Here is a 103152-nt window from a genome sequence, read left to right on the forward strand (position 1 = left end):
CAACAATTAATTAATAAATGATAATAGTAAAACATTATTCACCACCAATACAATTTTGGCTTGAAGCTATTAATACTTCTTGTTACACTACTAATACGGTTTTTCTTAGGCCAAGAACAAAGAAGACATCTTATGAATTGTGGACTGAGAGAAAACCTAACCTCAAGTACTTTAGGACATTTGGCAATAAGTGCTACATACTTAGAGATGGGGAAAACTTAGGCAAATTTGGTTCAAAATCTTATATAAGTATCTTCTTAGGGTATTTCAATAAGAGTAAGGCCTATAGGGTTTATAATAAAAAATTCACAAGTTATCAAAGAATCCTCGAATGTAGTTGTAAATGACACTGGGTATGATCAGGATGAAAATGAGGTCATTGGGAGAAATAAAGCTAGGCTAGTAGCCTAAGGATATTCTCAAATAGAAGGGATTAATTTTAATGAAACCTTTGCTCTTGTAGCTAGGTTAAAGTCCATTACAATACTCCTAGTCATTGTATGTTCTTTGAAGATGAAATTTTTCCAAATGGATATCAAGAGTGCTTTCCTAAATGGGCTTCTAAGTGAAAGGGTTTATGTTAAGCAACTTAAGGGTTTCGAGGATCTGAAATTCCCTAATCATGTTTATAGGTTAAAGAATGCCCTATATGGATTAAAGCAAGCTCCTAGATCTTGGTATGAGAGGTTCATGTCTTATCTTTTGGAGAAAGATTTTGAGAAAATGGGAGTTGATAAAACCTTATTTATCCACACGTCTAAGTCTGAGTTATTAGTGGCCCGATTTATGTTGATGATATTGTTTTCGGATCCATCTCAAGTGACCTTGCACTTAGCATTGTTGAACAAACGAAAACTGAATTTGAAATGAGTATGGTTGGTGAATTAACTTTCTTCCTAGAATTGCAAATTAGACAACTAAAAGATGTCATCTTTCTTTCTTTCATAGTCTAAATATGCTAAGGAGTTAGTAAATAAATTTGGTCTTGAATCCATAAAGCATTCTAAGACACCCATGAGTATTACCACCAAGCTTAGCAAGAACACATCTTAAAAGGATGTTGAGCAAAATACTATAGAAACATGATAAGAAGTCTATTTTACCTCACTACGAGTCATCCAAACATATCCTTTAGTGTTAGAGCCTATGCTAGATACCAAGCAAACCCCAAAGAGTCACAATTAAATTTTGTTAAAAGAATTATATGTTATATTAGTGGGACTTTAGACTATGGACTATTGTATCCTAATGATTCTTCTTTTTTTATTATTGGATATTCTGATACTAGTTGGGTTGGAAATGTAAAGGATAAGAAAAGCATTTCAGGTGCTTATTTTTTCATTGGTGATTGTCTTATGGCTTGGCTTAGTAAGAAGCAGAATTTGATCTCCTTATTCCTTTTTTAAGTTGAATACATTGTTGTTGGGAGTTGTTACACACAATTCCTATGGATGAAACAAATATTATGTGACTATGGAATCGAGTAAGGGACCATGAACATACATTGTGACAACTCTAGTGCTATCAACATCTCCAAAAATCTTGTTCTTCATTCTCGTACTAAACATATTGAAATTCGTCATCACTTTATTGAGGATTTAGTTGAAAATAAGGTTGTTTCTCTAGAGTTTGTCCCAACTGAACATCAATTGAAAAATATCTTTATTAAACCCTTGGATTCTCTTAGGTTTGAATTTCTTAGAAAATCTTTAGACATGTGCTTGATCGATTAAGATCTTTTTTTATAGGCTTCAAAGGTTTGTTTCTTATTGTCTATTTTTTGTTTTTGTTTCCTTTGGCCTTATTTATATCATCTTTAAGCATATGATTATTGTTTACTTACTTGCCTTATTAGCATGATATGTAATATCTCGAGTTTATGACCTAATGAAATATATTAAATGTATAAGATATGATGTTAATTTTCCTTAGATATTTGTTCATCACTATTGAGGCACATGATTCTTGATAATTAATCTTTGTGATTGATTAAGAGGAAGACTTCTTAAGTTTACCTAATAAAGTAGACTTTGGTTTCTTTGGAAGGATCAATTGTCATGCCTAAATTTTATTATCCACATGCCTTGTTTGACTAATATTATTATATTGTTTTTCAAAGTGAGTCAGTGCAAAATTTGAATCCTTGGCCAAGTTCAACTCTTATATACTTTCTAAGATTCGTTCATTAAATTTATGCTATTCACTTACAACATTTGGAAACACCCCTAAAGTGGATACAAAGGCAACCGTGAATAAAATAAAGAAAAACCAAATGTGATTATGGTATATGATGCATCCACTTTCAAAAGAAAAGAGATGATATCAAATTAAAGGGAAGTTAAGTTGTGTTGTTTATAGATTAACAAGACTATGTTAAATAGAAGTCCAATGGTCTTAGAACAAATTGACTGGATATGATTTTAATTTGACTAAAGACATGACTTGGTTTCTTCAAAGAGATCAATTTTGAAATATAAAACTAGACATTAAGTCGTATTCCCTTGAATGTCAATACTTATGTTTCTATGTTGATCATCTTATACATTGACAATTATACATTGTGTTTCTAAACTAAAATTGGGATTAACTTTTTTCTTTGGAGCTAAAACTTTATTCTTGTTTTATTAATCTATATTATCTAGCCATTTTACTTGATATATTACTTTTCAATCTAATTTTACAAGTTTCGGCACTATCATTATACCTTATGATATTTTGAAACACACACACACACACACACACACACACACACACACACATATATATATATATTCTATTTTGATTTTTTTTTAGGATTCTAAGCTCCTCGAAAGTTTTCTCATTTAAACTTGGTTGCTTCTGTTCTACTTTGAATGCTTAAGTGTTGTCACCAGCGCTCAAGTGCTCCTTTCCTTCGCACCTATCACTTAAGTGCTATAAGTTACATCCAGTGTCGCTTCAAGTAGTAAGGCTGCTCAAGTGCTCTTTAAGTTGTTACCAACACTACTTCCAACACTCGTGATACTTGAGCGCTAATTTGCATTCAATGCTCCTACAGGCTATTTAAACCCTTCCAATGCATCATTTGAACATCTTTTCATTTCTAGTTAGCTTGAGTGCTTTGGGTTCTCGTTTTTCATCTATTTGAGGTCATTCTATTTTTCTTTGTGCATTTTCATTCATATAGTATTGTTTAGGACTTCATTTAGAGCATTTATAGTGACTTACTTTTCTTTCTTAGTTTCCTTCATTTTTTTTGTGCTTATTAGCATCTCTATCGTTGACTTCACCAAGTCAATATGGGTCTTTGATACCTTCTTTACCTATTCTATCTTTCTTCTCATCATACCCAGACTCATCGATCAACTGCTCATTTCATTCATTCGATTCTTAGTGGTCAGTAGTTTGATATTTGCTATGTCATTCGTGATGTTAAGACTCATTATCATGGCTCATCCTACCACATGAGAGCTCTTTCTTTTGCCTTTCTTATTTCTCGGCTATTAGAGGACATTGAATTTAGGTTTGATCCTTCATGATAGGCTTAGATGTCTCATGCTCTCATCGACGTGAGCTCTTGATCCAAGCACTATAGTCATGTGTATAGTCCAATGGTCCCTCGAGCTTAGGAAGCTACTCAAGAGGCCTCATAGAGAAAGACGAGGTTAGGGAATGCTCCAGTTCTAAAGTCTAACTTTCCCAAGCCCGTGTTGCATTATCATTCTAGTAAAGGTCATGAAGGACCTTCTCACTCATCTACTTGATCTTCTACTTCTGCTGATCCTACTCCACAAAAGCTAATGGACTCGACGAGCCTCCACTTGCGAACAAATGTTCATGACCAGGCTATCGTTGATTAGGGGACTCAACTCCATGAGATTTAGGGTCAATTCACTTACATCATTTCTTAGATCCACTCATAGGGAGCATTGAGTTTGGCTTCACGTCCCCCTTTCCCAGATGCCTAGTTTTCATATTTTTATATGTGTTTGTTTGATATGGATTATATATATATATATGAGAGAAGAAAAACAGAGAGGAAAAATGAAAGGAATAGCAAAAATAAAAAAATAGATTTAAAATTAATAAATTATTTTTATATGCTATTTTGAACTTATTTTCATTTAAAAAAAAAAAACTTTTAATATAAAAATTAAATTAATTTTAATTATATTTTATTTTCTTTGATATTTTTCATAATATAATTAAACATAAGAAAACCATTTTTGTTAATATTTTTTTTTTCCTTTTTTAATACTTTGAGAGCACTTCAAAGATCTTACTATATTACCCCCCCAAAATCCAAATAAAAATAGTGATTGAGGAAAATTTTGGAGGAAAGATACCACACCAATTACAAAAGTATTAAAGGAGAAAAAGAAAAAATAAAAGTAAAATGTAAAAAATAAAAAAATGAAGAAAAAAATCAAACCATTAATACTTGAAAGTATATGAATGATTACCTGTCTTTGATCTAGACCAAACCCACTATCATCTAAATTGTACGAGATGTCATTGCAAAAGGGAAATGCTAGCTACACTAGCTTTCTTCCCCGAAGTTTCATAAGATAATATTACATCCCTTCTTTTGCTATCAAGACTTAAAATGGATTAAGAAGTCAATAATAGTCATTCAGCATTTAAAGACCAAAATTTGAAATATCGGTAAATATAGATATATCGACACTTAAATTTTATAGATATATAAAAAATATTGAAAAAATATCGATGAATATTTTGACAAAAATATAGATCTTATTTAGAATTAATGAAAATGTTTAAAAATGATAAATTAAATAATAATACATGTATAAAGTTGTTTTATATGTGTAATTGATATAAATATTTATTTATTTTTAAAATTTAAAAATATTTTAATTAAAAGATGTTTTATTATATTTTAAATAAAAATTTAAATTGATTTATATAAAAGATTCAAAACCATTACCCGATAATTTGAGAAGTATTCACCGCCATCCATGCAAATCAAACCCACCTTTGATCTTTATTCACAATTTCATATATTATATATATGTCTACTAAATTTATGTATGCTTTATAGCTATATATATATATCCGGGTTTATGCATGTGGGTGTGTGGATGAAAAGTTGGAAAATAGTCTCTATTCTTCTTTATTGAAGAACGATAGCTAGGGTTTCTATTCGTCTCTCATTCTATGTATTGTTTTGTTTCTCTTTCTTGGGGGCTTACCTTTGTTTGTGAATCAGAACCTATGCTCAATTAGCTTAAGAATTACCCAGTAGTTTGTTTGAATCGGGGGGAGTTTGGGTGGGAGAGCCTAGGGTTTGTGATTTGGGGGGTTTTGGTGTGGTTGAGGTGGGGAGGGAAAGATTGAATCTTGGGGATTGTTTTTGTTGGTGGGGTTTTGAAGATGGTGGGGAATCGTGGATCGGTTGCCGTCTGATCGCTGCTTTTCCGGTGGCGAGCAACTGTCCGATTTGAGGGGTGGGGGCTTTTGTATCGAAACTCGAAACCGCAAGCGGGCGAAGACGTCCTCAGCAGCCCCTTCTTCTGGACCCACCACCCGGTTGAGCAAGCGACCTCGTATCTCTTCTTCTTCTTCTTCGACGATCCCAATTCCATCGAACCCCAACGCCCACGCTGTAGTGAAAAAATAATTTCGAGGGGAGCGGGGCTGCACTTTGACCGAAGCCAGCGCGTTGATCGGCAGAAATATCGGAAATTTCCCGAAAAATCGGCAAAAACCGATATTTGCCGATTTTTCGACGATAACTTCGAAAAAGAGCGAAATTCCTTCCAACCGATTATCGGTCCTCAATGTCGTATCGAGTTTCACCGATGGCCGAAATATCGGCGAAATTTCGCGGATAAAAATCGACATTTCAATCACTGCCAAAGACCTTCTCTCTCTTTTTCCCAGACTTTTGCAGGTGCAGCACAAACAATCCAAAAATGGCCTCTACCAGCGCGCAGAAAGCCTCTTCTTCTACTTCTACTCCTCATAGTTATGATGTGTTTATAAGTTTTAGAGGTGAAGACACTCGCAAAAATTTCACCGATCATCTCTATACAACTTTGGTTGCATATGGAGTTCATACTTTCAGAGATGATGAAGAACTTGAGAAAGGAGGAGATATTGCATCAGATCTCTTGAGAGCCATTGAAGAATCAAAGATTTTCATTATTATTTTCTCGACAAATTATGCTAACTCCAGGTGGTGTTTAAATGAACTCGTAAAAATTTTTGAGTGTACGACACAAAAGCAATCAACAATTTTACCAATTTTCTATCATGTGAATCCATCGGATGTACGAAAACAGTCGGGAAGTTATGGAGATGCGTTTGTGGACCACGAAAAAGATGCAGACGAGAAGAAGATGGAGGTGATACAAAAGTGGAGGACTGCCCTGAACCAGGTAGCTAGTCTATCCGGATTGCACGTTGATGAACAGTAAGAAATTTTACCTCACCTACCATTAGTTCTACTATCAATTTTGTTTCTTTTCTTTCATTGGTTTCTATCATAATTTTTCTTATTTAAAACAATATCAATTAAGTTGTGATGACCCAACCCCAATTTTAAACTATCATCTGATTTCGGAGATTAAAATGTCTTCTCAAAATAATATAACAAACCTTAATAAATAAAATTCTCAGTAATACTAAAATTTCTGAAACTTTGTTTCCCTGGAGTGGTGATATGGCTTGATTTGTCTAGTTTGTAACTTGTCTTGTTAAACCCATCAACCAAATAATTCCCATTTACAGGTATTTTGAATAAGCAAGGGGTTTGTGTTTCAATGGATTTAGTTGTGACTCCTCATCTGATGGCTACCTGCTGGATGTGGTTTTGTTCATCTGAGAGTTCTAGGAGGATGTCTTTTATCTACATGATAAATGCCATAGTTTTTGCAGGTGGGTGAGTGATGAACTAGTGTGGCCTGAAGAACGGTCAGTTGCTTGTGTGGTTTTGACTATGATTTGGTGTTGTGTGCCCTATAAAAGAAAACACATTTAGGGTCCATTTGGTATAAAAGAATCAGAATGAGAGTCGGATAATGTGAGAGAAGAATGAACATCCTGATTGATGGCATTTCATTTCCATGAGAACAATTTTTTTAGTTTCTATTCACCTAATAAGCCATCCAGTCATTGTAATAAATGAGAAATGGAATGAATTCTCCATTCTGGTTCTCTGTTCCAATGCTCTAAATATGATATAAAGGATATCATCCTTTGCAGTAATTTCTCTAGATTGGATGTGGCCTTTCAATGTTGAGACTCTAGTTTCTCCCTTTGGTAATGGTGAGACTCCTTTGAGTTTAATAAACCAATACAGGGAGGGCATTTGGGATGACCTTTCTTCCTAAATTCATTTGACTTCATTAGTTTTTATTGATTTTGTTGAGGATACCATCCGGTTAATACTGATTCTTTGGAAAACATAAGAACAAGTTTATTTTAATTTTAATGATTAATGGAGCTGAAACATATCTGCCTGAATAAACAAATAGGTTTGAGCTCCATTAATCATTAAAATAATTAATTCATTCTGTAGTCCTTTCTATGCTGAATCTAGAATAGACTTCCCAACAAAATAAATTTGGGGCTCTTGAGCTCCTCTGAGAACACATTTATTGGCCTTGGCACTCTCTGTTTTTGTTGTTTTATGTATATTGCTTGTATATATAGTTTCAACCAAGCTTGGGTTGATTTCGGGTTAGACAACTCAGGTTGAGTATTAGTTTAGGTTGGAATTAAGGCAAATGAGCTTCATGTTAAGGCTAAGGTCAAATTAACTGTCAACTGGACCCAATCCACCCAATTTGTATTATTTTTAGTGGCTGCGACAAGTCTAGGAATCATGTTTTGTTTTCCCACCATGAAGGATTTTGTTGTCATTATAGGATCTCTACCTCTTTATAGTCTATCATCACTATTACATTCACTTCATATCACCTTTATAGGCTATGCCTTGACAAAAGTTTTGTATGTTTGCAAGTCCAAAACTTTTTTGTGCACTTGCAACACATTAACATAAGCTTGTAAAATCTATAAATATATTATTCATATGTTTAGCCACTTCATTTTGCTGTGAGGCACCAGTGATTTTATAAGGCCTATGCACCAATGATTGTATAAGGCCTATAAATTCCATCCCTGCAAGGGCCACAGCAAATATTCCCATGCACTTCCCACCATCATCTAAATCTTTAATTTCTATCTTCTCTCCTTTTTGTGTATAAATTATTCAAGCAATTGTTTGTTAAAGTTTGCTACACATTAATCACATTTTTAATTTATGTTCTTTGAATGTCATGTGTCTTTAAATTTTATTGTTTTTGTGGCTAATTTGTTGGGATGTTCTTGCCTTCTAGGAATACATTGTAGTTTGTTAATTTTATTTAAAGCTGATGAACAAGAGAAGGGTGACACTATTTGATTTTAGACTTGTATTTGGAGGTTTATGGTGCCCTTAAATGAACCTATTATTTTAATTAATACTTGAGGCTGCCTCTTTAATCCCAAAGATAGTCAGAGGCAAGAAAGTCATCTCAAGCTTGACCATATCAGAATTTCCATTGACTTGAGAATTGGTTAGCGATCATTTTTTATGATCTTCTTAATGCATTTTTTTATTTTCTGAGAAGGAAGTAGCATATATGTGCCATTGACCTTGGTATTTGCATTGTGTTGTTTATTCTTAAACTCAATCTCTTAACCCTCCTTCCATGAGCAATAAGGATTAATTTATTAGTATTATTTTATAAACCTTGAGTTCAGTTTGCTTTATATGATCTTGACTTTTGTATGCTATTAGTCTCTATTTTTATATTTCTCATCATGAATGAAAGCATTAGCAAAAGCTCTCTATCTATGTTGCCCCAAAAGTAAAAAACACCAAAACTTAACCCTTTTCTCTAAAATATTCTTTTCCCTCTTTTTCTATCTCATTCAAGGTTCTTCAACCAACTCATGGAACATTCTTTGATGTACCCTATCCCTTCTGGGAAAATGCATGGGGTTTCCATGAACATGTGAAACTTAATAACTTACTGGTGAATTAAGAAGCAGGAAGTCTTAAAATATTAGTAAGTTGATACAATTTAGAAATATGTAAAACTGAAAAGGAACCATAAACTAGCAACATGTTTGTGTTATAAAGGTTGAAAGGAAGTCATGGGAGCAAAGAGGGGAGTCTTTAACAATTCTCCGATCAACAAAAGTGTTACTAGATTAGGAAACTTGGATGGGGAAAATGCAAAAGCTCAAAACTATGAAATTAGAAGTTATATCTGCTAATGCTCTGATAATAGTTTCCATAATCAAATATTGCTAGTAATATCCTTCACTTTTCAACTTCATTGTGAACCTTCCAGCCAATCTAGCTATGAAAGCTAACACAAATTATATTTATGTCTTTTTTCACTTTTCTTTTCCATGTGTACATACTAAATTCTACCTAAACATGTAAATTTTATAAATTGGTTGACCATTTATCGTTTTATATTCCATTGCCTGTAATTCAGTTCAGGTAGACAGCAAGAGACATCATGAAACATACTTCTTTGTTATATTTTGCAACTCATCACATTTACTTTGTAATTAACGCAGATACGAGACACTGGTTCTCAAGGAAATTACTGATGACATCATTAGAAGATTGAATCGTAAGCCTTTAAATGTGGGCAAGAATATAGTTGGAATGGATTTTCATTTGGAAAAGTTGAAATCGTTGATGAATATCGAGTTGAATGAAGTTCGTGTGGTTGGGATTTATGGAATTGGTGGGATTGGTAAGACTACTATCGCCAAGGCTGTTTATAATGATATCTCATATCAATTTGATGGTAGTAGTTTTCTTAACAATGTTAGAGAAAGATCCAAAGACAATGCACTTCAATTACAACAAGAACTACTTCATGGTATCTTAAAGGGAAAAAGTCTAAAAGTAAGCGATATGGATGAAGGAATTCAGATGATAAAGAGGAGTCTTTGCTCTAAAAGGGTTCTTGTTGTTTTTGATGACGTGGATGATTTGATGCAACTAGAAAACTTGGCAGAAGAGCATAGTTGGTTTGGTCCAAGAAGTAGGATCATCATAACAACTAGACATAAACGTTTTCTAACCCAATATGGAGTCAAAGAATCATATGAAGTTCAAAAACTGCATGATGAAGAAGCTATTGAGCTGTTTAGTTTGTGGGCTTTCCCACAAAATCTTCCTAGCGAAATTTATAAAAATCTCTCCTACCGGGTAGTAGATTATGCTAAAGGTCTTCCACTAGCACTTAAAGTTCTAGGTTCTTTTCTCTTTAAAAAGACAATAAGTGAATGGGAAAGTGCATTATGTAAACTTAAAACAATACCCCATATGAACATTCAAAATGTACTCAAAATGAGCTATGATGGACTCGATGATGTGGAAAAGGGAATATTCCTTGATATTGCATGTTTTTTTAAAGGGAAAGATAAAGATTTTGTTTCAAGAATATTGGATGAGGATTTCTATGCAGAAAGTGGAATTGGGGTTCTCCATGATAAGTGTCTCATAAGTATTTCTGAAAACAAGTTAGACATGCATGATTTGTTACAACAAATGGGGTGGGAAATTGTTCGCCAAGAATGTCCAAAAGAGCCTGGAAGACGAAGTAGATTGTGGGAACATGATGATGTTTATCGTGTACTAACGAGGAATATGGTATGTCTCAAATGCATTAACTTATTAGAAGATATATATGCTTCAATAATGTTATTATTTTTTGTGAAGAAGTTGAATATCAATATAATTCCTTTTATACATTTTGTGCTTCCCTTATTCTTAACTTATATTTTCCAGGGGACCGAAGAAATTGAAGGAATATTCCTAGACATGTCTAGATCAGAGCATATACAATTTACGACAGAAGCTTTCAAAATGATGAATAGACTTAGATTGCTCAAAATCCATCAAGATGCTACATATAATTCTGTAGTAAAATCTTGGATGGTTGTGGACCCTTCTCAAGTGCACCTCTCTGAAATGCACGTTACTGAAGAATTTGAATTTCCATTTTATGAGTTAAGATATCTCCATTGGGATGGATATGCTTTACAATCTTTGCCATTGAATTTTCATGCGAAAAATCTTGTCGAACTCAATTTGCGGTTTAGCAACATAAGACAACTTTGGAAAGGAAAGGTATCTTTATTATTATTTAGTTATAATTTTTCTTTCTATTAATTTAAAATTTATTTCTATACTGATCTATTTAATTTTTTTCGTAGGTTCTTGAAAAATTAAAGGTCATCAATCTCAGTTATTCACAACATCTCATAAAATTCCCAGACTTCTCAAGTGTGCCAAATTTGGAAATTCTAATCCTTGAAGGTAGTATCATTTACTTAAGGTTCACCCATTGATATTAGTATGTTAACTAACACTCCCCATCCCCCCTTTTTTTTTGGTTGGTTTTGATAGGGTGCATAAGCCTTGAGTCTCTTCCAAGGGGCTTCTATAAATTGCAATGCCTACAAATTCTATCTTGTCGTGGCTGTTCAAAGGTAAAAAGATTTTCAGAAATCAAGGGCAATATGAGAAAGCTAAGAGAGCTTAATTTAAGTGGAACAGCAATAATGGAGGTACCACCATCAATTAAACACCTAAATGGTCTTGCAGACTTGGATTTGGGAAATTGTAAGAACCTTGTCAGTCTTCCAGAGAGTATTTGTAGTTTGAAGTCTCTTAAAACTCTCAAACTGAATGACTGTTCAAAGCTAAACAGCTTTCTAGAAATCAAGGGTGGTGATATGGAAAACCTAAGAGAGCTTGATTTAAATTCAACAGCTATAGAAGAGCTTTCATCTTCAATTGGACATCTAAAAGCTCTTGAATACTTAAGTTTGGCATATTGCAAAAGCCTTGTGAGCCTTCCCGACAGCCTTTGTAATTTGACCTCTCTTAAAATTCTTGAAGTTCGTGGCTGTTCAAAACTCGAAAAATTGCCGAAGGACCTAGGGCAGTTGCAATGTTTAGAGAAACTTTCCTTAGCATCCATTAGCTGTGCATTGCCTTGTTTGTCAGGTTTATGCTCCTTAGGATTCTTAGATCTAAGTAAGTGCAACCTAACACAAGGAGTAGTCCAGAGTAATAACTGCTTGTCCTCATTAGAGGTACTACTGATGGGAAATTGCAAGGTAATGGAAGTAGAGATCCTCAATCTTATTTTCCACCTATCATCATTGGAGATGTTAGATCTAAGTAATTGCAATCTAATGGAAGGAGAAATCCCCAGTGATATCAGCCACCTATCATCACTGGAAGAATTATATCTATATGGGAACCATTTTAGTAGTATACCTACTGGCATCAATCAACTTTCTAGGCTGGTAGGCCTTGATTTAAGTCACTGCAAGAAGCTTCTACAAATTCCAGAACTTCCATCAAGTCTACGACTTTTACATGCACATAGCTCACCTGGTACATTATCAAGCCCCTCATTTCTGCCACTGCACTCTCTAGTCAATTGCTTCAAATCAGCAATTCAGGTATGATTTTCCTTTCACAAGCCTTTTTTATGGGAGTACGTACTACTGGATTTACTTGGTACTTTTCTGCAGGATGTTGAATGCAGGAGTAATTCAGGTGAAGTAAATTTGGGTGCTTCTAACTATTTAGGCGAGGGAATTTGTATCGTTATTCCTGGAAGTAGTGGAATTCCAGAGTGGATAAGTATGCAGGAAATGGGAAGTGAAGTAACAATGGAGCTTCCTGAGAATTGGTACCAAAATAACGATTTCTTGGGATTTGCTTTATGCTGTGTTTATGTTCCAGTCGATGATGAACCCGAGGATGAATCAGAGCATGAATCTGTGCATACAGTAGAGAATGAGTCAGGTGATGAATTTCAAAATGAGTCTGAGAATGAGTCTAGTGATGAATCTGAGCTTGAATCTGGAGATGGATTTGAGACTGAATTATTTCCATCCGCTTGCCGCTTTGAATGTGCTTTGACTATCCATGGTGATCAATCAAAATATGTGGATCATCTTTCATTTTACTCTGATTGCGAATGTTATGTTGATGACAATGATGGCGAATCAAATCAAGTGTGGGTGATATGTTATCCCAAGGTTGCTATTGACCAGAGGTATCGCTCTGATCAATGGACACACTTCATGGCTTCATTTAAGGGCTTTTACAACTTTGGTGAAAGAACCTTTAAAGTGATGAAGTGTGGGATTCATCTTATATATTCCCAAGATTTTCAATAGTCTCATTGTCTCAAAACTCAATAAATTGCCCGGAACCTTAATGATTTGGTGGAAAAGTCAAAGTGGAAGAGAATGCAGTCCATCTAATGTATGTCAAGATCATGAACAGAACCTTATGCCCATTACAGACGATGCTAAGAGAAACCATAAAAGATTCAGAGGATCACAACACTAATCTCAAGCTTTAGATTCACTCACACTTGCTTCAGTAATGCTCTGTTTATTGGTAATTCACCTTCCCTTTTTCTTTCTAATTCATATATCAAACTGATGAAGGACTAAATTTCTTTATTATATTTTCCATATTTTTAATTTATATTTCAATAGATATATAAAAATAAAAAAAATAAAAAATAAATCTCTACAAAGCCTGTCTTGTCCATGCTTTGGGCAATAACTTGGAGCAATTGATTACCATTGATCAACGGTAGAACATACATTAAGAGAAGTTGTGATGGTTCAGGACACAGGAGACTTGGAGTGAGTACTAATCTAGCCACAGTGGACCTCAACCTGAAGGCCAAATTCTTAGGGCGACGCTAGGATTAATAAAGCCATTGTTCCGATGAATTCACTCTTTACTGTTGATCTGAAGGTATGTGTCTTTCAAGCTCTCATCATATTTCTTGCTTGAAATTATTCACAAGCTCCATTAATTAAGACTGACCGTATGTTTTTGCTCGCAACTAATGGGTAAGTTAGTTTCATTTTTTTCATTAAAATCATATGCAAAAAGGATTAGCATGCAATCCGAAATTCTTTTGTTTGAGAACCATTTTAATTGATTCTTGTTTTCAGTATTCACAATCCAACTAGATACCATTAATTTTACTTTTGAAGCACTAAATATTTTGTTAAACAAATTTAATGCAGAAAATGACACAAGTCATTGCAGCTTAGCTGATGAGTCAAAGCCCCAATACTTATTGATTGAGGCAAGTAAGATACCAAGTAAATTTATTCTTTTGATTGAACACTAGTCACTTCAAACTCACTCTACTTTGGTCTTCTCCTCTTTTTTTTTTTTTTTTTTCCTTTTTTGTTTCCTTGAAGGATGAGAATCTTAAATAAGGAATAAGCAGTCAAATAACGATGAGAAGAGCATTTCCATTTTTAGTATAAATTTGGTTTCCAATGTTTTGAGAGGTGGGTATTTGTCCCTACCTATCATTGCAAATGAGTTACCAATAAATTTATTCTATTGATTTTGCAAAACTAAAAAGTTTTTTGGATTAATTCTTCAATTCACAAGCTAACAATCATGTATGTGTGTGTCTTGAAGAGAAGAACGGGGAAAGGAAGAAGGGGGTATGGTTTTGTGGTGGGTGTCTTCTAGCTGCTTCATCTTCATCTTATTCTCCTTTCCATAATATTTTCTGCAGCCATTTTCAAAAACCCATAATCACCAGCACCACCTTAGCCTCCATAACCTCCACCACCATCCACAACTACAACTTCTCACCATTCTGGCACTGCCAACCCCATGGAGCTTAAAGCAACCCTGGTCACCATGACCATCCACAAGCACTGCCCTCTATGAGCATCACCAAGTGAAGCATGCCATGAGCTCTACAACCTCCACTGTCCATGTCAAGCTCTCACGGTTTCACACCACCAGTAATTATCTGAAGATTCCCCTCCTTCATTGGCATTGCAGGTACTGTTTTCCCTTTGAAATTCTGTTTGGTTTCCTATGCAATGAGATAACAGCCTCTTTAAGAGCGAAGGTTCAATGGACATTTTTGTTTTCCTAAACCATGAGATTCTCCATCTCTGGCAATTAAAGTTTGTCTTTTTCTTTTTTCTTTAATTTTGTTACTTTCCTCTCCCTACATATGCTGATATGCTGAGTTGTGTGAAAATTTTAAAGTTTGAAATTTAATTTTAACTGAAAACTATTTTTGCTTGATAGTATTTTTCAGTATTATCCCTCAAATCAATTTTGGTGAGAAAATCATTTCAATTGAAAAATAATAATTTTTGTTATTTAAGATCATTTCTACTTTCGGATCTTGATGTGAAGATTCATTTTAAATTAATGTGATTCAGTGATGAAACATTAGATAATCAAATTACCATTATTAGTACTGGATTCAAAGATGTCTATTCACATCAATTATATTTTATTTATTTGTTTACTTTTGCATCAAATATGCTTAATTAATTTGTTATTTATATTTAAGACATCTATCAATTAGTTGATTAATTTCTAAAATTGTCTTAATTTACTAGTAGAGATCGATATGTTTGTTTGGTTTGCTAGGTGCCTCCTAACCTTTCATTGAGGAACCTAAACCTTGAATCTATTACTAGTTTGCAAACCGTTTTCCTTTTTGAAAGTCATTGGAGATCCTATTAGGTTTTGACAATTTGGGTTTTTTTTATTTATTTTGTTTTCCTTTTTTTAAAATTAAGTGGTACATATTTTTCCACTCAATAATAATAATAGTAAATAAATAAACAAGGAAGAAAGAAAGGAGCTTTAGGACCTCCCTTGTGAGATCATATTCACATCCTTTGAATTTGTTTAGCCCTAGGCCTTTACGTTTTCCATTCATGTTTTGGTTATTCTTACCTCCAATCTTCTTATTAGAGAACAGTTAGCATAATTAAGCACTTGAAAGATCCAATATTGCTACAATATTCATTTGATCTATGTGACTCTCTTATAGCGCTCGAGCTTCTTGCCAAGTGGCAAGCATGGTGTTGGAGTCATATTCTAACTCGACGCTAGCTAAAACATGAAGCATGGTGTCCTCATCTAATATGGATGTTCAAAAGTTCCAAGATTGTCGGCAAACATCTTCATTTTTGGTAAGATAATCATCCATGGACGTTGACCCTTTTCTTGTTTGGAGTTAAATTTTTTATTGGAAAACTGTAGAACAAGCTTCGGATGCATACACCATTTCCAACGCCTTCTATGTCTCATGAGTTGTTGAGAGGCTCACTCTCTTGGGTAAAATGCTATGTAAAATTGAAGACTATAACTAACACAGTAGTCTATGATCTATCCTAACCCATTTCATGTAGGTTGGACTGATGTTAAATCTAGTTTCACCAGGCTTCTCCATTGGTGGGAGCAACTTTTTTGGGAGTTTGTATCTCAAATAGATAACTATCTAAGTCATGTCCTTTCATAGTCGTAATGATGACGGATTTTCAAAATTGTTCCAATCTAGTTTTATTGGAAATCTAAAGCTCCTAATATTGCCCAGCAAAGAGTTGTTAGTAATGAAGGATTAAGGCAGATCAATATTGAGTGCTAATGCAGTTGAGTCTACTACTGTCATAGATGGAAAGGAATGCAAGTATGCTGACTAGGCTTTAATTTATATTGATGATGCCCAATGGCTCTAATACGAAGATAGAAAATAAAAAACAGAACAAAGAGAATTTTAGGTTTGAATGTGGCTCAACATAGAGATGGCAAACCACAACAAATTCCATTTATATGGCCAAGAGAATACATGATGGTATTTATAGTCCCCCGACAACCATGTACAAAAGGTTTTGTATTGGAGAAATGAGAAATAAAAAGTAAAAGAACTTTAGGCTAGCAGTAGCACAAATATTGCATTATTGGGCATTGATGCATGGTGCTGAAGTGATGATTTTCAATATCTTCTCTAACATTGATCTACTAACATGCACAGTTACAGAGAAAAATAAAGAAAATTTAATAAAGACATGCATGCATATATATATTCACAATTAAAGATGAAGAAAAAGGCAAAGACAACAACAAAATTTGTGGTGGTTCCACCAAGAAAAAGACGTTTTTGTGCAAATGTTTTTTTAGTTTGTCTACTAATTTTCTTATGAATTTCTTCAAATTCAGAATTTATCTATTTCTACTAGCATCATGTCTATTTGGTTGTCAAGAAAATAAAGAAAATTAATTTTCATGATTTTTGAGTATATATCGGGCCTTTTCTCCACCAAACAAACTACAAAAATTTAGCCTTAGTTTTCCTAATCATACAATGAAAACAATAAACAAACCAGAATGAACTTAAAAAATTAAACTAAACCAAAACCTCCAAACTGCTATCATTCACTAACTAGGCAAATGTTTGAACCAAACTACCAAAGATCTAACTAGAGACGTGCAATTACCTTCAATAGAAGGGGTTTGGATAAGAGGGAGAGATTTCAACTGCAGTTTTGCCCTAAATTGGATACGAAATCTGTGGAGTTTGTAATCTAGGGCTGCTGAAATTAGTTCAAAGTTTTTAAGTTGGCTATTAATGTGGTTTGAAGCCATTTCTAGTCTGCATATTAATTTGAACAAAAGTGAGATTTTGCCGGTGGGTAGAGTGGAGAATGCTGAGTTATTGACTATTGTGCTTGGCTGTAAAGTGAGATCTCTCCCTTCCACTTATTTGGGGCTCCCTTTGGGTGCTTCACATAAGTTGGTGATGGTTTGGGACGGAGTGGAAGAGCGGATGCGGAAGAAACTTGTCTTGTGGAATTGGCAGTTCATTTCTAAGGGTGGAAGAATCACTCTCATACGGAGCACTTTGGCAAGCATGTCAACCTACCTTATGTCATTATTGCGCATGCCAAAAGTGGTTAAATTAATACTTGAGAAAATTCAAAGGGATTTTCTTTGGGGAGGGGGAGTGTTGGAGAAGAGGCCCCATCTTGTAAAGTGGGTTGTTGTTTGTACTCACAAAAATATGGGTGGATTAGGGATTAGAAATCTTTCCACTCTCAATAGAGCCCTCTTGTGCAAATGGAGTTGGCGTTTTGCGGTTGAAAGAGATTCCTATTGGAAGCTTATTATTAGTACGAAGTATGGGGTTGAAAAAGGAGGGTGGAGCACTCGTGGGGTTAGGAAGGGCCATGAGGTAGGGTTTTGGAAGGAAATCAGTAAGGAAGGTTTGTTATTGCTCAACAATGTCTCATTCTCGGTGGGGATGGTAAAATGGTGAGGTTTTGGAAAGATATTTGGTGTGGGAACATTTCCCTTTGTGAGGCCTTTCCCTCTTTGTTTGATTTAGCGGTTTCTAAAGGTGCGTGGGAGCGGACTATTGGGATCCAATGGGGGAAAGAGGGATGGTGGACTCCCCACTTCCTTATACCTTTCAATGATTGGGAGGTGGAGAGATTCCTTTCGTCCATTCAAGGAAAGAGGTTGGATACTGCTGTGGAGGATAGGATGGTATGGAAAGAGACGAAAAATGAGATTTTCACTGTAAAGTCACTTTATAAGTCTCTTGTTCATAGCTGTGCAGTCTTGTTTCCGTGCAGTATTATTTGGAGTCCGTATGTTCCTACAAAGGTGAGTTTTTTTGCTTGGGAAACCTCTTGAGGGAAGGTTCTTACTCAAGATCAACTTAAGAGGAGGGGCTGGATTTTAGCCAACAGATGTTCCTTGTGTTGTGCTGAAGAGGAAACGATAAATCACATCCTTGTTCATTGCTCTAAGGTGAAGATTTTGTGGGATCTTGTGTTTTCTTTATTTGGTGTTAATTGGGTTCTTCCGTTTACGGTTAGAGACACTCTCTTAAGTTGGTATGTTTCTTTTAAGGACAAGAAGCATAGAAAGGTTTGGCGGGCAATCCCTCTTTGTTTATTTTGGACGGTTTGGAAGGAAAGAAATATGATAGTCTTTGATAATGAGGTCTTGTCGATTCAAAGATTGAAAAATTCCTTTGTTTGTAATCTCTTTTCTTGGGCTAAATCTTCTATGGTTGTAGGCCCCTTAACTTTGTTTAACTTTGTAGACTGGTTGGGTTCTTGTTGAGGGCCAGTGAGGGCTTGTTTTTTGTTATTTTTTTAGGTGACGCTTGTATACTCCCTGTATGCTCTGGGTTGCCTTTCAAACACCCTTTTTCTAATATATCTTTGTGTGTTTACCTATAAAATATATATATATATATATATATATATATTTGCAAAAAAAAAAAAATGGATATGAAAGAGAGAGGGCCGCAAAGAATTGGGTTTATATGCAGACCCAATCTCTACCGCTTAGCCCACTGTTGGCATATTGGGCCTATTTCCACTCCCCATGAAATACCATGTCCATAATCATTCTATTGTTGTGGACATAATAGCACTCTAACTACAGCCCCGTACCCTAGGAAATTTACCCACTTGAATTTGGTACGATCATGACTAGTAGAGGCAAACCTCTCTTAATCACAACTATACACACCCCTAAGTCATGATTTTTGCTAACCCCTCTAAACACAACTGTACACACCTTTTGGTCATGAGTTTTGCTAACCCTCACTAAAGTTGTGTGACTATCTCCTCATTTTCTCATAGTGCTATAATTATTTTTAATTTAAAAAAACAGAATCTTTTGTCTTAGTTTCATGGTAGGTTTTAAGAATATATGAAGATGATTTATTCATGTATTTTCTATAAGAGTTGAGTTACTGCTACTTTGTGTTTTTAAAAAATAAAAAACAAGGAAAACGAATCCAAACAACACTCAAATGTGTATTAGTTATGATCGAACTGCATAAATATAAATGGGCTTGAAAATGACTCAATTGTATATTTTGGTTCGACAGTTGATGGAAGTGAGTAAATGTAGTATTGTAAGATGGTTAAGCACGAAATTGAAGTAATCCTAAGGAAATCTAATATCCAACTGTGTCATGGGATATTTCAATTCCTTGTTTAAAAAGTTGTAACTCATCTAAATTAAGACATCTACACAAGCTAAACAACTCAAAATCCGATTAAGAAAGAAAGAGACACAACCCACCAAGAGACGTTATGAGAAGATTTGGCTGCATATCAAGCATTTCTCCAGGTTCCTCATCAAGGGTTGTCCTAATAATGCCTGCATTCCGAGCATTACTTTGGCCGCATCTCATTATTGGAGCGGCCCGTTGCAGTGTGCTCTCCTCATCAGCAGTAGAGCAATGAAGTGAGTTTTTTCATTGTGCATTTGATTGTGTGCGTGTTCTTCATTATTTCTCTCCTTTTCACACATCACATGACTATCTTTATGGTGTGTTGTCTTGCTTCTTCTATCATATTTTCTTTCATTTATCCTCTAACACGCTTCCAGGACCAATTTGCAGAAGAAATGGACCCCTTTATTTACTTTATGCTGTAGTACAAGTCTTCAGCAAGTCCACTCCAATCTCTCATTTAGTGGAAGTGAGGCATGGCTTGGATTTCTCACCAACATCTGTAATTCTTAGATCCGCAGGTTCAATCTTTTGCTTCTTGTTCTCCTTTTCAGAATTATATTAATCAATAGAAGCACTTTTCTCTAGAGGTAATTTGGAGTGGTAACTCAAATCTCTTCATCTTTCTACTTCTCCATAATGGATACTGCAACTTTTTCTTCTTCTCAGCGTAAGCATGATGTCTTCCTCAGCTTTAGAGAAGACAAGCCCAAGAACTTTATTGCACACTAATTATTAGAAAATTGATAAATGATAAAACCTTTATTCACTGTACAAGAATCTCATGTTAAATATGTTCAAGTAAACAAATATGTCATGGTTACAGGAGTCTATCCATCGCATATAGGCTTTAAGGGCATCGTGGCATAACCGTCGAGGCGAAGTCAGGACCTAAAAAGATCGAATGAAACGATACATAGACAAGTAAATCCCTTATGAATTCTAAGGTACTCCTTTAATTTTTAATTTAAGTTTAAGGGGATTCATCATTCGAAGGGAAGTAGACTACTCAATAATATTTCATTTATGTCGTAATTGAATAAATAATTTAAAAAATCTAAATAATTAGGAAGAATGAATCATCAAGAAAATTAATAAGAAGGCATACCTATATCTATTGGAGTGAAATAATGGAGTTACTTAAATTTCACTCAACGATGGGATGTGAGGAAAATAGCAATATGTTCCATTTAAAGATGCCTTATAAGTCTAATAAATTAATTAATTTAATTGATATTTTTAATATGCTAATAACAGATAGCACACATATACAATTAATATTAATATGTAGGCTCATAATTGATTTATATAATTCCAAAAACTCCATGAACAAAACAAAAGAAATTCTGAAGCAAAATGTTAGCTGTACAAAGTACAGCTAACAATAAGTGAATGATAAAGCTAAATGTTCTTAATTGCAAAGCAGAAATGGAAAAGGGGCTATAATTGAAGAATGCTACTGTGAGAAATCTGAACACAAGAGAATGACCAATAGTAATAACTAAAAACGGTGACCAACATTTAAAAAAAAACAACATGCTTCAAATTGACAAGTGATTTTTCTATAAATAGCTCTAGCAAGAGTTATTTTCCCTATTCTGCCCATGCCCCAAATTCCTACCACCAGAAAATCATTAGACCCCAAACATAATCACATTTCTATTTCTTGCATGCGAGCATCTATTCCAACCAGATTTTCAGTATCACTAATGGATGTACTTAACAATTTATTCAAAATATCTGTAATGATTTCCTTGATTAGTTGAGGCTCATTCCTGCCATAGTTGAAGCATAAACACATAATAAGTCTAATTATTCATAAAAGGATAATAAAAATAAAGGAAATAAGAGATGTGTGAAGACGTAGTCAGTCTTAAATCTACCCTTAAAGAAGTGTATTAAAAAAGTTCTAAATTCTATGTACCTGGTCCTTCAATCATGTAACATATGCAATATTCTTTTATCCACTATGTTGTAAAAAGTAATAGATGAATTAGCAAGAGCATTTAAATTGGCAATGTTAAAAATCAAAGAATATTAATAAGAGTGAAAAAGGCTTTAGAAAATCACTTATTTCTTGAATCCCAACCGGATAAATTTGCAACTTGAGTGAGAGCATCCTTCCAATTCTGCACCCTTTCCATGTTCTTTGAGTTCTCTTCATGTTTAGCCAATGCTTCTCCAAATATACCCCTCTGTCTTCTCACATCCGAGGGATCCACATTGTAGAAAATTGGGAGAACCCTCTGTCTCCTGCTTTTCATGCACTCTACTATCTTCACCAACTCCTCTAAACACCATCTAGAGGATGCATAATTTTTCGAGAAAATAACTATTGAAAACTCCATGTTTTCGATAGCTGCAACAAGGGCAGGAGATATGACTTGGCCTCTCTCAAGCTTGTCATCATCCACGAAAGTGTTGATTCCTTTCTGGTACAAGGCGTGATAGAGATGGGCAGTGAAGTTATTGCGGGTGTCTTCTCCTCTGAAGCTAAGGAACACATCATAGTGCCTTTGAGAAGAAGAAGCAGCAGCAGCAGCAGCTGAAGCCATTCCTGAGCAGTAGAGAGATGAAGTTTGAGGTACGAGTTCTCAAGTCTAAATTATCCAGCAGGAAAGAGAAAGTTTCACAATTGATTTATATAATTCCAAAAACTTCATGAACAAAAGCAAAGAAAGTCAGAGACAAAATGTTAGCTCTTTGTGTTATCAAAGTGAACTGCAAATGTGAAAATAGCTATAATTGAAGAATACGCCTGCGAAATGTGAACAAGAGAATGATCAATGATAATAATCGATTGAAGAATGACAAGATTTAAATTACTGAATATTTTCAAAATCCCAACTGAAAGAGATAATATGGTCTAATGGCTTGTTTTTTTTGGTGAAATGCCTTGTAGGTTCCCAAATGATGCATGTGAGCACCCTGTCCACTTAACCCTATAAAAATGGTTTCTTAAAAGATGCTCCAGTCAGTTGTTTGTGCTTTTGAAGCCACCTACTCCCACCTACCATGCTCCTTCCCCTTTGTTTCAGACTGTTAGTTGTTCCAAGCACTTGTCCCTCCATCCTTCAAATTATCTTCTTTAGTATTATTATTTTATAATCATCAAGTTAGACCAATGCATAAAATCAACCGAATGTCTCCTGCATGCACCATATTTTTTTATATTTTATTTAGGAACACTCTCCAAGTTATGTTTCATATGTGTGTCTATATATATATATCACTCTATTTAAAACAATGTTACCTTATTATTGTATTGTCCTTTTATTTTTTTTAATATTAAATATTGGTAATAAGTAACCAATTACTCAATGAATTATAATAACCTTTCCTAAATATTTTTCAATAAGTAACCAAATATTAAATATTTATCAGGGAACAGAGGCAATTGAAGGCATACTTCTAAACTTGTCTAGATTGATGCGGATACACATTTCTACTAAAGCTTTTGCAATGATGAAGAATCTTAGACTGCTCAAAATCTATTGGGATCTAGAATCTGCTTTTATGAGGGAGGATAATAAAGTAAAGCTGTCCAAAGACTTTGAATTCCCTTCTTATGAGCTAAGATATCTCCATTGGCATGGATATCCTTTGGAATCTTTGCCATTAGTATTTTATGCAGAGGACCTTGTTGAACTTGATATGTGTTATAGCAGCTTAAAATGACTTTGGGAAGGTGACTTGGTATGATGATTGATTGTTTATTCATGTTTCTTCTTTGATTAAACTCTAAAGTTCATGAAAGCTGATATATCAAGTAATTTATTTTTGTTTTTGTTTTTTATGTTACAGCTTCTTGAAAAGTTAAATACTATAAAAGTTAGTTGCTCTCAACACCTCATTGAAATTCCAGACATGATAGTTACTGCGCCCAATCTGGAGAAACTGATTCTTGATGGTTGTTCAAGTTTGCTTGAGGTTCACCCATCTATTGGAAAGCTGAACAAGCTTATTTTATTGAATTTGAAAAATTGCAAAAAGCTTATTTGTTTTCCCAGCATCATCGACATGAAAGCGCTTGAAATTCTCAATTTCTCTGGCTGCTCAGGGCTCAAGAAGTTTCCAAATATTCAAGGTAACATGGAAAATTTATTGGAGCTTTATTTAGCTTCAACTGCTATTGAGGAACTTCCCTCCTCAATTGGGCATCTCACTGGACTTGTTTTATTGGATCTGAAATGGTGCAAAAATCTTAAGAGTCTTTCGACAGGTATTTGTAAGTTGAAATCCCTTGAAAATCTCTCTCTTTCTGGATGTTCAAAACTTGAAAGTTTTCCGGAAGTGATGGAGAATATGGACAATTTGAAAGAGCTTCTTTTAGATGGGACACCTATCGAAGTGCTACCCTCGTCAATTGAACGTCTCAAAGGCCTCGTTTTATTGAATCTGAGGAAATGCAAAAACCTTGTGAGTCTTTCAAACGGCATGTGTAATTTGACATCTCTTGAAACACTCATTGTCTCCGGTTGTTTACAATTAAACAATTTGCCGAGGAACCTCGGGAGCCTGCAACGTCTAGCACAGCTCCATGCAGATGGAACTGCTATAGCACAACCTCCTGACTCGATTGTTCTTTTGAGAAACCTGAAAGTATTGATCTATCCTGGATGTAAAATATTAGCACCTACCTCATTGGGTTCGCTCTTTTCATTCTGGTTATTGCATGGAAACAGTTCAAACGGGATTGGTTTGCGCTTGCCTACTAGTTTTTCTAGTTTCAGGTCCTTATCAAATTTAGACCTAAGTGACTGCAAACTAATAGAAGGAGCAATCCCCAATGGTATTTGCTCCTTAATCTCATTGAAGAAATTAGATCTAAGCAGAAACAATTTTCTAAGCATACCTGCTGGCATCAGTGAACTTACAAACCTAAAAGACCTACGACTGGGGCAGTGCCAGAGTCTCACAGGAATTCCGGAGCTTCCATCGAGTATCAGAGACATAGATGCACACAATTGCACAGCTCTTTTACCAGGCTCATCAAGTGTAAGCACATTGCAAGGGCTACAGTTCCTATTCTATAATTGCTCCAATCCAGTTGAAGACCAATCCAGTGATGATAAGAGGACAGAATTACAAATATTTCCACATATTTATGCGTCTTCCACTGCCGCTGATTCCTCTGTGACTACTTCACCTGTTATGATGCAGAAATTGCTTGAAAATATTGCATTTAGTATTGTTTTTCCTGGCACTGGGATTCCTGAGTGGATCTGGCATCAGAATGTGGGATCTTCTATAAAAATTCAGCTACCTACAGATTGGTATAGTGATGACTTCTTGGGATTTGCTCTCTGCTCTGTTCTTGAACATCTTCCTGAGAGAATTATATGCCATTTGAATTCTGATGTTTTTAATTATGGGGACTTGAAAGACTTCGGCCATGATTTCCATTGGACAGGCAACATTGTTGGGTCAGAACAAGTCTGGCTGGGTTATCAACCATGTTCCCAGTTGAGGTTGTTTCAATTCAATGACCCCAATGAGTGGAATCACATTGAGATTTCTTTTGAAGCAGCCCACAGATTCAACTCAAGTGCATCCAATGTGGTGAAGAAGTGTGGCGTATGTCTTATATATGCAGAAGATCTTGAAGGAATCCATCCACAAAATAGAAAACAGCTTAAGAGTAGGGGATGTAGTGTAGTTGAGAGAAGCAGTGACAGAGCAGGACTCAATCGAAGTGGAATGGACTCTAGTTCTAGTGGCAGCAGTGAGGGACCCACGCTCAAGCTCAAGCGCAAACGTCCTCAAGAATGACTACCATCATCCAGGTCTTTTTTCCAATAAAATTCTCTTTTCTGTTGATTTGGTCATGCATTCTCAAAATCAGTGATGATATTTTTCGTCAGTGATTCTTAGGGAACTCCTCCAATCATGTCTATATATTATATCTCTGTCTGACTTTTCGGCGAGTCATCATCTTTTCTCTTATTGAGTTATATTGATTGAAGCAACTGAAATTCTCTTAGTCATTTTTTCTTGTATTCTTTGATATTTTAGACAGATATTTTTGTTTGAATCTGACCTTTGATTATGCTGAAATTTGTTATTAAGCCTTCATTATTAGTTGTTGACAGTGTTGAGTTTTATTTAGCACTTGGTTGCAAATATGAGGAGTTTGATTGAGAAAATGAAGCAAAGTTGGTGTTGGGTGATGAATGCAAGTTGCCTGATGAAACACCCAGCATACTTATGATGTTGAGTACTAGGATAAAAACTGCAGGAACTTTTGCTAACGTTATTATGTTTGAGTCATAAAATCTGGTTTATGACTTTGATTATTTTGTTTAACATGAGTTTGACAAACATTGCAAATTGTAACTTTCAAAACTTTCTTTGGGTGGAAATGATAAGAATCTTGAGTTACACTATGTGACAAGCTGTTCCTTTTTTGCAGAGGCCAGAATCAGAATTTCCATGGAGGGAGATAATTTTCTTGCTTTCTACAGAGCAACTCCTTTGCAAATGCGGTGGTTCCACGAGCTCGGAATCGAATCTTGCTTTCTTATGAATTGATTTTTCATGATGTTCAAAAACTTGGAGAATGAAGAGTCTCTAATTCATCTACTCTCTATGAAGATGACTTTATAAGCTTGTTTACTACTGATTTAATTTGAGAAATTCATTCAGCTTTATTGGCTGTAGCCACATTTTACTCATATATTCAAAGTCATGAAAATAGTTAGGATAGTGTGTTCCCTGAAAAGAAAGTATCAAATAATTTGAATTATGGTTGGTCTAAACTCACAGCCACACTCATGACTACATATAAGACTGCAACCTTTCAGTAGAATAAAATAAGAAGCTGCATTTATGAACTGAATGTGCAAATGGAATGTAAGTATGTAGGTATAGATATCCAAGGCAAATTAAAAGCATAGACTGGCAACAATAACCCAACATCTATCAAACTTCAAAAGCTTGTCAGTAACACCATTAATACAACACCCAAAAATTCCAATAGTTATGATATGTTTCCAGAATATTAGAAATCAAAGTATTTTGCTGAACAACTCAAAGTCAGTTTCAGGAAAAGAAACAAAGGAAGCACACAGCTCACCAAGAGTTGATATGGGAAGATTTGGGTGCATATCAAGCATTTGTCTGCCTGGATCCTCGTCATCAAGGGATGCTCTGATAATGGCTGCGTTGCAAGCGTTTCTCTGGCCACATCTCCAATTCAGAGTGATCCTTGGAAGGAATGCTGACACTGAACGGGAGTGAAAATTCGGGAGTTCGTTGGGTTTTGATTCCTTGGAAGGAAGAGAAGAGAATCCTGAAGAGACCATCTGGGTTATCAGCATGCACCTGCCAAGGATTACAAAGAAATTAGCGATTCCAGGATTGAACAGCCATTAAAGTTGTCTTTAGATGATTCTAATACAATCCTACCTAAAGCCAACACCAGAAGCATGGGACACTATTTCCATTTGATACATTTTCGGATGAAACTGTTTGCTAAGCAAAGGCTAAGAGTCTTTTGACAAAATAGCTGAACTTATGGTAGTAGTATTGGGTTAAAAGGTAACCGACTTGGGAATCACAAAGGGCCGGGGTTGGCAAAGGAAGTCATATAAGTTTCTTCATTTAGTTTCCAAATAATAGCAATCAAAACAACTATAGGAAAAGAAACCTCAACCTTGCTAAAACTACAGATTTTTCAGAAGACATATTTCATGATTTTAAGCAACAAACAGTCCATTTTATTCATAAATTTCATTTTAGACCATTTTTTATCACCACTAATCCAGTTGAGATGGACCATCAAGCCATTCGATTTGTGTTTTATGGTGAACAGTTTGTTTTAGAACAGCTGACTGAGAGAGGTCTTTCCCCTTTTTTGTTAAAAGAAATGCAAGCATAATGTCACAAGCTAATTCAAAAGAGCCTCCCCATGGGCTTATATAGAGCCAGGAAGCTTATGGAAACTCCTAGAGTGGGAAGAGTGTGGAAGGTTCTAGAGAAGCCTGGAAGAATCCACACAATTCTACACTATGGTGGAAGGCTTGAGAGAAGTCTAGGGCTTTCTAGAAAATTCCAGAAGTCTCTTGTATATACTTGTACCTAGAATGATGTAGGACATTCTAGAATAGTCTTGAGTTGTAAGGAACCCTCCAAGGTTCCAGAGAGTTCCATTGGTGCCTATAAATAGGTGAGGGCCTCATTTGGCCAAGGCACCAAGCAAGTGAGCTTCCAAGCACTTGTAAAGGCTTCTTTGAGTAATAAAGAGCTTCCATTCTTTAAGGAGTTGCCTACTAAGCTTCTTAAGCTTTCGAGTCGCAAGTGTCTTAGCCGAGCAAGCTAAGCATTGGGGATCAAGGCTGACTTAGCAAGATCAAGCGTCTTGACTTGCCTAAGTGCCGCACGAGCTTAGTAAACGACTAAGTCCGTGACAAGTGGTATCAGAGCGCGGTTACGAAGTGGGCATAGCAAAGGAAGCATGTCGGGCTCCAACATGGATGAGACTAGCGAGCAAACCCGTGAACGGGAGATGGAGCATACTGCACGGGGCCGAGGCAGGAAGGATAAGTCTCGTGACGCCTTAGCCAACATGGAGGCAAGGCTAGCCAAGGTGGAGCTAGCCATGGCGGACACCCGGGAAGGGGTGGACTTGATCGAGCAAGGCATGGAGAAGGGCTTAGAGGATCTAAGGGAGCAGATCCAAGACCTTCGCGAGGGCGTGCTAGGTTCACAAGTTCAGCCGGTGTCACACGAGGAGTTCATGTCCTTCCAAGACAAGGTCATGACCATGTTCGCTAGTGTGGAGTCAAGGGTGGAGGCCATGGCTGCACGCATGGATGCCCGAGACCAAGAAATTCGTCAAGAGCTGACCATCTACAAGACTGCGGTGTCAGCACGAGTCATGGCCACTCATGAGGCACCAAGGGTGGAGGTGCCCAAGCCACACACGTTCAGTGGCAAGAGGGATGCTAAGGAGCTAGACAACTTCTTGTGGCACATGGAACGTTACTTTGAGGCCATTGCATTAACGGATGAAGCCACTAAGGTACGCACCGCGACCCTTTACCTCACTGATAATGCTACTCTATGGTGGCGTCGACGGTTTGCCGACATAGAGAGAGGGACGTGCACCATAGACACATGGGATGCCTTTAAGAGAGAAATCAAGAGGCAATTCTATCCCGAAGACGTGGCTTACCTAGCAAGGAAGAGTTTGAAGCGTCTCAAGCACACGGGCTCGATCCGTGAGTATGTCAAGGAGTTCTCTACGCTTATGCTTGAGATACCTAACATGGCTGAGGAGGAGCTACTGTTTAATTTCATGAACAACTTACAAAGCTGGGCCGAGCAAGAGTTGAGGAGACGTGGTGTCCAAGACCTAGCCATGGCCATGGCAGTAGCCGAGTAGTAATTAACTAAACCAAGGAAAGATCGGAGTTGAGGTACCTTGGTTGGTGGATCCCATTCCTGGATGGCTTTTACCTTGCTATCATCCATCATCAGCTTGCCATCTCTGATGCGATGCCCAAGGAAGCTCACTTCCTCCTTAGCAAACGAACACTTCTCCTTCTTCACGTATAGCTCGTTCTGCCTTAAGATCATGGGCTGACAAGAAGCGACGACACATGGAGTACAAGGTCGGAGACATGGTGCTTGTCAGGCTCCTTCCCCAACAATTCAAATCCCTAAGGCCGGTGCATAAGGGCCTTGTGAGGAGGTATGAAGGACCTTTCCCCATACTTGGGAAGGTAGGCAAGGTGTCCTATAGAGTCGAGCTACCCCCGAGGTTGAAGATTCATCCTGTCTTCCACGCAAGCTACTTGAAACCCTACCACGGAGACAAAGATGATCCAAGCCGAGGGTTGTCTAAGAGGGCACCTACAGCGGTCGTGACGCTTTCTAGAAAATTCCAGAAGTCTCTTGTATATACTTGTACCTAGAATGATGTAAGACATTCTAAAATAGTCTTGAGTTGTAAGGAACCCTCCAAGGTTCCAGAGAGTTCATTGGTGCCTATAAATAGGTGAGGGCCTCATTTGGCCAAGGCACCAAGCAAGTGAGCTTCCAAGCACTTGTAAAGGCTTCTTTGAGTAATAAAGAGCTTCCATTCTTTAAGGAGTTGCCTACTAAGCTTCTTAAGCTTTCGAGTCGCAAGTGTCTTAGCCGAGCAAGCTAAGCATTGGGGATCAAGGCTGACTTAGCAAGATCAAGCGTCTTGACTTGCCTAAGTGCCGCATGAGCTTAGTAAACGACTAAGTCCGTGACAATAAGCACACCTGTAAAATGTATACTAGGTGGTTCAGAAGATAATTGTAAGAATTGAAGCAGGTGAGAGCCACATACCCAATGACCAGCATCTTCAAGAACATGCATTTCCACTCCACCACCTTCTCATCAGCAGCCAGATCCTCAGCAGCATGAATTCTCTGAAGATCCTCAAGGGCCCACCTGTGCAAGCTCCTTTCTGCTTTCAAAAAATTCACATGCACAACCCATGGTACATCTTCCACAATATTCCTGCATGAATTTTAAAAAGTATTAAGAGGTAATATGGTCAAAACAGGGTCAATATGGCAAATGGGTGAAAGCACTCTCGTCACAAGCCAAGTATTTCTCTATTTCTTATATATTTTTTTAATAGTTTTTTAATATGCAACTATTTTTTTTTTCTCTAGTTGTACATGTAATCAATCCTAGAACTTCCCATCACCATCCTGACTCTTTGCTTTAAGAGTTAGTTGCCAGTCATCAGCTCTGTTTTTCAGCGCACTGGTTTGGTAAATCCTAACACCATTTAGCTTTGGTCAATGACAATAGAAGGATAAGGAAAAGAGATGATAAACCCAAGGTGGGATTTGGGAAGAACAGGTCCAAGAAAAGGATTTGAGAGGAACATGTCCATGGGAAGTGCCCTTTTTAGGCTCTCTATACTCGAATATGGTAAATCCCACTATCATACAAATGCAACTTTTCTAAAGAAACATCAATGCAACCTCAAGCCAGGTTGGGCCAGGGCAAAAGGCTTTTCTAAACCTAATCTATCTTATCAATTAGTTATTATTACTCTTAAACAAAAGTAATAGTAATTGAATAGATTGCAGCCAGTTTTGTGTGAATCAATCTAGGGCTAGGATTAGGGTCCATATGCCAAATTTACAGATAAAAGCACCAAAGAAACCTAGAAACCTCGGCCCGGAGTCAATGTCTGTCTAGGGTTGGAGTTTGTCCTCTTTAATTGCTATACTTCTTCCACTGTAATATCACTATAATGACCTGCCAATTACAGCACACTTTGGATCACTTCCATCACCATCAACCTTTGAAAAACTCTTCTTCACCTCACCTACCCAAACACCAAACCTAGACCACATCATCATGACCCACACCTGGCATGAAGTCCCAAAACCCTCATCTTTGTTATCCAGACAACTACAATGATACCATGGCCTGAAAGCTAAACCCCTACTGCCTCAGAATCAACTATGCAAGGGGAATGTTGTTAATCCTACTTGCAAGCCTTTTTGCATCCATATCAATACTTGTGTTCTTGGTTGTCTGTCTTCATTGCTTGTCTTTTTTTTTTTTTCTCTCTCCCTCTGTCATTTAACATAATCAAAACCTAATAACTAGGACCTGCCTGACCTGGAGCTCAGAAAAGATGAGCTTGACTTGAGATTGGGTTAGGGACCTAAAGCTTGGATAGGGCTTGAAGCAAGGGTTTAAAAGGCAGTATTGTTTTTAGGTTTACTTCCAAGAATTGCAAGATGTCAACATAGTTTCCATTAATAGGAAAATAAATGTAATAGAAAAGCATTGAGGGCAGTGCAACCAAAGGGCACAGGCAGTTTATATGGATAGCCCACAGGAAGTGAGAAGAAAATAAGGCAAAAAAAGAAAAAAAAGAAAAGAAGAAAAAGGACAGAAAACAAAGCAAACAAAAGCTAATAGCTTCTTAACCTGTGTATAACCTAAACTATTTATGAGCTCATAAAAGAATATGTCCAAATCAAAAGATCACCCTCTGTCCAAAGCATGCAAAGATCTTAAAACAATCTTATAGTCTGCTGTCAGGAGTTTCATTCCCCTATAACTCAAAGGGAACACCACTCCACTCTTGCCTCCTATATCTCCAAACAAATTCACAAGTAGCTCTCCTATTGTTCTTGGAAGCACCCAAGAAACTACAAAAAAAAAAAAAAAGCATGAAAACCAATGCCCAAAAGCCCAAGCATCAGGACAAGGACTCAAAAAAGGTTAACTGACTCCATGTCTGCATATGCAACACCAATTTGCCAAGTGCCTCCATCTGCACACCAAATGATTTGGTGTCAAAATCCTCTCCTATCCTCCCATCAAGATAAAAGATAGGCCACTTTCTGAGTGTTGGCAGTTTTCCAAGTCTCTAAAGCAGGGCAGTGACAACTACTCCTATCGATATCAAATCAAAAGAAGTTCTAAGGAAAACCTCTCCTCTTTTAAACCCTTCCATTTCACCTAATCTCCACATCAACAAGCCTCAACACCGTAAATATCCTCCATAAAGAACTCCACCAACTCCAACCCCCAGTCGAACTCCTACCTCAACCCTTGCAAAGATAGTGGTATTGCTACCTCAACCCATGTCAGAGTCTACTAACAAGTCAGTGGTATTGCTATTAATTTATCAAATTAGAAGAGCTTCAGAAATAAGCCGTATTTAGAAGAATAATACTAGATTTGACATCAATTCAAGATGAAAAACAAGTTCTGAACATGAATAACATAAATTTGTTTCTTCATAGGATTGATACATCTCAGCAATTCCCTTGAGGTCAAACACCCATGAGAAGCTTGGCGATGATGAACCAGGGGAACTGGTCTGTTGGAGGTTTGTTACCACGCACTGGACGTGAGAACAAAAATGAGAAGAATATAAAATTTAGGGGACGAATAAGAAATTCAAAATAATAAAGGAAAAAATAATTCAAAGATCGAACAAAAAAGCGACAATAATTCCCTACTACAAACTTTAATGTTTTCAAGATATCTTGATGCAACAAACTAATTGCTTAAGCAGCACTCATAATCTTTTTCTCATCTCATCCACAATAATAAGATTTACCAAACAATTAACCAAATAGCATTTGTCAAGTTGGTCAACAGAAATGTTGCACATTCAAACTAGCAGTGTTGTAGTCTAGAATAAATGTATCCTAGGACAAAAGCAACATGACCAAAAATTTACCAAGGTTTTGGAAATCACCAACAATATGAAATTTAAAAACAAAAAACTAAGCTAAGACCAGAAAAGAAAATAGGAAAAGATGGAGGAAATCTATAACATTCTATTCATCATGAGTATCACCATCCCAACTTGAAAGTAAACCATTGAGATATAAGTAAAACTAAATTAGCTTGTGTGTTTGATATTACCTGTGCCACATCTTTGGAAAATCCTTCTTTAATAAGAGCATTCATAACATCCCGCTTTGAAAACACCTTCCATAAAGAAGAGATTATAAGATGCTCATAATCATGCCCAAAAAGGAAAATATTTTACAAGATAAATTAAATATTATAAAGCTTAAAATTGGTTCACTGCAACAAGGAACAAATGACATGAAAAATTAGAAAAGCTGATTACAGGAATAATGATACATAAGTAGAGTGAACATGATAATTAGTAACAATTTTTTTGTTTTTTTGACAAACATGATGATTGGTAATAATAAAGATAAACTAATAATAATAAGTAAAGGTTTACTAATGCAACAATTGTATTTATTTGGAAATCAAACTGCCCACATTTGAGGAATGATAATTGGTAACAAAGGATTCTCCACCAGAGTTGAGATTTTCCAGTCATACTCCAAAATAATAATGAAACTCTGATAACGAAGGGCACAAATGCATTTCTTTTTAACTCCAGGATTAAAATTTCAACCACATCAATGTTTCAGAAGACAAATGCAACTGATATTCACTGAACAAACTTATGTACATGAAATTATATACTGGCAACTCAGCCCAAGGTTAATGTTTTGCATACAAACTACTGGGCTAAGCATATTAAAGGTGCAAGTCAGGATGCATCAACCTTCAAACCAAATCAACTGGGACTCAATTCTTCAGTTTGAGTTGGTTCTCCACCAATGTTCGTCTGGTCCTATTTCCAATAGGTAGAGAATTGAACTAACTTGGTCCACTCATGGATTGGACACCTGGAGTCCATTTGGGAGTGATTCAAAGAGGGCTATCCTTAGAAAAATGAGGCATTTGGAAAAAATTTAAAGAACACTTCAAAGTATAGAAAATCAGTTGAATTGTTTCTTGCACTTGCATTTGACAGGTGCTTTTCTCAAAAAATAAAATAAAATAAAAAATAAAACATCTACCAAAAATATCCCTTGATAATTCCCAAAAGCACAAACAAAAGCATATTTCTGTTGTTTATATCCAAACACTAATTATTTTTTATTAAAGTGCTTTTAATAAAAGCATTACTGACAAAAGCGTTTTTATATTAATCATTTCTAAACAAGCTCTAAGTTTTTCCTAACTAACCGCAAGACCTATGATTGTAAAGCCACATGTCATTTAGTTATTCATTTATTTTAAGATTGCAACTTCTATTAAATACTTTCTCCTTCACAAGATAGGCAACAAAACATGACATAAGATTGGAGTAGCTAAATGACTAACTTTGTTGATTGGCTAAGCTTAATGGTTGTCTTTTGTATTTTCCCTCCTTTTTCAGCACGCCTTTGTGGGAGTCATATGTATACACCATGTGTCCATTGATGCACCTTTTCTTAGGCATGTCTAATATATTTATGCTTTTTTCCTATCAAAGGAAAAAAAAAAGGATGGGAGTAACATTTTGTTTGGAAGAGGGAATAAGGAATCATTACCCTATCTTTGGTTCTTGGAAAATTTGAAGACAATGTGAGAAAAAGAAAAAAGAAAAGAAAAATAGACTGAAACAAAAATGAAAAACATATGTAGAGTTAATAAATTATTTCTACACACTTCTCCAACCTCATTTCACTTATTTTTTCTTGTCTATATATAGATTAAATAATTTGAAAATATAAAAGTTTCTAACTAATTTTAATTATATTTGATTTTCTTCTATATTTTCCACAGTAAACAAAACATGAGAATTTTCCCTGGTTTTTTTGTTCCCTCCTTTTCTTAGTAGTTATCAAGAACCAAACATAACCTTAATGATGTAAGATACTAAACTGCTAAAATAAAAATAAATAAATAAAAAGACTAAAATAGTGAGAACTCTTAAGACACATAACACCTAAGAATAGTTCTTTCCATTTGTCAAAAACTAACTATTTATTGGTAAAAATTCCAAGGAAGGATGACTTATCCTTGAATACCACAAACTACTAGAAGACTGCAAGAGAATAGAAAAAAGAAAATAAGTGGATATTTGATTAAAAGGGTCAAAATATGACCCTATTTCACAAAAATTCCCTCCACTTTTTCAAAACACGAAAATAACCCTTTTGGACAAAAAAAACCCTTCATCAAACTTTTTATACCCATTTCACATCAATGCTTTTTTTACAAGGGTAAGGGGTATTTTGGTACATTTGAGGTTACATTTACAATTTTCAAAATTCTTTTTCAAAGTGGAAATTATTTTGGCCCTTAGGGACAAATATTTCAGAAAAAGAAAATGCAGGAGTACAACCAACAAATAAGGAAACATGGTAGCACAGCAATAACTACAAGATCAACAAGAAAAGTAACTACACGAGGCAAGAGGTCCCCAAAAAAAGCCTCAGTTGTTGAGGTAGTTGCTCCACAACGTGGTTGACTGATCAGGAAATTACAAATTTTTGAATTCAACATAAAGAAAAGATATACTCCGTACGAAGATGCCAATTAGATGTTTATGTCTCCAATGGAACTCATTATATTAAAAATAGGAAAACAACAATGGACCAGAAATTCACCTCATTGGGCATTTTACTAAGGAAAGAGATTAGTTCCTCTGGATGATCCTCTCCATCTCCATCAGGACGAACTTCCCCAGGAGTTGCATCTAGAACCCAAACCTAATAAAAATAGACTATAAAATTAAAAAAAAAAAAAGGAATAATAGACCATAATTGTTTGAACCACAATTCAAATTTCATGAAGTAATACCAGTTCTGGAATTACCAGATTTCACCTTGAACTCAAAGTTAACATAACTTCACTTGATAATTTAGTTCAGTGTTTCTTAAACTGGCATAATCTTTACATTATTCAATGTCTACATAACCAAAGTTTTCCCCCATTTTGGTGGGGTGGGGGGACACAATTTTTCACCCTACCAAAATTCAAAACCACCTTAACAATTTCTAGCAGACTTCAAACTTACTCTGACTGGTCGTGCAAGAGGTTTTGCAGCTTTGTTCGACCATGCTCAAGACAACTGCATGAAAATTTAGGGAGTAGATTAAGCAGTTAGCAAAAAAATCTATAATTTAACCATCATGTATCATCCATGAATTGGAATAAGTTAGACTAATTATAAAAGTACATTTTCCTCCAAAGCTGTGACCAACTAGAACTCAAGGTGTTATTCTAAGCTGTGCAACCTATTTCAGACAAGATGATGAAACAAAAATTTTAAAAAGAATTTCTCAAGTATATTAATTATATTGATGCACAAGAAAATGTTTTTCTTGGACAGGGTGGATTCAGTTCCTCACACAAAAAAAAACTTAAAATATAAAAGACATAAGTGAAACAAGAAAAGCTGAAATTAGATTACAATGAATTCTCAGGTACCAGATAAAAAATGCTATACATGTAATCTATACTGACGTATCCATGTAAATCATATGGACCTTATAATGATTCAATCTTGCATAACTTCATCATGGAACTTGAAAAAATAAAAAAGTATAGCCAGCCAAATCATTCAAATTGATGATAGAACACAAACGATAGACATGTTTCTTGAACCATACATGTCCAGTATTATTTTTTGAAGTAGCCTTATTTTCCACTGAAGCTTATTCACCATTCTATATTGACTGGACTGACCAAAAAAACAGACTTAGAGAAACTAATAACAAAGCCAGCATGCATGAAGAGAAAAGAGGAAAAAACCGCCCTTGAAGATATCTAGGAATTAAACAGAATATTTATTCATAACCTGACACATCATCATTCAGATATATCATTGGCAGTAACCAAAAAGAACAAGGGTTCCAACATTTTAACCTATCAAAAGGGGGTTTCAACATTTTAAAGTTTCAGGTCAACAAACATTGTTTTTACCTTCAAGTCAGAAGGCAATACCCATGATGTTGAACTTTGAAGCTAAAAAAGTATCTTCACTACTCCTAGGCTCTAATTATGTAGACCTTAAATATCAGTTTATTTACAATCGACCAGATCTTTTAAGACTCTAATTTTCATAGGTGATAAATATTTAAAATAATTTAAACTATATGTATAATAAATAAAGGACAAATTACATCACAAAGAATCATATTAATAATTCCATAAAAGAACTGGAAAATAATAATAATTGGATTGCATAAATTTTTTTGCTATCTGAAAAAAAAATAATAGTTGAATTAGGTAATTTTTTATATTTGGGAAAAATAACAATTAAATTATATAATTGACATCTATTTTGTCATTATAAAAGGAAAAACAATACTATAAAATAAGAAAAAAATAATTAAAAAGTAAGTGTCATACATTTCTATTTTCATATAATATCCTTATAAAAGTTTATAATGATTTATATGGGTAGGAAAATATTCCACTTCCAACAAATGTTATTATAGAAAAAAGGAAAGAAAAAATATAGAATGGAAATTTAACCATAGGAAATAGCAAGGTAGAGCAAATGACTTATTTGAAGGCCATCAAAGGGCAGGTGGTGGTGAATTTCCCTCTCCACACAAATCAAAGAAAAAAAGAGGAAAAAACAAAGGAAACGCAAAAGAGAGAGAGAGAAAGTGAAAGAGAAAGAGAGGAGAGATAGAGTCAGTTGGAAAAACCAAAGAGAAGAGGGGGATAAATGAGAGAGGAGCAAAGGGAGAAACAAGAGAAGTAATTCAACACTACAACCATCATGAAATAGATAGGAGGCAACCCCAACAAGAGAGAAAATACAGAGAAATAAAGCCAATGAGACTTGTGAAGATTAGGGTTTTTTCCCCTTTCTCATTCTATTCCTATTTGATATATATATATATTTGGCACATCAGTAGCACATTAATATGGGATGTATCGTAACCAGAGCTAGGCCGATAGTATCAATAGCTAATAGAGTTTTAGTTAACATGTATGATCATTTCACCATGAGGATAAGCCAACTAATGGGTGAAAACTAGTGTAAAGAGTTTAAAGATGCTTAGATGTTGAAATTATAGTTGTTAAAAACTCACAATACACAATACGATATAACAATATGATACATTTTTTTTATGGAAATCGATACATATCACAATCTATATCTTATTTTAAAGGGATATATATAAGATATATGATATTATGATACAATGATACATACATCTTCAATTATTTTCTATAATTTAAAAAAAAATTAATTTTTTTTGTTAAAAGAATTTATTATAGTAATTGTTTAAAATATACTAAAAGATTAAAAATTGTTCATTAAAAAGAGAAATGGATAAAATAGCCTCTATATGACAAGCTATATTCTTATTGTCAGATGTTATATTAGAAGTCAGGTAAGTTTACTTTTCCAATGAATATCGGAGATTTTCATTTGATTAGTTTGAATGTTGAAAATGAAAATGATGGTGATTAGTGAATAAATTTTTTTACTCAATATGTTAGCTTTTTTTTATTTCTTTTTTGGTGGAAAAGGAATGATGGTGAACCTAAAAAGTTAGAACTTTAAAGATGGCTCATAATATATATATATATATATATATATATATATAAATGTGTGTGTTGTGTGTGTGTGCGCGCACGCGTAACACAATAAGTGCATATGCCTAGTTAAATTTAAAGCTAAAAATCATAGCTAAAAATTGAAGAAGTTTATTTTTGTGGATTATGTGATGAATTCATATATTAAAGTCATATTTTATTAAAGTCATATATTAAAGTCATATTTGATTAATTTTTGTGAATTTTTATTTGATTGGTTTCAATGTTGAAAATGAAAATGATGGTGATTAGTGACTAAAATTTTTTACTTAATATGTTAGCTTTTTTTATTTCTTTTTTGGTGGAAAAGGAATAATGGTGAACCTAAAAAGTTAGAACTTTATGATGACACATAATATATATATATATATATATAAAGAAGTTTATTTTTGTGGAATATGTGGTGAATTCATATATTAAAGTCATATTTTATTAATTTAAACTTTTCAAAACTTTAATATTCAATGTTTTCATATGATGTGATATATTTTAACTCTTTAGATCCTACTATTTTCCATAAAATTGGTTATATTTTTTTTATTATATATTACTCTATACTTCATACTGTCAATAGATATACATACATATACATATTTTTTCTATTTATTTTTCATTATATAAAAAACTTACGATACATGATATGATATAATATGATACACAATACAGAAAAATAGAAAACCAATACACAATATGTTTTATGAGTTAAACAACTATGGTTGAAATACTTTTAGACAATTATTTTTGGCCTAGCAAAGCAAGATTAACTCTTCCAATGACCCACTTGGAATCCATTGATCCATGTATAGAATCCAAAAAATACAAAGTCCAGAGCACATCTCTTTTTGGTTTTAGAAAATGAAGAACGATAAGAAACATATGTATGCATTAATTCGTTGATCAAGTTGTTTTAGGATTTGATGTGAGAGTTATCCTAAGCAAATTTAATTTAAAACAGAGTTATGGGACATTTTAATTTGTGGTTTCAACAGTTTTAAATGATCTTAAGACATCTTCAAAGCTAAACAACTCAAATCAAACTAAGAAAGAAAAACACACAACCCACCAAGAGATGGTATGGGAAGATTTGGATGCATATCAAGCATTTCTCTAGGTTCCTCCTCATCAGGGATTGTCCTGATAATGCCTGCATTCAAAGCATTACTCTGCCCACATCTCATCATTGGGGCAGCTAGTTTCTGTTGAAGACTGATTCAAAGTGGCTGTTGGCATATTCCTATTCTTATGGTTGAGTTAGTCAAATAAGGAGCTTGTTGCTAAAATCGAGTTAGTAGGTGTAGTGGGTCAAGTGTTAGTGGTGTAGTGGGGCAGATTGTGTCCTCTTTGTTTTTTTTATAAATAGACATGTTTGCTGTAGTGGAATAATGACTGCAATAAAATATCCAGAAGCATTTTCTTTGGTCTGGTGAAGCTCTACTTTTTAGAGTTAAAGAGCTCTATTTTTTTCCTTGCTATTGTTTTGTCTTGTTTTTTGTCCAACAATTTTGGTATCAGAGCAGCCAGGTTCTTTCTGAACTGGGCGAAAAATGGCAACAACCAACGGCAGTATGGTGAGTGTGTCTCAACCAGCAATTCCCATTTTCAAAGGTGAGTGCTATGAGTTTTGGAGCATCAAAATGAAGACTTTATTCAAGTCTCAAGATCTGTGGGACTTGGTTGAAAATGGCTATCCTTATCCAGACGAAGAAGCTAGGTTGAAAGAAAATACGAAGAAGGACTCCAAGGCATTGTTCTTTATTCAACAGGCTGTACATGAATCAATCTTCTCAAAGATTGCAGCAGCAACCACAACAAAAGAGGCGTGCACAACCTTGAAAACTGCATTTCAGGGTTCCTCTAAAGTGATCACGGTGAAGCTCCAATCCTTGCGCCGTGACTTTGAAACCTTGCACATGAAAAATGGAGAGTCAGTGCAAGATTTTTTGTCAAGAGTTGCTGCTATAGTTAATCAAATGAGGTCGTATGGTGAAGATATTCTTGATCAAACTGTCGTAGCAAAGGTGTTAAGGAGTTTAACGCCTAAGTTTGATCATGTAGTTGCAGCCATTGAGGAGTCTAAGGACCTGTCAACCTATTCATTTGATGAGCTCATGGGATCCTTGCAATCTCATGAAGTGAGGCTGTCCAGAACAGAGGAAAAGAATGAAGAAAAGGCATTTTACACGAAGAGGGAGACATCAGACCAGAAGAATGGAGGCAGAGAAGCTACTGGTAGAGGACGTGGCATAGGAGGTGCTCATGGAAGAGGTGGTCGTGGCAGAGGCCGAGGTGATGCACAAGGTGACCAAAGGCAGTCAACTGAGAAGAGCAGAAACAAGAGTAATATCCAGTGCTACTACTGCAAGCGGTTTGGACATGTTCAAGCTGAATGTTGGAAGAAAGAAAGGCAAGAAAAACAAGCTAACTATGTCGAGCAAGAGGAAGACCAAGTCAAGTTGTTCATGGCCTATAATGAAGAGGTAGTATCTTCCAACAATATTTGGTTTTTGGATAGTGGATGTTCTAACCACATGACAGGGATAAAGTCACTCTTTAAGGAGCTGGATGAATCACACAAGTTGAAGGTGAAACTTGGTGATGACAAACAAGTGCAAGTGGAAGGCAAGGAGACCGTGGCAGTGAACAATGGTCATGGTAATGTAAAGCTCCTTTACAATGTGTACTTTATTCCTAGTTTGACTCAAAACTTGTTAAGTGTGGGGCAACTTATGGTTAGTGGATACTCCATTTTGTTTGATGGTTCTACTTGTGTGATCAAAGATAAAAAGTCTGATCAAATAATAGTTGATGTTAGTATGGCCGCAAACAAGTTGTTTCCTTTTGAAGTGTCAAGTATAGAAAAGCATGCTCTTGTTGTTAAAGAGACTAGTGAGTCTAATCTGTGGCACTTAAGGTATGGTCATCTAAATGTCAAAGGATTGAAGTTACTAAGTAAAAAGGAAATGGTGTTTGGACTACCTAAAATTGACTCGGTGAATGTGTGTGAGGGCTGTATTTATGGGAAACAAAGCAAGAAACCATTCCCTAAGGGAAGGTCTAGGAGGGCATCTAGTTGTCTTGAGATTATACATGCTGATCTATGTGGTCCTATGCAAACTGCTTCATTTGGTGGCAGTAGATATTTTTTGTTGTTTACAGATGATCATAGCAGGATGAGTTGGGTGTATTTTCTTCAATCAAAGGCAGAGACTTTTGAGACCTTCAAGAAGTTCAAAGCATTTGTAAAGAAGCAGAGTGGCAAGTGCATTAAGGTGCTGCGGACTGACAGAGGTGGAAAGTTCTTATCAAATGATTTTAAAGTGTTTTGTGAAGAGGAAGGCTTGCATAGAGAGCTGACTACTCCTTATTCACCAGAGCAAAACGATGTGGCTGAGAGGAAGAATAGAACGGTGGTTGAGATGGCTAGAAGCATGATGAAGGCCAAGAACCTTTCAAACCATTTTTGGGCGGAAGGAGTTGCTACAGCTGTATACTTGCTGAATATTTCTCCAACCAAGGCAGTGTTGAATAGAACTCCATATGAAGCTTGGTGTGGGAGGAAACCTTGGGTAAGCCATTTAAAGGTTTTTGGTAGTGTTGCCTATACGTTGATTGACTCACATAACCGTAGTAAGCTTGATGAAAAATCAGTAAAGTGCATCTTTATTGGTTATTGCTCTCAATCAAAAGGATATAAGCTATATAACCCTGTTAGTGGTAAGATAATTGTTAGCAGGAATGTGGTGTTTGATGAAAAAGCTAGCTGGACTTGGCGTGTAAGTGAAGATGGTGCTCTTGTGGAGATTTCAAGTGAAAGTGAAGTGGCACAGAGTGAAGATCAGCAGCCTTCTGTTCAAATTCCAGCAAGTCCAACTCCCTCTCATTCACCTAGTTCCCCAAATTTGAGTAGCAGCAGTTCTTCACAATCTTCAGAGGAAACCCCTCCAAGGAAATTCAGATCTTTAAGGGACATCTATGAGACTACACAAGTCTTGTTTGTAGCTGATCCAACAACCTTTGAAGAAGCAGTGGAGAAGGAAGAATGGTGCAGTGCTATGAAAGAAGAGATAGCTGCCATTGAGAAGAATGAGACTTGGGAACTGGTGGAGCTTCCTGAAGACAAGAATGTGATAGGTGTTAAATGGGTTTTCAGAACCAAGTACTTAGCAGATGGTAGTATACAAAAGCACAAGGCACGGTTAGTGGCAAAGGGCTATGCACAGCAACATGGTGTTGATTATGATGACACCTTCTCACCAGTTGCACAGTTTGAAATAGTAAGGACCTTATTAGCCTTAGCTACTCATATGCATTGGTGTGTTTATCAGTTTGATGTCAAGTCTGCTTTTCTTAATGGAGAGCTAGTAGAGGAGGTGTATGTATCTCAGCCTGAAGGCTTCATAGTTCCTGGTAAAAAAGAGCACGTGTATAGACTAAAGAAGGCCCTTTATGGGTTGAAACAAGCCCCACGGGCATGGTACAGTAAGATAGATTCTTACTTTGTTGAGAATGGCTTTGAAAGGAGCAAGAGTGAGCCAAATCTTTACCTGAAAAGGCAAGGTAAAAATGATCTTATTATTATTTGTCTTTATGTAGATGACATGATCTATATGGGTTCATCATCTTCTCTTATTAATGAGTTTAAAGCTTGTATGAAGAAGAAGTTTGAGATGTCAGACCTAGGGCTATTGCATTTCTTTCTTGGTATAGAGGTAAAACAAGTAGAGGATGGAGTCTTTGTTTCACAAAGAAAGTATGCTGTTGATTTGCTTAAGAAGTTCAATATGTTAAATTGCAAAGTAGCAGCTACTCCTATGAATTCAAATGAGAAGTTGCAGGCTGAAGATGGCACTGAAAGAGCTGATGCTAGGAGGTTTAGAAGTCTGGTTGGAGGCCTCATTTATCTAACACATACACGGCCATATATAGTTTTTGCAGTTGGGGTGATCTCCAGATTTATGCATTGTCCTTCGAAGCAACATCTTGGAGCTGCAAAGAGATTGTTGCGATACATTGCTGGAACATATGATTTTGGGATATGGTATGGTCATGTTCAAGAGTTCAAATTGGTTGGCTACACTGATAGTGATTGGGCAGGGTGCTTAGAGGATAGAAAAAGCACTTCAGGCTATATGTTTTCTCTTGGGTCAGGTGCAGTCTGTTGGAGTTCAAAGAAGCAAGCAGTGACAGCCTTGTCCTCTTCTGAAGCTGAGTATACAGCTGCAACCTCATCCGCATGCCAGGCAGTGTGGTTGAGGCGAATTCTTGCTGATATTAATCAAGAACATGAGGAGCCAACTGTGATTTACTGTGACAACAAAGCTGCCATAGCAATGACCAAGAATCCAGCCTACCATGGAAGGACAAAACATGTTGATATTCGGGTTCATTTCATAAGAGATCTTGTGGTTGAAGGTAAAGTTGTTTTGCAGTATTGTAACACCAATGAGCAGGTAGCGGATGTGCTGACAAAAGCTTTATCTAGAGACAAGCATGTCTACTTCAGAAGCAAGCTTGGAGTTTGCAACTTTGAATCAAGGGGGAGTGTTGAAGACTGATTCAAAGTGGCTGTTGGCATATTCCTATTCTTATGGTTGAGTTAATCAAATAAGGAGCTTGTTGCTAAAATCGAGTTAGTGGGTGTAGTGGGTCAAGTGTTAGTGGTGTAGTGAGGCAGATTGTGTCCTCTTTGTTTTTTTTATAAATAGACATGTTTGATGTAGTGGAATAATGACTGCAATAAAATATCCAGAAGCATTTTCTTTGGTCTGGTGAAGCTCTGCTTTTTAGAGTTAAAGAGCTCTATTTTTTTCCTTGCTATTGTTTTGTCTTGTTTTTTGTCCAACAGTTTCAGTGGGTCCTCCCTCATCAGAAGTATAGTAATCAGCATTATCTGATTCCGAGCCACTGGGTTTCTCCTCATGGATTTCTAGAAGGACAAGAGACAAGAGCTGAATAGTGAGGATGAGGATGGATAAAGTTGAATTGGAACATTATCATACGGTTGTGAGTCAGTACCTCTAAATGATCTGAAGACATCTATACAAGCAAAAAACCTCAATTAAATTAAGAAAGAAAAGAAGAAAAGAAACCAAAAGAAACATGCAACCCACCAAGAGATGATACGGGAAGATTAGGGTGCATTTGTCTCGCGGTTCCTCCTTATCAAGGATGATGTCTGTGGCTACAGAGTGATCCTCAGAGCAAGCAGTTGCATTGGGTTCCCCCTCGTCAGAAAACAAAGATGATAGGCAGGTGACTTGGGAACAGTGACAACAGACAAAGCAAAACCAAGGAAGTTGGAATTAAAACAATTTGGAGGTAGCTCTACTTTTACTTCACTGCCCAGCTTTGGTACCTTATCCAATCGGGTATTTTATACCCAGAAATAATGAAATGTAATGCCGCAAAAGGAGTACCCTGTAGAATGAAAAATGGTTATGACGTTGAGACATAGAAATTGATGCTTTCCTTTTGCAAAACCATTTTTTGTAATTAAAATTATGATATATGGGATATAGAGAGAATTCACCCGCAGTTTGTGCCCGGCAACTTGCTAGCTAGAAGTTGTGACTTAGTATTTTATACAAGTCAATTTTCAATGATGAGCAATTTTTTTGCATCTATATGATCTATGCTTGGTGAAAGCTCCGGCAGTACTCGCAGTCTTCTACAATTTTTAAACCCCAGCCATTGCAGGTTAGAAAGTCGGCTGATGTTTGAAGGTACAGTAACAAAGTTGTTCCCACCCAGATCTAGCTCTTCCAATGAAGATAAGAAGCCAAGACTACTAAGGTTGTTTATTTCATCTGATAAATTGCAGTCACTTAGGTCTAGCTGACCTCATCACTCCATTACCCCAGTTCAGTGGATTGCCGAAGCAGCTAACCTCAGAGGAACGAAGATCACTCAAGTTCAATTCACAAAATATATTAACGGGGCTGCCATGGAACACATCCTCACAGGACTGCGAAAACAGCACATACAGGAGATTCCAAGAACCTAGTGCTAAAACCAATATGGAGGCATTGGTATGGCTGCTGACTATTGAATCATTCACGTAATGAAGAACGATAAGGACTTGTTTGGCACGAAGTCTTGCTTTTATCGTAGTGCTCCATGTTAAACCTAGAATTCTTGCCTTTACAGAAGTGCGGAATTTTAAACTTAGATTTTTACACCCTGATATTTTTGAAAGAAGTTTTCCTTGTCTCTTCGGATCTTCCCCAACATGGTCAGAAGAGATGGAACGTTCTTCCTCAATGTGACTACGAAAAAGCCTTTTGTTCTCTACTCACGAAGGTGCCCCAGCTTCACCTGCAAAATGTCTCATGATACCTTATCTTTGGAAATAACTGATTGTGTAAGAGCCTCCATTTCATTAGCTAATTGTATCAAAGCTCTCACGATTGCATCATCATGGGGACCAATTATTTCTATAGAATCTCTTATTGCACCAACCAATTGTATCAATTCTGTCACGATAGCAATGTCATTGGGACTATATGATCTTATAAAAGCCCTTATTACACTCGCTATTGACATCAAATCTCTCGCGATAGCATTATCATGGCGATCACTAGCCCATTGTGTCAAAGTTCTCAGAATAAGATCCCTCATTCTCTGAACAGATCGTATCTTTTGGGCCATACCATCATCAATTGATTTTATCGGAGTCTTATCCATGCCTTCCAAAATGCTTCGAACAATCTCCTCAATAAGCTTAGCCTCATTCCTGCCAATAGGTTTAACGGTGACTACTATTGCAGTTTTCTTTACTAATTTTTTTTCCTTAACCAATTTTCATTTTATTATTAATAATAATAGAAACATATTAAAAATACATGGTTTAAAAACCTACTTATTCCTTAAATGCCAACCAGATAAATTGGCAACTTCAGTAAGAGCATCCCTCCAAATCTGCACCCTTTCCCTATTCGCCAAATTCTTTTCATGTTTAACCACGGTTTCTCCAAATTTCCCCCTTTGATTCCGCACATCTGATGGATCGATATTATAGAAAATTGGAATAACCCTCTGTCCCTTTGTTCTCCTGCACTAGTATCTTCACCAGCTCCTCTAAGCACCACCTAGATGATGCAAAATTTTCTGATAAAACAACGATAGAAACCTTGGAGTTCTCTATAGCTGTAACGAGTGCAGGAGTTATGACTTGCCCTCTCTCAAGCCCTTCATCATCTAAAAAAATGTTGATTCCGTTGCGGCACAACTGCCTATAGAGATGAGCAGTGAAGGAATCATGAGTGTCTACTCCTATAAAACTGAGAAAGACATCATAAGAGCGGGAAGAAGTAGAAGCCATTGTCGAGATGGAAAGAGCTGAAGAGATTTGAGTTAAGAAAATGTCATTATCCAGATGTAGAGAGGTGACGAGATTTGAGTTAAGAAGAAGAAGAGATTGTCGAGAAAGAGAGAAATGAAAAGTTGAGTTAAGAAAAATCCATTGTCAGGAATTTAGTAGAGAGATGAAGAGATTTGAATCATAAAACCATCATTGAGAAGAAGTCATCATCTAGAAGGAGAGAGATGAAGAGATTTGAGTAAAGAAGAAGCCATTATTGAGAAGAAGAGAGAAATGAGTCAAAAAGTTGTTGTTGAGAAAGAGAGAGAGAGAGAGAGAGAGAGAGAGAGATGAAGGGAGTTGAGTTACGAAAAAAGCCATCGTCGAAAAGTGGAGGGATGTAAATGAAAAATTAAAAAATTAAACAAAGATGGAAGAAGTATGTACATAGATATGAGCGTAAACAACCCAAATACCCTCCAACTCCCAAATCCAGATGTAAAACTCCAAATCAATACAATTTAAAATAGAACTCTCCCTCACCAAAACTACAAAAATCAGACAGTCATAGAGGAAGACAGAAATCCCTAGAAAAAAGTGAGTCGACCCCCTCAATGTGTGCTCTCTCCCCTAGGGTTGTGTGTGCCCTTATATAGGGGCCAGTGAGAAAATCCAACCCTTCACGTGTTCAGCCTAAGAAATCCAAGAAATGGGCCTAGACATAGAAAATAAAAATAACCCAAGGTCAAGTCCAAAACAAATAAGAAAACCTCCCTACCAGGCTCAAATCAAAGAATGAGGCCCAACCTAAATATTCAATATGCACAGGCCCAAGTCTAAATGGAATAATTGAAGCCTAAAAGAATGAAATAAAATCCAACAAATCCAAACCCAACATCAAAAATATAAATCAGTAAACAAAACATCAAACGAAAAACAAAATCCACAAATTATTAATACAAATGATTCTAATGATATGCAACCATGTGTATCCCGGGATGATTAAGCATGAAATCGACAATATGTGAGAGTACTCTAATTTCAAACAGTGTTATGGGATTTTTTAGTTCCCGCTTTAAACAGTTCTAAATGATCTTAAGACATCTACCCAAGCTAAAATGTTGAAAATTAGTTTAAGAAAGAAAAGCAGAAAGAAAAGAAACACACAACCTACCATTACCAAGAGATGATGTTATGGGAAGAGTTTTAGGTCTGTTTCTTCGATCATCAAGGGATGCCCTCAAAATGCCTGCATTTCAAACGTTTCTGCGGCCGCATATCTGATTTAGAGTTGTTAATGTATATTAAGGGTATATTATGTTATGGGCTTTAGGCCCAGTTAGGTTACTTGTACCGCACACATATGCCTCCTATATAAAGGCACTGATGTATATTCTTTCACTCAGGAAATACAATACAATCTTTCAGTATTTCTAACATGGTATCATTGATTCATGCCTAATTGGTGTCTCAGCTGATTCGTGTCCAGTTGGTGCTCCTTGATTGAGGGATTAATCAACAAAATTTATAACCTATTACACCATATACTAGGGTAGCAAAGACAAAGCTACTATAGCATAGTGGCTCTAGGATCGTTCACTGGGATGGGTTTTCACTTCACAAATGATATTAATTCAAAGCTGAATTGGTGTCTTTTCATTTCAAGGTTAGCTTTAAAAGAAAACATAAAGACGTTTGAACAAAGATTGGTTTTAAGCTAACCAAAAATAGTAACTGATTTTAATTACAAAGAAAAGTGTTTCTTAGAGTTTCAGATCACTAGGCTCAGATTCCTCATACAAAAAGGAGAGTTCCGGTCACTTGTTTCTTTTCCTCACATTAGAGAATTAACATATAGTTCCTTCTCCAACCGGTGTTGTACAAATGCTTCCCATTAATGGGTTCAAACACTAAATCCCTCTCACTAATGCACCTTGCAATGGCTCATACTTCTCACCTAGCACTTGCCATTCAAGGTGATCTTTAACCTTGGATTTCCTTTCACAAGCTCGCAAGAGATAACTAATGGATGTCTCCTTGGAGTTCAAAAGCTTACCAAGTGTTGACAATTCTAGAAAATCCTACCTTCAAGTCACCTCCCAAAGGCTCGCAAGGGGTAAACTAGTGAATCTCCATGGATGGAGATCACTTGCCTTACCAAGTGTTGGCCCAGGTGATTTAAAGGCATTTTAAGTTAACTAAAAAGATAAAAACCATCAACGGGTCACACTTTCTCTTCATTAACAACTAAAACAACAAAACTTCCAATTTATGCATGTGGAAACTTACCCGGTTACCTTAGCTCCAAGAGACAAAGAGTCTAGCCTCTCATCCCCTGAGGAAAAATCCTCAAAGTTTGATTGGCTAGAAAGAAAAAGAATGAGAAAACAAAAATATATAGAAGAAACAGACAAGTGCTCTGTTCGTCAATTTCACATATATTATATGATGGATCTCCTGCAACCACCAAAACTCTAACACCCTCAGAACAGGCTCCTCGGGCTCCCTTTTAAAACCAAAATTACAATGATAGCTATTCCCTTGATATTTTGCCAAATTCCTAGCTTAAAAACTAAGGAAACCTATCATTGGTGACTTACAAGGAGAATTTGGGCATTTGGGCAACAAAAATCTAATGAAAAAATATCTCCAAGTGTCGGTTACAAATATCAGGAAGCACTCAGGACCACTTCACAGGTGACAAGTGCGGTCTGCGAAATTTCGCAGGTGCACAAGAAGAGCTGCGAAATTTCTTCATAGCAACCAGCTGATTCAACACCTTCACAAAGTTGACTTCCATCTTGTGGTGCTGGGCTTCCATCGCGGCGTGAAGCTTCAGGGGAACTCCATAGCACTGTGCAAAAAGGCTGCGAAATCACTTTGCAACAAAAATGGTGATTTCGCAGCACTTTTCTGAAGCCTTCCTTCCTTCAGCTTGGAGCAGTTATCTTCCAAAGGCCGTAACTTCCTCATTTCAAATCCAAATTGCACACGGTTTGAAGCATTGGATTGTTGACTTCCTAAGCTTTCAAATGACATATTGTATGCATAAATTGGACATCAGGAAGTGCTCCAAAACTAGCTGCAGTGACTGTCATCAAGAATGCTTCATGGCTGATTTCTCTTTGCTTCCCCCTTGCATTTCCACTTTGCTTATGGCAAAAGAGCTTCAAGGCTTTGGTTCTTCATGCCTCTGAGCTTCCCATTGCTTTCCAAGGATTCCATATAACTCTCCTCAATCTCATAATGCTTTGGTGATCAAAATACTAACAAAAACACCAAAACTTACACAATTTGATTAGAATTAATTGAAAGGGGCTTTAACATGCTAATTGGGTTAAAAGGCACTAACTACTACTCAAAAGTGTTTAAAAGAGTTAATTAGAAGCTAGCAAATAGCACTTTTTGAGTAGTAATCAGTATCAGAGCCACTGCTCTGACCCTTTCTTAGCAGTCTGTCTTCATTAGTGAGACTTCCTTTCTTTTTAAAGCTTCCGCCATCACAACTGCCGTCGTAGCCTTTTGCCGTTGAACCTCCGACGTCATCCAGGCGTCGTCCTTGGGTTCCGGACCTGCAACCATCATCCTTAAGGAGTTTCACACCGCACAAGATCACTGTTTTTCGCATCATCGCTGCGAATATTGCTCCGATTTCAATTTTGACGGTACCACTGAGATCGTCCAGCGCCGATCTACACATTCGTGGAAACCTCATCGCCATCGGAGCCCGCACGTGCCACATCAGCGCCACGTCAGCCCTAGCTACGTCACCACTGCTGACGTGTCAATGCCACGCTAGCCCTAGCTGACATCATCTCCACGTCATCCGTTGACCAGCGTTGACCGTTGACTTTGACCGATGTTGACCGTTGACTTTTCCAGGGTTGACCAGGTTCTCCTTACCCGGTTTTTCTCGTAGATTTCACTTTTGCAGTCTGTTTTTGCATATTGTGTCTCTAAATGGATAAAAAGGATATTTTTCTTTCTCGCCCCATCAATACTATATTGGAGGGAAATAAAAATTACTTATCTTGGTCTCAAGCTATGCGCAGTTTTCTTAAGGGTCGCATGCTCTGGCATTATTGTACTGGTGCAATGACTATTCCTGTCAAGGGAGCAAGTGAAAGAGACACTGTTTTTCTTAATCGCATGATTGAATGGGATAGTCATAACCACATGATCCTCACATGGATTCGGAACACTTCCATTCCCTTTATTTCCAATCTGATGGGCAGCTTTGATGATGCAAAATCTGCATGGGATATGTTGGCCAAAAGGTACTCCACTACTCATGGATCCCTGAAATATCAGTTAGTGGTTGAATTACATCAACTCAGGCAAGAACCAGGGCAATCCATCAATGACTATTATGATCAGCTTCGCTTTATTTGGGACCAAATTGACCTTTCTGATCCAACTTGGACATGCTCAAAAGATGCTCAGCAATATGCTTCCGTTAGAGATGAATTTCGCCTCTATGAATTCTTGATGTCACTTCACAAGGACTTTGAGCCCATTCGTGGTTAGCTACTCAATCGCAGTCCTGCTTCCTCTCTTGATACTGCTGTAAATGAGTTGGTTAGAGAAGAAGCTCGTCTTGCAACCCTTCAAGCCCAGAATAAGCTCAATGTTTTGGCTATTACTCCATCTACTCCACTCATAGAGCAACCCCAGCAATCAGGTGATTCTTATGGCTCTAGCAATCGTCGCAAGCAGACCAACAAAAAGTTCTGCAACTATTGCAAGCGTCCTGGCCACACCATTGAGACTTGTTACCGTCGTAACAAATCTACTGCTGCTGTTGCTAATATTGAGCCTACTCCGCCAATGGCTTCCACTTCAGTTGAGTCCAAGTCTTCTGGATCTACTATCAACCTCTCCTCCACTGAACTACAGGAGATCATAGCTCAGGCTATTCGTATGGCTGGTAATGCATCTCTTTCCACTGCCTTATCTGTTCTACCTGGTAAGTCTCAAACTTGGCTTTTTGATTCTGCTTGCTGCAATCACATGACACCTCACTCATCCCTATTCTCCAAACTTGACCCTGCACCACATCCTCTAAATATTCATATAGTTGATGGTTCCACCATGCATGGGAATAGTCTAGGTTTTGTTTCAACCTCTAATCTTTCTGTTCCTGGAGTCTTCCATGTTCCTGACCTATCTTATAATTTGTGCTCTGTGGGACAATTAGCTGAACTAGGTTATCGCCTTATTTTTTACTATTCTGGGTGTATTGTGCAGGATCCGAGGACGGGGCAGGAGCTTGGGACCGGTCCTAGAGTTGGGCGTATGTTTCCGTGAGCAATCTTCATCTTCCACCTGTTGCTCCTGTTTCTATTGCTACTGCAGCTGCTGCAGTTTCTTCCTTACCTTCTCTTGCACTTTGGCATTCTCGTCTTGGTCATGCATCATCTTCTCGGGTACAACAGTTAGTGTCTAGGGGTCTGTTGGGTTCTGTGTCTAAAGACATTTTTTATTGTACTTCTTGTCAGTTAAGAAAACAACCAGCTTTGCCTTTTAATAACAGTGAATCCATTTCTAATAATATTTTTGAGTTAATTCATTCTGATGTTTGGGGACCTTCTCTTGTTGCTAGTATTGGTGGATCTCGATACTTTGTTGTTTTTATTGATGATTATTCTCATTATAGTTGGATTTTCCCTATGAAATCTTGTTCCGAAATTTTATCAATATATAGCAATTTTGCAAAAATGGTTGAAACACAATTCTCCAAACGTATCAAAACCTTTCAATCTGATAATGCTCTTGAATATACTCAACATGCGTTTCAAGCTCTGTTACATTCCTATGGCACTGTACATCATCTAACTTGTCCAAGTACCTCTCAGCAAAATGGTCGAGCCGAAAGAAAACTTCGTCATATTCTTGACACTGTTCGTGCTCTGCTTCTTTCTGCCAAAATTCCTGCCCCATTTTGGGGTGAAGCGGCTCTTCATGCTGTTCATGCAATTAACTGTATTCCAAGTGCTGTCATCCATAATCAGACTCCGTATGAGCGTCTCTTTGGGTCACTCCCTGTCTATCATCACCTTCGCTCATTTGGATCTGCTTGTTTTGTTCTTCTTTAGTCTCATGAGCACAACAAACTTGAGTCTCGCTCTAGACTCTGTTGTTTCCTTGGTTTTGGTGAAACTTAAAAGGGGTATAGGTGTTATGATCCTGTCTCTCATCGTCTTCGTGTTTCTCGTAATGTTGTCTTTTGGGAACATCGATTGTTTGTTGAACTCTCTCACTTTCGTTCTTCCTTGACTAACTCCTCTGTTTTAGAAATCTTTCCAACTGAGTCTCTTGTTCCTTCTACAAATACTTTTGATCCTCCTTTGGACTTCTCTCCAGATATTTTTTATGCTTCTCCTAGACAGGTTGCAGATGAACAGATTGATGACGAGCTACCCCACTTTGAGACTGGGTCCCCTGCTTCTACTCTGCCTGAAGATCCTCCACAAGACATTCCACCTCGCCACTCAACCCGGGTAAGATCCATTCCTCCACACCTACTTGACTATCATTGTTACACTGCCCTTGCTACACTTCACGAGCCTCAAACCTATCGTGAGGCCTCTACTGACCCTTTATGGTAGATTGCTATGAAAGAGGAACTTGATGCATTAACCAAAAACCATACTTGGGACCTGGTTCATCTCCCTCCTGGACAGTCTGTGGTTGGTTGTAAGTGGATCTATAAGATCAAGACTCGCTCTGATGGATCCGTTGAGCGCTACAAGGCTCGTCTTGTTGCCAAAGGCTTTACACAGGAATATGGGATTGATTATGAAGAGACTTTTGCTCCAGTTGCTCGTATCTCATCTGTTCGTGCTCTCTTAGCTGTTGCTGCTGCTCGTCATTGGGACCTTTTTCAGATGGATGTTAAAAATGCCTTCCTTAATGGGGATCTGAGTGAAGCAATCTATATGCAACCTCCTCCTGGTCTCTCTGTTGAATCAAACAAGGTTTGTCATCTTCGACATGCACTTTATGGTCTTAAACAAGCCCCACGAGCTTGGTTTGCCAAGTTCAACTCCACTATTTTTCGCTTGGGTTACACTGCCAGTCCGTATGATTCTGCCTTATTTCTTCGTCGTATTGATAAAGGCACTATTTTGCTTCTTCTATATGTGGATGATATGATCATAACTGGTAATGACCTTAGTGGCATTCAAGAACTCAAAGATTTTCTCATTCAGCAGTTTGAGATGAAAGATCTTGGACATCTCAGCTATTTCCTGGGTCTTGAAATTACTCATTCCACAAATGGTCTTTATATTACTCAAGCCAAGTATGCTTCTGATCTGCTGTCTCAAGCCGGACTCACTGACAGTAAGAATGTTGACACTCCAGTCGAACTTAATGCGCATCTGACACCCTCCGGGGGGAAACCATTGTCTAATCCTTCTCTTTACAGATGATTGGTTGGCAGCTTAGTTTATCTCATAGTTACTCGTCCAGACATCTCCTATGTTGTTCATCAGGTGAGCCAGTATTTGTCTGCTCCACGATCAACTCACTATGCTGTTGTTCTGCGCATTCTTCGATACCTGAAGGGTACCATTTTTCATGGCCTTTTCTACTCAGCTCAATCTCCTCTTGTACTCCGTGCATTCTCTGATGCTGATTGGGCAGGAGATCCTACTGATCGCAGGTCCACTATAGGTTACTGCTTCCTTCTTGGTTCTTCTTTGATTTCTTGGAGAAGTAAGAAACAAACTTTTGTGGCCCGCTCCAGTACTGAAGCAAAATATCGTGTCCTTGCTGATACTAAATCTGAGCTCCTTTGGCTAAGATGGCTTCTTAAGGATTTGGGTGTGTCCACCTCCTCTGCTACTCCCCTTTATTGTGACAACCAGAGTGCCATTCATACTGCTCACAATGATGTCTTTCATGAACGGACTAAACACATCGAGATTGATTGTCATTTTATCCGTTATCATCTTGTCCATGGTGCTCTTAAGCTTTTCTTCGTCTCCTCCAAAGATCAGCTTGCAGATATCTTCACCAAGTCACTTCCTACAAGACGCACTCGTGATTTAATTGACAACCTCAAGTTGGTCTTACATCCACCTTGAGTTTGAGGGGGGCTGTTAATGTATATTAAGGGTATATTATGTTATGGGCTTTAGGCCCAGTTAGGTTACTTGTACCGCACACATATGCCTCCTATATAAAGGCACTAATGTATATTCTTTCACTCAGGAAATACAATACAATCTTTCAGTATTTCTAACAAGAGTGATCCTCTGAGCGGTCAATTGCAGTTGCAGTAGTGAGTTCCTCCTCATCAACAGTATGGTAATCAGAGCTGTCTGATTCTGAGCCATCAACATTCGACAACCCACTTCCACTGAGTTCCTCCTCATCCTCATGGATTTCTTTAAGGACTACTGTTGACTTGTTCGGAAGAGGAGGAGAGGAGATAGAGCTGAATTGGATCACTGGGGGATTCACGTCTTGATCATTACTGTACACTAGATCAAACCCACACCTCTTAATCGGAGGATACCACCCCATGACCTGAGTCCCAAATGATACACCGATGTGAGTCACTTCATGCCAATTTATGGGAGTTCCATTATGCCAATTGCTGAAGAGGGGGAGTTTTATATAAAGTAGCCACACGTGATCTAACCCTACACCTTCCTTATCACATCTGATACTAATGCGGTTAGCAATGTAACTGGATGTTGAATAGCGCAAGGTATACGATACTGGAATTCTTACATTAGATGCGAAAACATAAGTGACAAAGCTCAAAGCAAGACCCAGCAAGTTGGAATTATACCAATTTGGAGGTAGATCTGCTTCTACTTCACACCCTGAGCTCTGATACCTTACCCAATCTGGTATTCTACTCCCATAAACCATCACATATATCAAGTGTGCACCCGAATTACGCTGTAGAATCAAAATTATTAGGATGTTAGAGAGATAGAATCGAAATAATTATATATATGCATATATAATTAAAATTATGATACATCGTATACAAATAGAACCCACCTTGAAAGTTTTCTTCGGGGACTTTGTAGTTGGAAAGAGTGACTTGAGTACTTGATTTGAGGCATTTTCCAATGATATGCAATCTTGTGCAATTAAACTATATATGCTTGATGGAAGTTCTGGCAGTACTTGCAGTCTTTTACACTTCTCCAACAACAGACCTTCTAGGCTAGAAAGTCCCCTGATGTTTGGCAAAGTAACAAAGTTGTTCCCAGATAGATCTAACACTTCCAATGAAGATAAGAGGCAAAGACTGCTAAGGTTTGTTTCATCTGATAAATTACAATAACCTAGGTTTAGCCTTGTTAAAGAATATAAACCTGACAAATGATGCAATATGGAACCAGTAGAACTTGAACTTCTTCTTGGCAACAACCATGAGGTAGATGGGGGTCCTCTACATCCCTTAAAGGATAATATTTCAAGGTTTCTCAAGAGCGAAAAAGAGGAGGGTAGTACTCTTACAGGAATACCATCTGCGTGAAGTTCCTTTAACATTTCTAAGTTCCCAAAGTTCTCAGGAAAATCTTCGAGTCTTGAACAACCAGAAAGAATAAATGTTTCGAGGGATTTCAAATCACACATGCTGCTTGGAAGACTTTTGAGCTTTTCATAATTTTTCAAACTCAAGAAATTGAGTTTATTCAAAACTCCAAGAGACGGATGTACCTTATGCAAAGATATACAACCTTCGAGAACCAATCGTTCAAGGTTGGGGACTCTTGAGAAATCTGGGGTTTCTATTAAGGACTTGAAGTGACTGAGATCCATGACTTTTAACTTTTCAAGAATCTACCATGAAAGAAAGTTGACTTAAAAATTAGCTTTCATGCACATTAAACACTTTTTAAAGAAAATAATATCAATACATCATAATCATACCTTGATTCGTTTCCAAAGTCGTTTAATGTGACTATAATGCATGCTGAGGTGAACAAGATTCTTTGCATTGAAATCATTGTCCAATGATTTCAAAGAGTATCCATACAAATATAAGTACCTCAATTCGTCGTAACAAAATCTTAAGTTTGGAGAAAAATGCACTTTACAATTCTCCTTATTTAAGGTATCTCCAAAGTTTCTTGAAATTTTGTTAGATTCATAGACTTTGAGCAATCTTAGTTTATACATCCTTGGGAAGGCTTGAGTGCTGGAGTCTATTATCTCTTGTGAATGAGACAAGTTGAGGAATATGCCTTCAATTTTTTCATTTTCCTGCATACAAAGAAGGAGACTAAGTTAAAAGCATGCATAGTGAATAAATATATGTCTACTACCATTTTATTAGCATATGACTACTTAAGCCAAAATAATTTCAAATCTTAACTTGTGTTGCATAAAATAAATTTCATTTTTTTGCTCTTACCTTGTTTTTTTTCAATGCATCGTTGATATCTTTATGGAGCCACAATCTACTACGCTGGCCGGGATTATGAGATTCTTGGCGAACAATTTCCATGCCCATTTCTTGTATTAAGTCATGCATCATTATCCTATTGTGAAAAAAACTTATGAGTGACTTATCAGCGAGAGCTCGTATACCACTAACTGAGAAGAAGCCACAATAGTCTAGTATTTCCTTAATGTAATTTTTATCCTCTCCTTTAAGGAAACATGCAATATCCAAAAATATATTCTTCTCCTCAAAATCTAGCCCATCATAACTTATTTTAAGAACTTCATGAATTTTCATATTAGGAATACTTTTTAATTTGTCTAGTTGATCTCTCCATTCTTCTTTGCTCATGCTAAATAAAAAAGAACCCAAAACCGTAAGAGCCAATGGAAGGCCTTGAGCATAACATATTACAGTTCTTGAAAGCTCTAGGAAATCTTCTCGAAGGAGTTCGTGTTTTAATGAATAACGTGTAAGGAACTCAAGAGCTTCATCATCATTGAATTTATGAACCTTATAAAGATTGACTTTATGTGAAAGTAATAAACGTTTATCCCTAGTCGTTATAATAATTCTACTTCCTCGACCAAACCAATCCCGATTTCCAATTAAGCATTCCAATATTGTTGGATCATTCACGTTATCGAGAACAATAAGGACCTTTTTTGAGTGGAGCCTTGCCGCTATAGATGTGAGTTCTTTCATATTTAGATTTTCTTCCTCTAATAGATGAGAAAGAAGTTTCTCTTGCAACCCAATTAAGCCCTTCTTTTTTAAATCCTCTGCAACATTTTCAAGAAAGAAGCAACCTTCAAATTGATAGGAGATTCGACTATAAACAGCTCTGACAAGGGTTGTTTTCCCTATTCCACCCATGCCCCATATTCCTACCATTCGAACATCATCTGACGCCAAGCATAATAAGGTTTCCATTTCTTGTATGCGAGCATCTATTCCAACTAGATTCTTGGTATCACTACCGAATGAAGATAACAATTTATTCAAAATATCTTTAACAATTTGCTTGATTAGTAGAGACTCATTCCTGTCATATTTAAAGCATAAACACATAATAAGTCCAGCTATCTACAAAAAGATAATAAAAATAAAGAGAATATGAGAATATGTGTCAAGATATGGTTGGTATCTTATATCTAATTTAAAAAAAGTCCAGTAAAATTGTAGACCCTCTATTTTGTCTTCCTCGCACATGTCATTTATAGCATTTCCCTGGTGGCCCATTAATACTCGTGTAGCCTATCTTTTCTAAGCCACCTCAGAGACTTTGGTTGAGGGATTTATCGAACTCTATTGCGACTCCTGGTAGCCCATTTAGACTTAGATACACTTAGACACCACCTTAGGCTCACTTAGACACTTGGCCCATTAGGCACCACCTTAGGCCCACTTAGGCACCCTAGGCCCATTTAGGCACACTTAGCCCATTAGGCATCACCTTAGGCCCATTTAGACACCTTAGGTTCACTTAGTGCACCTTAGGCCCATTAGACGCACTTGGCCCATTAGGTACCGCCTTAGGCCCACTTAAACACTTTTCAAGGTTTAGTTTCACTTAGATTTGTTTTCTAGTTTTATTTATTTATTTATTTTATTGATTGCTTTTAAGATTAAGTGAGTTTCGATATATTTATATTATTTCGTTATTATTATTATTATTATTATTATTATTATTGGTGGCTTGAGTTTAACACTTCGACTATTATTATATGTTGCATTAGTTTAATTCTTCTTATTATTATTATTAAATATATCTAACATTTATTTATTTATTTATTTATTTTTAGGTATGTATCCTTTTATCTATGTATTGATATTTTCCTATTTGGGATTTAAGGACTTCTTGAAATTTTAATGAAAGGAATATTGACTTTGAATGACGGGAATGGTTTTGACTTCATGGATTCTTGCTTTCTTTTTTGGAATTTTTTATTTTATTTTATTATTGTTATTTTTCCATGTAGGTGGAGTCAATGGGAAGGTGTGCGGAAGATGCTAGTGGAAAGGGATCACACTGTTTTTTGGAAAGGTGGATTTGGGGCGTGGAAGCGGAATATAAATAATGGATGAATGAGGATGTTTTTTTGGGGAAAATACAAAGAAGGATCATAATTTTTTAGAAAGGAAGGAGAATGACACACGGGTTGATGGATGAATGAAGCCGGTTGTAAGGAAAATTACCAAAGTGGTTTTGGCAAGTGAAAAGGAAAAAGAAAAGACTTAACATGTACGTGGACGGAATGAGGGCTGTGTCTAAGAAAAAATAAAATTCTGAACGTGCATGGAAAAGGTATGAGGGGGCTGGTTTTGGGAAGAGGGACAGAGGAAAGGAGCGGGCTGCTGTGCAAAGAGGGTGAGATTTTTCTGATCATCGGATTGAGAGATATTTTTTTTTTCTCATCACCGGATTGAGAGAGAGATTTCCGGAATAGCCACACCATTGAGAGGACCATTTCTGAATTAGCCGCACCAGAATTTTAAGGAGAGATTCTTCCGTCCGGAGAGCTACAGATCGATTCTGAAGCGTGATCCTCCATTGCTTGTGTTGCCGCAACACTTTGCGTGATACCCGAGCATCTCCGACAGCATCTTATGGCCATTGGAGATTCGCACCAACCTGTTAATCCCGCCACCTAAACACCACAACCGCACCAAATTTTCAAAGGAAATTCATCTCCACGCAGCACTTTGGGGACTGTGCAAGTATCTGCAGCCACCACGCCATGCATTCATTCGAATTGTTTATTTTAAATAAATAAAAAATCTTGCTCGGTGGAAAGTGGTCTTCAAGTTTTGAAAAAGCCCTTTGAGAATTTGCTGTGCATGGATATCCACCACACAAGTCACCTTTGGAATTGTTTTTTTTAATAAAAAAACTCTTACTGGTGGAAAGTGGCCTCCACGTTTTAAGGTAAACTAATTCATCCCATTATAATTTTGTTTCATGAGATATTCAATTCAATTCATACTTGTTTAGGATTTTATCTATTGTTTAGGTTTAATTATTTCCAATAACATTATATTCATGATTTAGTTTTAAGATTATTCCTATTTGGCCTATGCATTTTAAATTTTATTTTATTTTTTATTGTAAATTCATATTTAGTTTAAATGTTAATTTTTAATTTTTCTTAACTAAATAAACAAATTAATTTTGACTTATTATTCTAACTTGAAAATTATGATTTTTGTTTAATGTATTTACAATTTATTTTCTTAGTTTGACAAATTAGTTTTTTTAGTATTGGTTTGGGTAATTTTGTTAATAATGGAAAAGTTAAGATTTTTTAGAGTTTAGATAATTTGTTATGATAGTTAAAAAATCATTTTTTATGAATTGATTCTATAGGTTAGAGATTTAGTTTTAAAAATCATTTTTGTTAGTTTTTAATTTTACCTTAGATTTAAGCACTCTTATAAAATTTTAGTTCATTAAAATAATCGATCATATGTATATTTATCCAATTATAAATAAATTATTTTTGATTTATTATTCTAACTTGAAAATTATGATTTTTGTTTAATGTAGTTACAATTTATTTTCTTAGTTTGACAAATTAGTTTTTTAGTATTGGTTTGGGTAATTTTGTTAATAATGGAAAAGTTAAGATTTTTTAGAGTTTAGATAATTTGTTATGATAGTTAAAAAATCATTTTTTATGAATTGATTCTATAGGTTAGAGATTTAGTTTTAAAAATCATTTTTGTTAGTTTTTAATTTTACCTTAGATTTAAGCACTCTTATAAAATTTTAGTTCATTAAAATAATCGATCATATGTATATTTATCCAATTATAAATAAATTATTTTTGATTTATTATTCTAACTTGAAAATTATGATTTTTGTTTAATGTAGTTACAATTTATTTTCTTAGTTTGACAAATTAGTTTTTTTAGTATTGGTTTGGGCAATTTTGTTAATAATGGAAAAGTTAAGATTTTTTAGGGTTTAGATAATTTGTTATGATAGTTAAAAAATCATTTTTTATGAATTGATTCTATAGGTTAGAGATTTAGTTTTAAAAATCATTTTTGTTAGTTTTTAATTTTACCTTAGATTTAAGCACTCTTATAAAATTTTAGTTCATTAAAATAATCGATCATATATATATTTATCCAATTATAAATAAATTATTTTTGATTTATTATTCTAGCTTGAAAATTATGTTTTTGTTCAATGTAGTTACAATTTATTTTCTTAGTTTGACAAATTAGTTTTTTTAGTATTGGTTTGGGCAATTTTGTTAATAATGGAAAAGTTAAGATTTTTTAGAGTTTAGATAATTTGTTATGAGGGTTAAAAATTTAGAATTTTGATTGGCATTATTTTTGTTCTCAATTAGGAAATTCATAATTTCTCTTAGTTTAGTTTTAATTTATCTTTTAGTTTAGATGTTATTAAAATTCAGTTTATTAGTTCAATTGAATCCATGTCACATCTTTTCATATCTAAAGGTTGTTAAATTTAATTCATGATTCATTCGTTTAGTTTATTAATTTTAGAATTTAAGTTGGTTAATTTATTTCATTCCGCGTTGATATATTCATGTTTTAAAATAAATAAAGAAAAAAAAATGTTTTAGTTTTGATTGATCTTACTTTAGTCGATATTCTTTAGAGTTTTAATTAATTCGATTGGTTTCATATTGTTTAGTTTATGTTAAGATTTTTTAATTCTATTTTTCTATTAATTCTATGCTTTCAAATTGTAGGCTATTAGTTTAATCTATCCCCATGTTGTCATTTTGTGTTTAAAAATAGTTCATTTTATTTTTTGATTAATTTTATTTATTTTATGTGTTTGTTTTCTTATTATTTTTTTTTTATTATTATTCATTTGTTTAGTTAGTCGATTAAATTTATGACTCCAAATCGTCAATATTAGTTGATACGTATCGTTGTACTATTTTAAAGGTCACATAATATTTAGTGCTTGATTAAGTTTATCTTAAGATTAAATGTCGTTAAAGTTTCAGTGCTTGTAAGATCTAAGGTTTCGGTTTATCACTTTGGTCATCCTTTGTCAAATTCAATTTTCGGAGGCTATCGGAAAATAGTGAAGATTGGCCTCCATTCTCACCTTCAATTTTATCGGTTGTCAAAAATTCTACTTTGTGATGTTGTTCTTTTTTCTTTGTATTTTGATTCATACATTTTATTGTTTTCAAATTGACTTCTTTTATCTTTAAAACATAACAATATTCTCAAAATCTCATTTTCCTTAAAAATCCATTTCAAAAATTCATTTAGAGTTTCTTAGAGTCAAAAGATCCCCTTAATAATCTATTTCAAAAATTCATTTAGAGTTCTTAGAATCAAAATCTCATTTTTTTAAAATTATGTGCAACCATGTTTTGATCGGTTCACCTCTTTCAAATAAAATTATAGTTTTGAATAAAACACGAATCAAAGCTTGTGGTCCCAAATAAATGGGATAATTCTAAGCTAAATTCGTGTATATCGATTGGGGAATTGGTGAAACCCCTACATAAGAAAATCTTTTCAAAAATTATTTTTGTTGCCACTTTTGTCACTTGTTGAAATTATGTCTATCTTTTTTTAGGAATTGTATACAAAATGAGTGTGATAATTAGTGTTTTCATATACTTTGATAATTTCTGCTATGCTAATTAGATAAAGAACATGCTAGGACTTCTATATTTTATTATTTATTATCTAACCCCTCATGTCTTATGGAAGCGCATTGTAAGTTATCTATGTTATCCAGGTACGTCTCCTATCACCTACTTTCTAAATTTTGTAAACAATCATGTCACTGTGAAATATGCATATGTTTGATAATCCTTAGGTGCTTAGATGTATGCTAGATTTACTATGATTAAATACATGTTGTGTGCTATAATTCTATACTAACTCTGATGTTTTATAATAGTGCTTGAGAAGTGGTCCAGGTACGTATCCTAACCTTCCTTTATTGTAATTTGATCTTGTTTGGCATGCTATTCTTTTGGAACCACCTAGCCTACTTAGGTATCCATAATTAGCCGATTAATTGCCACATTCCCCTTAACTTAGTTAGTAGAGACCTTTATAGGGCTTAAAGGGGTGCTACCTTTTAAAGGTACCTTCCCAATAGGTAACCTGATCCCCGGACCTAGACTCGGGTTTTCCAAAGACACGCTTTTCCAAAAATTATGGAGTCACTTTTTAGGGTTTTTCTTTCTTGTTTTATTTTCCCTTTAAAATAAAAATAAAATAAGTGGCGACTCCGACTTTTCCAAAAATTATTTTTCACAAATAAAAAGCGAGTCTCGCCGATCGAGTGGGGACGCATGTGAAAAATGCGGGTCCACAAAAATATTTCTAAATCCTATGAACCCGGACCTTTAATCAGATAATGTTAGCATGGTATATATTATCATACCCTTTGTGTTGTAATAACTAATAGTTGAATTAGCAAGAGCATTTAAAATGGCAATATTAAAAATAAAAAATAAAGTAAGAGTGAAAAAAAGCTTTAAATAATTACTTATTCCTTGAATCCCAACTAGAGAAATTAGTGACTTGAGTGAGAGCATCCTTCCAAATCTGCACCCTCTCCATACCCTCCTTGGAATTCTCTTCATGTTTAGCCAAGGCTTCTCCAAATTTTCCCATGTGATTTCTCACATCCGAGGGATCGACGTTGTAGAAAATTGGGAGAACCCTATGTCCGCTGTTTTTCATGCACTGTATTATCTTCACCAGCTCCTCTAAACACCATCTAGAAGATGCATAATTTTCTGATAAAACAATGATAGAAAACATGGAGTTTTCAATAGCAGAAACAAGTGCAGCAGATACGGCTTGCCCTCTCTCGAGCTTCTCCTCGTCTATGAAAGTGTTGATTCCTTTGGTGCGCAACTCCTCACAGAGATGGGCAGTGAAGTTATTGCGGGTGTCTTCCCCTCTAAAGCTCAGGAACACGTCATAGCGCCCCTGAGAAGGCGAAGAAGAAGCAGCAGCAGCAGCCATTACTGAGCAGTAGAGACACCAAGTCTGAGATATGAGTCCTGACTTAATTGCAGTACAAAAAATTCATTTATATCAACCACAACTGAATAATAAAGCTAAATTTGCTTAATTGCAAAATTGAGAATACAGCTGTGATTGAAGCAAGTCTCGCAACAAAACTTCAAATATTTTACGCAACAAAGAAAAGAAAAAGCGCGTTGAATGATAAAGAGGAAAAGAAAAAGTCGGGTGTTACAACTCAAATAGAAAACCAATGCTTTTGTGACCAGTTAGCTTGGTAGGTGTGCTTTTCGCTGACTTTATTGGCTTGCCGTGTGATATCAGAATCAGACTGATGAGAGACTTCAATGAACTTCAAAGGCAATAATATGAAGAAAAAAAGAAACAAAGAAAGAATGACAAGCCAAATAAATTTTTATATTAAATTTCAAATAATATTGTAGCACATTTAAAATTCTATATTAAGGTCATTAATCAAACGTTATCATAGCTACGTGAATAAGTTTTCAACATGTTCTCACCAAGAAGAGATTAAACCAGTGCACATGGCAAAGGGTCCTTCTGTGACGGGCTTACCCCGAGTTGAAATGAAAAGTACTAACCGGACTGGACCGGCTGGTCCAACCGACTCAACTGTCGACCGGTCACATTTCTTCAAGTTAACCCCCTTATTTTGCAAACATGGAAGGGCTCCATTGGGTTTAATGTTTTGGGCTAAAGCCCATTGCTGGGCCTTATCTTATTTGTGACGAAGCCCATATCCGCCCGCACAATCTCATGGTCTGGGTCTTGAGCCCAAGTGATGCCTTTGTCTTGTGAGGATGGCTTCTTTTATAGGCATCTTGGCAACCTGTTTTCTCACAGAATCCGATGTGGGATTGCTAACATTATCAATGAAAAAAATATAAGAAGCCTCCACCAAGAGGTCTTGAACCTTGGACCTCAAGCTTTATCATCAGCCCACAACACCACCCAGCTACGTGCACTTTGTTGTCTAACATGCCAACAATAAAATAAATAAAATAAAATAAAATAATATACATTAGATTTTAACATTTTTTATAATATTAAATAAAAATAATATAATATTTTTAAAAATAATAAAATAAATTTAAAATTTTATTTTTATTATATTCACATTTAAATATTATACATATTTCAATATCAAATATATAAAATAATATTATTGATTTTTAATTTATTCATATATATTTTAAATTTTTTATAATTATTTTTAATTTTAATAATATATAAATTACAAATTTATGATGTCACCGGTTCTACTACGGTTCAACCACCGATCCAACCAGTGAACAGTGAACAAGGTAACTTTTTCCGGTTCAATGATCGGTCTGGTTCTGAAAACATTGAGAAATATTGTAGGTGCTTACTCCGAAAAATTCCTATGAAGTACCCAACTTTTAAGATGATAATTTTACCCTTTGATTCAATTTTTTCCCATTATTCTTTTGCTTCGGTAGAGTTAAATTTTTTTTTGGAAAGTGAGTCATGGAATTACAACTTTATCCTTTAATTCATTTTTTTGTTACTAGTTTTGAAAAAAAAGAAAAAAAAAAAAAAGAAAAGTGAAAAAATAGGAATAAATAAATAAGAAACACAAAAATCAAGAAAAAGTCAAGCTAAAAATAACAAAAAATTAAAATAAAAATTAAATAATTTACCTTAGTTTCTTATAAGAAATTAAATTATTTGAAATATACTTTTCAAGTTCCTTTTTTCTTTTTAAAAAATTTGAGATCTGTAGAGAACCCAACAAAAAAAGGACTTTAATTTTCAATCTCCCTTGAATAAACATCAAACCCATAAGATTAATATGTCATTTATGCATGTAATATATAAACTTTAGCTATTACACATGACCAAAGTTTTTAAACACGAAAGCATAAGGCGAGATGTTTTTGTTCCAATGAGGCGAGGTGTAAGTCTCGAAGTGTTGAGACGTAAGCCTTTTGAGACTCTAATTTTTATAATGAATAAATATGTAAAATTATAGAAAGCTAAAAATAAAATATAAAAACTAAAAACTTCCATAACAAGTTACTTTAAGTAGGAAAAACCATTCAAATAGTTTTATACTTGGACAAAAAATCATGATAAGTCATGAAAAAACCATCATAAGTCAAATACATATAACTAAAAAATGTATCAATTTAAATCATCCTCTCTAATATTATCATCATCCTCATCCAATGTAACTATAATAGGAAAGCTTGCACTATCAAATCCCCCCATATAATTTAATTCTTCATCTTCAACAATTAATACTAAGTTCACCTCATTTTCTTTGCTTTTGCTTCCACTTTGACCTAGCATAAAGTACAAAGTAGGTGTAAAAAATTACAACTTATGGTTAAATTTAATATAGTTTTAATTTTATTTTTTTAATACTTATTTGCAAAGTCCTCATATTTTCTTTTGATGCTTGAAGAACCAAATGCATATGGATGGTGCTTGAATTTCCTCTCCTTTTGATGACACAATTTTAATGGCATCAACATTAAATACCTCATCATCTTCAAGCCAAATAGCATCATGTGGGAGGAGGGATTCTTCTTTCTCTGCAATCCATTCATAATCCAAATCATTCTCCTCTACTAATATTAGATCAACATTTTTTCTTCTTTTTAGACTCTGCTCTCTCAATCTAGTGTTGTACCTCACATATATATACTAGAGCATTTAACCTCTTATGTTCAAGTTAATTTCTTTTTTTGTTTTGTGTTTTTGTTTTTTATTTTTTATTTTTTGTTTATTTTTTGTTTATTTATTTATTTGTATGAATCTACCAATGAAAAAAAATCCATATGTTAATATTGAAATATCCAAGTATTAAAATGTTAAATATCCAAGTTAACTAACATTTAAATAGAATGTATATAATAAAAATTAATTAGAAGTATTATCGATTCAAAAAGGCTTCAATTTATCTCAAATCCGAAGCACTACAAGTAAGACTAAGGACTTGAATAATAAACTTTTACAACTCCAATGTTGAAGCCCCAAAAACGCATTCACCAATTGTAGGATTTCTTAGTTTTCGAGAATCAATCACTAAATGACTTCCAAATTCACCTCTTGCTTGGTTAAACAAGTCCAACTGAATGTCAGCTATTAAACATTCATTACAATTAGACATATTGTACATGCATTCAAATAACTCATTCCTCAATTCATCCACATTAGAGAACTTGTCTTCATAGTGCAATTGAGGGTTAAGATAATAACCCATTGCATGTAAAGGTCAATCAAGTTATAGGGTCCATCTTGCATTTACTTTTCTCTAAATTGGCTTATATTTTTTTTCAATGGCCCTACAATGAAATGCAGTCTTTTCCTTGGCTAAATCCATTAACTCATAAATATAATTCATGACTAGTCTCTCCTCTAAATCAACCTCTCTTAAAACACTAACCAATTGAATAGTGGTCTTTATATTTAACGCAACATGAGGCAAAAAAATTGGATAAAATTACACGATCGATACTTTGAGTTTTTACACTTTCTATATTTTTTACCCAACTACTAGAATACCATTTCTCAAAGGAGAACATTGCTATGGGAGCTTGTTTTTACTTATAAAGATCTTGAAGAGTGAGAAATGTTGTAGCAAACCATGTAATGGCTAGGCAAATAAGTTCATAATTTTTTGTAAATGTTCTCATCAAACCAAGAACCCAAATGTGTCCATAAAAGAACTTCACCACTTACTTAGCTTGTGCAAGTGTATTAGCATGAATCTTTAGCTTTCCAATGTCCTATAACATCAATGCAATAGGTAGCACAAGGAGTCCATCACAAATTTTCCTCTTTTTTATGAGCCTCATCCCAGTCTTCACATAATTAGAAACATTATCAGTGATTATTTGTACAACATTCTTCTCTCCAATTTCTTCAACCACCTCATCAAGATATTTAAACATCAATTCTTCATTTTTAATTGTGTCAAATGCTTTAATTGATTTCCGAAACCATGTGCCAGCTAAACCATTCACAAGAAAGGACACCTACTTTTTTTTATCTATCCAACTATTTGACATAATGGAGCATCCATATTGTTTCCATGCTTTTTGTGTTCTTCCATCATGATATTTATATAATTCACTTCTTCTTTAAGAATCCATATCCTCAATTCATGCATAGATGGAGGCTTAAACCCAAGCCCAAAGTTTGCAATAGCATTAACCATAAGACACACAATATTGATTATTTACTATATTGAATGAGAAACCCTTTGAGTATACAAAATGATTAATTTTCTTATGCACTTTCTTTCTTTCTTTTTGCTTCCATTTGGAATTCAAAGTACTTTGTCTAAGTTCTAAAATGGTGAACTTATCCATGGGTCCCCTAAGAATAGGTTGCCTACTCACACTCACACTCTCATTCCCACTCCCACTCCCATTTCCACTTCCACTCCCAATTGTTTTTCAAAATGACCTTTCATTCATTAGATTTGGTGCCATGCTAATTTCTTCAAGCAATTAATTTCTTTTTTATTTTTTTTCTTTAAAATTATTCAATGCCTCTTTGCATTGCAATCTTATATCTTCACTAACTTTGGTACATATATGGTTTCATACCATGACGAGTTTCAGCAAAGTGATGTTTATGTCTATTTACCCATCTTGAACATCTTTGATTATAAAATTTATATCTTATATACTTCTCTCTCATAACTTAATAATATACTTCCCTTCTTGAACTTTTGATTTCGAGAGACTCATATTAAAACAAATAAAATAATTAAATTACATAAATAATTTTTTAAATTACATAATTATTTTAGAACATAAAATAATAAAATTTTAATTCTAAGATTTTCAAAATTGAATATTAGCACAGCTAAGTATTAATAATTTAATATAAATATTAATTTTTTTCCAATGTGACAAAAATTTACCTATAATTTTTTTTTAATATAAATATATAGACCTAATAATATATATAATTTAACATTTTTTCATTAGAGAAAAAAAAAAGTGAAATGCGAGTGAAACCAAATTCTGGTAAGTGGAGATACTATAGTTGTGTAGTGGACTCTCAATTGTTTTGCAAAATGAACTTTCAGTCTTTGGATTTGAGCTCATGTCAATTTCTTCAATCAACTCATTTCTTTTTTATTTTTGTTCTTTAAAATTATTCAATGCTTCTTTGCGTGCCAATCTTATATCTTCATTAACTTTGATACATGGTCTCATACCATCATGAGTTCTGACAAAGTGATGTTTAAGTCTATTTACCCCTCCCGAAGATCTTTAATTATAAAATTTGCATCTTATATACTTTTCTCTAGGAACTTCAATAACATACTTCCATTCTTGAACTTTCGATTTCGAGATACTCATACTAAAAAGAAATAAAAATGATTAAATTGCATAAAGAATTTTAAATAAATTATATAATTATTTTAGAACATAAAAGAATAAAATTTTAATTTTAAGATTTTCAAAATTAAATATTAGCATAGCTAAGTATTAATAGTTTAATATAAATATTATTTTTTTTCCAATGGGACAAAATTTACCTATAGAATAATTTTAATATAAATATATAGACCTAATAATATAAATTATTTAACATATTTTCATTAGAGAAAAAAAAATGTGAAATATGAAAAAGTGAAACCAAATTTTAGTAAGTGGAGGGTACTATAATTGTGTAGTGGTAATATTGTAGTCGTTTAGTGGAGGTACTATAGTTGTGTAGTGGAGGTACTATAAGTGTGCAATGGAGTTTATTGTAGCTATGAAGAAAGTGGTTCAGTCAAGTAAAAAACAAAGTAGTGGTTGACTAGAAGCAATAAAAAAATTGACAAAACATATTCTTGATTTTCCATAAGTAAATTAATAAAAACAAAAAGCTCGTCGTGGAGTTATGACCTAAGGAAAAAACAAAATAAAATAAGAAAAATTAAAGAAGAAATAACAATGGAGAAAGGGAAGAGGGGCGTACTTGAGGGAGAGTCATAAAGAATGCATCAACTACCACTAGAGTGAGATGGTGCCATCAAACTAAATTTGCTACCAAATCTTGTGAGGTATGGGTTTCACGAAGCTAGGGTTAGGGTTTTTCTTCAAGTTTCCTCTCTTTTCTTAGTTATTTCTCTATGGGATTTTTGGATTGGCATCCACAAAGAACCATGGAAGCACACATCTTATTCCTTAGTGTGTAAAAGGCGCTGCCAAAGAGCGTCTTTGCCATACCTCACCATGAAAGGCATACACCTTTTTGGACCCCTGTTTTTCTTTTCTTTTTGTTTTTTTTTTCAACGCCTCAAGGCGTTTTTGCCACGCTTTGCCATGAGGCGTGCTTTAAGGGGCACCTAAAAAACACCTTTGAAAACTTTGTTTATGACTAAGAAAAAACTTTATTACCTTAATAGGATAAACAATTATTTTTTATGAGAACTTATCAATTGAATAACATAAAAATATTTAATTGAATAACACAAATATTCATTTGGTAGTATAATACGTGAAAAAATTCAAAATTTTCTAAATTAGGTTATATTGTAATGTTATAATATTTGTTTTGTAATTATAGTGCATTTATGTCATACCTATATTCTATGATCAAATTAATAATTTTAGAAATGCCAATTTATACCTTATTGACATTGTATTAACACATCCTACTAGTATATTAACATTATTAGTACCATGCATTGAAATTGTATAAAACTACAAGTCTTGTGAATTCAATTTAATACTTCATTTGATTTGAAAGATGGTTCATCATAATATAAGTATGTTAGTGAGTATAGTATGATCATGCAAGACTGTCACTTTCATAAAAACGTTCCAAATTAATTTTTTTGAATTAGGTTTTGTTATAATGTGTTGCAATATATTGTAAGTACAATGTATGTTTGTCATCCCTATATTTTATAACAAAAGTAATAGTATTAGCGATGCATTTTATTCCTCATTGGCATCCAACATATCATACCAGTGTATTAACATTGTCCACCCAATGTATTGAAATAAAATTTAGAATTTTAAAAATCACTGTACAAAGGAAAAAAAATATAATTTAAATTTTTTATTATAAAAAACTAAAAATGATTGAGCATTTTGCATTTTTTTTTTATTTCTTTTAGACAACCCATATGAAAAATTAAACATTTTATTTTCCTCAAACTCAATACAAAAACATTATTTATTGATTTTCACGGCAGACTCGCCAGTCAAGCACACCGTGAGGCTGACTACAGCAGACCGATAGGCTAGAATTCCAGTTTTCCTGTTTGGAAGTGAATGTAGGAAGTTCAAACGATGGATTAGGTGTGAACATTCAACCAAAGGCGTCTTGGGGATCGGCAATAGCTAAGCATTGCGGCCATCACAGTTCAAGCTACGTATGGCTGGTGTACAACCTACGGGCTTCTAAAAGAAAAAAAAAAAGATGATGGTACCTTTAGTCCAATCTTAGACAAAGAGCTTAAAATATAACAAATCATGGAAAATTATCATTCTTATTACATAATTATGGAACCTATTTTTTTAAAAAATAAAAGTAAAAATTATAGTAAAAATAGAAATGCGTCCAAAATTACATTAAATGTTGTTTTGAAAATATAAAAATATTTGATTTTATTCCTAAGAGAAGTTCTTTGTAAACTGGTCGTCTCTTTCTTGTTTAGTTTCTGCTCTAACAATCCCTAATTCAAGACTGGTTTTTTCAACAATTGGTATCAGAGCCATTTGGGTTATAATGGGGACTGCAAAGTTTGATTTAGAAAAGTTTACAGACAGAAATGATTTCGGGTTATAGAGACTAAAGATGAAGGCATTGCTGGTTCAACAGAGGCTCCAAGATGCCTTACTTGGAGAGAAAAACCTGCCCACTTCCATGCAAGAAAATGAGAAAACAGAACTGTTCACAGTGCCATCATTCTTTCTTTAGGTGATATGGTGCTGAGAGAGGTGGCCAAAGCAAAGTCCACAGCTGAGTTGTGGCTCAAGCTCGAGAGCTTATACATGACCAAGTCATTAGCAAAACGATTACAAATGTTATGGATGTTTCTCCTCATCACATCCACATTAGAGCCCTCTCACTTCCACTGGGTTCCTCCTCATGGATTTCTTTAAGGATAATAGTTGACTGCTTAGGTCGAACTGGATCCTTCAGGATTGTCGTGATTCACATCTTCATTACCATACACTAGATCAAACCCACACCGATTAATTTGAGCATACCATCTAATGGGGTGAGTTCCAAATGATACCCTGATGTGAGTCACTTCATGCCAATTGATGCGAGTCCCATTATGCCAATTGCTGTAGAGGGGAAGTGCTACATAAAGCAGCCACATGTGATCTAACCCTACTCCTTCCTTATCAGCGCTGATAGTAATGAAGTCAGTGATGTAACTGGAAGTTGAATAGCACAAGCTATATGATACCCTAAGTGGAATATCAGATGCGCAAACATAAGAGACAAAACTCAAAGCAGAACCCAGCAAGTTGGAATTAAACCAATTTGGAGGTACCTCTGCTTCTACTTGACACCTAGAGCTCTGATACCTTATCCAATATGGTATTCTACTCCCATAAATCATCACATATATTCAGTGTGAACTTGAATTACGCTGTAAAATCAAAATTATTAGGATGTTAGTGATAGAAATTGCTACATGCTTTCATATGTTCATTCAATCAACATTTATTATTATTATTATTATTTTTGTAAAGAAAGTTATGATATTTAAAATAAAATATATTGCAAAGCCCTTTGTTTATAATATCTATGGGATATAGAGAGAACTCACCTTCAAAGTTTTCGTCGGCAACTTTGTAGTTGGAAGTAGTGATTTAAGTACTTGATTTGAGGCACTTCTCAATGATGTGCAATCTTGTGCAATTAAACTATATATGCTTGATGGAAGTTCCGACAGTACTTGCAATCTTCTACACTTCTCCAATCCTAGAGATTCTAGGTTGGTAAGTCTACTGATGTTTGAAGGCAAAGTAACAAAGTTGTTCCCACCTAAATTTACCACTTCCAATAAAGATAAGAGACCAAGACTACTAAGGTTTGTTTCATCCGATAAATTGCAGTAACTTAGGTTCAACTTTCTTAAAGAGCATAAACCTGGCAAATGATGTAATATGAAACTAGTGGAACTTGAACTTCTTAGCAACGACCATGAGGTAGATGGTGGTGAACTTCTTGGCAACGACCATGAGCTAGATGGTGGTGGTCCATTACATCCCAAAAAGGATGATATTTCAAGGTTTCTCAACAAAGGAAAAGAGGAGGGTAGTACTCTTAGAGCAGTTCCATCTGCATTAAGTTCTTTTAACATTTCTAAGTTCCCATAGTTCTCGGGAAATTCTTCAATTTTTGAGCAACCAGAAAGAACAAATATTTGAAGGGATTTCAAACCACACAGGCTGCTTGGAAGACTCTTGAGCATTTTGCAATTTTTCAAACTAAGAAAGTGAGGTTCTTCAGATCTCCAAGTGACGAGTGAACCTTACACAAAGACACATTCTTCTAAAACTAACCATTCCAAGTTGGTGACTCACCAACTCTTGAGAAATTGAGGTTTCTATTAAGTACTTAGAGTGACTGAGATCCAAGATTTTTAACTTTTCAAGAACCTGCCAAGAAAGGAAGTTGACTTAAAAATTAGATTTCATACACATTATATGCTCTTTAAAGAAAATAACATCAATACATCATAACCATACCTTGATTCCTTTCCAAAGTCATTGAATATGACTACATGGCAGGCTGAGGTGAACAAGATTCTTTGCATTAAAATCATTGGGCAATGATTTCAGTGAGTATCCATACAAATACAAAAACCTCAATTCCTCATAACAAAATTTAAGTTCGGAGAACAATGAACTTTACATTCTTCTTACAGAAATATCTCCAAAGTTTCTTGAGATATCACTAGATTTATAAACTTTAAGCAATCTAAGTTTGTTCATCCTCACAAAGGCTTTAGTGGTAAAGTTTATTATATCTTGTGAATGGGACAAATCAAGGAAAATGCCTTCAATTTTTTCATTTCCCTACAAACCAAGGAGATTAAGTTAAAAGCATGCAAAGTGCATAAAAGCTTGCTACAATTTTATCGGCATATGCCTACTTAAGCCAAAAGAATCCTTAATTTCCAATCTTAACTTGTGCAACATAAAATAAATGTCATGTTGTTTTTTGCTCTTACCGTATTTTTTTTTTCAATATATTATAGATATCTTCATAGAGCCATAATCTGCTATGATTGCCATGATCTATAGAGGATTCTTGGCGAACAATTTCCATACCCATATCTTGTATTAAGTCATGCATCATTAACCTATTAAGAGAAATAGTTATGAGTGACTTATCAATGAGAGCTTGTATTCCACTAATTGAGAAGAAGCCACATTCGTCTAATATTTCCATTACATAATCTTCAACCTCTCTTTTAAAGAAACAAGCAATATCCAAAAATATACCCTTCTATTTATCATTCAGAGCATCATAACTTATTTTAAGTACTTCTTGGATTTTATTATTAGGAGTACTTTTTAGTTTGTTTAATTCATTTCTCCATTCTTCTTTACTCATGCTAAATAAATAAATAAATAAAAACCCAAAACTTTAAGAGTCAATGGAAGACCTTGTGCATACCATATTATTGCTCGTGAAAGATCTTAGAAATCATTTCTAGGAAGCTCATGTTTTAATGAATATTGTGCGAGGAACTCAAGAGCTTCATCATCATCAAATTCCATAGCCTCATAACAATTGACTCCATGTAAAATTAACAAATGGTTATCCCTAGTCGTTATAATAATTCTACTTCCTCGACCAAACCAATCCAGATTTCCAATTAAGCAATCCAATATTATTGGATCATTCACATTGTCAAGAACGATTGAGAACTTTTTTGAGAGGAGCCTAGCCTTTATCCATGTGAGTCCTTTCATATTTAGATTTTCTTCCTCCAATAGTTGAGAAAGAAATTTATGTTGTAATCTTATTAAACCCTCTTTTGCCAAATCCTCTTTGACCTTTTAAAAAAAAAGAGCATGCTTCAAATTGGCTAGAGATTTTTCTATAAATAGCTTTAGCAAGGGTTGTTTTCCCTGTTCTGCCCACACCCCAAATTTCTACCATTCGAATATCATTTGACTCCAAACATAATTGCATTTACATTTCTTGTATGCAAGCACCTATTCCAACCAGATTCTTGGTATCATCGATGGATGTACTTAACGATTTATTCAAAATATCTTTAACAATTTCCTGGAGTAGTAGGACTCATTCTTGCCATATTTGAAGCATAACTGCATAATAAGTCTATCTATTCATTGAAAAGGTAATAAAAATAAAGGAAATAAGAGAAAATATGTCAAAACAAATACTTGGTTTTAAGTCAATATTTACAAAAGTCTAATAAAAAGGTTTTGAATTCTATGAACCCGATTCTTTAATCATTTAACATAATAACTACATTTGATTGGCAGCATAGGATGAGATAGGAAATGTATATTCTAGAATATCATATCTTATTGGATAGGAAATGTATATCATAATATATTATTTCCAATAGTATATGATATCATTGGATATTAGATCCAATGGATGTGATATTTTAAAGTAGTATATCCAATGAGATATGTTATATTATTCTTCTATTTAGTTTGTAAAATAAATAAAAATAAAAGAAAATAAAATATATATTATTTTTTAATGTTTAAAATAAAAATTATATTGTATTCTAATATTTTCTATTTAATATATATTTATGTATAGCAATATTCATGATTAAAATATTTAAACTTTATAAATAATTTTTTTTACATTATGTTATTCAATATATAAAAATAATATAACTTAATATTATTTTATAATATATTTTGTAAATATTTTTTTAGTTCTTATTTTTAAACACAAATATAATTTTATAATAAAAAAATTATTTTGCAAAATGAGTAATATAAAAAAATAAAATTTTGACAAAATTTATGATATATGAGATACTTATATTCTACATGTTAACTTGGGATTAACATATATTATATAAAAGTGAAATAAAAAAGAAGGTCAATAGTATATCCTACCATTAAACATATCCTATGTTTGGTTGAATATAGCTAAATATAGTGTAAGATCAATGATATAACTTATCATATCTTATTACCTACCAAATGTGCCATAAGATATGATATTTCATCACTCATCCCATCTCATGCTTTGTCCCATCAAACAAACCTAACCACTATTCTTATACCATTTGTGTTCTAAGTAAAAAATAAATAAATTAGTAAGAGTGCATTTGGTAGTAATTTTAGAAAACGTTTTTAGTCTTTCTAATATATAAATAATAAAAAAATTTTAAGGGTTAGAAAGATTAGAAACATTTTCTAAAATTTTTGTCAAATAGGCTTAATAAGCATTTAAATTTGCAATGTTTAAAATAAAAAATAAAAAATGAGAATGTGAAAAGCATGGATGATGACTTATTTCTTGAATCCCAAACAGATAAACCGGCAACTTGAGTGAGAGCATCCCTCCAAATCTGCACCCTCTTCATATTCTCCTTGAAATTCTCTTCATGTTTAGCCAATGCTTCTCCAAATTTTCCTCTGTGATTTCTGACATCTGAGGGATCCACATTGTAGAAAATTGGGACAACCCTCTGTGCCCTGGATTCCTTGCACTCCAGTATCTTCACCAGCTCCTCCAAGCACCACCTGGAAGATGCATAATTTTCTGACAAAACAATGATAGAAAACATGGAGTTTTCAAGAGGTGCAACAACTGTAGAAGATATGGCTTTGCCCCTCTCAAGCTTCTCTTCATCGATGAAACTGTCGATTCCTTGGGCTCGTAACTCCTTGTCGAGGTGAGCAGTGAAGTTATTGCGGGTGTCTTCTCCTCTGAAGCTCAGGAACACATCATAGCGCCTTTGAGAAAAAGAAGCAGCAGCAGCAGCCATTACTCTGAGCAGTAGAGAGACCAAGTCTCAAGTCTAAATTATCCTGTAGGAAATAAAGAGTTCCACAATTCATTAATACAATTCCGAAAACCCCATCAATAAAACGAAAGAAATTCTGGGACGAAATTGTTAGCTCTTTGTAGGATATATCAACCACAAGTGAATAATATGCTAAATTTTCTTAATTGGAAATTTGAAATGAAAAAATAGCTGTAATTGAAGAATACACCTGTGAAATCTCAACAAGAGAATGAGCAATGTAATAACTAAACACTCTGGCATGGGAAGATCATGATGCTGCAGATCATATTATTGAAGTCAAAGTCTGGAAAGCGCGTTGAAGGATAGAAGATGACTTTAGGTATATTTAATAGGGGAAGAAAATATAGGTATATTTAATAAGGGACTGCTCCGAAGTTATTAACAGTTGAAACAGTGCTGGGCTTAACAGGATTGGACAGCGGCATCTCAAAAGTATCGGCCCGCTTAGATACTAAAAATTTTAACATTGAAGGGTGTGGCACCGATTTTCTATGGAGAAACAGGGCTGGGCTTAACAGGATTGGACATCTGCATCTCAAAAGTATCAGGCCCCCCAATAGATACTGAAAATTGAAGGAACCAAATTTTCGATTTTAACATTAAAGGGTGTAGCACCGATTTTTTTGGGGATTATGCTGAAATATCAGTGAAAATTAAATAAAAAATATGAAAATTTGGATGGTCAAGATTTCCATCTCATATATCGTGTCATCTCATATATTGTGCTGGCACCACCCATTAAGTGATACATCACGATATTTTCGTCCTTGGTTGAAACTCATATGGGTCTCATTTATGTGACTATCACAAAAAACACCTTACAAGGGAAAGTTGGCACCTACATTTCATGGTAGAAAGTTGATATGGGTTTGCCTAATGCCTCAGTACATGCTAGGCAGTTGGCTACCGACACTGAATAAAAATAAGCCCTACAACACAAGTGCTTCCCATTCGTCAAGGCCCATTATCCATGTCATTAATAAAGGGTTGGTTGTTTCCTAATGGTTTGCAATATGTGTTGACGCTTGATAGCCTCTAGCCAATAGATGGCCTTATATCCTTTATCGAGATAGATTATCATAGAATTTTCAATCCATATGAGGAATCTTTGGTACTAACATTGAGTGCATGTTGTTAATTTTAATGTTTGTAGAATCTTAGCCAATTAACAAAGTCCTGTTAACCTACTCAATATCTCTACCTATAAGTAAATAAGGTTTCCTATTATGGCCTTAGTGTTGGGTTGGGTTTCCCTCTCATGTGGAAGATGGTCCAAATATGTCAAACCCTATAAAGCTCATATGATATGACATTTTTGTCTTTTGGTGTAGGGTTAGTGTTGGGTTGGGTTTCCCTCTCATGTGGAGGATGGTCCAAATATGTCAAACCCTATAAAGCCCATATGATATGACATTTTTGTCTTTTGGTGTAGGGTTTTATGAGAACCCCCTAAAAAGATTCAAATCTCTAAATACTAAGTGAGAAGAGAGCAGTCGTTGGTTTTGAAAGTAAAAAGAGAGAAGAGTAAGAGAGAAAGAAGAAGAAGAAATTGAAGAGTGTGAAAGAGTTGTTCTCATCCAAGAAATAGATCTCCTTGATCCATGGTCCGTTTAATTTGAAACTTGATCAATTGGCTCATAACTTGTAACTCTTCATTCTAGATGGTGACGTCATTAATCGGAGTTGTCTATTTTATATTTTAGCTACCTAACTAGAGTTGGCAGAAATAGAATCACTTCCAAGCAGTCTTGATCAATCTACTTGGTCTTTGTTTTGCACCATTGGATCATGCTAAAATTTTGTTAGTAGCTTTGTCTCTTATATATCTTGATTCTGGTCGGTTGGATTGGTGATTGGAATAGTTAGTTGTAAGTTATAATCATCTAAATAGAGGAGTGCTGAAAAGGAGAGGAGAACATTTTTGTTTTGTACAATCTTTATCAAAGAGTGATATCTCTTTGATCCTTGGTTTGATTGAGGTGAAATTTTAATGGAAGGTTTAGCACTTGTGGTACTTCAATCTAAATGGTTAGATCGTCAATTGGAGTTTTCTAGACAAATTAGCATACCCATATAGAGTACCAAATTTGTAACCTCTTTCTTTCACTCATTTGTCATTTGGTGTTTATGTTTGTGAAGCCAAGAATTTTTGCTTTTGATGATTTCTACTATTGATGGTCCTTACTTAATGTTGGGACAGATTTTGTACTCTCATTTTTGTTGATAGTGAATCTTTTAAGTGGATTATGGTCCAGTGGATTTTACTCCTCATATTAAGGAGGTTTTCCACGGTAAAAATCTTGGTGCATGTGTATAGTTGATTCTTATTGATAAACATTGCTATGATATTGTGTTGATTTTTCTCCCAACAAAGTGGTATCAGAGCCAGGTTGCTTGTGTTGTGTTGAAAAATGGATGTTACTGCAAAATTAGAATGGTGAGCTTAAATGGCTCAAATTATGGTTTGTGGAAAGATAAAATGGAAGATTTATTATATGTGAAGGGTTACCATCACCCTATGTTTGTCGAAAGAAAACATGTTGACAAAGATGAGGAATGGGTATTGCTTCACATGCAAGTGTGAGTATATTTGACAGTATGTAGATGACAATGTGCTAAACCATGTTAGTTGTGAAAAGCATTCATGAACATTGTGGATCAAACTTGAAAAGTTCTATGCTTGGAAGACCGAAAACAACAAAATGTATTTGATGAAACAATTGATTCTTTTGAGATATCATGATAATACTCCTATGACTAATCACTTGAATACATTATAAGGTTTGATAAATCAATTGGCTAGGATGGGGTTAAAATTTGATGAAGAGGTATAGGGCTTATGGCTTTTAGGCACTTTGTTGGATTCTAGGAAGATATTTAGAATGTCATTGTCTAATTCAACTCTAGATGGTGAGTTAACATTGGAAATTACTAAGAGCAGTGTTCTAAATGAAAAGATGAGAAGAAAATCATAACATTTCTCCTCATAGTCAAATGTGCTAGTTACTAAGGCAAGAGGAAGAAACAAGAGCAGGGATATAAAGAATAGAGAAAACAGTAGAAGTAAGTCCAATGGCAGATTTTTTAATGATAAGTGTTACCATTGCAATAAGAAGGGGCATATCAAGAGATATTGTAGAAAGTTGAAGAAAGAAAATAAGAACAAAAGGAAAGAAAAAAAAAACGATAGTAGTGATGAAGATCGAGCTGCCACTACTATAGAAGACTTTCTACTAATGTATGATGATGATATGATCAATTCAGCATATGATGAGACTAGTTGGGTAATAGATAAGTGGTGCTACTACTCATGCTAGATTTTATAGGGATTTTTGCACATCATACACGCCCGGTGACTTCGGAGTTGTGGGAATGGGCAACAATGGTGTGGCTAAGGTTGTTAACCTAGGTAATGTTTGCACCCATTATGGTATGAAACTGCTTCCCAAATATGTAAAGTATGTTCCAGACATTCAATTGAACATTATCTCTGCCAGTAAGCTTGACAACGAAGGCTATTATAGTAGTCTTAGTAATGGTCAATGGAAACTTACTAAGGGCTCTTTGGTCATAGCAAGGTGTAAAAGGAATCCTAATTTATACATGATGTGAGCTGCACTTTCTAAGGATATCATTCATGTTGTTGAAAATGTGGATACAGTTGAGTTGTGGCACAAGAGACTTGGTTACACGAATGAGAAAGGAATGATGGTGTTGTCCCAAAAGAATCACTTGTCTAGGATGACAAGCACATGTCTACAAAAGTGAGCTCATTGCTTGAGAATGAGCAAAATAGAGTTGCTTTCAAGACACATCATTCTTTTTCAAAAAAGAAGAATTTGCTTGACTTGGTCAACTCTAATTTATATGGTCCAATGAATGTAAAAACACTTGTTGGTTCACTATACTTTGTGACTTTTATTGATGACCATTCAAGGAAGATTTAGGCATACACATTGAGGCTTAAGGATCAGGTATTGGATGTGTTCAAGCATTTCATGCTTTGGTTATGAGATAAACTAAAAGAAAATTGAAATGTATCTGAATTGACAATGGAAGAGAATATTCAAGGCCATTTGATGAGTACTACAAGCAACAGGGTATCTGTCATAAAAAAATTCCTCCAAAGACACCAAAGTTGAATGGTTTAGCTAAAAGGATGAACAAGACATTGGTTGACAGAGTGACATGTTTGCTTTCACAAGCATGACTACCTAGATCTTTATAGGGTGAAGCTTTGAATACAATGGTTCATGTGTTGAATCTCTCACCTTTCATTCCTTTGTAGTTTGATATGCCAAATAGAGTTTAGACAAACAAATATGTTTCCTATGATCATTTGTGAGTCTTTGGATGCAAGGCCTTTGTGCACATTCCAAAAGATGAAAGGTCTAAGCTTGATGTGAAGACACGCCAATGTGTGTTTGTGGGTTATGGTCAAAATGAATTTGGGTACAGATTGTATAATCTAGTTGAGAAGAAGTTGATTAGAAGTGGAGACATTGTATTTATGGAAGATCAAACAATGGTAGACATTGATAAGATGGAGAAAGCAGAATTTGACAGCAATGACAAGTTGATTGACTTGGAAATAATTCGTCCAACACCAATGGTAGATCAACTTCTTGTTGACACACAAAATGACCAACATGGTGCAATTGATGATTCAAAACCTATAGAGGTTAGAAATTTTGATGATGTTCTTGACTAGCCATAAGAACCACAAGCTATTCATATAGTCCCACCTAGACGGTCTACCAAGAATTGTTAGTCTTCCACAAGATACTCCCCATGAGAGCATGTGATGTTCACTGATGGGGGAAAACATGAGAGCTTTGAAGAAGCGACAAAGAGTGAGCAAAAGAGTGAGTAGATTGAGGCTATGCAAGATGAGATGAAGTCCTTACACAATAATCACACTTATACATGTGAGTCCTTTCATATTTAGATTTTCTTCCTCCAATAGTTGAGAAAGAAATTTCTATTGTAATCTAATTAAATTCTCTTTTTCCAAATCCTCTCAACATTTTTAAAAAAAGAACATGCTTCAAATTGGTTAGAGATTTTTCTATAAATAGCTCTAGCAGTAGTTGTTTTCCTTATTCCAACCATAGCCTAAATTCCTACCATTCGAACATCATTTGACTCCAAACATAATTGCATTTCTATTTCTTGTATGCCGACATCTAACCCAACTAGATTCTTGGTATAGCCAATGGATGTACTTAACGATTTATTCAAAATATCTTTAATAATTTCCTCAATTAGTAGTGACTCATTCCTAACATATTTGAAGCATAAATGCATAATAAGTCTATCTATCCATTGAAAATGTAACAAAAATAAAGGAAATAAGAGAAGATGTGTCAAGATATATAGTTGGTCTTAAGTCAATGTTTACAAAATTTAATAAAAAGGTTTTCAATTTTGTGGACCTGATTCTTTAATCATTTAACATAATGACTACATTTGGTTGGTGGGATAGGATGAGATAGGAAATGTATATTTTAAAATATCATATCTCATTAGATAACAAATACATATCATAGTATATAATTTCCAATGAGATATGATATCATTGGATATTAGATCTAATGAATATAATATTCTAAGGTAGTATATCCAATGACATATGTTATATTATGCTCTTATCTAGTTTGTAAAATAAATAAAAATAAAATAAAATAGAATATATATATATATATATATATATATATATATATATATATAATATATATATATATATATATATATATATTATTTTTTAATATTTAAAATAAAAATTATATTGTATTCTAATATTTTCTATTTAAAAAAATCTATGATTTAACAATATTCATGATTAAAATATTTAAACTTTATAAATAATTCTTTTTATATTATGTTATTCAATATATAAAAATAATATAACTTAATATTATTCTATAAATATTTTTTTAGTTCTTATTTTTATACACAAATATCATTTTATAATAAAAAAAAATATTTTGCAAAATAAGTGACAAAAAAACAACATAAAAATTGATAAATTTTGTGATACATGAAATATCGATATCCTACATCTTAACTTGGTATTAACGTATCCTATATAGAAATAATATAAAAATAATGGTCAATAATATATCCTATCTTATGTTTCATTAAACATAATGTAAGATTAATGATGAGATAACTTATTATATCTTATCACCTACTAAACATGCAATAAAATATGATATTCCATTTCTTATCCTATCTCATACCATATTCAGTGAAGCAAACAAAACCACTATTCTTATACCATTTGTGTCATAAGAAAAAATAGATAAATTAGTAAGAGAATTAAAATTGACAATTTTTAAAATAAGAAATAAAAACTCAGAATGTAAAAAGCTTTACATAATTACTTGTTCCTTGAATCCCAACCAGATAAATTGGCAACTTGAGTGAGAGCATTCCTCCAAATCTGCACCCTCTCCATATTTTCCTTGAAATTCTCTTCATGTTTAGCCAATGCTTCTCCAAATTTTCCCCTATGATTTCTGACATCTGAGGGATCCACATCGTAGAAAATTGGGTTTGCACTCCAGTATCTTCACCAGCTCCTCCAAGCACCGTCTGGAAGATGCATAATTTTCTGACAAAACAATGATCGAAAACATGGAGTTTTCAATAGCAGCGATGAGTACAGAAGATACGGCTTTGCCCCTCTCAAGCTTCTCCTCATCAATGAAACAGCTGATTCGTTGGGTTCGTAACTCCTGGTTGAGGTGAGCAGTGAAGTTATTGCAGGTGTCTTCTCCTCTGAAGCTCAGGAACACATCAGAGCACCTTTGAGAAGAAGAAGCAGCAGCAGCAGAGCGACCAAGTCTGAAGTCTAAATTATTCTGTAGGAAAGAAAGAGTTCCACATTCATTAATACAATTCCCAAAACTCCATGAATAAAAAGCGAAAGAGAGTAGGATATATCAACCACAATTGAATAATATGCTAAATTTTCTTCAAAAAAATGGCCAAGAATACACCCATAAGATCTCAACAAGACAATGAGCGATAATAATAACTAAACACAGGCAAGTGAAGATGATGCCGTGTGTTACAAGTCATCTTCTTGAAGTCGAAGTTGCAGTCGAAGTTTTTGAATTCGAAGTCTCTGGAAGCCGCGTTAAAGGATGGGAGAACAGATGAAGCCATGTGTTACAAGTCAAGTCAAGATGATGCTTTCCATGTCATGTCAGAGTGAAAGGAGACTGGAATGACTTTAGTTTGGTTCTCAAATTATTGAGATGAAATTGAGATAACAATTTCATGAAAAATAAAACTTAAGATTAAACAAAATTAAGATAATAGATTCATCACCATAGGAAAAATGGGTTATAAAGAATTAATCTAACAAGCCAAACAACCTATATAATAAAGAAATTAATTTGGGGACTACTTATTCACCTCCCTTTAGGTAGTTCGATTATATCAAAACTAGACACAAAATTTCTTTCAGTGCTATTACTACAATCCAAACACTCCAAAAGATTCATTGCAAAACATAAATTCAAAATATTATGAACTAAGTGTACACTCGAATACACTTTTTGTATAAGAATTTTTACTTTTTATATGAAAATTACATTTTTAAAATAAGAAGCATATGCAAACAAAGTCTAATGTGTTAACTTGCTTTTAGATTTTAGATTTTAGATTGTTTTGTTTACTTTTTGTTAACTTATTATACAGTTCTTAAATTTTTTTTACTGAATAAAAAAAGTTAAAATATTTATTTTTTTTAAATACTAAAAGTAATATAGTGGTTTTTCCTAACTTCTTAATACTTACTAAAAATAAAATATTAAAAAAGTAAACAACTTATATTTAACATTATCAAACACTACTTAGTTTTAAATTTTATTTAGAATTAAGTAAAAAAAAAAATCATCTAATTTATTTTGCCGATTAATTTTTCCATAAATCTATGTTAAGTAAATTGATGTATAATCTTCAATATCTAACTACTAATGCAAATTAAATGATTAAGCATGAGATAAACATATTTTAGAAACAATATCCTTTTTCATTCCCTCCCATTTATCACTTTCAATTCCTCTCATAAAGGAATTTGCCTATTATCATCAAACTGATCAAGAGAATGAATATCATCGAACTCCAATTCACAAAATATGTTACTAGGGCTTGTATGGATTACACCTTTGACTGCAAAACAACAAATATAACAAACTTCCATACTGTTAAAACAATAAGAAGTAGGGGCATAGCAACTGAAGACCTAGAGAATGAGACAGATGTCAAGGTTCTGGCTTAAATCTTGTTCACCTTTTTCCTTGCTCCATAGCATAGTTCAAATTTGATACCAACCGGAAATTCAATTATTCCTTTTATCAATGCCAAACAAGCCTCTACTACTAAATTAAACATTCCAGACAAGAAACCAACACAAACTAAGCAATTTAAAATTGAGCAAGAAAGCAACCTACGGAGAAATCGAAATCCCTTTGCCAAACACCTTCAGCCTCTTCTAAACCTCCAAAACTTTTAAGCTAATACTACCAATGCAACCCAAAATGCTCTTAAAAGCCCACTGCAAACAAGAATTAAAATCTAGTTCCAAAAGAACAAGAAATTACTTATGTTTGAAACTGACTTCATTTGTTCATTAAACTCCTTCAGTGATGATCACTTTATATTATGCATGGCAATCTAGAAATTATGAACAAACAGGTGTCTATCTTATTGGGTATATACCAAGAAGCCTATGAATTTTAGCCACCTCACCACTATGGTGAAATTCATGTAGATCCTCCAAGAATTAATCAAGAGGCAATTTATACACGATTTTAATCAACCACAAACATACATGATAAATATTGATTAATCACACAGAATTTCTGAAATAGCTGTTTCTAAGCAAAATCAATACCAATGGTGTTACAAAAACTTTCAATTCTTAGGTGGTGTTTTTTTTTTTTTTTTTTTGTTCAATAGTCAAAATATGTAGTTTTTCCTATTAAGTTAAAAATAACCTGTTGACATTAACCAACATAACTAAATTGAACTCATTGATAACAAATTCACTTTCGTTATGGAGGTTGATATTAACAAATTAGTTTTAGGTAAATAGAAAAGACCAAATGTTTTGACTTTTTTTATTCAACCAAAAAACAAACACTACCTTAGTAATATTTTATTTTTAGGGAAGACTCGATGATAAGTGAAAGGTGAATCTCAAAGATGGACTACACCTAAAGGGGAGTGAATGGGTCTTATTGACCAATTTACAAGGTCTTCCAACACAAGGTATCTAACCTTAAGATTTTAACTAATTTTACTTTTCTTTACAAATATTTTCAAACACAAAGTAGAGATCACATGCAAATATGAATGCAACAACGCTCCCCCAACAAATTTCAAATGCAAGTCACATGCAAATGCTTCAACACTCCCTAAGATTAATTCATAAAAACGATTATCTCCTTACCTCATTTCCAATTACTATAAGATATCATCAATCAAAATGAATAGAAAAATTATTCAAGATATCCAAAGGATAATCACACATATTTCAACTCATTTTTCTTCCATTCAACATATATACCTAAGTAATCAATGATATTAAAAACTGAAAATAAATCAAAAAGTAGAATGAGAGAAAGAGACAATGACACCAAATTTTAATGTGGAAAACATCCGAAGAGATAAAAAACCACGGGCCTACAACCGATTAAAAATGTCTACTATGAAGAACAAAAACTGAATACAAGGTTTTAGCTAGCTAAAGCCTACCAATCCTTCCCAAGCCACTTGATTGACACCTTTCAATTTCAGCTTCTCACCTTCATCTTTCGGAGCACACTTGGAGTCCACATCAAGCTTGATCTTGGCCTCTTCTTGAATCTACACAAGTAGAAAATGGGTTTTTACCCAAACCCAATAGTTTCGAAATTGAGAAATGAACGAATGAAGAATCTAACTCATTTTTTTCTCAAGAAAATTCATTGAAAACAGTTTGGCAAACAATAGGAAAGTTGGATTTTCTTGGCAACCAAACATCCCAAATTAGGAAAGGAGAAGAGAACCAAAAGGGATGGTTGTTGTTATGTCTTTCTCTACAGCACAAGAAACAATTTTAGGTTTTTAAATGAAGGAAGCCCTTAATCCAACAAATGAGATTTCATCAAGAAAGTGCAACTTGAATCGATCTGACCTAAAGTTGGATCAATCCTGGAACAGGGTATTTTGAACACTTAGTAAAAAAAAAAAAAAAAGTTTCCCAAGCCTTCTTAACTCCAAAAATATTTTAAGAAAAACATTTAAATAATATACTTGATTCAATTCCATCCAACTCCAACCTCAACTACATACTTTGGTTTCTTGACAAATTCAATAACTTGATCTTCATTAGGCAAGTAGTTTGAAGAAGGATTGGAAAAATCAAGTTAGGAGACATTTAGGAATTTTATCCAAAATTGTCAACCTAGCTAAACACTTACAATAAGAAACAAACAACATATCATTAAGTAAGAAAAATAATGACATCCCCAGAAACCAAATGGTATAAATGAACAGTAACCAAGAAGATAGTGTCATTCTTGAATGGATTTATTCCCTTTAGGTCTATCATGGTATCAGTGGGTCCTTTGAATGTGTTAAGGCTTCAGTCATGACCAGAATGAAGAAACCCAGTATGCAGTATTCAAACAGTTAGAAATCATAAACTTCGGCTACATCTCAAGGTTGCAAGTGTGTGAGTCATTACCAGAGAAACAACTTATGCTGGGTTATCCATGGTAGAAGTCATCAAGCCTTCTCTGGAATATGGTATCTTCTCAGACCGACTGGTTGAGATCTTCAAAAAGGACATGGATGGGTGAACAGGGTTAAAAGCCTTTTTAGAAGCTATGTAGTTCATACTAAATTAATGAATTCAACATGCAGCACAAATGTATGAGTATTCATAGGATGTTTGTGCACATATAATTATATATCAGGCTATTTTTTGGAAATCAAGCCATACAACATCTAAGCTAAGAACTTTAACCAAAACCAACACAAATTCAAGCTCAAACACAGCTTGGTTTGAATTATCTCAGGCCAAGCAACTGTGTCATGGTACCTATTCCTACTGAAAATCCTAGCCAATGTACATACCATAAGTTTAGTCCATATGAACTTGTGGCAGCTACTCCACCTGCCACACCAAAAGCAAACTCTATTTGAGTTCAAATCCTCCAGAGTTTTATCAGAAGTGTATGGAATGATGAATTAATATTTCCAATGAGTAACTTACCACAAAGTTGAGAGATTCACAATGGATACCAACAGAATAAAGGGTGGAGACGCTAATGCCATTCTTGAATGAATTTGCTCCCTCTGTTTGGTTACTTGGTCAGGTATGCCATCTATATTCAATGAGGCTTCAGTGCTTCTCAACTTACTCAGCCACTTAAAGACATCTATTACAACTGTCACCAGGTTCATCCTCCAACGACAAGTGACCAGCAGGTTAACAAATATGATGAAGTAACTGGCTTCAGGGAATGAAGATCTCATCATATCGACTTGAATTCACAAAATAAATTAACAGGACTCCCTTGTATTACTGTAGCATCCACTATTTTGCTGCATCGATTCAGTTTGAGCAGTTAGCAAATCTGAATACAAACTGAGATGTGTTCATTGATGAACTTGAAAATGTTTCTGATTATGCTCAACCTGTGTGCATCTATTCCTTTTACAGATGATGCAAGCTCCAGGAATGCTCAATAAAATCAAACATTAATCAAATGCTAAACCTAGAATGGAATGGCCGGATCTATCAAGACCTAAAAATTAAATTTGAACAATTTAAACCAAGATGATTAATTTGAGGGATTAAGTTCAGATTTGACACTCACCAAAAGCTCAAGTATCTCTCAAATTAATCATAAACATGTCTTAGACACTAAGTAAACTGTTCCAAACTATCCATTTTGCTACTTGATTGGTTTTACATAAATTCATTTTGACAGCCCATTCTTAAATGAACCAGTAATAGCTAGTCTTTAACTAATTACCCAAACAGAAGTAAATCCCATTGGGCTCCTTTACGATTGATGATATGTACTCTCCAAGAATATGCTAACTTAAATCACCAATGAAGAGACCACACAAAATGAGATTAATTGGCTGCAGACCAACATCATCAATTAGCTCCTTTATATATATATATATATTAATTAATCACATATACAATTTAATTAAATATTAAAAGCAGAACCTATATCAAGCAGTGGTATGGCATATTCTTTTATTCATACTACAGACTCGTACGTGCTGAGAAACAATGTGACATAACAAGTGTGACATACCAAGATATTGTGTGATCCAAAACGGAGAGGCAAGAAGTAATACCATAATTGAATTGATTTGGCCTTTACCTCTATCATTGTATATGTGGGTCCTCCAAATGTGTTAGGACTTCAAGGAGGAGAGTTGAATTGTGAGGACAGATAAAAGTTGAATTAGGTTAGTGTTAGATTATTGTCATTCACCACTTCAATCCTCATTGTCCTGATTAGAGCTCCATTTCAAGCGTTTCTCGGGCTGCATCTCTGATTCTGAGTCATCACTACACCACCCACTTTCACTGGTTTCCCCATCACAAGAATTATAGTAATCAGAATTCTCTGATTCTGAGCCATCATAAGACCACCCACTTCCACTGGAATCCCCCTCATGGATTTCTTCAAGGAGAAGAGTTGAATTAGGAGGAGGAGAGATGTATTGGATCATTGCTATATTGTTGCCATTCACCTCTTCATTCCTGTACACTAGATCAATCCCACACTTCTTAATTGCACAAACTCCTATTCGGAGTAAAATGTCAAATGAAGCCTTAATTCGAATCACTTCATCAAAATTGATAGAAGAGGGAAATGGTACACAAAGCAGCCACAAATGATCTGACTCCAATCCTCCCCTTAGAGTAGTCTGAGGATAGACAGCATAGTGCCAAGAACTGTGATGGGAATAGAAGTTGCAGTCTGCACTAACCCAACCACTGCTCCTGTGACTGAGCGGAAGTGGGAAACTATAGACTACAGCAAAAGCAAAAGCCAGGACATTGGAATTAAACCAACTTGGAGGTAGCTCTAATTCTATTTCACTACCCCAGTCCTGATTCCCGATCCAATCTGGTATTCTTCTCCCAGGAATAACAAGGCTGAATGCAGCTTTTAACAACTCTGGAATACTGGTTTCTAGCTCTGGGGAAGCAGGCTCAAGTGGGGGCAACAAGGGATCCCCCTTCAGTTTGAAGCCAGAGCTAAGTGTGGTTAATGATGTGCAATTATGTGCATTGATCTCTTCTATGCTTGATGGAAGCTCCCGGAGTGCTTTAAGTCTTTTGCAATTTTCCAACCCCAGCCATTTCAGTTGAGAAAGTTGGTTGATGCTCGAAGGCAAAGTAACAAAGTGGTTTCCGCTCAAATTTAAGGATTTCAGCGAAGATAAGAAGCCAAGATTACCGAGATTTGCGCTATCTGATATAAAGCAGTTTGTTAGGTTTAGTTTTGTTAAGGAACACAAAACTGGGAAAGGAGGCAACATGAAACAAATGGAATTTGAACTCCTTGGCATCAAGTGTGAGGTAGATGGTGTTCCTTTGTCTGCACAGAGCTCCTTTAGCCATTTTAAGTTCACACAATCTGAGCAACCAGAAACATCAAAGGTTTCGAGAGATTTTAGATTATAAATGTTGCTTGGAAGACTCTTCAGCATTATGCAGTTCTTCAAACTCAGGAAATTGAGTTTGTTCAGAACTACAAGAGAAGGATGAACCTCACACAAAGATGTACAACCTTCAAGAACTAACTGTTCAAGGTTGACGACCCCAGAGAAATCCGGGGTTTCTCGTAGATATCTAGAGTGCCTGAGATTCATGAATTTTAATTTTTCTAGAACCTGCCAAAAAGAGAAGTGATTTAAAAATTAACTTCCATGAATGTTTGCATGCTATATAAAGATAATAACATTGATAAATTATAATAATACCTTGATTCCTTCCCACAATTGTTTAATGTGGCTATAAGGCATGCTGAGGTCAACAAGATTCTTTGGATTAAAGTCATTGGGCAATGATTTTAATGGGTATCCATGGAAATATAGTAATCTTAAGTCATCATAATGAAATTTAATGTCTTGGGAAAAATGCACTTCACAATTTGCCTTTTTGGAGGTGTCTTGGAAGGTTCTTGAAATGTCATCTTTATAGACTTTAAGCAATCGAAGTCTATTCATCCTCACAAAGGCTTGAGTTGTAAATTCTAGTTTCTCTTCCGAATGAGACAAGTTGAGGAATATGCCTTCAACTTCTTCTGTTCCCTAACAACCAAGTATAGAGATTAATTAAAAAGCGTGTAAAATGCATAAAAAAAATTATATGATCCACAAGTACTGCTTTAACAAAAGTGATAGTTTTTTATCTTATATTTGTATGTGAAAAATGAAAATTTATGTGTTTTGCTCTTACCATATTTTTTTTCAACACATAAGAAATGTCCTCATGATTCCACAACCTGCTCCATTTGCCAGGCATTTTAGGGGACTTTTTGCGAACAACCTCTCTACCCATTTCTTGTAGCAAATCATGCATCTTTATCTTGTTATCAGAAATAGTTATGAGAGACTTATTTATGAGAGCTTTTATTCCACTAATTGGGAAAAAATTGCAACTGTCTAAGATTTTTGTAACATAATCATTGTCCTCCCACAAAAAGAAACAAGCAATATCCAAGAATATATCCTTTTCATTGTCATTCAGATAATCATAGCTTATTTGAAGCACTCTTTGAATCTCCATATTAGGAATTCTTTTTAGTTTATCCAATTCACCTTCCCATTCATGCTTGCTCCTACCAAACAAAAGAGAGCCTAAAACTTTAAGAGCTAATGGAAGGCCTTGAGTGTACACGAGTACGTCTTTAGATAGCTCCATAAAATCCTCTATGGGATGGTCTCGTTTAAATGCATAATGACTGAAGAGCTTCATAGCTTTATTGCCCTCTAATTTCTTGACCTTGTATGTTTCCTTTACTCCATGCATGCTTAACAAGTCTTTGTTCCTAGTTGTTATAATGATTCTACTTCCAGGACTAAACCAATCACGTTGTGGAAGTAACTTTTCTAATACTATTGAATCATTTACATCATCAAGGACAAGGAGGACTTTTTTGGAGTAGAATCTTGCCTTTATTAAAGTGCGTCCAGTTAAACTTAGATTTTTACATCCTAATATTTTTGAAAGAAATTTCTCTTGTAAGCCATCAATACCTTGTCTTTTCAAATCTTCTCCAACATTTTCAAAAAAGATGCAACCTTCAAATTGATTGGAAATTCTATCATAAATAGCTCCTGCAAGGGTTGTCTTCCCTATGCCCCCCATGCCCCAAATTCCTATCATTCGAACATCAGTTGACTCCATGCATAATAGTGATTCCAGTTCACGTATGGAAGAATCTATCCCCACTAGGTCCTCAGCATCACTTGATGGTATATGGATTATTTCATTCAAAATGCCAGAGACAATTTCCTCAATAAGCATAACTTCATTCCTGCCATGATTAAGAACAAAGAGTAGTAAGTTTGATAATGCATTATCCTAGACACGTGATTCACTAATTACCACAGACCCATTCCCAAACCTTGCAACTATTGAATGAATGATATTGGAAGGCAAAACAGATTAATGTTAGTCCTAATCACCATATTATATATATGGAAAATAAAATTATAAAAAGGTAATCATACATGAACTAGCAGTAGCATGTGATTATTTATATGTTTGGTGTTGTAATCAATGCTTTCATGGCTCTCTTATCATGGTCATTTTGATTAATTTTACCAAAAAAAAAAAAAATTAAAAATGAGTTTGTCCCATGTCAGCTCTAAGTATCTAAATCTTAGAATTCTAATATAAAATTTTACAACAAATTCAAGAAAAAAAAATTAACACAAAAGGTCTTGTTTAACGATTTAGCTATGAAAATCTAAATTTAAATGGAGAATATTAACATGCTATCAACAGTCATAATATTTCCTTGAGCAATTTTAATAATAAGAATAATGTAAAAACAAATATTAGAAAAAAAAAAAAAAAACAGAGGAAATAAGAAGGGGACTGAGCCTAAGAAAATTACTTATTCCGTGAATCCCAACCGGATAAATTGGCAACTTGAGTGAGAGCATCCCTCCAAATCTGCACCCTCCCCATATTCTCCTTGAAAATCTCTTCATGTTTAGCCAATGCTTCTCCAAATTTTCCCATGTGTTTTCTCACATCTGAGGGATCCACGTTGTAGAAAATAGGGAGAACCCTCTGTCCCCTTGATTCTTTGCACTCTAGTATTTTCACCAGCTCCTCCAAGCACCATCCAGAAGATGCGTAGTTTTCTGACAAAACAACGATAGAAAACATGGAGTTTTCAATAGCTGCGACAAGCGCAGGGGATATGACTTGGCCTCTATCAAGCTTGTCATCATCGATGAAAGTGTTGATCCCTTTGGTGCGTAACTCCTTACAGAGATGGGCAGTGAAGTTATTGCGGGTGTCTTCTCCTCTAAAGCTCAGGAACACATCATAGCCCCGTTCGAAAGAAGAAGAAATAGCCATTGCGAAGCAGTGGAGAGATGAAGTCTGAGAAACGAGTTGTGACTTCAAAGTTATCCCTTCATGAACAAATGAAACGAATACAGTTGGGAGGCTGTAATTAAAGAACAAAGCTGTGAGAAATGTGAGGAAGAGAATGGCGAATAACAGTGACAAGTGACGATGATGCAGATGCAGATGGAATTGCAGTGAGGGAGGTGTAGACGAAAACACATTGAAGGGTCACAGGAAAGATGCAAACCGCGTGATATTAGTAAAGTTGGATGGCATTCCATTGTTGACTTCAACCACAAAGCAAGCGGCGGTATGTCGGTCTAATCATAAATTTATAACTAAAAAAATGCCTCCACTCAATTGCCTCTCTCCCATATCTTGTTTAACATTGCTTTTCAATAATAATGGTTTATTATTATTATTATTAAAAAGATAAAATAACCTAGACATTTGTGATTTGAATCTCTTCCATATATATTTAAAAAAAAAAAAAAAAAATTCATGTTTTACTTAAATATTGTTAATTATTTCAAGTATTTATATATAGGTTTTAAAAAAAAATTATTATTTTTACAAAAAAAGAGTGAGAACATTTTAGTTAAAATATAATAAAAAAATGATTGAAGTTTAAATTCCCAAATTACCGTTATAATTAAATAACTCTTTAATTAAAATAGATGAAAACACCCCAACTTGCAAATTTAACTCTCCATTTTTTCAACTTAAAAAATACTTATTTTTTACAAAAAAAAAAAAAATACCTTAACTTTTTTATTATAAAAATCATTTTTTCTTTAAAAATTGCATGTAAATAGTCAAAATGTTGAAGGGTGTTTATGTAAAAAAAAATACTTTTCAAGTTCAAAAGCAAGAAAGGTTAGTTTTATATTTTGGGATCTTTTCATCTCTTTTAATCCATTAATTCTTTAAAATTTATATGTAAATAATTAAAATGTTGAAGAATATTTATGTAAAAAAATAAATTATTTTTTTAAGTTAAAAAATGAGAAATATTAGATTTACAAATTTGAGATCATTTTCTCTTTTAATCAATTTGATGATAATTAATACTAAGACGAATTAGCCCAATGTCTCATGTGGATAGCAAAAGTAAAATGGATGCAATCCATTCAATGATCATATCAAAGTGGTTTGCTACTAACACATCTCATTTATTATATGGATAAAATGATACAACATGTTTAATAAATGAGTTAAATTGGATTGTATGTCAATTGATATGAATAACCTATTAATACTCTTCTAATCCATTAAACCTATTAATGTGGTTATAACATTGTAAACATCACTAGTGAATTAAATTATTACTAAATTGGTCTTTAAAGTGCTTATACATTAATGCTTCCAATTATAAACTTAACCACATAATACAGATTCATATATTAACATTAAGATAAACAATAAATGCACATAATTGATGCTTAATTTATTTTTAATGATTGACAATTATATATATTCTAACATGACATGTTCGCTATTTTTGGATATACTAAACATATCAAATAATGTATATTAATTACCCACGATCATATTCACTACTATACAATTCACTAATCAACCTTTGAGCGATCCTTAAATAATTTTTAATCAATGAACTTCAATATACTCATGACAAAACAAAATATATATCTATTATTATATCATCTCATATATACCATCACATAATCATGAGTAGAGATGGCAATGAGGCGGGTTTTTTCAAGTACCCGCCCTTAATGGGATGAGGTTCAATTTTAATAAATGGGTTTACGAATTTTTTTAAAACCCGAGATGGGTTCAGGTATTGCCCCATCCCGCCCCGTCCAGCCCCAATTATATATAAATTAAATTAATTTAATTCTTATTTTATTATTTTTAATATATAGATAATAATAAAATATTTTTAATAAAATAAGTTATAAAAATATAATAATTTAATTATTTATAAAATATATTTATTTTAATATAATTAAAAATTTTATAAGTAATTTAAATAAAATAAAATAAAATTTAAAAAAAACTTAAACAGGGCAAGGCGTTATGAGAATTTATCCTCCCCACCCCGCCTCGTTTAATTTTTTAAATGGGATAGGGATGAGAATTATTTTGAATAAATGGGACAGGGTTGGGATGGGGGTGACCCGTCCGAAACCCGCCTCATTTCATCCCTAATCATGAGGAATTGAATTTTAAACTATGAAAACTTTCTAATTTGACCACTTGGGTAACTAACAATTATTCCTCTCTCTCCTCTCTCTCTCCCTCTCCCTCTCTCTCTCTCTCTCTCTCTAAGTAAAAATAACACTACAATAAAATAAAACAAAACTTTACAAGAAAGCTTTTGTGTAACTATTTTGCATTAGTTATATATATATTAGAAATGTTGTATGATTTTTGAAAAAAAATAAAAGTGAGCTGGCTGTGACCGTTGAACATGCCTGCCACTCAATTCAATATTATGACCATTGAACGGTCTTGATTAAAAAAAAAAAATTAAATCCTAATATTTAAATCCTTATAAATAGTAAATACCCTCAATTTTTTTCTATTCTCTTAACTCTTAAGCTCTCTCCCATTCCACAATATTTCTGATTATTGCATTTTGTCTCAAATTATTCAATATTAATGGTGGTGAAAAACAAGCATTGGTGGTTCAAAGAGTTCAAATTTGAAGGAATTTCTGCTTCGGTTCTCCAATTTAGTAACATACTTTACCTTTACTTTTATTTATTTGTTACATTTTAATTTTACATTTATTATTTTTAGCATAATATTTTATCAATAATTATAATTATGACAAGTGGTTCTTGCTTTTCATCTAATGCATGTGATAGCAAAAAATTTACTTCAAATATATGGAATTTTTTTGATAGAATAGAAATAAATTTAGAAAATAATAAAAAAGAAATAAAAGCAAAATATAAAATTTGTAACGAACTTCTTAGTGGTGGCTCAAATGCAGGTACAAGTCATTTAAAAAGGCATCATGAAAATTGTAAAACTAAAAATAATGTTGATACTAGAAATTATATGCAATTAGGTAAATATGAAAGTGGAAATTTAAAAATATTTTCTTATGATGAATCTTATTGTCGTGAAAAAATGATTGATTATATAATAAGAGCAGAACAACCTTTCAATTTCATGGAAACTCATGATTTTACGAGAACAATGCAACGAGCTGTTAATCCTCAGTTTCAAGGTTGCTCTAGAAATACAGTTAAAAGAATTCTTATAAAAAATTTTGAAACACAAAAAGAAAATTTTAAAAAATTTTTTGCAAATTTTGAAGGAAGAATTTGTTTAACATCTGATATTTGGACATCTTTAACTCATAGTGGTTTTTTTATGTATAACTGCTCATTATATTGATAATGAATGGAAATTAAATAAAAGAATTATTTCATTTAAAATAATAAATTCTCCACATAATGGTAAAAATATAGCATCTTTAATAAATGATGAAATTATAGATTTTGGCATTCGTGATAAAATATTTACAATAACATTAGATAATGCTTCTAATAATGATGCAACAGTATTTAGATTAAAACGACATTGGCAAATAAAAGAATATCAATGTAAAATATTTCAAGTGTGTTGTTGTGCACATATTTTAAATTTAATTGTAAAAGATGGATTAAAACACGTTGATGATACATTATAAAAAATTAGAGGCATTGCTGCGGGTCTTAATAGTTCTCAAGCAAAACATGAATTATTTTTTATTGTTGCAAAATGTTAAATATGAAAAAAAGAAATATAAAATTTGGATATGCCCACTAGATGGAATTCCACTTATAAACTTTTACAAACTATTACAAAATATAGAAAGTAGTAGAACTATATGAAATACAATTAATTAACAATGATTGTGAAGCAGATATTGATGTATTAAATAATTATGATTGGCATATTGCAGATCTTTTAAGAGATTTTTTTGAAGTATTTGATACTTCAACAAAAAAATTTTGTGGTGTATATTATCCATCTTCAAACCGAGTTGTCATGCAAATAACTAATATTTTTATTGTACTTCAAAAATATTTAAATTTGGATATATTTAATGATGCAATATTTGCAATGATAGAAAAATTTAGAAAATATTGGGAGAAATACCTTTAATTTTTTATCTTGGTTTAATTGTGGACCCTAGATTGAAATTTGAAGCTTTGGATGAATGGTTAACAATTATTTATTTTAATGACCAAATAAAAATTGAAGAAATTAAAAATGAAATAAATTCATTATTATATAATTTATATAACTATTATAAAGAAAAATATGGTGATGATATTAGTTCTATTAAATTACCACCTACATCTATAGTTCTTCATCTTTTTATAAAGGAGCTCTAGAAATGTTAAAAAGTCGAAAAAGACAACAAATAGTCTCAAAAACAACACAACTGATTTAGATAGATATCTTAATATTGATTTAATTTCATTTGAAAATGATGAAGATTTTGATATTTTAATATGGTGGAAATCACAACAACACAAATATCCTGTGCTTTCTATCATTGCTCGTGATGTACTAACAGTTCCTGTGAGTACAGTTGCATCAGAAGCTTTTTAGTGCAGGTGGAAGAGTAGTTAGTGATAAACGATGCAGCTTAGCGCCGGATTCTATTGAAGCAAATATATGTGTGAAAGACAGGCAATAGCAGATAAAAGGATATTTGATTCTATTCAAGAAGAAAATATGCTTGTCAATATGGAAAAACTAAAATCATCAAGATCTTCATGGATTTGCGATAGTTCGCCATCACCGCCAAGAGATAATGATTAAAATATTTTACTAAATGTATGTCATTTTTTTTTTTTTTTTTTGTGGTTGAAAAGTACAAATGATTGACAAATAAGTAGGTGCCAACCTAGTTGGGATGTATTTATTTTGTAGTGATGTAAACTTTTCCCACATTTTCAAATGTAACGTATATATTCAATGAATAAAATAGTTAGCAATGAATATTTTTATTTATGTAGCATTTTCTATTTCTTGAATATTTTTTTTTATATATATATTTTTTTAAGTGGCGGGCCTACAGGCGGGCCTATGGGCCTACGGGCGGGCCAGCCCACCGGGCCAGGCCGGGCCTAAATTGGAGCCCATGGCCCGGCCTATCCAGGAATGGGCTCGGGCCTGCCGGGCTTGGGCCGGGCTGGGGTTTTTTGGAGACCCTTAATCTTAACATATTCCGTTGGATTGTATCAATTATTATCTTTAGGTTACATGTTAAAGTAGCAGTATCTTACCCTTACTTCATAACATAGTCCTAGATTCAAGGCTATATGGTAAACTTTATAGTAGCCTATAAGGGTTCACGGAGTGTTGGAGTAGAAAACCATCCAACCACTCTCTCTAATAATCACAGATAACACATATAGGATAACAAGTATGTTACGGTGGAGCTCCCACTCGAGTGAGTGCGTCACTCTCTAACATGTACGAATCTTAGCGTAGTTGCCTTTTAAGCACTCAACTTGAGTTTCTTATCATAGTCATAAATAAAATATCATTGACAATATGTATTATTCATTTTTAACAAAAAAAAATAAATAAAAATACAAAGATGTTAATATCCTTATGTTTCTAACATATAATAAAATAATATATTTTCTACTAAAAATATAATTCTTGATTTTATTATAATATTACTATTTATGTTTATACAAAAAACCATTTATTTTTTAATTTATTTGTAATTACAAAATTATTTTCATTTTCAATAAGACTTCAAGTAAATCTAATTAATTAATATTATACACATTGAATTTAAAATGTTTTACACAAAATCAAAACATTTTAAAAAAAAATTTATTCAAACAAATCTTTTTTTTAAAAAAAAAATCATTTTATAAAAACAATTTGCAAAATATCCTTATTTTTATAAGACATTAACAAACTTTTTTTTGTTCTTTAACTTAAAAACAAATTCTAAAATCAAGCATAAGAAATCATGGTAAAAATAAATTAATAATAATAATAATAATAATTAAAGTACTTATTGACTTGTATTAAAAATGGATATTAAAATTATTTTTATCTTATAGTAATTTTTGTTTCACTTCAATAAAAAAATTGTTTCATAATTAAAAAAAATTATTTATCTTTAACTCATACATAATTGTAGATTTAATTTTTACTTTTGAATAAGACTTAACTTGAATTTGATTTCATATTATTATAAATTAAATTTATAAAAATTTATAAAATAAAAGTAAGACAATGTTTTTAAAAATAATACAAATTCTTTCATCCAAACAAATTTTTTTTTTTTTGTTTTAAAAAACTATTTTTTAAAACATCTTGCCTAATACTCTTATTTTTAATTTTTTTTAAATATATATATATTTTTGTCTCTATTTGAAAACAATTTTTACAAAACAAAATTTTAAAAACATCGCCAAACTGCCCGAAATTTTGGGATTCAAAATACAATGAAAGAAATAAAAAATAAGGAAATAGAAATTATGATGAAATAAAGTATGCATGCCAAATTCCTAGCATAATTTTACCTTCTTGTTGTTGTATCAACTTTTACAGTATAATTAATGAAACATTACTATCAGCAAAATGAAATTGAAAAAAATATGCAATAAGTTGCATGGTGAAACACATAACCAACCCAAAAATATAGGTATCGTTCAAACTTATGAATGAAATGTTTACAAATTGCAATTAAACAATAGAACAAGAAAAACATACCAAAAAAATTACACTAATTTCACTACATATGTGAATTTATATATAGTATAAACATTTAAGTGTGTATAAGAGCTATGCGAAAATCATCATACATGAGGCTTCAGGTTGGGATTGATGAAAACCTTTGACCAAATAGAAGTGAGGCTAAGCAAGTTGATGTGCATGATTTCACTTTGTGTGAAATTGTGGCAAATACCCTACCTGTCATACAAAATGCAAACTGCGTTTGAGTTCAATGAATTGTTGGGGATTTGGGTTTTGCTGAGGGTTTTGAAGCATTCAGTAATAGGGTAATGGTTTCAACAAATATTTTGAGCTTGTTATAAGAAACAAAGAGAAACTTACAGAGAAGTTGAGCGATTCACAATGGCCCCCAATAGAACAAAGCATGCAGTCCATGAATAATGAAAACTTCATCTTTATTCGGATTTATTCCATTTCAAGAAATCATGGTAGAACTACAAGCTTAAGGCGAATGGTACACGGTCCTTAACCACCCTTCCTCTAGAAAACAAGCTGTAGGATGTAAATGGGTTTACAAATTAAACTTTCAAGTTGATGGTACACTTGAGCGTCAAAAGCACGCTTAGTTGCAAAAGGATATACTCAACAAGAAGGTGTGGATTATGTAGTACATTTTCCCCAATGGCTAAATTGGTAACAATTAAACTTTTGTTGGCTTTATCAGCTATTCACGATTGGCATCTCATCCAATTGGATGTTAACAACGTTTTCTTTCACGGTGATTTAACTGAAGAGGTTTACATGTGCTTACCTCAAGGATATCACCGTGAGGGGAAGACTTCTCCTAACACTGTATGCAAGTTGCACAAGTCAATTTATGGCCTCAACAGGCTTTAAGACAATGGTTTGCCAAGTTTTCAAGTGTGCTATTGAGGAAAGGTTTCACTCAATCATCCTCGGATCATTCATTTTTTATCAAATATAATGCTAACTCTTTCGTTGCAGTTCTTTGTATGTTTCTTTTGCCAACAATGATTCTAGTGGTAGTGCAGATCTTAAATGTTTTCTTGATAGTCAATTCAAGCTTAAGGACCTAAACAACTCAAATACTTTCTTGGTCTTGAAGTGGCCAAGTCAAAGAAGGGAATCTTTGTTAGCTAGAGACTTATGCCCTTTAACTACTCTTAAAAGCAGATTTCTAGGCTATTAACCCACAACTACTCCCATGGAAACTAACATTAAGCTTAATCAAGATGATGGAGAGCCACAAAGATCTCAAATTGTATAGGCGCTTAATTGGAAAGCTTTTATATTTGACAATTACAACTAGACTTGTCATATGTAGTGAATCAACTTAGTTAGTATCTTGCAAATCCAAGGACAACTCACCTTCAAGCAGTACATCGTGTTTTACAATATACCAAAGGAATTGGGGCAGGGTCTCTATTTCTCTTCATTTTCAATAGTTCAACTAAATGCTTTTGTGGATTCAAATTGGGTTACGTGCAAAGAAATCAGGAGATCAATTAGTGGTTTTTGTGTATTTCTTGGAGAGTCATTGATTTCATGGAAATTAAAAAGTAAAGCACTATATCTAGTTCATTTGCAGAAGTAGAGTATTGAGCAATGACTAATGTTACTTCTGAACTGGTTTGGTTGATTTCTCTTCTTGTGATTTTCGAATTGAACACAACTAGCCAACAATATTATTATGTGATAATGAAGCAACACTGCATATTACAGTCAATCCCATGTTCCATGAATGGACAAAGCACATTAAGATCAATTGTCATCTTGTGCGAGAGAAGATTCAAGCAGGCTATCTTAAAATAATGCATGTTTCATCCCCACACCAAGTTGTAGACCTCCTCACCAAAGCATTATTTTCAGCTCAGTTCAAGTTTTTGTTCGGCAAGATGGGAATTCACAATTTGCATTCTCCATCTTGAGGGAGAGTATTAGAATATTATGGCATTTATGTAATTAGCTATTACCTTTTTTTTCCTATTCTCAATTAAGTTGATATTATTACATTTATTTTCCTTTTTCTATTTTTTTTAATGAGCTGGAGTAGTTAGTTGTGACTGCATATAGGTCACCATTTGTGTATCTCGGAAATGTACTGAGTCCAAATATCAATGAAATAGATATTTCCTCTATTTTCTTTCTCCAATATTCTCTGTTTTTAGATCCAAGATTTGTAATAAAGGAAAATAAAAGGAAGAACACTTATCTCTTTTGCTTCAGCAATGTGAGTCCTTATTAATCACCTCCTAGTATCAAAATATTCTATTAAAAGACTTCAATTCTTAAGGTATGCCATCAAAATCCAATCAAGTATCAATGATTCGCAAACAGTTATAGAGCTTTCAACCA

The 103152-nt window shown here is 34.3% G+C and overlaps 8 protein-coding genes, 1 long non-coding RNA gene and 1 pseudogene across 16 annotated transcripts; 2 read left to right on the forward strand and 8 right to left on the reverse strand.

The window, feature by feature from the left end:
* Positions 1 to 5097: 5097 nt before the first annotated feature.
* Positions 5098 to 20539, forward strand: LOC117909877 (disease resistance protein RPV1-like). The gene is made up of 13 exons (XM_034823923.1): positions 5098 to 6415; positions 9580 to 10666; positions 10805 to 11146; positions 11233 to 11335; positions 11426 to 12492; positions 12565 to 12841; positions 12878 to 13201; positions 13247 to 13444; positions 13682 to 13813; positions 14092 to 14157; positions 14272 to 14364; positions 14501 to 14875; positions 15891 to 20539. Exons 1-8 carry the CDS (start codon positions 5916 to 5918, stop codon positions 13303 to 13305), a joined length of 3759 nt encoding a protein of 1252 aa, XP_034679814.1. The 5' UTR covers positions 5098 to 5915; the 3' UTR covers positions 13306 to 13444; positions 13682 to 13813; positions 14092 to 14157; positions 14272 to 14364; positions 14501 to 14875; positions 15891 to 20539.
* A 97-nt stretch (positions 20540 to 20636) lies between these two features.
* LOC117909879 (disease resistance-like protein DSC1) lies at positions 20637 to 26548 on the forward strand. Its single transcript, XM_034823926.1, has 3 exons — positions 20637 to 22461; positions 23682 to 25663; positions 26290 to 26548. Exons 1-2 carry the CDS (start codon positions 22450 to 22452, stop codon positions 25647 to 25649), a joined length of 1980 nt encoding a protein of 659 aa, XP_034679817.1. The 5' UTR covers positions 20637 to 22449; the 3' UTR covers positions 25650 to 25663; positions 26290 to 26548.
* On the reverse strand, positions 21944 to 22432 carry LOC117909901 (TMV resistance protein N-like). Its single transcript, XM_034823952.1, has one exon. It carries the CDS (start codon positions 22430 to 22432, stop codon positions 21944 to 21946), a length of 489 nt encoding a protein of 162 aa, XP_034679843.1.
* Positions 26549 to 26730: 182 nt separating the features above from the next.
* On the reverse strand, positions 26731 to 36813 carry LOC117909902 (annotated as a pseudogene).
* A 7800-nt stretch (positions 36814 to 44613) lies between these two features.
* LOC117909887 lies at positions 44614 to 45495 on the reverse strand. The gene is made up of 4 exons (XR_004650491.1): positions 45289 to 45495; positions 44870 to 45176; positions 44775 to 44795; positions 44614 to 44685 (listed from the first exon to the last, which is right to left on the reverse strand). It is a non-coding gene; the product is annotated as an uncharacterized LOC117909887 (long non-coding RNA).
* A 590-nt stretch (positions 45496 to 46085) lies between these two features.
* On the reverse strand, positions 46086 to 47079 carry LOC117909903 (disease resistance protein RPV1-like). The gene is made up of 3 exons (XM_034823954.1): positions 46888 to 47079; positions 46618 to 46814; positions 46086 to 46491 (listed from the first exon to the last, which is right to left on the reverse strand). The coding sequence occupies exons 1-3, from the start codon at positions 47077 to 47079 to the stop codon at positions 46086 to 46088; spliced, it is 795 nt and encodes a 264-aa protein (XP_034679845.1).
* An 8223-nt stretch (positions 47080 to 55302) lies between these two features.
* On the reverse strand, positions 55303 to 56664 carry LOC117909904 (TMV resistance protein N-like). Its single transcript, XM_034823955.1, has 2 exons — positions 56080 to 56664; positions 55303 to 55974 (listed from the first exon to the last, which is right to left on the reverse strand). The coding sequence occupies exons 1-2, from the start codon at positions 56662 to 56664 to the stop codon at positions 55303 to 55305; spliced, it is 1257 nt and encodes a 418-aa protein (XP_034679846.1).
* A 329-nt stretch (positions 56665 to 56993) lies between these two features.
* Positions 56994 to 65254, reverse strand: LOC117909894 (TMV resistance protein N-like). Of its 3 annotated transcripts, none has more exons than XM_034823945.1 (3): positions 64990 to 65254; positions 63984 to 64470; positions 56994 to 57294 (listed from the first exon to the last, which is right to left on the reverse strand). In XM_034823945.1, exons 2-3 carry the CDS (start codon positions 64466 to 64468, stop codon positions 57240 to 57242), a joined length of 540 nt encoding a protein of 179 aa, XP_034679836.1. In that variant the 5' UTR covers positions 64469 to 64470; positions 64990 to 65254; the 3' UTR covers positions 56994 to 57239. The 3 variants fall into 3 exon arrangements, 2 of the variants coding, with proteins under 2 accessions (XP_034679836.1, XP_034679835.1); XM_034823944.1 differs by having other exon boundaries at positions 63984 to 64510; XR_004650495.1 differs by lacking the exons at positions 56994 to 57294; positions 63984 to 64470 and adding an exon at positions 64604 to 64820.
* Positions 65255 to 76844: 11590 nt separating this feature from the next.
* LOC117909905 (TMV resistance protein N-like) lies at positions 76845 to 77747 on the reverse strand. The gene is made up of 2 exons (XM_034823956.1): positions 77662 to 77747; positions 76845 to 77475 (listed from the first exon to the last, which is right to left on the reverse strand). The coding sequence occupies exon 2, from the start codon at positions 77430 to 77432 to the stop codon at positions 76845 to 76847; it is 588 nt and encodes a 195-aa protein (XP_034679847.1). The 5' UTR covers positions 77433 to 77475; positions 77662 to 77747.
* Positions 77748 to 83724: 5977 nt separating this feature from the next.
* LOC117909893 (disease resistance protein RUN1-like) lies at positions 83725 to 94386 on the reverse strand. 6 transcript variants are annotated; one of them, XM_034823938.1, is made up of 7 exons: positions 93638 to 94386; positions 91972 to 93052; positions 91494 to 91823; positions 89879 to 91403; positions 88750 to 89081; positions 87246 to 88650; positions 83725 to 84340 (listed from the first exon to the last, which is right to left on the reverse strand). In XM_034823938.1, exons 1-4 carry the CDS (start codon positions 94108 to 94110, stop codon positions 89997 to 89999), a joined length of 3291 nt encoding a protein of 1096 aa, XP_034679829.1. In that variant the 5' UTR covers positions 94111 to 94386; the 3' UTR covers positions 83725 to 84340; positions 87246 to 88650; positions 88750 to 89081; positions 89879 to 89996. The 6 variants fall into 6 exon arrangements, with proteins under 6 accessions (XP_034679829.1, XP_034679831.1, XP_034679830.1 ...); XM_034823940.1 differs by lacking the exon at positions 83725 to 84340 and having other exon boundaries at positions 85264 to 87356; positions 88611 to 88650; XM_034823939.1 differs by lacking the exon at positions 83725 to 84340 and having other exon boundaries at positions 85264 to 88308; positions 88611 to 88650.
* Between the last annotated feature and the right edge of the window lie 8766 nt (positions 94387 to 103152).

This window comes from Vitis riparia, unplaced genomic scaffold (genome assembly GCF_004353265.1).
Source record: "Vitis riparia cultivar Riparia Gloire de Montpellier isolate 1030 unplaced genomic scaffold, EGFV_Vit.rip_1.0 scaffold460_pilon_pilon, whole genome shotgun sequence".
NCBI classification, from domain to species: domain Eukaryota; kingdom Viridiplantae; phylum Streptophyta; class Magnoliopsida; order Vitales; family Vitaceae; genus Vitis; species Vitis riparia.

What these genes read in the sequence shown, in the direction of transcription:
- LOC117909893 (XM_034823938.1), bottom strand. Translation starts at nt 94,110, where the DNA reads ATGGCTATTTCTTCTTCTTTCGAACGGGGCTATGATGTGTTCCTGAGC. An exon ending in ATGTGTTGAAAAAAAATATG is followed by an intron (nt 91,824 to 91,971) that starts GTAAGAGCAAAA and finishes CTTGGTTGTTAG; the next exon opens with GGAACAGAAGAAGTTGAAGG. An exon ending in AATTGTGGGAAGGAATCAAG is followed by an intron (nt 91,404 to 91,493) that starts GTATTATTATAA and finishes TCTTTTTGGCAG; the next exon opens with GTTCTAGAAAAATTAAAATT.
- LOC117909894 (XM_034823945.1), bottom strand. Translation starts at nt 64,468, where the DNA reads ATGGCTGCTGCTGCTGCTTCTTCTTCGCCTTCTCAGGGGCGCTATGAC. An exon ending in AGTTGGGATTCAAGGAATAA is followed by an intron (nt 57,295 to 63,983) that starts GTAATTATTTAA and finishes CTTTGTATGCAG; the next exon opens with GAAAATGAAAAAATTGAAGG.
- LOC117909901 (XM_034823952.1), bottom strand. Translation starts at nt 22,432, where the DNA reads ATGGCTTCAGCTGCTGCTGCTGCTGCTTCTTCTTCTCAAAGGCACTAT.
- LOC117909903 (XM_034823954.1), bottom strand. Translation starts at nt 47,079, where the DNA reads ATGGCTTCTACTTCTTCCCGCTCTTATGATGTCTTTCTCAGTTTTATA. An exon ending in CAGCTATAGAGAACTCCAAG is followed by an intron (nt 46,815 to 46,887) that starts GTTTCTATCGTT and finishes TGAAGATACTAG; the next exon opens with TGCAGGAGAACAAAGGGACA. An exon ending in GGTTGGCATTTAAGGAATAA is followed by an intron (nt 46,492 to 46,617) that starts GTAGGTTTTTAA and finishes ACCTATTGGCAG; the next exon opens with GAATGAGGCTAAGCTTATTG.
- LOC117909905 (XM_034823956.1), bottom strand. Translation starts at nt 77,432, where the DNA reads ATGGCTGCTGCTGCTGCTTCTTTTTCTCAAAGGCGCTATGATGTGTTC.
- LOC117909904 (XM_034823955.1), bottom strand. Translation starts at nt 56,664, where the DNA reads ATGTGTGATTTGAAATCCCTCGAAACATTTATTCTTTCTGGTTGTTCA. An exon ending in CCCCGAAGAAAACTTTCAAG is followed by an intron (nt 55,975 to 56,079) that starts GTGGGTTCTATT and finishes TTGATTCTACAG; the next exon opens with CGTAATTCGGGTGCACACTT.
- LOC117909877 (XM_034823923.1), top strand. Translation starts at nt 5,916, where the DNA reads ATGGCCTCTACCAGCGCGCAGAAAGCCTCTTCTTCTACTTCTACTCCT. An exon ending in GACAACTTTGGAAAGGAAAG is followed by an intron (nt 11,147 to 11,232) that starts GTATCTTTATTA and finishes TTTTTTTCGTAG; the next exon opens with GTTCTTGAAAAATTAAAGGT. An exon ending in GCTTCAAATCAGCAATTCAG is followed by an intron (nt 12,493 to 12,564) that starts GTATGATTTTCC and finishes ACTTTTCTGCAG; the next exon opens with GATGTTGAATGCAGGAGTAA.